The sequence below is a fragment of the Bubalus bubalis genome, chromosome 17, assembly GCF_019923935.1.
Source record: "Bubalus bubalis isolate 160015118507 breed Murrah chromosome 17, NDDB_SH_1, whole genome shotgun sequence".
NCBI lineage: Eukaryota > Metazoa > Chordata > Mammalia > Artiodactyla > Bovidae > Bubalus > Bubalus bubalis.
The window spans coordinates 9149731-9289135 of record NC_059173.1 but is presented as its reverse complement, the minus strand read 5'-3'; the positions used below and the strand labels follow the sequence as shown (position 1 = coordinate 9289135).

General features: G+C 54.5%; 3 protein-coding genes and 4 long non-coding RNA genes across 16 annotated transcripts in view; 3 read left to right on the top strand and 4 right to left on the bottom strand.

The window, feature by feature from the left end:
• The window catches only part of LOC102412234 (glycolipid transfer protein), a 22544-nt gene extending 16098 nt beyond the window's left edge, over positions 1-6446 (top strand). The window contains exons 3-5 of one of the 2 annotated variants that reach the window (XM_044930051.1): positions 1-14; positions 2869-3019; positions 5274-6446. The exon at positions 1-14 is cut by the window's left edge and continues 120 nt beyond it. In XM_044930051.1, coding sequence (XP_044785986.1) covers positions 1-14; positions 2869-3019; positions 5274-5336 — 228 coding nt within the window. In that variant the 3' untranslated portion in view covers positions 5337-6446. Of the gene's footprint in view, positions 15-2868; positions 3020-5269 lie in introns of both variants that reach the window. The other variant, XM_006052922.3, reaches the window with a different exon arrangement.
• Positions 6447-17327: 10881 nt separating this feature from the next.
• TRPV4 (transient receptor potential cation channel subfamily V member 4) lies at positions 17328-56147 on the top strand. Of its 3 annotated transcripts, XM_044930050.1 has the most exons (17): positions 17845-17898; positions 32212-32302; positions 33917-34334; positions 37460-37632; positions 42177-42329; positions 43064-43204; positions 43860-44158; positions 44974-45153; positions 46566-46724; positions 46936-47028; positions 47286-47359; positions 48478-48643; positions 48881-48947; positions 50751-51067; positions 52344-52471; positions 54677-54798; positions 55489-56147. In XM_044930050.1, exons 3-17 carry the CDS (start codon positions 33949-33951, stop codon positions 55644-55646), a joined length of 2616 nt encoding a protein of 871 aa, XP_044785985.1. In that variant the 5' UTR covers positions 17845-17898; positions 32212-32302; positions 33917-33948; the 3' UTR covers positions 55647-56147. The 3 variants fall into 3 exon arrangements, with proteins under 3 accessions (XP_025123264.1, XP_006052982.1, XP_044785985.1); XM_025267479.2 differs by lacking the exons at positions 17845-17898; positions 32212-32302 and adding an exon at positions 17328-17614; XM_006052920.3 differs by lacking the exon at positions 32212-32302 and having other exon boundaries at positions 17747-17898.
• Positions 23289-27559, bottom strand: LOC112579913. The gene is made up of 3 exons (XR_003104202.2): positions 27445-27559; positions 24697-24777; positions 23289-23719 (listed from the first exon to the last, which is right to left on the bottom strand). It is a non-coding gene; the product is annotated as an uncharacterized LOC112579913 (long non-coding RNA).
• Positions 56148-63991: 7844 nt separating the features above from the next.
• LOC123465030 lies at positions 63992-66483 on the bottom strand. Its single transcript, XR_006640109.1, has 2 exons — positions 64429-66483; positions 63992-64114 (listed from the first exon to the last, which is right to left on the bottom strand). It is a non-coding gene; the product is annotated as an uncharacterized LOC123465030 (long non-coding RNA).
• Positions 64033-89867, top strand: LOC102401342. Of its 2 annotated transcripts, none has more exons than XR_006545498.2 (5): positions 64033-64153; positions 86639-86799; positions 87912-88147; positions 89212-89420; positions 89622-89867. It is a non-coding gene; the product is annotated as an uncharacterized LOC102401342 (long non-coding RNA). The 2 variants fall into 2 exon arrangements; XR_006545499.2 differs by having other exon boundaries at positions 89209-89420.
• FAM222A (family with sequence similarity 222 member A) lies at positions 67167-128590 on the bottom strand. Of its 6 annotated transcripts, none has more exons than XM_025267475.3 (3): positions 127111-128568; positions 96750-96877; positions 67167-69765 (listed from the first exon to the last, which is right to left on the bottom strand). In XM_025267475.3, the coding sequence occupies exons 2-3, from the start codon at positions 96829-96831 to the stop codon at positions 68450-68452; spliced, it is 1398 nt and encodes a 465-aa protein (XP_025123260.1). In that variant the 5' UTR covers positions 96832-96877; positions 127111-128568; the 3' UTR covers positions 67167-68449. The 6 variants fall into 6 exon arrangements, 5 of the variants coding, with proteins under 5 accessions (XP_025123260.1, XP_025123261.1, XP_025123262.1 ...); XM_025267476.3 differs by lacking the exon at positions 127111-128568 and adding an exon at positions 95055-95832 and having other exon boundaries at positions 96750-96878; XM_025267477.3 differs by lacking the exon at positions 127111-128568 and adding an exon at positions 95055-95277 and having other exon boundaries at positions 96750-96878.
• A 738-nt stretch (positions 128591-129328) lies between these two features.
• Positions 129329-130218, bottom strand: LOC123330043. The gene is made up of 2 exons (XR_006545744.1): positions 129895-130218; positions 129329-129520 (listed from the first exon to the last, which is right to left on the bottom strand). It is a non-coding gene; the product is annotated as an uncharacterized LOC123330043 (long non-coding RNA).
• Positions 130219-139405: the final 9187 nt, after the last annotated feature.

Here is a 139405-nt window from a genome sequence, read left to right as displayed (position 1 = left end):
ATGTGGCTGAAGAGGTGATGGGCTTGGGTGGCGGGGTGTTTGTGTGACCAGGGGGCCAGGCGCCTGCCCTGCAGAGGACGGACAGCCAACCCCGCCACTGCCCCAGGGCGTCCACTCTGACGGGGCAGACGGGCACGTCCGTCTTCCACATAGGCGTTCTTCTTGTGCAGTGCTACTTAGTGACAGAGAAAAAGCACCCTGGGGGCCAAGTTCTGCCTGATGGTGACATTTCCTTGCTGGTTCCAGCCTCACCAGAGGCGTAACAAACCCACAGATACTCCGGCCACTGTGCTAAGCTCTTTAGACACCTGATCATATTTTATGTGCTGTGCGTTAGGTATGATCGTCCCCATATATCCCCATGTCCTAGAGGAGGATGCTGGTGGCTTCTGGGGGGCAATTCATGGGCTCAGGGCACAGGGCCAGGCCTGGGACAGAGTGGCTGAGCACTTGCGCAGGTTGCGCACTGCACAAAGACGTCCTGACTACAACCAGCCAGTCACATCACGCACATGGCAAATTTGTATGTTATGACAGCTTATTGACAGAACCACAGCATCCAGAGAAGAAAGAACTCTAATTCACATAAATTCGACCTGTGGGGTGGGGGCAGGGCACCCCGATATGGGACTTGAACTCAGATGGTCTCACCCTAGAGTTAGTTGACAGTGCTTGTGACCATGTTACGCACTGTCCTCGTGGCACATACTTGGAACCGCAGATAGTCATTCCATCTTACGGACGAAGCCGCTGAGGCTCAGAGAGGCCAGGCAGCTCGCTTGCTGAGCTCATGCTGCTCTCTGCCAGCTCCTGGATTCCCTCAGCTATGCAGACTCCACAGTCCCTGGCAGCAGCTACGAAGCCAGGGACCCATTCTCTGCCCCACTGATGTTCCCAACATTGCCCCTTCTCTGGGGCCTGGAGTCAGGAGCCAGGAAAGTCGCACTTTCCCTGGATCCCCATCCCCAGAAGCTAATCCTCACCCCACACTCTCTGTGCACTTCTTTGGTGAAATGGAACAGGAAGAGTCTGCTCCCTGGAGGATGTAGTCAGTGTGGGCATCAGTGGGTAGGTGGGCTGTAACTAACACCCTTATGGCCTATTTTATGACTTGTCCACACTGAGCTGCCCTACTCTTGTGTGTCAGCCGGAGAGTCACACACCTGGAATGAGGAATGCCCCCGGGTCCATCCACTGGCAGGTTCTGTAGGTTTCTCAGGAAGAGCCAGGCAGAGAGTGACGTTCAGGTCAGGAAGTAGGTTGTTTGTGTCCAGAGGAGACATGGGCAGAGCCTGGTGACTGGGAGAGCAGATCCTGGTGGATGTCAACAAGTCGAGCACATAATGAGCACCTGCTGTGTGCTGTGCCTGGTGCCGGATGCGTGGGATGCTGCTTGGAAAGGCAGGGTCCCTCTTAGGGTATCACAGTCCAGCCCAGGCAGGGGGTCAGGCTGCCGGGCAGGTCATGACAGCAGGATATCAGAACCTGGAGCAGAGAGAAATCAGGGAGGGCTTCCTGGAGGAGGGTTACCAATTAGCATCTCCAAGACTGAGCAGCAGGGTCCCAGGAGGAAGAGGCCTTGCAGGGGTGGGAGGGCAGGAGAGGTACAGAGTATCTGCCCCTCCAGGAGGATCTGGTCCAGCCAGGGCCCTGGATGCAAGGCGGGAGCAGGGAAAGATGAGGTGGAATTGGTCAAGGATGAATTCCAGCCTCCTTGGGGGTCCTGGGATGCCACGGAGGGGCATCAGCAACGGGGTAAAATGGAGCTTGACAAAGACTCACTCCAGCTCTGGGCAGCGGGAGGATCATAAAGGCTGGGAGAAGCAGGGGCTCAGGAGAGGTGGCCAGTCAGGGCAGGGCTGGGACTAGAACCTGAGCGTGGTTCACACTCCAGGCTGATCCCCAGTGATTGAGAGTTGTGATCCAAGCATGGAGGAGTTCCTTCGCCTCACAGGTGATAAAGCTGAACTTTATTTTTTCAGTCCTCGGGCCAAGCGTTTCTGCCCCAAGAACCCCCCAAACTGATCCGCACCCCCTTGCAGGGAGGGAGCAGAGGAGCCCAGTTAGGGAGTGAGACAGGCTGTCACTGTCTAAGATATGAGACTGAGATATGAACTTTTATCTCAGCCTTTGAGGCTTTTGGAGTACCTCTGTATTCCCCTCCGTGAAGTGGGCAGATTGTGCTGAGCTCAGTCTCACCGGACGGACTGAGGGGAGCAGATGAGATGATGTGGAATAAAGGGCTGGCACTGATCTGATTCTAGACTTGGTGGCCTTGCCATGACTCACACCCTGCTCCTGGCTCTTGGAGCATCATCCTACCCCAGAGGAAGGGCTCAAGTGGCCACGGGAGGATGCGGACCACGGCACAGGCAGGGATGGGAGCGGGGAGCCCACAGGATCAGACTCGCTCGTGTTCTCAGCATGGCCCTGGTCTGTGGTCCCTGAGCCCTTTGAGGACCAGAGCTGGGGCTTCAACACTATATTGATTGGCTTCGTCCTGACTCAAGCACGGATGGCCACATGGCCATAGAAATGGGCAAAGCTCGTCCAGACCCTGCCCTCTATAGACTTCACAGCCCAGCAGAGGTCATGGCCGGGGTCAGCCCCAGGCCAGGTGTAGACGAGGTGCTTGCGACACGTGAGGTGATCCCCTGGAAGTGGAGGGGGGGTGGGGTGTCACGTTACACAGAAGCTGGTGTAGACATGACAGCTGAGCGACTGCCCGCTTTGGTATTCCGGGGTCACGGGAAGTGGTTTATTCAGGGTACATCCGGGTCAGGGTACATCCGGGTCTCTGTGCGGTGGGTGGGCGGGGCCGGCGGGAGCGGGCTGGGCCCTGACACACCCTCTCCTTTCCGGCTGCAGAGGCCTGCGCTTCATCCAGGTCTTCCTCCAGAGCATCTGCGACGGCGAGCGGGATGAGAACCACCCTAACCTCATCCGCGTCAATGCCACCAAGGCCTACGAGATGGCCCTCAAGAAGTACCACGGCTGGATTGTGCAGAAGATCTTCCAGGTGAGCCACCCCGTGGGCGCAGAGGGACCCCTGGTTGTGGGGTTCGCTGTCCGCCACACGCTCCGTCGCTGTGGCCCCCCTGGCCCGTGTCTGTGTTTGCGCTGCCCACCCCAGGCTCAGGAGGGGCTCTCCCCCGTCTGTCTGGGATGAGACTGGTGTGATGAGAGGCCTTTGCTGCACGGTGGGCATTTTCCTAAGTGCTGTGTGGCGGTTCTGACGAGGGGCCCGATTGGGAGACCATGAGAAGAACCAGGGCAGAGACGAGGCCCTCAGGTTGACGGTGGGCTGACCTCACTGGCCCCTTGGATTCAGCTGGGACCCTGGCACTGGAGGGGGGTGGGGAGGGGAGGAAGGGCCCCTGTGCCTACCCACGGGGGTGTCTGCTGAAGGGACACTTGCTCACGAGGCTCTTGGTGACTTGTGTTGGGTGATGGTGACCACAGGCCTTTGGCACCAGCCCAGCTATGGGAGAATCCCACCGGAGAGGCGTCGAGAGCCCACGGGTGCACTGCACACTGTTCTGGTCCCCCTTTCTCCTACAGCACCCCCTGCCCGCCCATCCTCTCTGCGGAGAGAATGGGGCTCTGAGGGCGGGTCTCTGTCCCGCGTGGCACAGGTCATGGGCAGGCAGGGTCAGGCTTCAACTGAATCCAGGCAGGAAATATGGCACCTGTGGGCCATCGGTCCGCCCTGGCAAGGCTGGAGATAGCACCCATCCCGGGCAGGGACTGCAAGAGCCCTGCCCACCCCCCCAGAGCCTTGCCTCCTGTGAAGGCCTCACCACCATAACTGGGTGCCCTAAATGCCTAGCTCAAGGCGGGCCACTTTCACGAGAGGCCCTGTCCTTGGCTCCATTTCACAGATGAGGAAAGTGATGCCCCGGACGTTAAGTATCTTGCTAGAGGTCACACAGTAAGAAATTCCTGAGCCAGGATTCCTGAGCTTAGTATCCTCATCTTGCAAATAGACATAAAATAGGCCCTGCCTCACAGGCTCATTGTGAAGAGTCTATGTATTATTCTGTATACAGTGCTTGGTGTGTTGAAGCTATTTCTATTTTGATTCTTTTTTTTTTTTTAATTGGAGGATAATTGCTTTAAATGGTGTGTTAGTTTCTGCTGTACAAGGTGAATCAGACATGAAAGTGAAAGTTGCTCAGTTGTGTCCGACTCTTTGCGACCCCATGGACTATACAGTCCATGGAATTCTCCAGGCCAGAATACTGGAGTGGGTAGCCTTTCCCTTCTCCAGGGGACCCTCTCAACCCAGGGACCAAACCCAGGTCTCTCGCATTGCAGGCGGATTCTTTACCAGCTGAGCCACAAGGGAAGCCCAAGAATACTGGATTGGGTAGCCTATCCCTTTGCCAGGGGATCTTCCGGACCCAGGAAGTGAACTGGGGTTTCCTGCATTGCAGGCGGATTCTTTACCAACTGAGCTATCAGGGAAGCCAAATCAGATATAAGTATACATATATACCCTCCCTCTTAAACCTCCCTCCCTTCCACTCCCCCCCCCCATTTTGATTTTTAATGATGTTATTATTTGTAATTTCCTCACCTTCTCAAACTTGTAGTCTTAAGCTGTTTTATCCGGTTGCATTGTTTTCCTTCTAGTTCGGAAATGCTATGAATTTCTGGTTCTCTGGCCTTTTCAAGTTGTCAGGGAAGCCCTGAAATTTAGGCAAGTGTCGCCCCCTGAAGGTCAAAAGAGGAACAGCACAGATCCACCATCCTCTCCCCGCCCGGCCCCTCAGATAGTGGGTCTCATGAGGAAGCTGTTCACCTTCTCCAGAGCAGGGAACCCACCGGAGGGAAGAGGTCCATCCTCGCAGAGCACCTACCGTGTGCCTGGTGCTGTGCTCAGCACTTGGCACGACCTCCTTAATCCTGACAAGAGCAACCCAGTTGGGTGGGTGCCATTGTTATCCCCATTTTACAGATGAGGAAACTGAGGCTCAGAGAGGCTAAGTAGCTTGCTCAAGGCTCACCGCTAGTCAGCAGTAGAAGCTGGAATTTGAAGCCAGGTCTGTCTGTCCCCAAAGCTTCCTGCTGTCCCTCACCTGGTAGAAAGGGACACACACACAACCCCCCACCACCATCACACTTGGCCTTTCCTGTTCAATGCCATGAATAACAACACAGACCTCATGCCCAGTGCGGACCTTGGGGGCATTCAATCCCGGAACCTGCCCAGTGGCTGGGCTCTCCCTCCTCTAACACTGTGCCACCCCCTGTCACCCGTCTCAAGGCAGCGCTGTACGCGGCCCCCTATAAGTCCGACTTCCTCAAAGCGCTCTCCAAGGGCCAGAACGTGACGGAGGAGGAATGCCTGGAGAAGATCCGCCTCTTCCTGGTCAATTACACAGCCACCATCGACGTCATCTACGAGATGTATACCAGGATGAACGCCGAGCTCGACTACAAGGTGTAGGCCAGCTTCACAGCAGGTACTCCAGACGGCACAGCCCGGACCACAGACCCCCTGCAGGGACAGGCAAACCCGAATCACTGTGAATCTGGCTGGCCAGCTGCCCTCTGCCCGTGGCGCGCCCCCAGAGCAGCCTTGAGTCAGGCCAGGGTCCACAGGGGGCCGGCCCTGGTCTTTTAAAAGTCACGTTTGGGATCTGTCCTCCTGGAGCAATAAATAACCGTCACACTTCAGAATCTCCTTTAAATTTCATGACAGTACAGACTGACTTTATGCCTTCATTTCAGTGTGGTAAAAATCAATTAATATTTCTAATAAATCAAGTCCTAGGGTTTTTTGGTCCCCTCCAACCCCCATTCGAAGCATGACTCTGGGGGAAGTGGTGTTAGATCCGTCACTTTGAAAATAGGCACGTGTCTTTCTGAGGAGCTGGCTGAATGATGTTTTGAGTGTTTCAAGGACCATGAGAGGGTTTGATCTGAAATTATACAGGGCCCCTCTTGTGGGATTTTTTTCTTTTTAAAGCAGACTGGTGTGTGTCCTCAAGTGGTTTGCACAGCCGGGCCTCCAGCACTGTCGTTAGAGCCTCTCCTACTGTCTTTTGCCAGACAGTGTTTTTTATAGCTGAAACCAACCAGCAAGCCTTTGATGACCAAGGGGAGGCTTATTTTAAAGCTATCAGACACAAATAACCAACCGTAGATGACTGCATTTGCATTCTTCTGCATAATTACCTTCTTCAGGGACAGCCTTTCCAACCTAAGCAACTGCCTACCATGTGTATTCTTTTGAGGGGGAGAGGATGAACCCACGAACACGCCTTACTGCCTTAACTGTCCTTCCTGGCTCTAAAAAGAATTGTCTTTTTAAAGTGTCGGGATGACCAAAGCAACCCACAAAGAATTGATGTATGTTTAAAAACCCAGTGAGGAACAATTGGTGATTTTTATTCAGAAACTAAATAATCCTTAATAAATAAATCTCTATTTTGGAATCACATTGGTGTGCTGTTTTGATTCTTGATTTTTTTTTTTTTTTCCTTGTTCTTTCTGGATCAAAGGATACAACTGGGGACCAGCCAAGGACTTGCTTTTTAGTCTCTGGGTCCTATTTTCTGGTTTTGAAAAATAGAACTGGCTGCCACGTTGAGAAACTGACATGTCCCAGAAAAATCTTTATTTCTAGCTTCTTAGAGAAATCAAACTGCCTGGCTAGAAGTGAGAGGTGACTGCCCCCTTGGCTGGATGGGGCGATTGGGTGGATAGACTTTCACTTTGCCTCAGTCTCCACCAATCCCTGTTGCCTCCCCAACCCTGTAACCATTGGTTATTTGCACTTTATCATGGGCGGGTGCTTTTTCTGGTACTAGGGTTAAATGTGGGGGAAAATATTTTACTTCATTCCTGATCCTGCATAACACACAGTCTAGTGGGCAGGATGGACCAGTAAATCAGCAGAGGTAATATAGAGTGGTCGGCGCCCAGAGGGAGCCTGAGTCCACAGATTGGGGCGCACACTGAACCTCGATGGAAAAGTTGGGGTTGTGAGGATCCCAATAGAGGAGGAAGGGGGGACACTCCAGTTCATAGGCAATGTCCTTTTGGCTTGACCCAGAGCAGGCTGTGTGTATGTGAGACATCATGCCACTGAGGAATTTGAGCTTGACTCTGAAAACTCTGGAACATCTTCAGGGGTCTTCTGCACAATCAGTCGGATATCCAGTTTGGAAGGTTCCCTCTGATGTGGCCAAGGGTTAGAAGTCTGAACTAAGTTTTTTGCTGTCTCTGATTTCATGATGTTTCCTAACATTGCTGATAGGAAGAATGCCACTGATCTTTCTAAGCTCTAACTGCTTTTTAGGATTTTTCCCTTTGAATATAAAATTCTGCCAACAAATTTTAAAAATTCTGTGTGTGTGTGTGTGTGTGTGTGTATAACAAAGAGCTTTTGGGGACTTCCCTCGCAGTCCAGTCATTAAGATCTCGCTGTCTAATGCAGGGAGTGCAGGGTCGATCCCTGGTTGGGGAGCTAAGATCGGGCATACCTCATGGCCAAAAAACCAAAACATTAAACAGAAGCAATATTGTAACAGATTTTCAATAAAGGCTTTAAGAATGGTCCACATTAAAAAAAAAAAAAAGTTTTTCTGCATGTTTCCAACATAATATAGTGACACCAGGAAGGCAGTTTCTCTGTGGAAGGTCAGAATTTTCCCAGGACAGCCTTCTTTATTCCTGGTACCTGCCTGGCCCCAGGAGCATTTTGGGATTGTGACCCCAGAGATGAAGTCAGCAGTGCATCCAAGCCTTCTCATGTCATCCTCGTCAGAGTGGGACTCACTCCTGCCTGGGGCAGGGAGGAAGGAACACACATTGAGCATCAGCTGTATACCAGGCCCTGCACAAGTTCTTTGTATACATCATTTCACAAGTGCCCTGACGTGGGCATCAGAAGCTGCATTTATCAGATTAAGAGACTGAACACCCCAGGGATGGGGCAAGAGGACTCAGCCAGGGTGATCTTGCCAGGTCTGGGGGCACCTCGGGCTCTCATCTGACTCCATATCTCCCCAAGTCGTGCCCGTTTGGATGCCAGCGGACAGAGTGAGTCCAAAAGTTTGATAGAGACTGACTCTTGGGACTTCCCTGGTGGTCCAGTGGTTAAGACTCCAAGCTTCCACTGCAGGGGGCATCATTTGCATCCCTGGTTGGGTAAGGTCTGCATGCCCTGTGGTGTGGCCAAAGACTCTAAAAATAAATTATATTTTTTAAAAAAAAAGGACTCTTTACTCGCATTTAATTAAATCTCACTGAACTGTGATTCAAATTTTCTATTATAGACAAGGAACTGAAGGTCACTTCTCCATAAAAAGCTTGTTTCCTTTTCCGTAGGAGGAGGTTGGGGGGGCAAGGTGGGGGGGCGGTCCCGCCAGTACCCGTTCTCAGAGGTTGTGAGGCTTACATTAAATACTTGTAGGGAATTCCCAGGTGGTCCAGTGGTTAGGACTCCCAGCGCTCACTGTCCAGGGCCTCTGTTCAGTTTCTGGTCAGGGAACCGATTCCACAAGCTGCACAGTGGGGCCACACAAAAGTAAACGAATGAATGAATGAATAAATACTATTTGTAAAGCAATTAGAAACTTATGAAATAAGCTGTCTTAGTGTTAAATTGCACGAATATTTTGGTGTGTGATGTGTATGGTAACGTGACCAAGTGTCGGAGTCTGGCTCTGTTAGTTACCAGCTGAGTGACCTTGGGCAAATCGCTGCACCTCTCTGAGCCTCAGTTTCCTTGTCTTGTACAATAGGGATACTAACAGTTCTTAGTTCACTGACAATCAGTGAAACCGCCCAGGCAAGCGCTTGGCTGCTAATTGTTCATTGTTGGCCCATTGATCATTCTCTACAGAAGCTTACGGGAAAACGGAGGACGATTCCATTTCCTGGGTTTATTTGGTTGATCAATGGGTTCCTTTGGTTCAGCGTCGTGGCTTTGGGCGTCCCACCGCCGCTGCGCCTGCGCGCCGACCTCCTGCAGGTCCCGCCGGTCCCGGTAGGTGGCGCTGTGAGCAGAGAGCCGCTTCCCCGGGAGCGGCGAGTCCCCCACGCCTGTCCGCACCTTCTAGAACTCCAGCCCGCACCCAAGGCGTGCCCCACTGACGTGTTCGGGGTGGCTTCCAAGGGCTACGTGAGGAGCCCTATTTGAACACTGTTGGAATAGTCTGAAGCCTCGTAAGCGGGTGCTTTGGGATTCTGACTGTCAGCCGCTGGGTCAAGGGTGTCTCCTAATACTTCCACTACTCGGATGAGGGCGACTGTTCTGCTGCTGCTGGGTCAAAGATATGTCTTATTACTTCCGCTGCTGCTGCAACTGCTAGTAATTTAGAACCGCCTCTGTACCACTGCTGCTGCTGCTGCTTTTTTCCCTCTGCTGCTGCGACTACCACCGCCACCGCGACTATTGGCACTGCTCTTGCTTTACTTCTGCCGCCGCTCTCACTACTCCTATTAACGCTGCGCTACCACTGCTGCTGCTGGTAGTCCCACCCCCACCATCACCTCACAGTTTAGGGTTCACGTTCGGCTTCCATGACTGTAGCCCATGTAATCCTGGGAAGTCCAGTTCACCACTCGGAGCCTCAGTTTCTGCATCTGTAAAATGGGACAGGAACACTTCTCCCTCGCAGGATTATATAAGGTGATGTGTGTGAAGTGCCTGCCACGGAAAGATGTTCAGTAAATAGCATTTATTGATATTTTTATTTATTATGCCTGCCAGGGGTTCCTGAGGGGCAGCGGGCCCCCTAATGCAGTTAAACCATAGCGTGTTCACTTAGTCCTTGTTTTGAAAGATAACGGCAGGGCACAGAGCGACGCATCAACAGGAACACCCCAGAAAAAGGCAGTGATTCCTTGCTCTGCCCTAATCGGCTGTGTGATCTGGACGAGTGCCTTCTCCCCTCTGGGGCTCAGTTTCCCCCTCTGTAAAGTCAGGAGCTTGGACAGTTCTGTGTGCCCTCCTAGCTCTGTCCATCTACAGTGGACTTCACTGCGACAGTCCCTGGTTTGTATTCATAATTCCAGGAAAATCTTTCCATCCACACGTGGGCACGTGGGTTTCTCCTCGTGACATCTAATGGGACCGCGTGTGCAGAGTACTTAGCACAGCGCCTGGCACCCAGAAGGTGCTTGATAAAGGGCAGCTATGATGATGAACTCTTAATCAGCTCTCCACCTAGCCCCGAGAGGTGTCTGGAAGGCGAGTCGTTCAGCTCCTGTTTGCTGAGCACTTACTGTAAGTGAGCCCCGAGTTAGATAAGCCTGCACCCTCCAAGGGGCTCATGGTCCAAGGCAAAAGATTTAGATGGGGAGGGGTGGGGGACAGGGAAAGCCTTTCTGAGGAGGTAACATTTGAGCTGAGATCTGAAGGGGGAGAAAGAGCAGACCATGAAAAGAAGCTGGCTACAGCTGGTCTTTTCACTGGAAAAGACCCTGATGCTGGGAAAGACTGAGGGCAGGAGGAGAAGCGGGTGACAGAGGGTGAGATGGCTGTATGGCATCACCGGCTTGATGGACATGACTTGTGAGCAAACCCTGGGAGATGGTGAGAGACAGGGAAGCCTGGCGTGCTGCAGTCCATGGGGTCTAAAAGAGTTTGACACGACTTAGCGACTGAACAACAGCAGCTGGTGCAAAGGCCCTGAGGCAGAAGAGAGAGCACTGTGTTCTTAGAAAAGAGAGAGACCAAAGTGTCTGGAGCCTGATAATCAAGGACAGTGAGGGAGGAAACCTAGCAATGCCGAGGTCCATGTGACTTTGGTTTTTGTTTCAGAACAAAGGAAATCATAAGCCTCTGTGAGTAGAGGGTGACGAAGCCAGTTCTCAGCTTAAAAAGCTGTTAGCTGGGATCCTTCCTTCGTCCCACCCTCTGCCTCTTCCTGGTTGAGAAGGTTGAGCCTTCATCACCTATGTGCCGGGGGTCCGGGTCCCAGACCTCTGCGAAAGTCCTGGGCCTCGCAGGAAAGTGTTCAGGCCCCTTCACAATTTCACCACTCCAGGGGCCTCCCAGGATCCCCCATGGCCCCCCCAAGGACCCCATTTGGGAAGGTTGGAATTTTTCAGATCCACTGGCACAAGGTCCCCCGCCCCGCCCCCTCTAGGCCCCAGCTCCAGATGAAGCTAACTTTGAAATGCCCATGGCCAGCTGTGGCCGGGCGACCGCACCCACAGGCCACCAGGCCTGCTGCCCAGCAGACTGGAATCACAGCCAGGGGCTGAGAGCGGAGAGTGGCTGTGTCCATGGCAACGGGTGGCTGAGGGGAAGGGCTTCCTTGCCACCTGGCCTCAGGTTTCTGCCCCAGGGAGAATTCCAGAACAGCCCCATTGACAGTCCCTGGCAGGGCGAGGCCTCCAGTTCTTGGGACAAGGCCAGCTCTTTGTAGGCCCTAGATAGACAGGCCAGCTGATTGTCCCCAGTCTCTGGGTATCCTGTCTCCGCGGCTTCTGGGTGAATGTGGGGGATGTGATCTCACACGGGGCCTGCTCCCCGCTAGGGCCGGCTCCCAGAGGAAGACCATCAGACCCCACACCCTCCCGGCTGTGTGACCTGGGGCAGGTTCCCTCACCTTTCTGAGTGCCTTCCTCTCTTGTAGCTGGAGGGGGATCAGTGAGGATCAAGCCTTATGAAACGGCTGGCACACAGCTGCTGTTGCATAAATGTGTCCCCCCGCCCCGCTGTTTCTCCTCATCACTTGAGCCCGTCCCTGGCACTCAGAGAAAGAGCTAAAAGGCCAATCAAAATTGCTCATCCCCACAACCCCATGCTCTGCCGTCTCACCTTGGTGGATGTGAGCAGGGCTTCCCACGTCAGAGGTGAGGGGACTGAGGTCCAGGGGGCAGTGTGGCTGCTAGAGGGGCTGGAGAGTGGGTGTTTGAATTCAGACAGTCCTGTTTCAAATCCTGACTGCATCACCAGCAGGTTCCTCTGGCAGAGGGCTTTTCACTGTGTGGAGCCTCAGTTTGTCCAAATGCAAAAAGGGCTGGAAAAGACCCACCCCTCTGAGGGTTGTAGGGAGGAGGGGATGAGATGGCCCAGGTGTGCAGGTGCTGGTTTTTGGCTGCACCCCTGAGTCTGAGAACCACTTCAAGCCTCCAGGAACCTAAACACCAACTCTTGGCCTAAACTGAGCTCTGGAGCCGTGAGACCACCAGCTGAGCTGAAGAGGTGCCTAAGGAGAGAGAAGGAGGGGAGAGGCAGAGACAGAGCCACGTGGGGTGTGGGGAGGGGGAGGAAAAATGTTTCTGCTTGGGGGTGTCAGAGGGAGCCACTCTCTGCCAGGGAGGCCTGTTGTCTGCTGGACTCAGTAGTTCTCATGTGTAAAATGGAGACGCTGATGCCAACCTCACCAGATTACTGGAAAGGAAGATGCGTAAGGGGGAGTGCTGGGTAAACGTGGGAGTGCTCTGAGGGGGACGCTAGTCTTGGTGAGGACCCCACGGTGCCCCCACAGGACTATTTACTGAGCGTTGCTCTGTCGCGGCGTTGCCCGGCCCTCACGAGCATCATCACGTTTAACCTTTCCAACCGCTTGAGGTAGATTACTGTCCCCACGTTACAGATGAAGGAGTGAAGCTCAGAGAAGCAGGGGTACCTGCCCGAAGTTACACAGCTTCAAAATACAGTACAGCCCCACCCAGATCCTCCAGATCCTTTTGACTTCAGAGAGCACGTTCTTCTTTTTTTTTAATCTCTTGTAACAGATGTATTGAAATACAGTTTGCAAACCATGCAGTGCACTCATTCGATGTGTATTATTCAGTGGTTTTTATATATTCACAGATAGATGCAATTCTTACCATAGCAATTTTAGTACATTCTCATCATCCTAAAAAAAAAACAAACCCATAGCCTTTAACCGTCACCCCTCCAAGCCTCTCCAGCCCCTTGAATCCACTGTCTCAGTGGATTTGTCTCTCCTGGACATTTCATGTAGGGGGACTCTTATGGCCTTTGATGTCTGGCTTTTTTAACTCAGCATGTTTTCAAGGTGTTTTTTTCCACTCAGCATAATGTTCATCCACATTGTAGCATATATCAATTCTTTGTTCTTTTCCGGTTTTTTTTTGCCTAGCTGTATGGCATGTGTGCGTGCGTGCTCAATCACTTTGTGTCCAACTCTTTGCAACCCTGTGGACTGTAGCCTACCAGGGACTCTCCAGGCAAGAATAGTGGAGTGGGTTGCCAAGCCCTCCTCCAGATCTCCTTGACCCAGGGATCGAACCTGTGTCTCCTGCATCTCCTGCATTGCAGGCAGGTTCTTTACCCACTGAGTCACCTGGGAAGCCTGCTGTGTGGCATGCAGGATGCTAATTCCCTGACCAGGGATTGAACCCAGACTCCCTGCTGTGGAAGCTCAGAGTCCTAACCACCGGACCACCAGGGAATTACTTCATTCTTATTGTTGCATAATATTCAACAGTATAGATATACCACATTTCATTTATCTGTTTCAGTTTTGGCCGGTATGAGTGATGTTGTGTGAACATTTGTATACAAGTTTTTGTGTTCATCTGTTTTCATTTCTTTTGGCTGTCTCCCACAGAGTGGAATTGCTGGGTCATATGGTAACTCTATATTTAACTTTTTGAGGCACTGCCAGATTTTTCCACAGTGATTGCACCATTTCGTATTCCCACCAGCCATGTATGAGGGTCCCAGCTTCCCTACTTCTTTGCTAAAACATGTTATGATCTGCCTTTTTGAGACTGTATTCTCATTGGCCCTGCTGTACTACAGGGTCTGCCAGGCTTGGGTTCAAATGCTACCAGCTGGAGTCTGTCGGGCACTCGGGGTCTCTGCGTCCTTTCGTGGGAAATGACATAGAATGTCAATTCTACAACCAACAGGAACCTACTGTAGAGCACAGGGAACTCTGCTCAATGTTACGTGGCAGCCTGGATGCAAGGGGAGTTTGGGGGAGAATGGATACATGTATGTGTATGTCTGATCCCCTTCATTGTCCACCTGAAACCATCATAACATTGTCAATCAGCTATACCCCAATACGAAATAAAAAGTTAAAGAAAAAAGGAATCCCTCCTGCCCGGCTGTCAGGAAGTGACCGGCAGAATCGGGGCTATGCTAACTGTACAGTGAGGTACACGCATCTTGTTTTTATAATCCAGGGCAGGTGCAGTCTGTATAAAGTTCCTGAGATGCAACCCACCCGGTTCACGGTCTCTCCCCAACACTGGCACTGATTCTGGCATACAGCAGGCGCTTGCTAAGTGCAGACCCTCAGTGCTGCCCAGGAACCTCCCTTAGTGGAAGTGGCCGAGCCCCCTGCCCGCCTGGGGACCCTGAGACCCGTGTGGGACAAGGCGCTGGGCCACCCTGCAGCCTCTACAGGACTCTCCATCTGCTTTAATGGCTTTGAAATCTTTTCCTTCCCTAAGAGGAAAAGTTCTTTCCGTCGAGAATCTCTCGTCCTCTCAAAGCAGAGGCTGGGCAGTTTTGCCAGCGACAGAAACAGTGACCGCCACTGCCGTCAATTCCTAGCAGTGACTCTTGTTCATATTTAGTCAAACCAGTGAGCATTTGCTGGGTGCCCTGAGCACCCTGCTTTCTCTTCCTACTCCCCTTTTTCCTGCCAGGCAGGCCCGCAGGCTTTCAATCAGCCAGTACTTCCCCCAATTTTTCTTTTATTGTGGTAAAACACACGTAACGGAATTTGCTTTCGTAAGCCATTTGTGTGTACAGTTTGGTGGCGTGAAGATCATTCATACCGTTGTACCCGCATCACTGTTGCAGGAACGGGGGACCCCTTCCAGGGCCCAGGGGTGGGCTCTCGTCTAGCGCTCAGAAATGAATTGTCCCGGGAGACACACGTGCTGATGAAGCAAGAGACTTTATTGGGGAGGGGCGCCCGGGCAGAGAGCAGCAGGGTAAGGGAGCCCAGGAGGACCGCTGTGCCCCGCGGCGCGCAGTCTCGGGTTTTATGGTGATGGGGTTAGCTTCCAGGTTGTCTTTGGCCAATCGTTCCGACTCAGGGCCCTTCCTGGTGGTGCACGCAGAGCTTAGCTAGGATGGATTCCAGTGGGAAGGGTTCTGGGAGGTCGGCAGGACAGATGGACTGGAGTCTCCGCTCTCCTTTTGACCTTTCCTGAATTCTTCTGGTTGGTGGTGGCTTGTCGGTTCCGTGTTCCGTACCAGGACCTCCTGTCGTAAGATAACTCACGCAGGTGGTTACTGCAGTGCCCACCACCACCATCCATCTCCAGAACTCTTGTCATCTTACAAAACTGAAAGTCTATACCCATTAAACTCCCACCCCCTCCAGCTCAACCAACCAGTATCTTAAAAGAACCTACTAAGTACCAGAGGCTTGTCCAGCAAACAAGACAGACACGGTCCTTGCCTCGTGGAAACTGATACCCATTGTTCAGATGAGAACACCGGGGCACTGAGAGGGAGAGGCTCTTGCTCACGGCCCCTACCTCATCAGCGGCAAAGCAGAGTTTGAACTCACAGTGGGCACAGGGGCCAAGATCCAGCCTCCTGGCCCAAGATGAGTCACTTCCTTGTATGGGGCCTCAGTGGGCCAGTCTGTGAAATGGGGGTCAGGAGGGAGTAGGGTTAGCCATACTGACGCGGAGGGCTCCTGCCTCTTCCCCCTCACTCCGGAGAAGAGCAAACATCATCCCTGACCCTACCTCCTCCAGTCCCCTCCAGCACCCTCCTAAGCCCACCAGGCTCCTCTGTCCATGGGATTCTCGGCAAGAACACTGGCATGGGTAGCCATGCCCTTCTCCAGGGGATCTTCCTGACCCAGGCCTTGAACCCAGGTCTCCTGCATTGCAGGCAGATTCTTTACCATCTGAGCCTCTAGGGAAGCCCCCAGCATCCTCCTACTGAATTATCCTTTTTTTTTAAATTAATATTTGCTTATTTATCTGGCTGTGCCAGGTCTCAGTTGTGGCATGTGGGATCTAGTTCCCCAACCAGGGATTGAACCCGGCTCCCCTGCATTGGGAACTCAGAGGCTTAGCTCCCAGGCCACTAGGGAAGCCCCTCTTTTTCTTTCTTTTAAGAAGAGGCTTTCTCCAGAAATGGGCTCCAGACTAGATATGCCCAGGACTCCTCTGCATCCCGCCCTGACCCACCCCCAGCCTGGAAGGCCCCAAACAGAATGGCTTTTCCTCCTCAGGGAGGTATAAGGGGCCCTCTGTTTACATTCCTCACTGCCAGATAACTGCTTGTCTACCTTGTCTAAGATCCTGGAAGCCCAGAGGAGAGAATCCTCTCTCTCAAATCCTCAGGGACAGAGCTTTGGCAAGGTCACGGTTCCTTCTAAGCCCCCATCTCCCATCTGTAAAATGGGCACAGCAATCCCCGCCGCACAGCCTGGGGGGAGGAAGGTTTACTTGACACCCTCCACCCCACCCCCACCTCTTGCTCAGTAAGTTCTTTATTAAGGTTTCTTTTTTGGTAATTGTTTCAGACTGGCAGTTTGCATTTTATTTTATTTTTTGTTTGTTTTGGCTGCGAGGCATGCAGGATTTTAGTCCCCTGACCAGGGGCTTCCCACGTGGCACTAGTGGTAAAGAGCCCACCTGCCAATGCAGGAGACATGAGACTCGGGTTCAATCCTGGGTCGGGAAGATCCCTTGGAAGAGTAAATGGCAACCCACTCCAGTATTCTTGTCTGCAGAATTCCATGGACAGAGGAGCTGGTCAGGCTACAGTCCATAGGGTCTCAAAGAGTCGTACCTGACTGAAGCATGTATGCCCGACCAGGGATCGAACCCGTGCCCCCTGCAGTGGAAGCACAGGGTCTTAACCACTGGACCACCAGGGAAGTCCTCGACCAGTGGTTTGAACACAGCACTTCCATTAAGGTTCTCTCTCCAACAATTCTCAAATTCCACTTTCTGGCTGCTGAACCAGTGCACCCTGGCAGCTATTTCTGCTTGCAAGCTGTTGAGGAAGGACCCACCCCACCATCTTCCCAATGTGGGAGTCAGCTCAGTTTTGAGAAAAGAATAACCATAAAAAGGGTTAAGGCTGTTCTTCGGCCTCTGCATGGACCTTGTGCCCTCAGCCTCTTCACTGTGATGTGAGGGGAAACTGAGGCAGAGTAGGGACTGGCTGCTCAGCTGGTGAGTCACAGAGCCAGGGCTTGGGCTCCGGGAGTCTGGCTGGAGGAGTCGAGCCAGTCCTGGCAAAGTGAGCTGCCTGTCCATTAGGGTATTCAAATGTCTGGGGTGGAAGGTGGGACTGCGTGGTGGGGCTCACCTTCTCCATAAAAGAACACTGGTTGGTGGCCTGCTCAGTCCAGGCTCTGTGCTAGGCGCTGGGTAAAAAGGTGAGGTTCAAAGGCGCTCGCGTTGGTTTAGTCCCGGATGGTACTGTCTGTAACACAGGTGCCTCTGCTGCTGGAAGTCTGGAGCTACCCAAAGGCCGGGACCTAGCGCACACTGTCTCTGAATTGACTGCTGAATGAACGGAAGCGTGGAGGAATCGGCGACAAGCCCATTACCAGATGGGGAAGCAGTCCCGGGCTGACGAATTCAGGAGCCGGTGGTCTCAGGATTCCAGCCAGAGGCACCCCACGCCCCCCACGAAGCGGCTGCTCCTGTACCTGGGGTGATGACGCCCGTTTTCCAGGTGAGGAAACTGAGGCCCCGCCTCCGTCCCCCACCCGCCCGCGCCCTTCCCCCAGGGGCGCGGGTCCCAGGCGCGGGGTAGGCTCGGTGCCTCGCCTCCGGGGCGGGCGGCGTGGGCGGGGTGCAGCCCGGGGGGGTGGGGGTGCAGCCCGGGGGCGGCGCGCGCGGTGGAACCTGAGCCCGGGGAGGAGGGACGCGACGGCTCCGGGCGGGCGCGGGGCGGGCTGCCGGGATTCAGGAAGCGCCGCACTCCCGGCCGCCGGCGCCCGCCGAGCCCTCTCGGAGGTGAGTGGGGTCTGGGCCTTCGGGGCGGGGACCCCCGGGAGGGACGGCACAGCCAAGGACCCCGCGCACCCCCGGGAACGTCTTGGAGGCTGCGGAGTGCCAGCCTGGGGCGCGGGATCCGTGGGGGTCCCTTGGGCTGGGCACCACCTCTCTGGGCTTCCCTTTCCCTACCTGCCAAGTGGGCGCTAACCTCGGCTCCCGGCTCCGGGAATGCAGGCCTGGGGGAAGGAGGTACCCGCTCCCCGGGAGATCCAAGCCCAGGAACCAAACACAGGAGGCCTTGCAGCCCACCTCGCGGTCACCTCCTTTTTGGTGGGCTTGGAAGAGGGAGTTGGGTGCCTGGGGGTTTGCCTTCAATCTCCAGGAAGGGTTGGGAGTCTGCAGCTTCCAAAGATCATTTCTTCATTACTGAGCCCCAGAGAGAGGGCTCTTCTGCCAGGAGGCAGGAAGATCTAATCTCCGGTCCAGCTCTGCCGGGACGCCCTGGGAGGTCTCTCAGAACTGGGAGAGACTGCCTACCCTCCCACATGCCTGGCGGTTTCCAACCATGGACACCCCTGCCTGGCCCAGCACCAGCCGGTTTCCTCCATCCGTTCTCCCTATTTTGCAGATGAGGAAACTGAGGCCCAGGTCAGGGATGTAGCCAAGTGGAATTTAAAGCCAGGGCTGTCCAGCTCCAACGTCCTCCCTGCATGGAGCCCAGGGGCTGTCGTGGAAGTTGCCAAGGAGGGGGTGGACTTATGGCCGCGGAGTGTCTAGAACCAAGGACTTCTGCTGGGGGGTGGAGGTGGGGTGTGATCTCGGACACTGAGACCCTCTGGAGGGTTTGAGCTTGCCCCTTTATCACAGGGGCAAGGATGGGGTCACTGGGTGAGGAGGTGGCCTCTTAAGAAAGGTCAGGTACGAGGGTCAAGTGTGGATTGTCTGTGAGGTTAAAAGTGGGGCCTTTGTGGTCTGAACCCTCATTTGGCCACCTGCTACTGTGTGATCTCGGGCTACTTCTTTAGCTGTCTGAGGGACAGACAGCTCATCTAGAAAATGGGGGTGGGCTGAGGGCGCCCCTGGGCTGAAGCGAGGACAGCTGACCTGCGAGGGGCCCCACACTGCCTGGAGCCCGGCCTAAGGATATGAGGTTTGCGCTGGTGGTTGTTGCCCCAACATCTTCTTAACAGAGGGGGTGAAATGTGAAGTGTGAAAGTCATTCAATTGTGTCTGACTCTTTGGGACGCTATAGACTGTAGCTCGCCAGTCTCCTCTGTCCATGGAATTCTCCAGGCCGGAATACTGGAGTGGGTAGCCATTCCCTTCTCCAGAAGATCTTCCCAACCCAGGGATTGAACCCAGGTCTCCCGCATCACAGGCAGATTCTTTACCAGTTGAGCCACCAGGGAAGCCCAATGGAGGGGGTGAAAAAGGTAATTGGCCATTTCCACATTTATCTAGACCATTCTGTTTGAACGGTGGTGGGAGCCAGAAAGGCCGGGGACCCCTTTCCCCATTTCTATTGGTAAACCGGAGCAGGGAGGGGCTCCTAAGACAAACAACAAATGAGTCCTGGACCTGTCAGGTTCACACTTGTATTAATAGAAGCAGGGTGGGGTCATTTCCAAGTGGAGTTTCCCCAGGTTCAGAGAATGGGCACCTGAGGAAGAAGTGTGTGAGAGACTAGTAAAGACGCCTCGAATCCCCCAAGCGAAATCCAGACCAGACGCCTTCTATCCAGCTGGGGCTGTGGACTCCCCTCCCACCTCATCAGCTGTGCAGGTGTGAGCTGGGCCTCAGCCATTTCCTCCTCTGTCCATCAAAACCCCCTTGCAAAGCTGCCCTGGGCCAGCCCTCGACTGGGCACTGAGGCGTTGGACCCCCGCCTAGCCCCAGCCTGGGTGAGGGGGGCGGTGAACTGGGTGGTCTAAGAGAGCCCGTGGGATGGGAGGGAGGGCTGCCTCCTCCCCCTCAGCTGTCTTCCTGACCCTGGCATTGCCCTCAGGCAACACCCACACCAGCCCCAAGAGCACCCAGCCAGGGAGCGTGTGTGCCCCGGATGGCTGGGGCTCAGGGGAGCGGGCTGTGGGTGGGATTGTGATGATCGGGAACCCAGAAGGGCTTGATCAAGGTGGCCTTGGAGGCTCACCTGAAGGAGTAAATGCAGATGCTGGGGGAAAGGGTATTCAGGTAAAGACCTGACTTCTGCTCGTCAGCAGGTGGTGAAACTAGCAGAGCTGAGACGTCGTCCCGTTTGTCTGGAGCGTGACACGAACAGGAAGGACAAGGGATCAGACAGGCAGTGGGCTGGGTCAGACCCAGAAACCCTGCAAGTCCAGCCTGGGAGGGCCACGCCAGATGTGTGGTCTGGAAAGGCCCGCGGAGTCGGGGCTGGGTGGGGAGGCCAGTCCCCAGGCGGAGAAGTCAACCAGCCAGAGGTGTGAGGCCCCAGGTAGGGGCTGGCACCCCCGGTAGGCAGCTGGAAGATGGAGGGAAAGCACTATGCAAGACTTGATCTCAGGGCGCCCAGCACGTGGTGCGCAATTAACCCCACTTGCACGGTTGAGTGCCCGAACACAGCGTTTTGAGAGGGCCAGAGTCCTTTGAGGTCCTTCGTGTGTCCCTGGGAGGGAGGGGGCCACATGGAGAGCGGGCAGCTCTACACTTCCCAGGCCCTCAACCTGCTATGTGCCTCAGTTTCCCCCATTCGACTCTAGGAAAAACGTTCCAGGCCCCTCCTCAGTTCACGGGGGAACCCAAGGACCAGCTCCTGATTCACGCAGGATCTGGGGAGCCAAGGGAACATTTCCTGCCAGCAGGCCCTCTGGAATGCTCCGTATTGCCAGGTTGGGGCGGAATTCACCTGTTAAAGATTAATTCAGACCTCTCAAGATGCCTGTGGTCCTGGGACCCGCAGCTGCCACTCTGAACTCTGGGTGCAAGGTTCTGTCTGGCTTCAGCCAAGCATAGGCTGCGTTAGCAGTCATTATGTTGACAGTGAGCATTTACTGAGCACTTACTGTGTGCCAGACACTGAGCCCAAGACTAAGTACATTTGGATGCGAAGCTAGGATGATACCCATTTTTGAGAGGGAGGAGTTGAGGTCAGGATGGTAAAGTTGCTGGCCCACCTGGGAAGGGCCAGAACTAAGGTCTGAACTCCATTTATCTGACTCTGAATCAGTGCCTAGGAATTTCCGTGGTGGTCCAGTGGCTGAGACTCCGCACTCCCAATGCAGGGAGCCCAGGTTCGATTCCTGGTCAGGGAACTAGATCCTGCATGCCGCCACTAAGACACAGTGCAGCCAAATCAATAAAAGTAGATACGTATAAAATCCATGTCCCTTAACTTCCAAGGTGGCCTGTCCCCATTTGTCTAGATCTGGGGTCATGGGAAGATAGTCTGCAGTTTAGAGGTAAGAGCCTGAATTGTTTAGACAGGCCCGGACTTAACTCCTATGCCTGCTGCCTTCTCCCCAGGGGAGCTCAGGCACGTCACCGCATCTTTGAGTCTCAGTTTCCTCATCTGCCAAATGGGGCTGTCAGTCCCCTCTCTGCAAGGACAGTCCAAAGCACATGGAGGGGGTTCCGAGCACCGTCTGCTTCCTCATCCTGTCCCGCAGCCTGTTCCAGGGCACGTTTTCCTCCAGCTCATCCCTCTGAGAGCCCCTCTGTGCCAGGAAGGCGGGAGGAAGGAAGCAGGGGCAAAGCTGGACTTGCACTTGGACAAGAGATGCTGCCTTTGCAGCTCGGAAATACTTACAGGCCTTGGCTGAGCACCAGGGGCCGTCAAAGTTTCCTACTTTCCTGACTTAGTGCTTACATGAGGGCTGGAGCCTAGCTACCTGGCTCACACCCCAAGTCTCAGGAAGTTCCCTCACTCCTGGGGCCTCAGTTTCCTCACCTGTAAAATGGGGTGATGTCTGTGCAGGCTTTGTGGGGGTGGTCGTGGACAGTCTCCAGAGCAGCACAGACTGTTCAGCATGTAACCAGTGTTTATTGCCTGACGGTCTATTGCCTTGATGGGGTCACAGCATTGCCCACACTGGAGTTGGGCAGGGCAGGAATGCTGAGTCCCATTTTACAGCAGAGGAAACTGAGGCTCAGAGAGAGCAGCAATTTGCCAAGGGATGCCCCACCGGCTTATGGAAGAACTGGACCTGAAAGCTAGGTCCCAGTGATCCCTAGGGTCCCTGAAAAGCCCAGTGGCTGGCCCAACTTCCTTCCCAGAAAGCCACTGGGACTGTCCGGTCTTGGAGTCTGACCCACTTCCGTTCACATCCCAGCTCAGCCACTCGCTGCTCTGTGACTTCAGGAAGTGGCTTAACCTCTCTGTTCCTGGGGCTGCCACCCCCGGGGTTTGCAGGAGGTCACAGCAAACCAGTTGAGGGGGATTTGGATACTTCTGGCTGCCCACTCCTGCCCCGGCCTGGGCTCCCCCTGCCTCAGGTGCCCTGGAGTTCCCTTGAGCTGTCACCCTGGCTGAGCAGGAATGAAGAAGGGAGGCCAGGCCCTCGCTTTCACTGTGACTCCGATTTCCTTCCCACCTCTGAGCCCCGTCCTGGTCATCAGCTTCCCCTTTCTGCCCTTCTGGCTGTGTGACCTCAGGCCGGTCACGCCATCTCTCTGAGCTTGTTTCCTCATCAGTGACAGTCACAGACGGCACACCAGGGGCATCGGAGGCCCTCACAGGTCTGCTCCAGATGAGATCAGAGGGTGGGAAAGGCTCGGGAAGGAGGTGGTGGTGTGGGGGCAGACAGGAGGGCCATTGACCAAATGGGAGTGCGCTTATTTTTCTTTGGGTGGTGAGTAACGGCCATCCCTCCCGCCCCTGCCCTGCCCACCCGCGGCACAAAGAGCTCCTCAGTCTCACCGGACGCCAGTTTTTCCCCGAGGGTGGAGTGGCCTGGCTTCCACCTCACTGACCAGGAAGGCTGACCACCTTCTGGGATGGCTCGTCAAGGGTGTGTATGGAGCAGGCACTTCCAGTGCATGTCCCCAATGGGCCCCCCAGGTTCAGGGGAGAACCCAGCAGCCAAAGGGCCCACAGATCTCGGACGGGGACCAGCTGGCCTGGTTCACTCCTGTCCCTGTGCCCCATGGCAGAGAGGAGGGACTCAGGAATACCTGTGGACAGAGCAGACGGATGAAGCAAGGAAGGACCGAGTGACTCAACAGACAGATCAGCCAGGTGGGGGCATCAGGAAAACCCGCCTGCTCAGATTCAGACAGGGACTCAGGCAACAGTCCTGGCCTGCCTGAGCCTCAGTCTCCTCATCTGCAAAATGGACACATGGTAGCTGTTGCCATTGCCATCGCGGGAGGATGTTGAACATCATAGGTCAGACAGCCTAGCACGCAGCAGGCGCTCAGTACGTTATCTGTTCAAGGATGGGAAGGAGGGTGTGTCCAGCTGGTTAGTTGGGCAGAGGTGCAGCTGTGAAGGGCTGTCTGTCCTGTGGAGAAGGACTTAGCTGCGATTCCTTTCATTTATATCTCTGCATTCATCCATTTGGTCATTCATTCGGCAAGTATGTCTTGGGCAGTTGCGATGTGCCAGGCCCTGTTCCAGGCCCCAGGAACTCGGGTGACTGTAACAGAAGAGGCCCCCGCCCTCCTGGAGCTGGCGTCCAAGTTCCCAACATCTGGGACAGCGTTTTATGAGCCTCCCTCTTGACACCCACAGTCCCAGGCAACCCAGCGGTGGGTGCTGTGATTAGCTCCTCTTAGAAGTGAGGCAACTTCCCTGCTGGTCCAGTGGCTAAGATTCTGCCCTTCCATTGCAGGGGGGTCATGGGTTCGATCCCTGGTTGGGGAACTAAGATTCCCACATGCTGTGCTGTGCAGCCAAAAAAACAAAACAAAACAAAATTAGAAATAAGGAAACTGAGTCTCAGAGAGGTGACAGTCTGCCTGGGGTCACACAGCTACTAAGCAGCAAAGGCACAATGGAAACTCCAAGTCTGTTCCGGCCCACCCTGAGACTTCCAAGGGGTGCGGCATTTAGAAAAGTGACCCCAAGGAGAGGGCTTCATACACTCTAAAGGCATGAGCTCAAATGGGCTTAAAAGCAGGTGGTTGGAATCCCAACCACATTCCCCTCCTGTTGAGTTGTGACCTCAGCTGGGTCTCCTGGTCTCTCCAAGCTTCAGTTTGCTCATCTGTGAAATGTGGCAAGCGTGCTCAGCACACGATGGGTGTTGGATAAGTGTCAGCCCCTCCCTCCATTCTCCCCAGTCGTAATTTATTCCTTTGAGAATGGAAATGATAATAACTTCTATTTTTTGGATTATAACAGAAGGTGTATGTGACATGTACCAGAGGGCTGTGGGACTGCTAACGTGGGCATTCAAGCAGTTAGCCAGAGACACAGCCTCCTGTTGGCGTAGGCTGTAGATGAGGCGGGCGGGGGCAGCAAGAGGATCTTGAACTGGTTTTCTGCTGCCTGGGGCACCCTTCCCTGGCTCCTGCCTGGCCCATTCATTCCATGGTGTCAGCTCTCTTCTCTGAATTTTGCCCATGGGTGTGAGATGGAGGGGTGGGTGTTGGTCTGCATGGGTAGGTGTCCTGCCTCCTCGGGGCCTCAGTCTCCCAGCTGGGTAACGGGACAGTGATGAAGGAGAGATGGGGACGAGGAGGGAAGAAAAGGCTTTCAGAAGGCGAGGTCTCCGAGCAGAATCATGAGTTTTGGCTTTGGACCTGGGATGTCTGGGTCCCAGTGCTGCCTCCACCCTGCCCTCTCTGGGCTCTGTCTCTCTAGCTGTTAATTGAAGAAATATTAACAATGAAAAGGCAGCTGCCATTGTTAACACTTACCACACACCAGGCACTGGCTTAAACTCGTGAATTATCAATTCAGTCCATCATCTTCCATGATCATTCAGTCCTCATGGCAGCCTTTTGGTGTAAGAGTATCATTTTATTTTTTCATTCAAAGCATGAACGTAGAGTCCCACCAGTAACTATAAAGCAAATATGTGAGTTTATCCTTCCCACGTGGCAGTGATCATTTCCCCCGTTTTACAGATGAGGAAGCTGAGGCCCAGAGAGAAGTGACTTGCTCCCGGCCACCCTGTCAGGAAGTGGCCGGTGGGGAAGAGAACACTGGTTGGGTGGTTTCTAAGGCTGCAGAATCCTCCCTGGGCCGGGGGTGGGCGGTGTAGTCTCTGTGGCTGTGACTGTCCTCGGGTAGAGGGGCTGGGCTAGAGAGACAGGGCTTCCGTATTCCTGGGCTGGGTAGCATCGCGCTCTGAGCAGGGCTGGGTTAGAGGGATGGGAGGGGGCGAGGCCTCGGGGGAAGGAGCCAGAGCCTCCTGGGACAGGACCGTCATGTCCTTGAGTGCCCCGCTGTGCACCAGACCCTGTGCTGCCCCCTCTATGAGCATCTAAGCTCACGACGTCTCCTTGTCAAAACAAGGAAACTGAGGCTGGGGAGGGGACGTGACTTTCCCGAGGTCATCAAGCTGCAAAGGGTTTCTGCGATGTAACTCACATGCAACTCACCCTTTCAGTGTGTGCAATTTGGTGGTTTTGTAGAATGTTCAGGGTTATAGAGACATCACCACTGTCTAACCCCAGTACATTTTCATCATCCCCAAAATGAACCCCATCCCCACTAGCAGTCACTGTCCCCCCACTGCCCCCAGCTCCTGGCAGCCGTCCCTCTGCTTCTTTTCGATGGATGTGCCTGTTCTGGACATTTCACGTACATGGGATCCTATCACACGTCACCTTCTGTCTTGCTCGGAGTGTGCTCTTAACCCGTTCAGCCGCACCACCTCCCAGTGCTTCCCACCCTGGGGCCAGGGACCTTGGAAGCGAATGGGGGGCCCTGAGAGCTCGGAGGGATCCTTGTGTGTCCTGTCGGAATCCCTCCGGCCAAGGACTTGCAGAATGACCGAGTGAGGTCGTGGTCACATCAGCCTTGCCCTTTGTGGGGCCTGGTGAGTCACCCCAGCCCTGCCCCTCCTGGGTGGGGGGGACCCGATGGGACACTGGGGCTCTGTCTGCCCTGGACAAGCAACCGCTGTGCAGCAGACAGGAAGTAGGCAGGGCCGAGACCTGCTGGGTAAATACGGGCCGGCTGGGGAAGGCGCCCTGCATGGCATGATGCCCCCTGCTGCTCCCACCCACTGGGCCGAGGGAGCCTCGGCAGCCTGGCCGGGGAGCCAAGCTCCCACTGGCGGCTGCTCTGAGGTGGCTGCCAGCGTCCCAGGCTCTGGGCCCAGCTGCTTGGCCCTCCTGGCTGTCACACCTTCCTTGATCCTCAGTTTGTCTGTTTATCCATCTTCTGATAAAGACACTACAGTGACCCTGATGTGCTGGCAGCAACCGTCTTCTGCTGGGTGTGTACTCCTTGCCTTCCCTGGTAGCTCAGCGGGTAAAGAATCCACCTGTCCTGGGTCGGGAAGATCCCCTGGAGAAAGGATAGGCTACCCACTCCTGTATTCTTGGGCTTCCCTGGTGCCTCAGACGGTTCAAGATTCTGCCTGCAATGCAGGAGACCTGGGTTCGATCCCTGGGTGGGGAAGATCCCCTGGAGAAAGGATAGGCTACCCACTCCAGTATTCTTGGGCTTCCCTGGTGGCTCAGATGGTCAAGAATCTGCCTGTAACACAGAAGACCTGGGTTCGATCCCTGGGTGGGGAAGATCCCCTGGAGGAGGGCATGGCAACCCACTCCAGTATTCTTGCCTGGAGAATCCCCACGGACAGAAGAGCCTGGCGGGCTGCAGTCCGTGGGGTCGCCAAGAGTCGGACGCGGCTGAGTGCAGCACGGCGCTCCCTGCCTGGTGCTAGGATCAGTGCTTTACACATGGTCTTATTTGACCCTGTCAACCACCCCAGGGTAGGCGCTGCGGCCATCACCATTTACAGGTGAGAAAACAGAGGCACAGGAAGGCCGGGTGACTTGCCCTGGGTCACACAGCTGGTGAGTGGGCAGTTTGCCTCTGGGGCCCGTGGTCCCCACCACCCACCCTGAACCACTCTCCCTCCACCCCCATCATCCGTCCTTTTCTTCTCAAGTCCCCTGGTCCTGGTAAAGTATTCACTGAGGGGACTTCCCTGGCAGTCCAGTGGTCAGGACTCCATGCTTGCAGTGTGCAGGGCGTGGGTTTGATCCCTGGTCAGGGAACTAAGATCCCACATACCCCACAGTGTGGCTCAAATAAAAAAATAATAAAGTATCCACTAAAGGCGCAGGTCCCGGGGCCATGTGAGTCCCAGACCTGGTTCCACATCTAAGGAGCTGGGCAACCCTATCAGGGTGACTCTACCTCTCTGAGCCTCCGTTTCCTTACCTGGCGGGTGGGGAGGTGGATAGAGCTGGCCTTTTCTCTCTCAGCGCCAGCAAGCCTTGGGCTCTGTCCTCCTAGGCCCTTCCCCACCCACGCCATCCCTCCAGGATTGATCTAGAATGATAGGCTAGTCCAGGTTACTGCAGGAAGTGGGGGACCCCACAGCTGGGGCAGAGAGCCACAGGATGGAGGGAGTAGTCTGTCTGGGAGCCCAGAACCTCCGCCTGATCTGCCTGCCTCCCCCCACCTCCCGCCCGCCCACTCACCCATCTCTTCTCTCTTCATTCCTGTCTTCTCCCGATGCCTCAGGCCGCCTGGTCCTTAGTGCCCCCTGCTGTCTCCCGGCCCCACACCCCGGACCTTGCTGTCTCCTCTGCTCTTTTATCTGTCGCACGTGTCAAGCCCTCCTCCTCGCTGCCTCTTCCTGGGCCCGTCAGGATCAATCAGTGCTGCTTCCTCCTGCCTGTCTCCTTTCAGAACTTCAGTGGACCTTGCCTGACTGTTTAAGCAAGCAGATATTTACTGGTGCCTTGGCATAACCCTGAATGCCAGGGAGACAGCCAGCACAAGATAGTCCCTCCTTCACGGAGCTCACACTCCAGAGAAGAGAGAAAATGAATGAAAGGGTGATATAAGCAAAGGTCAAAGTTTAATCACGAGAAGTGCCGTAAAGGGAGGCCCAGTTTGCTGTAAGAGTGAGCACAAGGAGCTGGTTTAGAATGGGGTGGGGTGGGGTGGGGCGGGGGGAGGAAGGCCTCTCAGGAAGTGCTGGTTAAGATGACACCCAGAGAAAGGGAGCCAGTGGAGGAAGACCAGCCCAGGCAAAGGCCCGGAGCGGGTCAGCCACCTGGTCCCCTCCTAGACTGAGTTCCCCGAGTTTCCACTCTTCTCTGCTTCCTCGGTGCCCTGCACACACTTGGCACTCAGCAGATGCCTGTTGGCGTGCATCGGTCCCAGCTCCCTGGCATTCCTCCCCCTGGGGTGGAGCAGCCCCTGCACGCCTGAACTTGCCCCTAGATCTAAGCAGCTTTCCTCGCTCACGTAATCAGGAGGATGGGATTTGACAAGGACGTGCCAGGGTTTCCATGAGATCAGGCAAAGCCCTGGGGTAACGGCGAGGGTGGGCCCCTTCTTCTGCCAGAAGAAGGGTGGGGGGTATGGAGCCAGAGCCCTCCAGCCCGCCCCTGCTGCACCCGGGATTGCCAGGGAGAAGCACCTGCCGTTCATGCGGTCTTGCGGTTTGCTGTTCGTTGAGGGCTTACTGTGTGCCAGGTGCTTGTCTCAGTTCCTATAATCCTCAGGGTGACCCAGTTAAGTCCCCCAGGGGAAGGTGAGGCCTGCAAGGCTCAGAGAGGCCAAATGACTAGCTCAGGCTCACCTGGTTAATGAGCAGTAGGGTCTGGGCACCAACCCCGATCGGTCTGACGTCAACATGCACATTCTTTCCCAGACCCACCAGCTCCCACCAGGTGCCCCCTCCTCGGTCGGGCCAGGGAGTGTGGGTTTAGCTGCCCTGACCGAGTCCCCAGGGCCATCAGAGCCAAATGCGTGACCTTCAGCCATGTTTCTGGAGAGCTTGGGGTCTGACCCGGGCAGAGAGGAAGACCTGGGGGACCCTGGCTCAGCCCTGTATCTCCTGATCTCCTCGTCCTGCACCCATGAATTCACCGCTCCCAAGCCCTTCCTGTCTAACCAGCTCTCATCCCCAGACATGCCTCAGCTTCTTGCTCTGTCTGGCTATTTGCTCTGTTTTCTCACCAGGTCAGCCCCAGGAGGGCAGGAGTTCTTTGTCTTGCTCACATCTGTGCCCCCAAGACCTGGCACACGATAGATGCTCAGGAAACATTTGTTGAGTAAATACGTGGGTGAATGGCTTCCAGTCCTGTTCTTTGGGCCCTGGGATTCAGACCCATCCATCCTGCCACAATTACTATCTGTGTGTGGACTGCTGCCTAGTATATATTATGATGTGGGGGTGTGTGTTAGTGACTCAGTGGTGTTCAACTCTTTGTGACCCCATGGATGGTAGCCCACCAAGCTCCTCTGTCCATGGGATTTCCCAGACAAGAATGCTGGAGTGGGGTTGCCATTCTCTTCTCCAGGGGATCTTCCCAACCCAGGGATTGAACCCAGGTCTCCTGCATTGCAGATGGATTCTTTACCATCTGAGACACCTGGGAAGCCTATATGTGTGTGTGTGTGTGTTTGTGTGTGTATATATATATATATATATATGGTTTGGATGCTTAAAAACATTTGAAATCCGCCACATTAAATGAATGCAGTGGTCACACAGCCTGTGGGGACGTCCACACTTGGCCTAAATGTCCTTCGTTGAGCCCCTGATACGCTCCTGGTGCCAGCTGGGCGCTGCCCCCTGCAGAGGCATTCCCAGGGGCTCACAGTGGGCACACGTATGCACGCATGAGCACAGGGGGAAAGAGAGGAGGAAACATACACGATATTTACACGCAGAGGAGAGTCAGGAGGACTCTCAGCCTCCCTTCCCGGCCGGCACCCCTCCTTCCCCCTAAGTCTGGCACGGATTTGGAATGTGTAATAACAGCCTACAGGGCAAATGAGAACAGGGAGTGATCGCGATCCCCAACCACAGAGAACGCCAGTGTTTGGGGAGGGGACTGCCACAGAGCAGGCTGTGTGTGTCCGCTTGTGAACAGGCGTGTGCGTGCACGCTAGTGTCTGTACACACTTGGGTTGTGCGCTGTGGAGGGAGTCCAGGGTTGGGAGTCCAGAGTCCAGTTCTTCAAGGTCGCTCACTCTGTGTGGCGTCATCTCAGCGGCCCCAGTTTTCTCAGCTGTGAAATGGGAGCATTGCAACCTTGCTCACCAGGCCCCGGTGGATTAACTGAGGGAGAGGCTGGGAGGACTTGGTGAATGTTAATAAGGACTGTGGACGCATGGCTGTAGGACCACCCCATGCGTGTACCTGGGGAGGGTGGGTATGCTGGGATTGTATCATAATGGCGATGATGATTCAATTATTTGTCAAGGGGCCTCCCTGGTTAAGATGCTTAACCGGGTGCTTCCACTGCAGTGGGCAGAGGTTCGATCCCTGGTCAGGGAACTAAGATCCTGCATGCTGCACAATGTGGCCAGAAAATAGACCAAAAAAAACCAAAACATTTGTCAGGTGCTTATTAGGGGCCCAAGAGACACCTGACCTGCCCATTAACCTATAGGATAGAAGCTGTTTTGCAGCCCTCATTTTGTATGCAGGGAAACTGAGGCTCAGAGAGGTTAGCATGGGCTGATGGTAGTAATCCTCTCGAGGGGCCGTTGTGCACCTTGAACAAGATACTCTAAGGGTTTGGTGTGGCACCCGGCCCCCAGGCCATGCTGTCAACTGAGGGGTTAGGGTAGCCCAGCCTCCACAGCCAACTGCCTGGGTTTGAGTCCTGGGTTTGTCACTAAGGGCTTCCCTGGTGGCTCAGATGGTAAAGAAGTTGCCTGCGATGCAGGAGTGCTATGCTGTGCTTAGTTGCTCAATCATGTCCAACTCTTTGCAACCCCATGGTCTGTAGCCCTCCAGGCTCCTCTATCCATGGGGATTCTCCAGGCAAGAATACTGGAGGATACTACAGTGGGTTGCCATGCCCTCCTCTAGGGGATTTTCCGAACCCAGGGATCAAACCCAGGTCTCCCACATTGCAGGCGGATTCTTTACCATCTGAGCCACTAGGGAAGCCCAAGAGTACTGGAGTAGGTAGCAGCCTATCCCTTCTCCAGGGGAACTTCCCAACCCAGGAATCGAACCAGGGTCTCCTGCATTGCAGGCAGATTCTTTACTAGCTGAGCTACCAGGGAAGCCCTGCAATGCGGGAGATCCAGGTTCAGTCCTTGAGTTGGGAAGATTCCCTTGGAGAAGTAAATGGCTACCCACTGCAGTATTCTTGCCTGGAGAATTCCATGGACAGAGGAGCCTGGCGGACTACAGTCCATGGGGTCACAAAGAGTGACTGACACTTTTACTTTCACTTTTTCTGGCACTCACCTGCAATGTGCCCTCAGGCAAGTCACTTAACCTCTCAGAGCCTCAGTTTTCCTCATCTGTGAAAGGAGTATTACAGGAGTACCTACCTCCAGAGGTAGATCTCTCAACCTCAGCACTGTTTTCTGGCTGGATAGTTCCTCGTGGCAGGCACAGTCCTATGCCTTGTAGGGTGTCTGGTGCTACCCCTGGCCTTGACTCACTAGATGCCATTAGCCCTCTCTCCTCTGCAGTGTGACAACCAAGCATGTTTCTGGATATTGCCCAGTGTCCCTGAGGACCCGAGGCGCCCCGGCTGAGAACCACTGGTCTAGGGTTCCAGGGAGGACCAGGCGAAAGCATGTGTGTGAAGCACTTGGGCCCCCAAGAGCCCCATGATCATGGTGATGATGGGGGTTTAGTTCATAATTATCGCTTCACCATAATTAATACGCTGACATTGATCCCTGTTTGCCTTGTCAAGGCTAATGGCAGTGAGTGAGTGACTGAGTGGGGATTTGAACCTGGGGCTGGCTGACTCCAGACCCCCTGTTGTGGAGCCCCAGAAACCCTGGATGCTGTCTGAGCTGAGATTTCTTAGGGGAAGGGGTACAGGCATGGTGGGGGCTGGAGGGGCTGCCTCATCTGGCCCCCACCTTGGGTGGAGGGTGTCTGGAACCCTGTGGGGACCTGGGAGGGGGTGCAGTAATTAAGAAGTATGTGCCTAAACTCCTTCTCTTCCCCTGACCCTGGGGTCCCCACTGAGGTGAGCAGGACTGTGCCTGGGGAAGTCTAATCTCCCCCTCAGTGCCTGCACCCTGGTGGACAGCCCTCCCTGCCTCAACATACCCCCATTCCTGCGTCACAGAGCTGGGATCCAGGGGGCAGCCCCTAGGGGGTCTTCATTACCCGCCTGGCAGGTGGATTGGAACTAATGTCTCCTGACTCATACTAGGCACCGGCACCCAGTGCGTGCTTCAAATTCTTGAAGGCACTTGGCATCTCCCAGGCTTTAGGAGGTGTTGTGGTTACCCTGGTTTTACAGGTGGGGAACTGAGAGGAAGTGATTTGCCCAAGATCTCACAGCTGCTGACTAACCAGGGCCCAGAGGGGAACCCCATCGACCTGCTGGAAGGGTAAAACCGATTTCAGCACCTGTGCACCTAGCCCTTTCTTCCCTCTCTGATTGTGCTCATCGACAGCCCCCGGGTTAATCCCAGGGTCAACACTGGACATGCCCGATCTCATTTAATTCTTCCTGCAAATGTATGAGAAAGCTACTACTATTGTACCCATTTTATAGATAAGGAGACTGAGGCTTGGGACACTCTCTCAAGGTCATGCTACACAGAAATAGCTTAGCTGGGATTAGAACCCAGGCCGGGAAAAGTCTAAAGTCCAGGCTCTGCCTCCCCATTTGTGCCCAGAGTGGGGCCCGTCCGAGACAGGAGCTCTGACCCTCTGTGTGCCCTGCTGTGCCCGCCAAGAGAGGCCTCTTACAGGGGCCCTCGCCTTCTCTCCTGGCAACCAAAACCAAACAAGGTGGGGACCAATCTTTATTTGTTCTTCTGCTAATGTGCGCGGAGGGAGAGATGTAGAAAAGAGAGTTTTGCAGACATTTCTCTGCAGCCCGGGCGGGATGTGAGAAGTTCCAGGAAACTCGCCCTTGGTGTCCAGCCCGCCCCGTGCGTGCTGCAGAGGGCAGGGGGCTGACAGCCAGCAGGCCCTGGTCCCTCCCTTGCCCTTCTCCTGGCTAAACATTGGGCCTGGGAGCCAGAGAGACTTGGGTTCACGTCCAGCTCTTCTCCTTGCAAGCTGTGTGACTGGCCCTCGTCAAGCTCCATTCTCCTCACCTGACAAACGAGAATAGAGACCACCTTTGTCATCAGGTCGTGTGTCCGTGTGGCACCCCTCAAGGGGCCGGGGTGCAGGCATGGACAGGCAGAGGCCTTCCCTGCCCTCTGGTACTCACAGCCCAGGATTAACTAATCCCATGAACACATGGTCGGGGGGGCTTCCCAGAGGAAGCAGCACGAGCTGGGAACACAGGTGGGCAGGAGCTAACCAGGCAAAGAGGGGAGGGAAGGGGTCAGCGCTCGGCACTGGGGAGCAGAGTTTGGGCACGGCTAACTGAACGCTCAGAACCTCAGTTTCCTATTCTGTGAAATGGGGTCATAATGATGACACTGGGAAGCTGAAGGCGACTGACTCCCACAATGAGTGCATGTGTATTTGCTGAGCACCTAGTGTGCCTGCAGCATGTGTTCAATGGTTTTAGTAGGTGCTTTCTGTGTGGCAGGCACAGCACAGGCCACTGGATCGCATGTGCTCTGCTTCATCCCCATTTCACAGATGAGGAAACCAAGGCTGTGAACCATCAGCTTTCCTATCATATGGTGGCTAAATGCGGAACTTGGATTCAAACCCTGCTCTGGGTGCTCCAAAGCTGGTTTGGTTGGCCAGGAGTAAGCCCTAGGCTCTATGTTTGGGGACCTGGTGTGATTCTGAGGCCCTTCCTTCTCCAGCTGATGTCCAGGGTAGCTGGACGCGAGGCGGGCGTGTGTTTCCAGGTCCCTGAATGGGGCTCCTGTTGCAGCTCCTGCGGGGGCTGGCGGCCAACCACATCTGGGAGTGGCCGCCCTGCACCCCTGTCATTACAAGGTTGGCTTGAAGCAGCTGGCAGCAGCGCTGTTTGCCCGCGGGGGGGGGCTTCCTGGAGCCGGCCTGACGCCCCTCCCGTTCCCTTGCAGGCCGAGCCGTGTGGACGGGTCCCCAGGGCAGCATGGCGGATCCTGGTGAAGGCCCTCGTGGGGGGCCAGGGGAGACAGCCGAGTCCCCCGGGGATGAGAGTGGGCCCCCCGGCGGGGAGGCCTTCCCCCTGTCATCGCTGGCCAACCTGTTCGAGGGGGAAGACGGCTCCCCGTCGCCCTCGCCGGCTGATGGTGGTCGCCCCGCCGGCCCAGGCGACGGGCGACCAAACCTGCGCATGAAGTTCCAGGGCGCCTTCCGCAAGGGGGTGCCCAACCCCATCGACCTGCTGGAGTCCACCCTGTACGAGTCCTCGGTGGTGCCCGGGCCCAAGAAGGCGCCCATGGACTCGCTGTTTGACTACGGCACCTATCGTCACCACCCCAGTGACAACAAGCGGTGGAGGAGGAAGGTCATAGAGTGAGTATTGCTGGCTGCCTGGCCAAGGGTCTCCTCTGTATTGAATTCGCCCATCCACCCATCCATCCACCCACCCACCCTTCATCTACTCATTCATTCATCCAGCTACCTGTCTTTCCACCTAGCCATTCACTCGTCCAGTCCATCCATCCATCTGTCCACCTGTCCATCATCGACTCCCTCAAGTACCTGTCTGCCCTTCTATCCATCATCTAGTCGTCCTCTCATACCACCCGTTTTCCGTTTGTCCACTGTTTACTCTCCAAACAGCCATCCATTCTTCTATCTACTCTCCGTTTCTATTCATCCAGCCAGTCAGCTATCAAACTATTCATCATTCATTCATTTATTCCATTTCCATATCTCTCTTTCGTTATTTCTCTTTCCTTCTCTCTTTCTCTCTTACCAGCTACCCGCCTTTCCACCTGTCCATCCGTTTGTCCAGTTTATCCTCCATCATCACTCATTCGGATACCTATCGACCCATCTATTCATCTGCCATCTCTCTGTCTAGCCATCTCCACATGAAAACCCGTTAGACCCTACTCAGGCCTCTGTGTGTGTCTGGAGGAGTCTTGAAGTCTGCGTATGTCCTTCTGTCCCCTCATGCTGATCACAGACTCCTTTACGCCCCTGGATGAAGCCCAGCCACCTTCTCAGCCCCCGCTTGGTCAGGAGCTGTCTGTCTCCTTTGTTTATTTACCGAGTCATCGGTTTGTTCAGTGAAGGTTTTTGGGCCACCCACCACATGCCAGGTTAGGGGAGGGGTTGGCCCTGGGGCTCCAGGAATGAGCCAGGCCAGATGCTGCCCCTGCTTAGCTTAGGTACTGAGTAACTGTCACTGGCACTTTCAGTTTGGAGGGCAGAACACTTAATAAGCAAGTGAGTAGACAGTTCACTTTGGACTTATCTGGTGATCCAGTGGTTAAGACTCCATGCTCCCAATGAAGGGAGTATGGGTTCAGTCCCTGCTCAGGGGAGATCACGCATGCTGCTTGGTCAAAAAGAAAGAAAGAAAGAAAGAAAGAAAGAGTTGACTCTGGGAGAAGGAAATGGCAACCCACTCCAGTATTCTTGCCTAGAAAAGTCCATGGACAGAGGAGCCTGGCGGGCTGCAGTCCATGGGGTTACATGACTGAGCCCGCATGCATGAGGAGGGTGGAGGGAGATGGGTTGGTAGCAATAAACTGGTAGAATTGAAAAAAAATAGTTCACTCTGGGGGAGGTGCTGAGGTGAGAGAGGGAGCTGATACAGGAAACATAATCCAGGTGGACTTCCTGGAGGAGCTGGCATTTAAGCCCAAAGCTAAGGAGTGAGAAAGGGCAGCCACTCAGGGGATTCATTGGAAAAGCTCCTGATTCTGGGAAAGATTGAGGGCAGGAGGAGAAGGGGATTACAGAGAATGAGATGGTTGGATCTCATAGACTCAATGGACATGAGTTTGAGCAAACCCCGGGAGATGGTAAAGGACAGGGAAGCCTGGCGTGCTGCAGTCCATGGGGTTGCAAAGAGTCGGTCATGACTGAGTGACTGAACAACATTCCAGGTGGAGGCTGGAGAAGCTTGAGGTCTCCAAGGAGCGCAGTCTGCAAGCTGCTGGATGAACTTTGTAAGCTCCACTCAGAAGTGGAGACAGGCCCAGGACTGTAAGGTGCCCCGGCGCCCGATCTCTTTGGAAGGTTGCATTGCAAGCTGGTGGGCTCTTCGTCTCCCTTTCCCCCTCTTTCAGGCCCTCATCCCCACCACTACCTCAGACAGCTAGAGCTGATGGCTCTGGAGGGGCTGCAGAGGAGTTGGAGGGGGGTGCGGCTGAGCACTTGAGGTCTTCAGAGACCCTGAAGGCTGCCTCAGTGAGGATGGGGGTGGGGCAAGGGTGTTCTTTTCATTCTTTGGCTCAAAGGTCACAGTTCAGGAGCAGATGAAATGGGGGCTGCCCTAGCCTGTGTGCCCCCCACCCCAGTGTCCAGAAGCACCTCTTCTCCCTTCCCTGGCGCCCTGTCGCTGGAGGCCCCGTCCTGGGGGGCAAGGTCTGGGCCCGGGAACAGCTCGGTGACCCCTTGGCCCTGGGCCCCGCCTCCTGTCTGGCTCCCTCTCTGCTCCCCTCCACTCTCCCGTTCGCACGCTGTCCTCCTCTCCTGTCCGTCCTGTCTTCATTCACAGCCTCCTCCTGCCTCTGTGTGTGCTGGGCGCTGGGTGGGTGAGCACGCGACACAGAGTGTCCCTGCCCTCGGTGCCCCTGGGCTAGCTCTGCGCCAGCTTTTTGTCTCTCAAAACCTAGCGCACAGTAGGTGCCCAGTGAACGCTTATTGAATGGCTGATTGACTGTCTGTTTTTTTCCCTTCTTTCCTTCTCCATCAATTCTCCTCCCCCAGCCCTCCCCACCTTATTCTTTCTCCACCCGCCTCTGCAGCTCAGCGTTTCTTCCACACATACAGGCTCCGGACACCCAGTAGCACTAAATAATAACAGGAACAGCAGCTAACGTTTACCAGCGTTGACTGTGGTGGGGCCTTGAGCTAAGCATCTACGTGCACGGCCTCATTTGTCTCAAATGTTTGTTGAATGAATAAATCAAGCACTGAGTGATTTGAATAAATGATAGAGTTGCTTTATCTTTTAGTCTGGTGTTCCTCCTTTCTGTCCTTAGTATCTTTGTCTCTTCCAATCTCTGGCTTATTAAGCACTTATAAATGACAAAGAGATGGATGGATGGGTGGGTGAATGGGTGGGTGGGTGGAGGGATGGAAGCATGGATGGGTGGGTGGATAGATGGATGGGTGAATGGATGGGTAGAGGGGTGGGAGTGTGGGTAGTGGATGGATAGGTAGATGGATGGGTGAGTGAATGGGTGGATGGTTGGATGTATGAATGCATGGATGGATGTTTGGATAGATGGATGGGGACCTTGGGAGCTTCTGTCTGTCTCCACCCAGCACACAGTAGGTGCTAGGTACAGTGTTGGGGTAAAACATTCCTGTGTCTCCAGATGTCTCTCCCCTCTTAGCCTGGCCCCTCCCTAGGGCTCCAGCTGCCCTCCCCTACAATCCTCCAGCCTCTAAGGCTGGAGACCATGAGGGTGGGCAGGGGATGAGCCCTCCTATCACCCCGCTTCCTCCCCCTTCAGGAAGCAGCCACAGAGCCCCAAAGCTCCCGCACCCCAGCCGCCTCCCATCCTCAAAGTCTTCAACCGGCCTATCCTCTTTGACATCGTGTCCCGGGGCTCCACCGCTGACCTGGATGGGCTGCTCCCCTTCTTGCTGACCCACAAGAAGCGCCTCACGGACGAGGAGTTCCGGGGTGAGCCACCCAAGAATAGCAGGCAGGCCAGCTGGGGCTTGGGGGAGGCCTGGCGTCGGGGGCCCCCTTTCCCGTCAGCATCTTCTCTTGGGTCAGTGGGCTGCACTAGCAAGGAAGAGCACTGGACAGGGAGTCTAGTCCTGTGTGTCCTTTCCCATATTACTTAACCTCTCTGGGCCTTGGCTGCCTTTCTTCATTCAGCCTTTATTGATGGAAAGTGTCATAGGTAAGCAAGGTCACATTACAGGCTGTTTCTTTACCATCTGAGCCACCAGGGAAGCCCAGAGTCTACACACCTGGGCTCAGATCCCACCTCTACCACTTAAGGGATCCTTGGCCTCTCTGAGCCTCAGTTTCCTCATCTGTACCCTGGGGAATAATCACAGCATAGCCCTGGCCTCTGCGGACAGAGAATCCCATAGTGCCGCGCACAGGCAGCCAGGGTCCCAGAAGCCCCTGTCCTGTCTGGGGGAGCTCTGGAAGGGGTTGCAGGTCATTCCTGCTTCTGCTCTCCAGGTTCAAGCCCCGCCCCTGCCCAATTTTCTGGCTCCCCACTGTAGACTGGAGCCCAGTCCCCTGCCCTGGGACGTAGCCCAGACAGCTCCCTCCAGGCTCGTCCAGGCTCAAACATCCGCCCCAGGGCACTGGCTCCCTCCGCTGCCCCGGCCTCTCTGCACATCTGGGAGGGGAGCCTGTGAACCCCTCCACCCAAGTCAGCCACATACTGTGTGCCAGGTACCAGGTGAGCTGTCGTTAACTGGCCAAATGACCCCACAAATCAATATAAAATGTCAAGAACTGTGACCTGCCAGGAAGGAGGGCCTGTCTCAGGTGGGCCGGCCACAGTAACAGGGCTGACGACGCTCCAGGGAGATCAGGTATTTGGAGACTTTAGGTATTTCAAGCAAATTAAGCGCCTAAATAGGCTGACCAGGTCTGCAGTGTATTTTTCACATATACCTTTACCAGCCAGACTCTCTGAACATCAAAATGATACTCTGCTGTATCACTGTGTCCATCAGAAGAGAATTACCGGACTTACAAAAAGCGTTCATTCATGGTGCCCAGCCAGGGCGCAGACAGTGTGGCCTTGTGTGGGGCATGAGGTTACAGTTGTAGGGGGATGGGGTCCCCCTCTCCCCTCAGAAGGTCTCCATGATGCTGCCAATCTCATTTGGAGATCAACCACATATAAGCCCTGGCCAAACAGCCCCACCTAGCCCCCCAAGTTCACCATGCAAAAGTGGGGAGATTTGGGGTAGAGGGAGCCCCTGTGAAACAGAGATCGTGGTGCTTTGCCTTTGGTGAGCAGCGCCAGGCTGGACTTGCCAAGACTTCTGGTTTTTCCTGAGTTAAGGACTGGGTCTCTGAGCACAGGCTGAGTTCGGGCAAGTGGGTCTGCGTGAGCCTGGGTGGGGGGCTCTAAGACCGGCTGGGGGGAGGTCCCTGACATTGTACCGAATAAGGCAGGTGTAGAGGGGGACTTACTGTGAGGCCCACTACTTAGGCTTCAGGACCCTCTCTTGCTCTGGCCCCCAGTACATCCGTGGACCTAACTTGGAATTTGTAGTTGTGTGTTCATTTTCATAAACAGGATCCCCAAATTGCATGTCTCGAGCTCCGCAAACACTGGCTGCACCCCTGCATGTTTTTCTAGCCAGAGGTTCATGAGCTCATTAGGGGAGTCAGTGACCACCCCCTCAAAAGTTGGACAACCTCCAACAGAAGTTTATTTAGGGCCCCTGGCTCCAGCCTCCCCAGTGGACAAAGCCACTTCGCCACCTGGTGGTGGAGTCCTGTGACTGCAGCCACGCCTGATTTCTGGCTGAGCCCTGTTCTTGGCTTCTTATCCCAGGACCCAGGTTGGCAGCCCCGCACCCTGCTACAGTCCAAATCAACGGTGTGGTCCCACATCCTACATAAACCACTTGAACCCTTGTGGTTTGGAATTCCTTGCAGTGCACAGCATGCCCCTTCACTGAATGTGTATTTACTCAACAAGTGGTTATTGGGCACCTAACAAGCGTCAGGAGTGGTACTGGCCTGGGGCAAAAAATGATGAACAAAGCAGACTTGACCTCAAGTTTCTCTCAGTCTCGGGGGTGAGACCGACATTGATTAAGCAATCACAGAAACAAATACACAATTACAACCTGTAACTGTGTGTCCACAAAGAAGCTGTGTTGGAGGATTTGACTTGATCAGGAAAATCTGGGAGAGTTTCTGGGAGGAGGCGACACTTGAGCTGAGTCTGAATGAATTAGAGTTAGCCAGGTAAAAACTGGAGAAGGCAATGGCGCCCCACTCCAGTACTCTTGCCTGGAAAATCCCATGGATGGAGGAGCCTGGTAGGCTGCAGTCCATGGGGTCGCTAAGAGTTGGACACGACTTCACTTTCACTTTTCACTTTCATGCATTGGAGAAGGAAATGGCAACCCACTCCAGTGTTCTTGCCTGGAGAATCCCAGGGATGGCGGGGCCTGGTGGGCTGCCGTCTATGGGGTCGCACAGAGTCGGACACGACTGAAGCGACTTAGCAGCAGCAGCAGCAGGTAAAAACAGGTGGGGGAGGATTAGAGAGAAGGTTAAAAATCAGCATGTGCAAAGGCCCTGTGGCTGACCATGACCAGAGTTGAACTCAGTTGCTATGTGGAAAGTGGATTCAAGGATATCCAGAGAGGCTTTCCAGGATTCAAGGATGTCCAGAGGAAACCAGGCAGGTGTCCTGGGCATGTGAGAGAGATGCTGGCTGGGCCAGGTTGGTGGCAATGGAGATGGAGAGTGGTGGAGGGCTTGGAGAAACAGGTGAAACTGGTGGGGACTCACTGGGGGAGAGGGTGTGTGCCAAGGGTAAGATGAAGGCGAGGGACAGAGGTTTAGGCTGGCTAGGGACACCAGTGTCTAAGAAGGGGACACGTGCAGACCGGGTTGGGGTTTGGGGAATGCAAGATGATGAGGTCAGCATGGAGAGTTGCGACAATTCTAATTTTCTAATTCCCTGTCAGTTAGGAAACGGAATGATCCACCTCCAGGCTCGTGGGTCTGAGCAGACTCCCCAGGGCCCTGGGCCAGCATTCGGCACGCCCCCCCCCCCCCCCCCCCCCCCCCCCGCCCACCAGCTTATGCAGATGGAAAGCTGAAGTCTGTTATTATTCAATACATAGTTACCTGCTGTTGACACTGGGCTGGGCGCCAGGGATGTAGCAAGAAATAGCCAGAATGAGGTTTGAGCAACATCACTCCTAGGGGCGGTGGGACTGGAATTCAGGTCTCTCTGCGTCCGCAGGTTTTTCCCGTTCTCTCCACTGATTCCAGGTATCTAAGGAGAGTCTCGAAAGCATTTCTGGTAGAATAATAACTGCAACCGTATGACTTACTGAGAATGCCTGTCTACCTGGTCCTGGGCTCATCAACAGCTATCTATTAGCCTATGATTTCCCTTTATAGGCTCAATGTAGACAGGAAATGAAAGCGGAGAAAAGGTCACACACAAATCAGAAATGGGGAGCAAAGCCTGATGTGAGCCCCAGGGATCCTGGCTCCAGAGCCAGCCCCTCAGCCCACCACTGCCTCTCCCACTCCCTGTCCCGTTCCTGGGCCCCTTCCTGCATCGGGCTGTGTTGCCCTGTGCCTGGTTAAAAGCCAGTTCTCTTTTCATTGACTCTCTCTTTTAAAGATATAAATCCACTCACATCACCATAAAAATTAATACAAGGGAAAGAAAATTGCAAAGGGACATTAGTAAGCATTAGGGGGAGGTGTTAAAGACCTCTTAGTACCAAACGGAGACTGACTTCACGGGAGAGATTTGACAAGGGGCTGACACCTTGCACACTTGGGCTTTTGCTGTTTTTATTGCTGCCTCTGCAGGAGCCCCCAAATCCTCTAAGATAGTTTCCTGTCTATTATGGCTCACAGCCCCTACTTCGGGAAACGCTGCACTCCCTCTCCTCCCCTCTAGGGGCGCTACTGCACCCGCTTCATGGGTAAAGGATCTGTGTTCAAGCAAAGACTGCCTCCTGGGTCTGTTTTTAGAGGTTCCCAGACCTCATTACCAGATTAAAGGCTCTGAGAAGTCCTGTAGTGAAGACATGGCGGCAATTGGCTTTGATTAACTCAGCATTCCCCCCTTTTATCTGATTTTTTAAAAATCCCCTCCAGGGACGTCTTCCAAAGAAGGGGGCCTGGGTTTAATCCTTGGTTAGGAAGCTAGATCCTGCTTCTGCAAATAAACCAATGCAGACAAATAAATATATATATATTTTAAATGGTCCATATTTAAGAAAAGTCCTTCCAAATATGCTTTGGTAAGTACCATGTCTCTACAGGCTGCAGCTTCCCATGTTTTAAAGAACTTCTGCTCCTCTGAGTTTCTTTGACCTTCTTAGTACCCTGGGGTGGGGTTGGGGAGCAGATAGGGGCCGGGCTCAGGAAGGAGAACACAGCCAGGACCTCTGGCTCCCTGCCCAGTGCCCTGTCCCCTGCTGCCCAGCAGTTTGGGCCTCGGGCCGAGCACTCCTCTTGTTGGACGTGTCTCCCCGCAGAACCGTCCACCGGGAAGACCTGCCTGCCCAAGGCCCTGCTGAATCTGAGCAACGGCCGCAACGACACCATCCCCGTGCTTCTGGACATCGCCGAGCGCACGGGAAACATGCGGGAATTCATCAACTCGCCCTTCCGAGACATCTACTACCGAGGTAGGGCCCTGGGCCGGGCGGGAGAGGGGCTCCTTCTTCACTTGTCCAGCCCCTCCCCACCCCCAGCAACACCTCATTTCAGCCTGGGCCACGAGTGCCAGCATGTCCTGGAACCAGTTGTCGAATGAATGAACGAATGGACTGAAGAACAACAATAACTACCCCTTCCAACTTTTAAATTCTGAGTTTCAGAATTGAAGGTTCCAAGGTTCTCGCATGTAATGAGCCAAAGGCGCTGTGAACCTGGAATCCCGGACCCAAGATGCTCTGGTTTGGAGACTCTGAGGCTTTGTGACAACAGTCCTGTGAGCCAACAGCTCGAAAAGGCAGAGGTGTCACCAGGCCCAGCTCCCCGGGTCGAAATTCTGAGATCCATGAATCCACCTCGACGTTTCGCATTCCTGGATGTCAGATTCAGAGGCTGTGAATTTTGTGTCCCAAATCCTGTTAGACCACGATGCCATTGTTTCCTCTGGCGTGAAAGGCTCTTACGAGTCTGCAACGTCTCCACATTTGGGGTCCTCCAAGTCAGATATTCCGTGAGCCTAAACTCTTGCGGGTGTGACGCAGCAGGTCTGGGACCTCAGGCCTCAGAGACTCCACGTCCGGGAACATCTGAAGGTCCCTTGCTGCCCTGGGGTGGATCTCCACCTTCTGCGCCCCAGCGCCCCCCACACCTGGTCAGGGCTGTGCGCCCGCCCACCCCCCAGTGACAGTCCCCCACCCACTCCCAGGCCAGACCGCCCTGCACATCGCCATCGAACGCCGCTGCAAACACTACGTGGAACTGCTGGTGGCCCAAGGAGCCGACGTCCATGCCCAGGCGCGGGGCCGCTTCTTCCAGCCCAAGGACGAGGGCGGCTACTTCTACTTCGGTGAGGAGGGGCCTGGTGGGGGCTGGGGCACACGGAGCCGAAGCTGGGGGCCGCGGAGGGTACCCGGTGGTGCTGGCAGTCCTGACACCTCCCCAGATACCCAGGGCTGCGCTGACCGCAGGCCCAGATGGAGCCCAGGGCACAGGCCGCCTCGTTGGTCTTGGTCACTGAGGTCTCACCTTTGAGGAGTGGAGCGTCACCTCGCTTGCCTGAGCCTCAGCTGTCCCGTCCGTGCTGTGGGCATCGTAATGGGATCAGAGGGCTGTGGTGGGCTGTCCCCTCCGCCCCCCAACACACCTCATCACTCGCATCCTCTGGTCTGACTTAAGCTGGCACTGATGGTCAGATGCAGGGTCCAAATGGCATCACTACCATGGCCCAGTTGGACCCAGGAAAGATTTTAAATTTCACCCCTGCTTAGACACATGTTATTCGGGGTTCAGGGACAAAGTTCCTCAAAGAGTCCCTCACAGCCTCCATGTCACGTGGCCAGGCCTCAAATAGCCACATCCGCCTCCCCGGGGACATCGCCCCCAGACGGTTGCAGTCGGCCAGGGCTGGTTCACATTGGCCGTGGGCGCTGTGTCCATCGTCACGGCATCTCCCCGGGGAGGGCCCCGCCCCTGACCCGGCCCCCCGACTGCCTGCCCCGCAGGTGAGCTGCCCCTGTCGCTGGCTGCCTGCACCAACCAGCCCCACATCGTCAACTACCTGACGGAGAACCCGCACAAGAAGGCGGACATGCGGCGCCAGGACTCGCGCGGCAACACGGTGCTGCACGCGCTGGTGGCCATCGCCGACAACACCCGCGAGAACACCAAGTTCGTCACCAAGATGTACGACCTGCTGCTGCTCAAGTGTGCCCGCCTCTTCCCCGACAGCAACCTGGAGGCCGTGCTCAACAACGACGGCCTCTCGCCCCTCATGATGGCTGCCAAGACGGGCAAGATTGGGGTGCGTGTGGGGCCGGGGCACCGTACACACACACACACACACACGAGGGAGGCTGCAGCTGACGCGTGTTATTAATGTGCACATTCGCCTCCCATCCTGCCCACCCCAGAGTGCAGAAGTTCTAGCTCAAGAACTTGCTGTGGCTCCCTATTGTCCAGCAAGGCTGTTCGACTTCATCCCAGAGCCTCTCTGCTCATCCCACCCTGCTGGATGCTCACCGCCCCACTCCCACCAGCCAGGGCATGCCACTGACAGAGAGCTGCGCCCCAGAGCTGTAGCCCTGCAGTACTCCTCTGCCCTCCATGGCCGGGGTTGTGGCTCAGCCCCTAACCTGCTGTGTGGCCTCAGGGAACATCCTCCTTTTCTCTGAACCTCTGTTTCCTCATGGGGGCTTCCCTGATCGTTCGGCGGTAAAGAATCCACCTGCAGTGCAGAAGACACGAGTTCAATCCCTGGGTCAGGAAGATCTCCTGGAGCAGGAAATGGCAACCCACTCCAGTATTCTTGTCTGGAGAATCCCATGGACAGAGGAGCCTGGCAGGCTACAGCCCATGGGGTCACAAAGAGTCGGAAACCACTGAAGCAGCTTAGCACGCATGCTATTAGCTCATCTGTCAAACAGGATGGTGAGGGCAAGAATTAAACCAGGTGATGTAAGGAAAGCATCCAGCAGGTGCTCAGTAAATGTTTTCCCTCACCCATCCTGCTCTCTGGGGAGGTGCTATTTGCTGGAGTCCCTCCCATGTGAGTGGCCCCGCGGCAGTACCCCTGCCCACGGCCCCCCAAAACCCCCTGATCCTACTCCTCCCACACAGATCTTCCAACACATCATCCGTCGGGAGGTGACAGATGAGGACACCAGGCACCTGTCGCGCAAGTTCAAGGACTGGGCCTACGGGCCGGTGTACTCCTCGCTCTACGACCTCTCCTCCCTGGACACATGTGGGGAGGAGACCTCTGTGCTGGAGATCCTGGTGTACAACAGCAAGATCGAGGTGGGCGCAGGGCAGGAGGGGCCAGAGCAGTGAGTTTGTGGACTGGGTGCAATAGAAGAGGCCAACTGAGTGCCCAGAATGGCATCTGGCAAGGGCGGGAATGGCAGGATTGTTAGGGTCAGACTTCAGGGGCACGCAGGACTGGCTTAGGAGCCTGGCGCTGTAAGTGACATGCTGTGTGACTCAGGACAAACTCCCCAATCTCTCTGAGTCCCAGCTTCCTCTTTGGTACCATGCAGATAAAAATAGAGCATTTCCCATTGGGTTGCTGGGGGGACCAAATGAACAGCCGGGCGCAGAGTAAACATTATGTGTCAGCTATTATCATTAGCATTTGTTATATGAAGTTTTTAAAAGCTCTTTTTTTAACTTAGCAGTATTTTATGAACATCGTTCTGCACCATTAAATATTCTTCTGCAGTATCATTGCTGCGTGGAAATGTACCACATTCTAATTAACCATTCCTCTATTCTTGGTCATTTGAGTTTGTTTCTGCACTTAACTATCAGGAATAACATTGCAGTGGCATCTTTGTGGCTACATCAGTGCACATATCCTTGATGATAAAGAAACTCAAGTCCTTAAAGAGACAGGATGCTGCACAAATGGGGCAGAAAGCCCTGGGGCCTGCATACAGAAGGTCTTCCTTCTAGCCCCAGCTCTGTGAGTTTGGACAGATGCCTTCTCATACTGGAGCTCACTTCCCTCATCTTTCAAATCAGTGACCAACCTGATTTAAACTGGGGGTGGTGGTAAGTTTTAGCATCTCGGCTGCAAACTCTGATTGATTGGTAGTGTCTGCCCAGGAAACTGTATAGAGAACTATTGTGTGGGACTCAATTATTGCTGTCTGTCCTGGGTTCAGACTTGGAAAATTGTGGTGAGTCAAGTATTTATCATCCTGGGGCTAAATTTCCCAGTTCCCACTTCCTGAATCAGAATGTCTGAGGTTGAAACCCAGGGGTTTATTTATTTATTTGCACTAAAAATTTTTTGGCTGCAGCATGCAGGAACTTAGTTCCCTGACCAGGGAATCTAATTCGTGCCCCCTGCCTTGGGAGTTCGGAGTCTAAACTACTGGACTGCCAGGAAAGTCCCCAGGGATTTATGTTTTTTAACAAGCTCCATAGGTGATTTTGGTGCCAGCAACTTGGCAACTTCCACTGATTAGAGTTTGGGGACCATAGGAATAGATGTTCTTTCAGGAGCTTTCTAGCTCTGGGTTCTGTGTGTCTAGAACAGGCTAGAAAGGTAAGTTGGGACAGAACTGGGCAGAGCCTCAAATGCTGAGCCCAGAAGTCTGGGTGTCTGAAGAATGGGTCAGGAGGAGAACGAGCTCTTGGGGCAGAGGGTGGGGGAAGGCACACTGGAGTCAGCCTGCCCACCCCCTGCCCACCCTGCTCCCCCACAGAACCGCCATGAGATGCTGGCCGTGGAGCCCATCAACGAACTACTGCGGGACAAGTGGCGGAAGTTCGGGGCCGTCTCCTTCTACATCAACGTGGTCTCCTATCTGTGTGCCATGGTCGTCTTCACCCTCACCGCCTACTACCAGCCTCTCGAGGGCACTGTGAGTGGCCGCGAGGGCCACAGGAGCTGGGGCACAGCTGGGCCCCCTGTGGGAGGGGCTGGAGAAGGCTTGGAACAGGGTGGGAAGGCGCCCCCACGCCCAGGGGGAGGAGGGTGAAGGAGGAGGCTCCATGGACCCAGAGGCTGGGATGTTGGGGAACATCTGGATTTGGAGGGGCTGGGTGAGGACTTGCGTGCCTCTTGCCCCCCAGCCGCCATACCCTTACCGCACCACAATGGACTACCTGAGGCTGGCCGGCGAGATCATCACGCTCTTCACTGGGATCCTGTTCTTTTTCACCAACGTGAGCACTTGGCCCCAGCCTTACCCTGCCTGGACCCACCTCTCTCTCCACCTCTTTAATCTGTTTAATGTTTGGCCACACCCCGTGGCACGGGGAGCTTCCCCACCAGGGCTCAGACCCATGCCCCCAGCATTGGGAATGCCGAGTCTTAACCACTGGACCTTCAGGGAAGTCCCCCTCCACCTCTCTTCACTCCACTGTCTGCTCCACGCTTCTGCTGATTCCATCTCTCTCACCCATCCCGTCCCCTCCTTCAGATCAAAGACTTGTTCATGAAGAAATGCCCTGGAGTGAACTCTCTCTTCATCGATGGCTCCTTCCAGCTACTCTAGTGAGTAGAGGTCCCTGGGGTGGCAGCTTCTGGGTGAGGAAGGTGGGGTTGGGAGGGACATCCTCGAGGTTTGGTGGTAGGGGGTGTGTGTGACTCTTATTAGGAGTGAACTCACCCAGCCTGATCAGCTACTGTAGCCCAAAGTCAGGCCATTGTCAAGTAAAAGAGTCCTCTGGTTAAAGCAAGATTCTGGTTGCTAGAGAGTTATCACTATATACACCATGGGTAGAAATAAATTTAACCTCTTACACTTGTGATTGATTGCTAATGTCTGCCAGGAGTGCCCATGTTAAGAATCTTAAGGCTGTGTCTGTGTTCAGTGGGAAAGAGTGCTGGGATTGATTAATGATGTCTGCCTGGGGCACAGGATGGATTGCTGCATGTGTGTTACATATTTTCCCTTTTTCCTAGAGTTAGAGAACAATGAAAATTCTGGGCGGTAGGACTCCACGCTTCCACTGTAGGTTGCACAGTTTGATCCCTGGCCGGGGAACTAGGATCTCACATGTCACATGGTAGGGCAAAAAAAAAAATTTCACTTAGCCACAAAATCTCCACTGAGAACTACTGAATCTTCCTCTAGCAACTACAAAGGACATCACTTTGGGATCTGGTAGGGCCCCAGGACAATTACACACACATCGGTTGGCAATTAACTTTGTTAAGCAATTATTTATTTAATTTTTTGGCTGCGCTGGGTCTGCGTTGCTGCATGCAGGCTCTCTGGCTGCGGCGAGCAGGGGCTACTCTCTCGTGGTGTGCGGGCTTTTCCTTGCGGTGGCTTCTCTGGTTGTGGAGCACAGGCTCAGAAGCTGTGGCACACAGGCTTAATTGCCCCGTGGCATCTTCCTGGACCAGGGATTGAACCCGTGTCCTCTGCATTGGCAGGCGCCTTCCTAACCACTGGGCCACCAGGGAGGCCTAGTTGCCAGTTAACTGAGGATTCTGGTTATCAGGATGCTGGGGAACCCCAGGAAGCCACATGGTCTCATGGTCTCTCTTCTGGGTGTCGTTGGGATGCCCTAGTACCTACAGGGCTTGGGGGCCTGCCTCCCTGTCCAGGGTCTCATTTCCCCCTCTCCCCTCTGGCTCCTCTCGTGCCCTCTGCTGCCCTGTAGCTTCATCTACTCCGTGCTGGTGATTGTCTCAGCGGCCCTCTACCTGGCGGGGATCGAGGCGTACCTGGCCGTCATGGTCTTTGCCTTGGTCCTGGGCTGGATGAACGCCCTTTACTTCACCCGCGGGCTGAAGCTGACTGGGACCTATAGCATCATGATCCAGAAGGTATGGGGCAGGCGGTTCCCCCTGGGCTTTGTGCGTCCTTGGAGGGAGCCACACACACCACATGTGCACAGAGAGTGCTGCTGGCCCCGAGGCTGCGGGGTGGTGTGGGGGCAGCGGGCAGGGCCTGGACATGGGGCGGGGCAGGGTGGAGCTGGAGAGAAGGTGTGGGATGAGGAGCTGGGAAAGCGAGAAACCACGTATCTCATCTCTGCCTCCTATTCCCACCGGGGTGTCTAGATCCTCTTCAAAGACCTTTTCCGCTTCCTGCTGGTCTACTTGCTCTTCATGATCGGCTACGCGTCAGGTGAGCCCCGGGTGCCCAGGCGGGCCTGGCGGGGGTGGCACCGGGGCTGGAGCCGCCGCCATGGTGTCTGGAGGAGAATATCCAGCATTTGTAGGGTTCTCATTGTGTGCCTGGCATTGAGCCAAGTCCTCTCCCATCCCTGCCTCGTTTAATCCTCCCAACAAGTCTATAAGGGAAGTGCGTTTCTTATGACCTTTTACAATTAAGGAAACTGAGGCTTAGATTAAGTAAGGTTAAATAACGTGCCCAAGTTCAAAAGCTAGGAAACGGTAAAACTGTCATCTTAGCTACTGTGACAAAAGAAGCCGCCCAAAAACTTAGTGACTTTAAACAACCACCCTTTTTATTTTTGGCTATGTCCTGCAGCATGTGGGATCTTAGTTCCCCAACCAGGGATTGAACCTGTGCCCCCTAAAGTGGAAACATGGAGTCTTAACCTCCAGGGAAGACCCCCAAACAGCCACCATTTATTATTATGCTCAAGTCCATGGGTCTGCTGGGTGCTTGTGCTGACCTGGGCCAGATTTGGGCTCCCGTGTCTGTGTTCGCTGGCGGATTGGCTGCAGCTGACTAGTGTAGCTAGGGCTGGCCTCCATTGGGAGTGACTTTGCTGTCTTCCTCGGGGTCACTCATCTCTAGCCAGCTAGCTTGGACTTGGTCACACGGTGGTCTGAGGGTTCCCAGATGTGAGCAGAAGTGTTCGAGGTCACTGACTGGCACAGCATCACTGTCTCTCTCACCTTATTGGCCAAAGCAAGCCTCAGCCTGATTCAAAGAGTGGGGAAACAGGGGAATTCCCTGGTGGTCCAGTGGTTAAGACTTAGCGCTTCCACTACAGGGGACCTGGCTTCAATCCCTGGTCTGGGAACTAAGATCCTATACATCATGCGAACAGCCAAAAAATAAAAAGAGTAAAAATCAAAGAGTGTGGAAATAGACTCTACCATCTTGGTGGCAGGAGCTACAAAGCCTCTACTAGGCTGTATCCTTGATGTTATGATGCCTTGGGAGCTCAGTGGCACATAGGGGCAGGACCAGGGTTGGGGCAGGTAATCAAGCTGTCGGGCTGGTCCCCAAGGGGCGGGTGACCGGCCATCCAACGCCCAGGATCCAAAAGGGAACAGGACTCGGAGGCTTCATCTGGGCTTCATGGGAAGGGATGTGCACCACAGTTAGCTGATGTCTGGAGGGGGTTACGGCCGTAGTGAGCATAGCTCTAGGGGCAGTCAAAGCTGGTGCCTGGTTTCACCTTCCTCCCTTCCTTTCTGTGCTGCTGTGAGCTGGGAAACAGGAACACGAGAGTGAGTCTGCCCCTGGAATGCTGGCATCCCAGACTCCCAAGACCTCTAAGAACAGTCAGCTCACTGAGGTTCTCCTAGCCTTAGCACCGTTGACATTTGGGGTCAGACAGTTCTCTGTGGTGGGGACTGTCCTGTACATGGTGACATGTTTGGCGGCATCCCTGGTCTTGACCCAATAGGTGCCCGTAGTGTCCCTTCTCCAATTGTGACACCAAAAATGTCTCTAAACCTGCCAAAGGTGCCCTGGGGGACAAATTATCCCCGGTTGAGAACCACTAGACTGAGTCCTGGGACCCTCTTTCTTGTTAATAAGAGTTTGTGGAAAGAGCAAAGGCTTTGCGTGCAGGAGGACCCAGATTCAACCACTGGCTTGGCTTCCACTCTGGGTGACCTTGGGCCAGCCTCCCCGCCCTCCCCAGGCCTCAGTGTTTCCCTCCATCAAATGGGAAGGGGCCTCCCTACCTCTCACCCTCCGTGACCGTCACTGCCGTCCCTCCCGCAGCCCTGGTCTCGCTCCTGAACCCGTGTGCCAACTTGAAGGTGTGCGATGAGGACCACGCCAACTGCACAGTGCCCACCTACCCCTCATGCCGCGACAGTGAGACCTTCAGCACCTTCCTCCTGGACCTCTTCAAGCTCACCATCGGCATGGGCGACCTGGAGATGCTGAGCAGCACCAAGTACCCCGTGGTCTTCATCATCCTGCTGGTCACGTACATCATCCTCACATTCGTGCTGCTCCTTAACATGCTCATCGCCCTCATGGGGGAGACAGTGGGCCAGGTGTCCAAGGAGAGCAAGCACATCTGGAAGCTGCAGGTGAGCCCGCCCCGCTGGCCACTCTGCCCCGGGGCCACCTGGCCTGCTGCACCTCCTCGGCCTGGCGCTCTGGACGAGCCGCACCACCCCGTTCCGTCTCCACTTCCCAGTCTGTTTAATGGGCACGAATAAAGCCTGCAGGTCTGTTTCCCAGAGCCACGTAGCGCATTTCCGGTGGCTTCTGCAGCTCAGCTTCCCTTGTGGTCCCATTCATGGGATGCAATCCCCCCAGCTCCAGGGAGGAAGCGCTCTGGGCACCGGAAATACTCAGAAAGCCTCACATTTCAGTGGGGGTTCCGCACGGAGCCCATGGGCAGCTTCTGTGCCCCAGCCGGGCCCAAGACACCAGGCTGGCATGGGAGCAGGCCACCCCAGAGCCGGGAAGCATCAGCTTCGTCATCAGAGGGGCTGCCCACTCTCCCTGCCCCCCCAACCCCAGGCAGATGTGTTGGGTGTGGATGCGCTGGGGAGCTGCTGCCTTTGTTTCCCGCAGGTTTCCGTGCAAGCCTAGGGAGCAGAGGGCCTGGGGGGAGGGTGTGACTGCCTGCCTGGCTGCAGGCAGTTCAAGAACCCGGGTTCCCGATAAACAGCCTTACCACGAGGCCCGGGAAGGCAGCACCCACACTTACCGGGACTTGGCACATTTTCAGGAAATGGCGCAGTGAAGAAAAACAACTCCACAAGGTCCTCCCCAGAGGTCTGGGTCTCAGGGGACCATCGGACCTGCTCTTACCCTTTATCTCTACCACTTTCTCCCTCGGGCCTCAGTTTCCCTGCTGGATGTAACTTGTAACATGCCAACTTGCAGCCCGTGGACTAGATTTGACCAGCAAAGATTTATTTGTTTTCTGCATCACTATATATTTTTTAAAAACTTAATGGGAAAAAATTTTAATTGAGAGATTTCATAGAAAAATCCAGATTTCTGGCCTTTCTTGAAAAGTTGGAAGCCTTGCAGGCGGGCCCACATTCCTGGATGAATGAGAGGTGGCTGCCCCCTTCACACGGGGTGGGGGTCTCCTGCACCCCCTGGTCTGCCCCAGTCCCCACCCCTCCCTGGGGATGCCCAGCACTGAGGGGACACCTGGTGTCCTGGGGCACAGGCTGCTGACCCTTCATTCATTTTCTCCGGCCAGGCGCCTGGAGGTATTTGAGTCTTTAACGCAGGAGTGGTGGGAGCTAGAAAGCCTGGTTCTCTGCGTCATTCCTGCCTTGAGAACAGTTAGGCAAGGCCGGGCGCGGCTCACGCGCCGCCCGCCCACCCTCTCTCCCCAAGTGGGCCACCACCATCCTGGACATCGAGCGCTCCTTCCCCGTGTTCCTGAGGAAGGCCTTCCGCTCCGGCGAAATGGTGACCGTGGGCAAGAGCTCGGACGGCACTCCAGACCGCAGGTGGTGCTTCAGGTGAGGCCGGGTTGGGCGAGACCACCGGGCCTCCTTGTGCTTTCTACCCATTGCCACTTCTGAGCCATTGAGGCCCCCAGGGGCCTGACCGGAGCTCAGTTCCACTGCCTGATCCTGTGGGTTCAGTTCTCAGCCTCAGTTTTTTCATCTGTGAAATGGGGACAATGATAGCATCACTCTGTTGGCCAGCTGTGCATATTAGACAGGTTGGCACATGAGATGTACCTGGCCAGCCCCCAATGCACATTGGGGCAGACACCCCGAAGCAGCTGGTGTTACTGCTCTCTCCTTTGCTGGAGGAAGCAGACTCAGAGGCAATGCATGGCACCACCCTCTATTGGTGATACAATGGAATGGGTTTCAGGGCTTGGATTTTTTTTAAATATTTATTAAAAAAAAATTAAATAGATCAAATTTTATTTGGCTGCCCTGGGTCTTAGTTGTGACCTGCAGGGTCTTCGATCCCTCAGTTGTGGCTTGCAGGATCTTTAGTTGTGGCATGGGAGCTCTTAGTTGCTACACGTGGGATCTAGTTCCCTGACCAGGGATCGAACCCGGGCCCCCTGCATAGGGAGTGTGGACTTAGCCACTGGACCACCAGGGAAGTCCCCTCAGGGCTTTGATTGAAATGGAGAAACTGAGTTATCAGCAGCTTCCAGGACTTGGGATGTTACCCAGATGCATGGGGAATATCAGCTTCTTAGGAGAAGCCCTGGGTGAATCTTTTCTTTAACGAGGACTCATTCTTTGTAACGTGGTTGCCAGCATGGAGCATCAGCATCATGCTTGGAATCAGGCAAAGTCAGTTTGCACTATGACAGCCCCCACCTCACAGCCCTGTTTTGGATCCAAAGTTCAAGTCTCGACTGTGATTTAACACCTTTGTGACCTTGGACGAATAGTGCAACAAGCCTCAGTTTCCTCATCTGTAAAATGGGCGCAAAGGATGTATCTTCCTTGCTGGGTCCTGACTCATAGCAGTTGCCCCCCAAAAACGGAAATTGAATTAAAATAACTAAAAAGAATTTTAGAAAGTAAAAATTGGGACTTGCCTGGTGGTCCAGTGGCTAAGACTCCTCATTCCCAATGCAGGGGGCCCGGGTTGGATCCCTGGTCCAGGAACAAGATCCTGCCTGCCACAGCTATAGATCCTGCATGCCGCAAAGAAGATCACATATCCCACGTGCCACAACTAAGACCCAATGCAGCCGAATAAATATTTTAAAACAGTAAAAATTATCTCGAGCCCATTTGGGCCCTATAACCTGACTTTATGAGGGTGTCTCAATAATAAGAGTGAGAATATCAAGAAAGAGGATGTCCATCCACAGATGAATGGAATATAGCCATACAAATAAGGTCTTTGCAGGCAATGGGAGACTCTTTAGCCACAAAAAGGAATGCAGTACTGATGCAGGCTACATCGTGGATGGATCTTGAAAACCTGATGCTAAGTGAAAGCAGCCAGACACAGAGGCCACGTACTGAATGATGCTACTTAACACAACATGTCCAGAATAGATAAATCCAGAGACAGAAAGTGGAACAGAGGTTGCCGGGGCTGGTGGGGAGGGAATGGGGAGTTACTGCTTAACAGGCACAGAATTCCTGTTTGGGGTGATGAAAAGGTTTTGGAACTAGGTGGTGGTGATGGTTGCACAATCTTAGGAATGTACTTAATGCCCCGATTTGTACACTCTAAAGTGGGTGACGGACCTCCCAGGCGGCCCAGGGTTAGGACTCCAAGCTTTCACTGCCGGGTCCCGGGTTCCACCCCTGGGTAGGGAACTGAGATCCTGCAAGCCAAATATAGAAGCCAAAAAAAAAAAAAAAGAAGTGAAATAGGAAATTTTATGTTTTATCTATCTGTCTATATATATTATCAGAAATTTAAACAAAACAAAACAAAACAAAAAACCAAGGACTTTCCTGGTGGTCTAGTGGCAAAGACTCTACGGTCCCAGTGCAGGGACCTGGGTTCAATCCCTGGTTGGGGAACTAGATCCCAAGTGCTGCAACTAAGACCAGGTGCAGCCAAATAAATAAATAATAATAACTTTTTTTTTTAATTTAAAAAAAGAATAAAAAAAAGCAGGAGGGTGTGCTGGAAGGCTGGAGCTTAGAGGCTGCCTGGGGGTGGGGAAGGGGTGCCTTCTCTGGGCAAGGGGGCTCTCCTTGACCCTCTGTCTGCTGTGGCCCCACCAGGGTGGACGAGGTGAACTGGTCTCACTGGAACCAGAACTTGGGCATCATTAACGAGGACCCCGGCAAGAACGAGAACTACCAGTACTACGGCTTCTCACACACCGTGGGCCGCCTCCGGAGGGGTGAGTTGTGGTGGGGGGGGCGGTCAGGGGAGGTGTGGGGGAGACTGAGGGACACAGAGCGGGAGCCCTGGTCTTCCTCAGCACTGTTTTGTTTGGAGCAGTCCTGTCCCTTCCCTGGGACTCAGTATTCACGTCTGTAGAATGGGAGGGTGGAGCTGGCCGCCAAGCTTCCTCTACTGCCAGTGAAAGCCTGGGCTCTTCCACTCAGCCGACCACAGTCGGGAGGCCTTGGGCTCGCAGGCCTCCTGACCCCGGCTTGAATCCTGATTCTTTCTTTTACTCCTTTGTGTTCCGAGGCGGGCTCCATGACCTCTCTGAGCCCCATTTGCCACCTCTGTAAAACGGGGATAATATACCTCCCCCTTTAGAGCACTGACTTCCCTGGTGGCTCAGACAGTAAAGTGTCTACCTATAATGCCGGAGACTCGGGTTCTATCTCTGGGTCGGGAAGATCCCCTGGAGAAGGAAATAGCAACCCACTCCAGTACTCTTATCTGGAAAATCCCAAGGACGGAGGAGCCTGGTTGGCTGCAGTCCATGGGTTCACAAAGAGTTGGACACAACTGAGCGACTTCACTTTCCTTTTCCTTTCGCCCACTGCTGAGTGCGTGGGACATCAAAGGCGCGCAATACACAGGCTCATGCGCTCTCTGGCCACCCTCACCCTGCCCTCCACCGCTCTCACTGCAGATCGCTGGTCCTCGGTGGTGCCCCGTGTGGTGGAGCTCAACAAGAACTCCAACCCGGATGAGGTGGTGGTGCCTCTGGACAACGTGGGGAACCCCAGCTGCGACGGCCACCGGCAGAGTTACCCCCCCAAGTGGAGGACTGACGATGCCCCGCTCTAGGGCCGGCAGGCAGGAGCAAGGTCCTCTCCGCTGCCCATTTTCAGTCCAGCTGCATTTCAGAGGTGCCCCCTACCGGGGTGTGCCCCGCCCCGTACCCTCCTTCGACCCCCCAGAGGTGAGGGCCGGGCACATCCCGGGGAGGCCCCAGGACCCTCTGGTCTCCAGGCTCCTGCCTGCACCCCACGTCCCCTGCGCCGCCTCCCTGGCCCGGGACGCCTGGTCGCCTGCCTCACTCCCATGGAGTCACAGTAAGGGACACCAGGGTCTCCGCCCACCGGAACTCAGCTCCCTGCCTCTTCATTTATTTATTTGCTCTGCTCTCAGGAAAGTGGCCCAATCCCCAGCCCCGAACTGGAGCCTAGCCGGGGCCCCAGGACCTGGTCCCAGGTGCAGGGCCGGCTGCACAGGCCGCCCTGGGCTGAAGTGCGGTGGCTCTGATGAGGGGCCGGGCCCTGGGTGGGTCTGGGATTGTCGGTGCTCAATAAATGTTCATTGATGGTAGAGATGGTGGGGGCAGTGGTAGCAGGCATGGGGGGAAGACAGCAGGGAGACCGTGAGCAAAGAGATACCTCTGTGGTTGGGGGTAGGGTGGGGATAAGAAGCCGGGGCAGGAGTTACAACCAAGGCAGTGTTCAGGTGATGGTTGGAGGGGCTGGACTCGGGCGGTGGTGGTGACTGAGAGATGGGGGTGAGTTTGGGGTGTGACGGGGAGGTAGAGATGAAGGGAGTGAGGAGAAGAGAGTACTGGTGGAGGCATAACGGTGCTGTGGGGAGACAGTTAAGTCTCCAGAGGTGCTGGGAGAGGTGATGACCTTGGTGGGGAAAAATGGTGCCACTGGGGAGATGGTAAAGCTCATCATGGCAGAGTGATGTGGGTTCAGGGGGAGTAGGAAGCAGTTGGGAGGGGCAGAGCAGAAGCGGAGACGACAGCCACGGAGGTGGGTGAGCCATCTGGTGTCCAGTGGGGTGATGGTGAGGGGGCGAGCAGCCCTAATAAGGACAGTGGGGCCCACTGGAGTCGGGAGAGAACCTTTGGTTGGGACCATGCACCAGCGGAGCTGTGAACGTGAGCTGGAGCTTCCCTTCCAAGGGCTGCCATTCTCCCCAGGTCACACCCCACTGCTGATCCAGCCCTAGGGCAGCTCCAAGCCTCCGGGCATGAGAAGGGGCCCTCCAAATACCCGATCCTGCTGCTCCACCCTGGATGAAGCTGCAGCCAGCCGGTTTTCCTCTGACCTCCCAGGTCCCCGATCCTGGCTTGGACCCAGTCTTAGGTTCCATCTGAAGCTTCAGTTGAGAAGAGCTTGGGACTCTGGGGGACCTGGCCAAGGACAGCTGCAGTGGGAGACACACAGGGCGTGGGGTCTGAAGACCCGGCTTTGCACCATCTGCCCAAACAGTGGCAACAGGTCACTTCTCTGGGCCTCCATGTTCCCTGTCTGTTAGAAGGATGTCAATTACTTGAAGGCTGGGAATCTCTTCAGCTATCGGAATGAAGCGGAGAATGAAGGGGAGACTCATATTACCACTGAGGGTGGCTGGGGGGGTGCCAACCTTCCCACAGACCCGTTCTTTCGGTCTCCCTTTACGTTGGCTTCCAAGGCCTGATGGGCTGCCCTTGCGGTCCATGGATGACCCAGCTTCTCCCAAGGATACTTGCTTCCTCATTCCAGCATTCTTTTTTTTTTTTTTTTTAATAATTTTATTTATTTATCTTCGGCTGTGCTGGGTCCTTGTTGCTGCACAGGCTTTTCTCAAGTTGTGGTTAATGCGGGCTTCTCTTGTTGCGGAGCACGGGCTTTAGCACTTGGGCTTTAGTGGTTGCGGCACGCGGGCCCTAGAGCACAGGCTCAGGAGCTCTGGCGCACGGGCTTAGTTGGTCTGCGGCACGTGGGATCTTCCCAGTCAGGAATGGACCCCGTGTCTCTGGCATTGGAAGGCAGATTCTTTACCACTGAGCCACCAGAGAAGCCCTCCAGCATTCTTAATGGAGGTCCCAAGAGCCATTCTGTTTGAATGGACATGGGTCACATGTCATACCTGAGCCAGTCCGATCTGGGGGATGGGATACCCTCCCTGGCTGAGCCAAGGCTCCTATGAAATGGTAGGTAGTTCCTAAACTCGAGACTCGGTGTCCTCATGTGTAAAATGGGCGCTGACTTTGTGAAGGTCAAGTGATTCCCTGGGCTTTTCAAAGAAGAGAGAATTGTGGTTGTGGTGTTCATACATTAACATGTTTGGGGCAGCAAGTCACAGAAGACTTATGTTGGCTTGAAGAAAAGAATATTTATTATCTCAGCAAGATGTCCCAAGTTAGGGAGGGCAGTAAGGCTTGTTAATTCAGTCTCTGTGATTCATTAAGGGCTCTGCCAGCTCACTATTCCTTCAGGCATTCATCAGGCACTGTGCTAGTCACCGCCCACCAAGTGTGCTGGCTTTTTCCTCACAAGTGCTGTGCTTAATCGCTCAGGCATGTCTGATTCTTTGTGGCCCCATGGACTGTAGCCCACCAGGCTCCTCTGTCCATGGGTATTCTCCAGGCAAGAATACTGGCATGGGTTGCCATGCCCTCCTCCAGGGGATCTTCCCAACCCAGGGATCGAACCCAGGTCTCCAACCCATGTTGGAGGCAGATTTTTTACTGTCTGAGCCACCAGGGAAGCCGTGGGGCTCCATCAAAGACACAAGATGGAGCCACTGTTTCGGGCACTTCACCCAGATTCAGAGGCATCCAGGACTTCCCTGGTGGCTAAGATGGTAAAGAATCCACCTGCAATACAGGAGACCCGGGTTCGATTTGTGGGTTGGGAAGATCCTCTGGAGACGGAAATGACAACCCATTCCCATATTTTTGCCTGGAGAATTCTATTGACAGAGGAGCCTGGCGGGCTACAATCCATGGGGTTGCAAAGAGTTGGACACGACTGAGCAACTCACATTTTTGTTGTTCAGAGGCATCCAGATGAAGGAGAAATGGTACTTCCTGTGTCTCTCTCTATGAGAGAGATGTTTTCCCTGAAGTCCCCCAGCCAAGGTTCCCTCTTGTATTATTGGCCAGAATTGTGTCATGTGGCCTGTGCTTCAGCCAATCAGCAGGCTGGAAGCAGCAGTTGTCCTAAAGCAGCAGAAAGCAATATAGAGAAAGGAAGTTTCCCCAGCCAGGTCTTGGTTCTGTGGGAAAGGAGGATGTGGAAACCGCTATTGCCTCTGCAGCCAGATGCCCTCCCCGCCACCCCCATCTTCCCACTGGAAGGCAGGCAACATTGTCACGGAACATGACTGTGACTTATCCTGGAGCCATAAGGAGGTCATTTCTCTAGGAGTTTTGTGATGGGTTGGCCCACAAAATCAAAACACCCTCTTAACTCAAAAAGATTTCATAAATTATTGAGGTGAACGCAGAATGCATTCTTTTAAAATAATGAAATCATTGTAGGCTATGACTTTTCCTCTGGGAACATTTTTAGCTAAATAGATAGCAGCTTTTTCAATTGTGATTTTCTAAATAATTTGATGGTGTGGGTGTTGATTTTCTGTAAAGTTTTCAAAAGCGGTTCCAGGGGAATTTCAAATATTTTCCAGCCGTTGAGATTTTGTTTGTTCCTGTGAGATCCTCATGATGACCTTTGCCAATGTCCTTCAAAGGACAGGGCGTGAACTGGTGGTAGGTCAAAACATTTTCAGGGGACACATTGGCCATAGAATTGCTTAGAGAAAAATATCCCTCCTGATTATGACGTGGTCTCTGTTTGATGCTTCTGAACTTTTAAGGCCTTCCTAACATGGATCTCTCTTTACGGAGAAAAACCCCAGGCTCAGTATCTCCGAAAGGCAGAGCTAGAACCAGGGATGATATTAACTTCTCCAGGACCACAGGGACTGAGGATGAGGGGAGAGAGATCCCGAGGCAAGTTGGGATGCGGATACTTGGGCTAGCCTGCGGCAATGGCCCTGACTCTCCCCTTTAGCCGTTCCTTTCCAGCACCTCTTTTTCTTTCCACTGTGGGCAGAGCAGGACTTGTTCTAACCAATGGGGTGTTAGCAGACCTGCCGAGGCCAGCACCTAGGAAGATGAGAGGTACGTGGAACAGAGCTGCGTCAGCCCAGGCAAGCCTCACAGAAATCAGGGGGCCCCCAACCAACGTGGGACCAAAACTTTTTTTTGGTATGCTATTGTGTTTTTGTGATTTTGTTCAAGTGCAAATCATCAATTTTGTGGCAATAGCTAACGAATACAGACAATACAAAAAAGAGTAACTGGAACCTGGTCAGGCTGCAAAAACCTGAATGTCCATTGCACTCCATGTTATAGATGGGGAAACAGAGGCTCAGAGAGGGGAAGACTTGTGCGCAGGGCACCCAGCTGGTAAGTGGTGGAGGCGGGATTTGAACCCAGGTATTCTCATGCCAGAGAGAAAAACACTCTGATGCCTGGAGGGGTGAGAGTTAGTGAGGCCAGATTACTTCTGCTGTGGGTGAAGACCCTGGCTGTCTCCTATCGCTAATGCTGAACCCCGGAGACTGTCAGTTTAAACATACCCCTAACTTTATCCCAACAAGGATTTCTTATTATGTGCATGTGTGTGTATTTAATAATGATAAAGCACTTGTATGTCATATTTGACAGCAGGGCTTTTTTCATCCCAAGTTTAAAGCACTACCGGGAAATAATTAGTGCTACCAGAGTCAAAAACAAAGGGACTCCATCAGAGAAGACAGTCGCAGAAACTCGCGGATCTTAATTGAACAATTACCTCTTATGCCTATGAATAGTTCATTATTACATGCCCTGTTATTATTAGCTGTTATTATTGTTTTATATGAATGCTGGGAATTTTTTTAAAAAATCAAAAGCCATTTTCAACCACACTGTTCATCTCCCCCTGGCTTTCACACGCTCCTGACATTTCCGATGTAATAATGTCGTAGTCGGCAGTCAATTTTCTACACCTCGCCTGGATAATGGTGTATTCGGATCATTTTGGTTGTTTGGATGGAGTGGTTAAATACTCCAGGCCTCTGTTCATACTGTTATTAATTTTTGATTCCTTGGTGAAAGCATTTGCATGAGAATCAAGCACCTCCCACTTTTTATTTTTTAGGAATCTGAAGTCCTGGGGAACAATGGGGAGATCCTTGTTCATCCCAACCTTTTGGGACAGAAACAAAAGGAGGTGGTGGTGATGGAGCCAGAGGACAGAGGAGAAGCCGCCTTGGGCAGTAGAGACCCAGGCCCCAGGGAAGGAGGGCAGGAGGCTGGGTCAGGAGAGGCCAGGCTGGGAGTCTTGTGACTTTGGAGGGAAACACAAAAAGGAGGGGACAAATGAGCACACGTAAGGCGTCTTCCGTGTGTTAGGTGCTGTGCTCAGTGCTTGAGATTCGATCTCAGGGACTATGTGCGAGTGCTTGTGAATTGATGTGGATGCCTATCTGGAAGGCAGACTCTCTTCCTTATTCACAGCACCTCATTTTGTTCAGAGTTCTCCACTCTGCTCTACAGTCATGGGCTTTCCCCAGATGCACCCACCACTGTGATTCTATTTCCCTTACTAGGTCCTGGTATAGGAATAGCCACATAAATGAGTTCTGGACCATGAGACAAAAGAGAAAGTCTGCTGAAGGAAGAGGGATTTGGGGGAAATTAGAGAAATATAAGAAACACTGTCTTCTCTTTTGCTAGGCACCATCAGGACTGGGTGTGATGCCTGGAACTGTAGCAGCCATTTTGTGATCATGAAGGGGCTTAGTGGAGCAGAAAGAAGAAAAGGACATGGGTACCTGATCTCACCATTGTGCTAGTGAATTAACCAACTCTGGAGCCACTCTGCCTTAGGGTTTCTTATGATTGTTTGAGATAGCAATTTTTTTTTTCTCATCTATACCAATGCGTCAGGGTTTCCTATTACTCTGCCAAAATCATGAAGACACAAGAACAAACTTTTCTGCCTATTTTATAGATGAAGAAAGTGAGACTCAATGAAGTAAATGCATTTGCTTAAGTACACACAGCCTGGATGTGGTGGACTCCAGCATTTGAACCCTCTGTCTTAGAAGGAGACCCCTGATGGGAGGTGGCAGGATTTTTTTTTTTTTTTTCTTCGGTCTTAGCTATGTGGCTTTTCCATAGCACAAGGACTTTGTTTTTCCCACAGGCTGTTGATGGCTTCTAACAGATGAAACCAGGACAGGTTAAGTGGAGCTGGGACTCAAACCCAGGTCCCTATATCTGAGCTCAGGCTCATCTCTGCATCTCAAGGTTCTCAGCGATGTCAGAGAGCCTCCTGCTTTATCTGAGACCCCCACAGTCTAGGATATACTCACTGGATCCCACAGATCTGCCTTTGGCTGCTACAGGGTGGGGCAGCTGATTGTAGAGACTGGCCACCAGAGGCTGCGGTAGTCATGCCCAGGAGCCTCCTCAGAGGAGGCCGTAGGGAAACTTGGAACCTGGTGCCATGGTCTGGGAGGAGCCCCTAGCGTGAGCTCCCCGTGAGGTGAGGCTGGAGCTACAGACCAAGGAAACCCCACCATTGCCACTCCCACCAGGTGAAAAAGGAGTCTCTGCCTCCGGGGAGTCTAGGACCTAGTTGCTGTGTGCCCTCAGGCGAGTTGCCTCCCTCCTCTGAAACTCACTTTTCTCATTTTCAAAATAAGGACATCATCCCAACTTCTCAAACGAGGGCTTCCTCTCTCTTCCTGGTGGTCTTTCCCCTCTTTGGAGCCCAGCTCAATACGGTGGACAAAGACCAATTAGGACGTGAGGCCCAACAACTCCAGGGTAGGTCTGGATCCCAGTTCTGATTCTGCCGCAAACCCATGAGGAGTCTTTGTGTTGCAGATGGGGAAACTGAGGCCCAGTGGGGAGAGGAGACTTAGTTCTCCCACTTGCAACACAAATTAGGACTCAGTATTTCCTGAAGTCCCGTTTGTTCCTTGGGATGCTAACAGAAACAAACAAAAACTTAGCTGATAGGAAAAAGTTAGGGAAATGCTGGGCTAAATCTGGAAGGCTATCTTCCCTGCAGGCTTCCCATGTGGCACAAGTTGTAAAAAGCCTTCCTGCTAATGCAGGAGACTTAAGAGATGTGGGTTTGATCCCTGGGTTGGAAAGTTCTGGAGAAGGGATAGGCTACCCGTTCCAATATTCTTGGGCTTCTCTGGTGGCTCAGACTGGTAAAGACTCCGTCTGCAGTGGAGGAGACCTGCGTTCGATCCCTGGCTTGGGAAAATCCCCTGAAGGAGGGCATGGCAACCCACTCCAGTATTCTTGCCTGGAGAATCCCCATGGTCAGAGGAGCCTGTCAGGCTACAGTCCATGGGGTCGCAAAGAGTTGGACACGACTGAAGTGACTGAGCACACACACATGCACATCTACCCTGCAGGACTTTTCAGAACCTTTAATATCTAATGTGACTTAGCATATTAAATCCATGAGCAAATAATATGCTAATATACATCTCCACGGTGCTGGAGGGAGGGTGAACCAGGCCTCGGTTTCTCAAACTCTTTTAACCTAGAAACCCATTTTGCAATGTGAAAATCAGCCTCTGGTGATGACAGGAATAATCCACCTTCAGAAGAGGCTCGTGCCGCCTAGAGGACTTGACTGCTGCTGCTGAGTCGCTCAGTCATGTCTGGCTCTCTGCCACCCCATGGACTGCAGCCCGCCAGGCTCCTCTGTCCATGGGATTCTCCATGCAAGAATACTGGAGTGGGTTGCCATGCCCTCTTCCAGGGGATCTTCCCGACCCAGAGATCAAACCCAGGTCTCCTGCATTGCAGGCAGATTGTTTACGGCTGAGCCACCAAGGAAGCCCCTCGGACTTGACCGCCCTTTGCCTATGTTCAGCCGCATGTGGTGCATGCTTTGTGATACAGACTCACTTGACACTTGAGAAAACTGCTCAAAGAGGCAGCCACTTGCCAAGGCCACATGCTGGGGGGAGGCAGCCTCAGGCCCGGAAGCCCTGGGCCCCACTGCTCTGGGGCGGGGGGAGGCAGGGCCCACTCACAGCACTAATTTGCCCTGTCATCCTGGTCACACATCACGTGATGCTGTCCCAGCCCTTCAAATGCCACCACCACTCCCGACCGAGGCCCAGGGCCACATGTCGAGTCTATGGGAGCCGGCCAGTTTTCCTGCCTCCTGCCTCCTCCTCTCCCCTTTTCACTCTCTGGTGAGCAAGTGGTGATTTAAACAAAAAAACCTTTTGTTCCCCCGGGCTTGCCCACCCACCGTGGCTGGGCCCCACCTTCCAATGGCCAGCGAAGGGGGCCCCGTAGTGACTGCGTGGGCCCTTTAAAGACTCCCGGGATGCGCATGCGCACTACAGCGCAGGTAGGGGAAACCCTGGCGCAGGGCACGCGGGGCACGAGGAGTCCCAGGTGCAGCTCAGCGCTGCGGAGCGAGGTCGAAGTCGCTGCTTGGAGGCCAGGCGGGGATGGAAATGGGAGCAGGATCTAAAGGCTGGGATGAGACAAGAAGACATGGAGCTACCCCGCAAAGGTGAGTGTCCCCGCCATGGACTCCCCTGCATTTAAAGGTTTGCCGAAGCCCTCACGTGCATCTGAGGCCTCTGGAACATGGAGTGATCTGTTATGATGGGAAGTGGTAGTAATATACGTGGTTCCAGTGCATGGCTACGGGACTAGACAGCTCACCTCTAACTAGGGATGAACCCCAGATACCCAGAGAGGGAGAAGCTTCTAGTGTCTTTATAAAGGGAAGGCAGGCAGCTCTGGTGGGGGAGCAGGCGGCTCCTCTTTGCCTCCATCACTTACAGGAGGTCCCAGCAGCGCCGCAGGGTGTGGGAACCAACGCTGGATCTGCGTTCTGGAGCCAGACAGGACGTATTCAGGGATCCGTGGTGGTTTTAGTCTCTGCGTAGGAGTTAAGAGCTTCGATTTTGAATCAGAAGGCCGGTGTTCTGCCCCCGCCCGCCGCTTCTCTGAGCTCCATCCTAAACTGCGTGAACTTAGGCAAAGTGATCGCCCTTTTCTGGTCTTGCTGGCCTCAAGTATACCACGTACACCTGAACTGTGGTGAGACCTACCTACTACTTAGCGCTGAGCCTTGGGCCCGTTTGCCTGCAGTAACAGGGCTGCCGGTAATTGTAGTGATGGTAACATCGTTAACACCTGCACTGCTCCTCTACGTGGTTTTAACGAGGCTGGAGAGCCCTTTGAGCTCAGCTCCCTCAGCTCCCAGGGAGAAGAAACCCGGCCAAGGCACCCAGGGAGCTGGTGCTAGGACGGAGCTGGGTCCTGGGGTCAGGCCCGGACTGGCTGTGCTCCGTGGCCCCACCTGCTTGCCTCTTCACTCGCCCTGCAGAGGGGTCAGGAGGTTTTCCTCTGATAGGGGACGGGTCCTCACCCTGGATGTGAGGGACCTGGCCTGGAGGGTGGCTGCAGTCTCTGTCCCCTTGCCTGGCGGGCCTGCTGGTAGACCTGGGGACCTGGGCTACCTAGCGTTGGTGCAGAGGTGGCTGCAGTGGTAGCCCTGGGCACAGCCAGGCCACGGGCTGCGCCCCCAGCGCTGAGCCTGCTCTGCCCCGCCCCTCTCCCAAGTGCCCACACTGTGGTCTCCTTGAATTCCATCCCTGGTTCTGGCGTTGCCCTCTTTGGGGATGGACTGGTTCTGGGTCACTTAGAGTACCTATGGTAGGATTTGTACCTAGGGCATGCTCCCTCCAGAGGCTGGATAGCCCTGGGGGCTGCGATGCCCCTGGTGAGCTTCAGAGATATGTGAAGGTAGAATGTCTGGGGGCAGCCTGGCCCCAAGTGTGGGGCTTAATGCCAGAACCCGCTTCCCTCTTCCTCTCTTTGTGGCTGTTTTTCAGATCCTCTGTGTCCTCATCTGTAAAACAGGGATGATTTTATTATGACCTGAAAGGGCCGTTGTGAGACTCAGTTACCTGAGGTCAGAAAAGCACTGTGTCAGTGCTCCTTGGCATCCTGTCTGTGGTCACACCCAGTGGCCTTCGGGCTTCCCTGGTGGCTCAGGGGTAAAGGCTCCACCTGCCAGTGCAGGAGACATGGGTTTGATCCCTGGTTCAGGAAGATCCCCTGGAGAAGGAAATGGCAACTTGCTCCAGTATTCCTGCCTGGGAAATCCCATGGACAGAGGAGCCTGGTGGGCTTTGGTCCACAGGGTCGCAAAGAGTCAGACACGACTTAGCGACTAAACAACCACCACCAGGGGCCTTTCACGCAGCGATGGCTTCCCTGGCCTGTCACCCAGCCAGACCCCTGCTCCTGCTCTTCAGGCCCTGGTGACATGTCTGGCTCACTGACCCGGCTCAGAAGGGCCTGGGTCCTGCCCTGGACACAGCCTCTTCTCGAAACCTCCGTGTGCTGCCAGGCTCTGGGGCCTGGCTTTAGGGAGGTGGATGTCCCCACTGCAAGGTCACATCCAGGGTGTCCCCTCTGTCCCTCTTCTTCCCCGAATCTTGCCATGCCAGGCATCCAGATGGGGCTCCATGCATGAGAGGGCAGGCCTGAATCAGACTGGGGACACCCCCCATTCCCCTCTGTTCAGACATTGGGCCAGCAGGTCAGGGAGGAAGGAGGGGACAGGATGTGAACAAGAGTCTATGCTGTGGGGTTTGAACCCCAACTTTCCACAGACTTGCCGTGTGACCTCAGGCAGGTCACTTCACATCTCTGAGCCTCAGCTTCTTCCTCTAGAACACCCCCTACCTTACAAGCTTTCTTCCCAGGTAGCGCTAGTGGCAAAGAACCCGCCTGCCAATGCAGTCGACTTAAGACTTCCCTGCGTGGGGAAGATCCCTTGGAGGAGGGCATGGCCACCCACTCCAGTATTCTTGCCTGGAGAATCCTCATGGACAGAGGAGCCTGGCGGGCTACAGACCAGGGGGTCACAACAGAGACAGACACCACTGAAGTGACTTAGCACAGCACACCTTACAAGCAGTGGCGAGGCTCCCAAGAGATGCTGTGTATAGGAAAATGCCCAGTAAGCACCTGATACACGCTGAGCATCCTGGGGCAAGGGAGGTCTCCCCAGACCCCTGGGGCATGGGGTGTGTATGTGCTAGGGCTGGCCAGGGAGATGGCCACTGCCCAACCACTTTGGCCTGTCCCCAAGCCACACTGCTTAAGGGGACGCACAGAGGGTGCCAGGCACTGGGGGGGGGGGTTAGTGACACAGGGGGGACACCAACCCCAGATCCCCTCCGTACCCCTCAGGGAATGAGCCAGTGGGGCCCGGGCTCGGCTCTGTCTCGGCTGCCCTGTGGACTGGTCGCTGGCCCTGCCAAGTGGCTGACACGTTAACAGGGTCAGAAGACCTAGGGGAGCAAATGAAACATCGCCTACAAAGTGGCTCAGCAGAGGGGGTGCTGGGAGGCTCCCCACCTGCTCCCCAGGGCTCTGAGCCTTGCCAGGGGAGAAGACAGCCCGATTTACTCCTGGCGGAGGAAGGGTTGGGGGCGGTGGAGGAAGGAAGAACGAACAAACACAAGAGCTTAACGAAACAATCCCACAGCTGAGACACCATCTGTGTTTTCCTTTTTTTTTCTTTCTCTTCGTTTTTAAAACAATATAGTGCAGACCGTACTTCTCACAGTAGAATATAATGGTCAATTTTAGTATATAAAAAAAAACATTCTCAGAGATTCGTAAATGCACTTAGTGCTTGAACAGGCCTTGGAGAGAGATACAGTACCGCTTCCAGAGTGCCAGAGGGGCCAGGACTTGGGGAAATTGGGCCTTAGGGACTTAATGGGGTCCCCCCCATGCCTGCCTGATCCCCCCTCCCAAGTGGTGTGGGGCAGGCCTTGGAGGGTGGCTTGCAGGAAAAGGGGGTGGATGGATCTCCCAGTTAAAACCAGCAGGTTGCCCTGGCACGGGCTCCTGGGAGGACCCCTGAAGGAAGCAGGGTCTGAGCCCTCTGACACTGTTAGCCCCTATGGCGCCTTTGTGCGAATAGGTCAACGCCGCCCCTTCCTCGAGGTTCAGAAAATTTGCTGTCATAAACACACACGTCTAGGATGCAAATGACGTCTCCTCGGATGAGTTTGCCCTTGTGCAGTACACACCCTGCACAACTGTGCCCGGCAGCCCCCCCATAAGAGGTCCTGGTGGGAAGGGGGAAGGTGGTGGTCCAGGGTCTGGAGAATGGAGATGGGAGTGTGTGTGGGGAAGGCATGATGGGGAGGGGAAGAGGGTCTAGAAGGGGAGGAGCAGAGAGACCAGCATTCCCCGGAGCCTCTTGTAGTCTGGTCTTCACCGGGAGCGGACAGTGGGGGTGGGGGGCGCTGTGGGCCCCCGCTGCTCTTTCTCCTGGAGACTGGGACCTCAAGAGGGAGGACCTAAGCCCAGGGGGAGGGGCCTGCTCCGATCCCACCCCCGCCCCCAGGCCATCACATTTCCTCCTGCGCCCCACTGCGGCCTGAGCCCCTCTCCTGGACAGCCGGGAAGAACCGCTTCTGTTCCAGGTGGAACCGCTTCTCTTCTCTCCCGGCCTCCGCCAGCTTGGATGGAGGGAGGCATGGACCTGGGGGGTGGCTGCCCCTAGGCCTCCCCCGGGGGGCGGGCCGGGGCAGCCGATGGTGGGGAGGGGCGTCGTGAGCGAGGTCACCTGGCCAACTCCCCATCGGTGGTGGCTGGCGGGTCGCCAGCCTGGCTTCCCTGTGGGCATCTGGGGGCACTCGGGGCCGGGCTGTCCCCCATCTCCACCGCCCTGCGTGCCGCCCACCCTGTTCTGCGGCCTGCCTCTCCCTGCCCACCCCCAGCCTCCTCGGCGCCCTGCCCGTTGGTCCCTGCGTGTGCCGGGCCGGCCTTATCTGTAGACGGGCAGGCGGATGTGGGCGTGCTGGTGGTCTAGCAGCCGGGGCACGGCCACCGTCTCGTAGCCCTTGCCCAGCATGCGCTCCTTGATGCAGGGCGGCCGGATGTCGTTGATGAGATACTCCAGCGACTGCAGGCTGCTGCTGAGCACGGCCGTGTTGCACACGCTCTTGCTGGGCAGGCCCGAAAGGGTCTCGGCCGGGGGCCCCGCCAGCTCCCGGACGGCCCCCGGCCCCAGCTCGGTCCCAGCGGCAGCCGCCGCCGCTGCCGCTGCCGCCGCCGCCGCGGAGTTGTAGCAGTCGCTGGTGGGGGTCACCAGCACGCTGTTCCAGGGCGCGGCGAAGTACTGGCCCACGGTGAAGCTGGCGGGCAGCCCCACGCCGCAGTTGAGGGGCGACCCGCTGGCCCGCTCGTACGCCCGCCCCCCGCAGGCCTCGGGGGACTTGCTGGCCAGCGCGCCGCCGCCGTAGGCCCGCAGGGGCTGGGGGGGCGGCGGCGGCGGGGGCGGCTTCTGGGGCCACAGCAGGTAATCCAGGCCTCCGTCCGCGTAGCCCGCGGGCTTGGCGGCCCCGGCCAACGTCAAGGCCGCGGGCGTGCTCCCCTGGCCCAACTCGGCGCCCTTCCGGCACTCGGGCGGGCCGGCCGTGGCCGAGTAGGCCGCGCGGGGGAAGCCGGGCACCGGGCCGTGCTTGGCCGGGCTGGGCGGGGGCCCGGGCACGGCCTGGCAGGCGGCGGGCGCGGCGCCGGGGGCCTGGCACTGCTGGTGGAGCTGGTAGAGGAGGCTGTGGATGGAGGGCAGGTTGGAGGGCGGCAGGGGCAGGCCGCGGCCGGGCAGGGGGATGACGGCGGCGGCGGGGGCCGCGGCCGCGGGCAGGCCAGGTGGCGGGGCGGGCGCCTCGGGTGGCTTGGGGTAGGCCAGGGGCCCCAGCGTGCTGGGCGCCGGGTAGGGCGCGACGCCCACCTGCACGGCGGCCGGAGACAGCTTGGTCCGCTTGCCCTCGGCGCTCTTGAGCACGCTCTTGGCGGGCCCGGCGGGCGCGGCCGCGCTGGAGGAGGAGGAGACGGCGGCCTTGACGATGGCCAGCAGACCCTGGTAGCCGGCCGTGTGCGGCGGGTAGGGGCTGTAGCGCTGGCCGCTGGTGTCATAGCCGTTGACCGTGCGGCTGAGGTGCTTGTGCTGGGGCACGCGGATGTTGGTGGGGAAGATCTTGATGGAGAGCGGGCTGTTGGCCACCTTCTCGGCGTAGGCGTCCAGCTCCGCCGGGCTCGGGTAACGGGAGGAATGCATGGAGCTAGCCACTGTCTCGCCTGCAGGGGTACACGGGGAGGGGAGGATGCACAGGTGAGGGCCGACCTGCAGGCCGCGCCCCCTACGGCTCCCTGGAAGGGTTCCCCAGCCGCACCTCCCTTGCTCCTTCATTCATCCAAATTTTTTAAATGAAAAAGAAAAAAAAATTGGGCCGTGCCCGTGTGGCATGTGGAATCTTAGTTCCCCGACCAGGGATCGAATCCAGGGCCCCTGCAGTTGGAATCACAGAGTCTTAAAGCACTGGACCTCCAGGGAAGTCCCCCCTTCTAAATTTTTAAGCTTTGCATCACAGCGTAAAGTATGTCAAGGAAACTGCACGCATCACAGACTTATTGCACTTTCACACACATAACACACTCGTGTGACACTCAGGCTGGGGGAGGGGGGGCAGGTGGCCAGTCCCCAGAGCAACCCCTGCGCCCGCCCTCAGACAGGAACCACAGCAAGGGGACCAAGGGGAAGGCCCTCCAGACTCCTGACCGCTCCTGGTGTCGGCACAGGTGAGCAGGGATCACACGGTGTCGGGTCTCTCCCACTCAAGGTTACTTTTCCAGGTTCATCTGGGGAGCTGTGGGGGCAGGGCCTGTCCCTTCTCATGGCCTTGGGGTATTGGAGTGTGACTGCAGGACACACTTGTCCTGCTCATCCTTCCTACTGCTGGTGGCGTTTGGGTCATTTCTGGTGTGTGTGCATGTGTGCTAAGTTGCTCTGCTGCTGCTAAGTCGCTTCAGTTGTGTCCGACTCTGTGCAACCCCATAGACAGCAGCCCAAGCTCTCCCGTCCCTGGGATTCTCCAGGCAAGAACACTGGAGTGGGTTGCCATTTCCTTCTCCAATGCATGAAAGTGAAAAGTGAAAGTGATGTCGCTCAGTCGTGTCCGACTCTTAGCGACCCCATGGACTGCAGCCTACAAGGCTCCTCCGTCCATGAGAGTTTCCAGGTAACAGTACTGGAGTGGGTTGCCATTTCCTTCTCCGCTAAGTTGCTCAGTCATGTCCAACTCTTTGCGACCCCATGGACTATACAGTCCATGGAATTCTCCAGGCCAGAGTACTGGAGTGGGTAGCCTTTCCCTTCTCCAGGAGATCTTCCCAACCCAGGGATCGAACCCAGGTCTCCCGCATTGCAGGCAGATTCTTTACCAGCTGAGCCACCAGGGAAGCCCAAGAATACTGGAGTGGGTAGCCTATCCCTTCTCCAGCAGATCTTCCCGACCCAGGAATTGAATCGGGGTCTCCTGCATTGCAGGTGGATTCTTTACCAGCTATTTTATTAAAAAAAATTTTTTTTGACCATGCTGTGCTGCACGTGGGGTCTTAGTTCCATGACCAGGGATTGAACCCCAGGCCCTCGGCAGTGAAAGCACTAGGGGATTCCCTGAAGGGCAATCCCACTGTCGGTGGGCACAGCTGGCCCGTGCAGCGGGGGAAGCAGGTGGCCGGCGGGCAGACCCCCTTGTCCCCTCCAGAGACCGACCCAGTCCTGAGACCTCCCTCGGGGCTGTCCGCAGCCCTCTCTACAGTAGGGAGGGGAGCGAGGGGCCTGCAGGAAGCAGGTGGAGAGACCCAGGGCTTTGGAGCTGGCAGCCTGGGTGGAGTCCTGCCTGCTTGTGGGGCTGTGTGGTCCTGGACAAGTGGCTGGTCTGGTTGAGCCTCAGTTTCCCCACCTGTGGAACGGGGATGACTGTGCCAGGTCTGCAGGGCGGCCTCGGGGAACGTCTGTGCCAAGCGGCCCACCAGGGGGTGCAGCGCACAGCAGGTCCTGGGAGACGGAGACTTGACTGGGCCCTTGGGCAAGGAGGACCCTACAAGTTCTCATGGCACACTGCCTTCCTCCCCTGCCAAGGGCATCCTCTGGAGCCCAGCACTGAGTCTTGGGGGAGGGGAGGGAGGGGTTCACCACCCTGAGCCTGTTTCCTCACCTGCAAAATGGGTTTATGCTGCTGCTAACACTGCCTCTCCTGGCTGTTGTGAGGTTTAACAAGTCAAGTGGCGCAGCCTCAGCAGAAGTGGGTCTCTCCATGTGTGTTATGACCCTCCCCATCTGCTAGGCACAACAACGGTCTTCCCGGGAGAGGAAGGGGCAGGGCATGTGCACGGGTGGGCCTGGCATCGTGGCTGGGACAGAGTGCAAGTCCCACCACCTCCCCACCAATGGGAAGGTGACCTGCCACATCCCACCTTCCCCGAGCCTCACCCCCAACCCCTCGAGATGTAAGCATATGTGCTCGGTCGCTAAATTGTGTCTGACTCTTTGTGACCCCATGGACTGTGGCCCACCAGGCTCCTCTGTCCAGGGGATCCTCCAGGCAAGAATACTGGAGTGGGCTGCCATTTTCTTCTCCCAGGGGATCTTCCCCACCCAGGGATCGAACCCATGTCTCCCACATTGGCAGGCAGACCCCCTCGAGGACTCTCAGCCAATCTGAGCCAACTGAGTGCTGTGATGGGGACACAGCGTGGGGGCACAGGGTAGCCTCACCCCGGGGGCTCCAGGGACAGCTTTCTGGAAGAGAAGAGTGTCTCTGCTAGGGCAGGGCTGAAGGGGTGAGGAAGGAGAGGAACGTATTCCAGGCAGAAGCCATACGGGCAAAGGTGCGGAGGTGAGGCGGTGTGCCCCCAGGGGAATGATGAACCAGAGAAGGAGCAGAAGCGCAGGGCAGGTGTGCGGGGAGGAAAGACCACCCTGGGCAGCTCAGGAGGGTGTCAGGCCCGAGCAGGGCCTCTTCACCATGGGGCAGGAACTCCCGATGGTTCTGTCCCCAGGGTACACTGGCCATGTCGTCCACAGACGAGTTCTGTCATCCTAACTTGGGGACAGGGTGTCATGGCCTCTCGTGGGTACCGGTCAGGGATGCGGTGCCCAGGACAGAAACCTGGCCACAAGAAACTGCCTGGATGCGGGGTCAGCCGTGCTGCCTTAGGAGCCCTGGGCCAAGGCCTCGGCGGCCATGGGAGGTTCTCAGCCAGGGAGGAGCAGGCCAGGAAGACCATGTATCAGGAGGACAGTGCTCCTCTGCCCTGAGTTGGGCAGGGCAGCGGGGAAGGAGGAGGCTGGTGACAGAGTACCCACCCATCCCTGTGGCCCTGATGAGAGCTGGGCGGGTGAAGCTGACCCAGGTCCCCCATCCTGACCCTGCCTGGGGCAACCGCCCCCCCTCCCCACCACAAGTGGCCTAAAATAAACTCGGTGTGGAGAATGGAAATGTCACTTTGGCCAACGGGGGAATCTTTCTCTGAGATTGGATTTAAACTACATTATACAAGCAATTTCATGGGCACTTAGCGCCGCTCGGAGAGTCCCACAAAAAAGGGCCCAGTTCTTCATTTACCAGCCATAAATCAGCAGTTGCTATAATGAGCACAAAAATGTCACTTTTATGCAATTTTACAGATGAACAAAACTGGTGAAATTAACTGTGGTAACCTACTATAGTCAGCAAAAGCGGCTGCCGAGGGAAAAAAATGATATCTGTATGTATTTTTGTTCCCCTTAAACTCTCTTCCCAAGCAAGTTTCTGCCATTGTGGTGTGAAAACTCATTTGTCCTCACCATTATACTTTCATTTGAAGTTTATCTTGAGTATCCAATGAGCCACCAACTGTGAAAATGATTAAATCTACAAAATCTATCTAATGGATGGAATAAATTAGGTGTTTAAAACCTGAAGAAGGAGGCAAAAAAAAAAACAAAAAAAACCGGCAATGCCTGTTTCTTGTTCCCATTTGTGGACAGAAGGGGCCCGCCTGGCCCCCCGCTGGTCAGAAGGGCCCTCAGCCAGTTGGGGTCCTTCCAGCGTTTGTGGGAGCCGATGGTGGTGGTACCCCGAGAGGCTGTCTTCTGCGAGCGCTTAGTATGTGCGAGGCTCTGGGCCTACAGCTTTGCCCCAAGCCTCTTGTTTGCGGCACCTGGGGTTCCCAACCCACCTCCCAGGGGTTGGGAGGCGGTCCCATTTCACAGATAAGGCAGCAGACAAGTTGTGGCATTTGGCAGGCAGCTTCCAAGACCTGTCGCGAGACCCCGGTGGTCCTCGCCTCGTGGTATGCATGCCCTTCCACTTCCGATGGGGCTGACCCATGTGGCCTGCGAGATACCAGTGAAGGGAAGGGGTGAGAAGTCCAGGGCAGGATCACTTGCTCCGCCCGTGAGGACACGGGAGCAGCCTGCAGGGAGGCCCGGCAGCCATGTGAGCCATCCTGGGGAGGCAAGTCCTTCAGCCCCGGGCAGGCCTTTGGGTGACTGCAGCCCCTGCCAACAATTGCCCGCAGCCTCACGAGAGACACGGAGCAGAGCTACCAGCTAGGGGGCTCCTGATCCACGGAAAACAGGAGACAGTATATAAGGACTGACCCGTTTAAGCCAGCGGTCCTCAGCCTTTCTGGCACCAGGGACCAGTTTCGTGGAAGAGAAGTTTTCCCTGGACTGGGACAGGGCTGGGGGAGGGCGGGGATGGTTTCGGGATGATTCGAGCTCATTACATGTACTGTGCACTGTATTTCTAGTATTATATCAGCTCCACCTCCGATCATCAGGCATTAAATCCTGGAGGGTAGGGACCCCTGCTTTAAGCCACTACATTCTGGAGTGACTTGCCACACAGCAGTAGATAACTGATCCAGGCCCCCATCTTACAGAGGAAAGAAATGGGACCTCCCCGAAACACAGCTGGTGAGGGCAGAGCTGGGGCTCGGCTTCCACATCATTGTTACCTCCCCCTGTACCCCAAGGCAGGCCCCAGCCGAGGCTGGGAGACCCAGGAGGCTCCCCCAGCACCCCCCACCCCACCGTCTTCTTCCATAGACTCAGGAGGCAGACAGTATTGAGGAGGGACCATCAAGTCAGCCTGGAGGCTCAGAGAGGCGGGAGGCGTTCCGTCCAAGGACATGCGACTGTGCACACAGCCCTGGGCAGAGCTCCCCGGACACATGCTCGCCTTCGGGTGACCATGGACCAGAGTCACCCTGTCCAAACCTGGCGTGATCACCGCGCCCTGTGAGCCTTGGCATCCGCAGCCTCTACTACGTCACACCTTGTTCCTAAAGGGCTTTCTCCTGAGCCACCCGGGGCCTCAAATGCAGCCTTGCCCAGCAGAGCACAGTGGCTGCGGCTTGGGGGTGGGGGGCTCCCTGGTCACTCGGGCCAGGCCAGGCCTCCAAGCCCCTGTAGGAAGAGGCTCCAGACCCTCGCCTGGAGCTGAGCCCAGCCGCTAGTGTTCAAGGGCCTCGCACAGCCCCGTTCTCACAAATATGGCACAAAAAGGCCTCTCTCAGAGCAACCAGCCAAGCCAGCTGTCTGCGGTGGGCTTCTACGCAGTGAAGGGCCACCCAAAGGTGAGCACGTGTCCAGGGGAGCTCTGCCCGGGGGGGAGGGGGCAGAGGAAGGGACCTGTGGCCCTGCAGGCCTTACCTTCCTGGGTTCCCCTGAGCCGGCTCAGGGGACCCCGGCGAAGGTTTGGTGGTTGCCTGGTGTGGCCGCAGGCAGATGCCGCCTGCCCTGGGCTCATCCTGCTCTCCCAGCAGACGGGGCTCCCGGAGCTGGCCTGTCCACTCTTCAGGGAAGCTTTGCTGAATACACAACGAGGCTGTGGTCGGCCAGAAGGAACCTGTCCAGCCTGGGAGCCCCTGTTACCCACTAGTCTCCACCCTTGGGAGAGTTGGGTCTTGGGAGGAATGAAGCCAGAGACAGCCCTGTGGAGATGAGCCCCCACCCAGGCCTGCGTGCCTCGGGTACTTCCCATGCCCCTCCTGCATGCAGGCTCCGTCCTGGGCCTGGAGATGAGTAGCAGGCAAAGCGAACTAAGTGCCTACCCTCTTGGAGCTAGTCGGCGGTAGTGGTGGTTTCGTCACTTAGTCGTGTCCCACTCTTTGCGACCCTGTGGAATGTAGCCCATCAGGCTCCTCCGTCCATGGGATTTCCTAGGCAAGAACACTGGAGTGGGTTGCCATTTCCTTCTCCAGGGTGTCTTCCCGACCCGGGGATTGAACCCAGGTCTCCTTCATTGACAGGTGGATTCTTTACTGCTGAGCTTACGAGGGAAGCCCAAGTTCAGGGAGACAGACAGTAACATATGTGTCAGGCAGCGACAGCCCCGTGAAGGAGACAGCAGCTGTGGTCGGTTTTTTTTTTAAAGGTAGTTTAACCTGAAGTTCTACAGGACTCTTTAATAAAGTCAGGCAATTTCTCAATAACATGATTTTTCCTTCTTATTATTTTATTTTGGCCACACTGAGCAGCATGTGGAATCTTAGTACCCCCCAACCAGGGATCGAACCGGTGCCCCCTTGCATTGGAAGCGCAGAGTCTTAACCACGGGACCGCCAGGGAAGTCCCCTGGTGCGGTAGTTTTAAAACACGCCCACAGTTCTTTGGCACTTCTCCCCATGGGTAGTGGAGCCTAACTTTCCTCCACTTAAACATGAACTACGCAACTCGATTTTAATGAATGAAGGTAGCAGAAATGGTGCTGGTGAGTGTCGTGGCTGAGTCCTAAAGGTATATCTGGCTTCCACCCGGAGATCCAGTGGATCTCTGTCTCTCAGGACATCCATTCCTGGTCTGGGAAGCTTGGGCCACGTGGAGAAGCCGCATTTGGTGTCTGAGTGCCCCAGAGCCCCCAAAGCCAGCATCCACCACACGATTTATGAAGGAGCAGGCCTTATGACGTTGGGAAAGATTGCAGGCAGAAGGAGAAGAGAGCGGCAGAGGATGAGATGGTTGGATGGCATCGACTCAATGGACATGAACTTAGGCAAACTCCGGGAGATGGTGAGGGCCAGGGAGACCCGGCGTGCTGCAGTCCATGGGGTCACAGAGTCAGACGTGACTAAGCCACTGAACAGCAACGGGCCTTCCAAAGATTCCAGCCCGGGCCTGGGTCTTCAGCAGGGCTGCCTGCCCTCAACCCCGTCCCCAGTGACATCACGGTGCAGACATCCCACCCCACCGTGTCCTGTCTATAGTCTGAGCGTATGACATGGCGTGTGAGGCCACTGGGCTTTGGGGTGATCTGCTATGCAGACAGAGTAGCCGGGACAGCTGGGCGTGGGGGACTCAGAGGGACGGGATGGGGGAGCCTGCTCTGGACACAGCGGTCAGCAGTGAGGCTTACCTGATTTAAGTGGCCCCTCAGGGGAGTGGAAGGAGGTGAGGGGGTGAGCCGTGTGGCCTCTGATGGGGGAGTGGACGGGCTCGTGTGGGGCAGCAGAGCTGGAGGCGTGGTCATAGGAGATGGACCGGAGAGGCGGGGGCACGCGGAGGGCCTTGGGGTGGGGGGCACTGAGAGGATCCGGGCTTTGCTCCACGTGGGAGGGCTGGGAGCAGAGAAGGGCCATGAGCTGAGGAGGGTTTTAATGCGACCCCTCAGAGGCTCCTGGGTGGGAAACGAGACAAGGTTACCCTGGGAGCAGCCCGACCGTCCTGGGAGACAGAGCGCCCAGGAGACCCCCACTGTGTGCCAAGCTCGGGTGTCGGGGGGGCTCTGACAAGGCAGGGAAGCGGGGACATGGAAAGAGGCCACAGAGGGCGCCGACTGCCTCCCCCCTTCCCTCTCGATGGGGGTCGGACCAAGACACCAAGGGAAAGAGCCCCGGGTGCCAGCAGCGCCTGGCCTGGGAAGGAGGTGTTTTACTTCTCGTCTGTGCTTTTCTGTAATTGCCTCGGCCACAGGGGTGGAGTGGGGCAGGGCGGGGGTTGAGCAGCCCGGGGCTCCCTGGCGCCCCCGTGTTGGGGCCAGTGTCTGCTCCTGGGCGGAGCACGGAGGGCAGTCAGCCGCTTTTTGGGAAGGCCTCATGGTCAAATCCGGCCTGCCATGCTCACTTGGCTGTGTGACCCTAGGCAGGCCGCTGCCCTTCTCTGAGCCTCGGTTTGCTCTTGTGTAGAATGGGGATGAGACTGACGTCGCTGACCTTGGAGAGCTGTGGTCAGCACTGTCAAGGGTGCCTGCCCTCAGGGGGTGCCCGGGTTGTTGGGGAGCAGTTCACTAAAGCCCGCCTGCCTCTCCCTGTCAGACCCTCCCGTGAGCCCCCGTTGGCATGAAGCCTGAGCTGCTCAGGGTGGCATTTAGGCCATGGCCCTGTGCTCCCCCTGCAGGACCCCCACCCCTGGTCCGCTGCACAGTGTCCCTGGATCTCCTCTACATGCTGACCGCCCGCCTCCACTGTTGAGGGCTGCCTCTGGGCCAGGCATTGCCCCAAACACCCACGGCTTCACCCTTCTGCCAGCCCCGTGGAGGCCCTGGGAGGAAGGTCCTGCGTTTCGGAAGAGGAGTGGGATGTTCACAGAACAGGGCTTCAGGCGGGGGTTGCAGACACAGATTTCTGCACGTTTCTGCTGACCACTGGCGGACAGATGGACTGCAAATGAGCTGGAGGCCCCGAAGGGGCAGGGACCGAGGTGGGGTCGGGGAGGCGTGCCATGCCCACAGGGGAACACTTTTGAGAGTGTTCAGATACCAGCAAGACACACCACACACCAGTGGGTGGGTTGTGGCTTACGGCGCCGCCAGTCTGAGGCTTCTGGTGGACCAGGATCTGTGAGCCAGGACTCAAGCCCTGGGCATCCATGTCCCAGACCCCTGCTGTCAATCACTGGGCACCATGGACACCACAGTTGGATGGGTTCTCTCAGGTTGATGCTGGTAGCCTGGACACCTTGCTCATCTTGCGTCTGTCTCCCCCGCCCCACACCCTGGGAAGAAGTGCCCCATGTCCAGGTCTCCCCAGGATCTGATCTGGAAGGGGAATCTGGGATGGGGTGGAATGGTCCATGTGGTGCTTGGTGCACGGAATGCCTGAATTATGCACTAGGAGGAGGAAAAGGAGGTCTGGTCTTCACCTACCCCCTGGTCTGCTGACTGCACCCCTCTTGGTCTCAGCTGAGATGCCTCCTCCTCCAGGCAGCCTTCCCTGCCTGCCCCCTGTACTGCCTGCTGTAGCTGTTGGCTTGTCACTTGGGCTGGATCTGGGGGCCTTTGAGGGCAGGCCCTGCTCTTTTTCAGCACCCTCATGCCTGAAAGAATGCCTGGAACCACAGCAGGTGCCCCGGGAGCATCGCACGAATGATGGTGTGGGCTCCAGCGAATATCCGAGAGCCTGCGGGGGCAGCTGCCAGCCAGAGCCTGGGTCCCGTGTACAGAAACACAGGCGGCCCCTCTGTTACCTGGGCCGCTCCCGCTGCTGCCCCCCCACTGCCCAACCACCGTGGCCCCTCCTTGTCGGGAAATTTGAAAGGCTGCCTGGCTGGTTGGCAGTGCAGGCAGGCCGTTGCTGCCATTAAGTTAATGTTATGGGCCTTTTACAGGTGTGTTAAATAGACGCAGTTATTAACGAGTATATTAAGCCAATTAAAAGCAGCCCTTTGAGTGGGGTTTAATGTGGCTACAGGGAGACCTCAGCGGCAGCCTGCCTTCTAGAAGTTGGAGGTCGGGGGGAGCCTGGGTAGAAGGTGGGGGGCTGTGCTGCTGAGACTGGGGAGAGGTGGGCAGTGGGACCCTGGCTGGAGGCAGGCCCGTGGCTGTCTGACGCCCGCTCGGCCACTCATGGGGTGACCTTGGGCAGCGGCTGGGTGTGAGAGCCTCAGTTTCTCATCTTTTTGGGGCCGAAGGGGCGGGTGCATCAGGGGTACTCGGCCCTGGCAGTCACACGGTACCTGCCCATCAAGGTGGGGGAGGTGGGTGGCCAGGCCAGGACCCCAGCCCAGGATTCCTGCTCCCATGTGCCAGGCTTTGCGGTGGGAGCCTGGGCGCCTACTGGACAGACGCTGGTCGCTGGGCAGTCGAGTGCGGCTTCCAGTGAGCCACTGGGCACCCCCCGCCCTCCCCCGGCAAACCTGTCCCCTCGGTGGACCTCACGCTTGGTGACTGTGACGGGGGCTGACTGCAGCTTTCCTGGCGGAGGGGTGGTGTGCCGGGTGCCTGAGCACGGGCGGGCCTTGAGTGCATGCTGTCTCTTTCTCCTGCCCTCCCAGTTTTCGCCTGTTGCCTCTTCCCTAAAGCTCGGGAAATGGACGGTTGTTATCTGTGTTGAGGTGGGGGTCGGGGGGTCCCCGGGCAGAGGGCCTGGCCCCAGCCCACCAGGAGGAGCCTGCCCACATCTGCATTCCCCTCTGCTGCCGACACTCTTGCCCTTGGAGGTGGCAGCCTTCTGAATGCTCAATTAACGCGACACTAATTAGCTGGTGGCACCGGCAGAATCCCTAATGAGGCCGCCCGGGAGCGGGGCGGGGAGCAGCTGTTCTCCGGCCTCTCTGCTGGGAGGAGGTGGGGAGACGCCGGGTGGTTGCCAGCCACCCCGACCTGCCCCAGCCCAGCCCACTGCCCCGGTGGGCCTTGGAGGTCAGGCCTAGGTGCTACTGCTGTCTGCTTCCCATGGTGTGGGTTTTTGGTCTGCCCAGAGTTCCTGTTGGTGCAGTGCTGGGTAAGTCTCCAGTGTCATTCACTCCATTTGGATAACCAGCGGTCCCGGCAATGCCTACCCACCCCCCGTGATCCGCAAGGCCTGCCTTGTCCACTTCTAGATGCTCTGCCCCATCCCCCGGTGCCCTCTTTCTCTTTGCTAGTCTCATGGCTTCAGACTAGCCATGGCAGAACTGGCCCCTACACTTCTTCATCAGAAGCACCTGGGTTGTTCTTGACCCTCTGCTCTTTATCAACTTCCACGTGAAGTCTTCAGGTTATGCACAGGATGGCTAGGACGCAGGGACTGGATCAGATCTTCTCCATACTGAATATCTGTCCACGCACAGGACGTAAGTCTATTTTGATCTTTAAAAACTATCATTATATAAACAATTTTTTTCTCCATAGATGTCATTTATTTACCTTTTTGTGAATATATTTATATTCCTTAATATTTAATAAATTTAGGTTCCCTAGTAAATGTAACAGTATCATAACTTAGATAAAATGAACAATTCCTATAGATACACACAAACTACCAAAACTGACTTAATACACAATAGAAAGTCCTTATAGACCCATAATAAAGAAAGTGAAAGAGGAAGTGAAAGAGGAGAGTGAAAAAGTTGGCTTAAAGCTCAACATTCAGAAAACGAAGATCATGGCATCCGGTCCCATCACTTCATGGGAAATAGATGGGGAAACAGTGTCAGACTTTATTTTTCTGGGCTCCAAAATCACTGCAGTTGGTGACTGCAGCCATGAAATTAAAAGACGCTTACTCCTTGGAAGGAAAGTTATGACCAACCTAGATAGCATATTGAAAAGCAGAGACATTGCCAACAAAGGTCCGTCTAGTCGAGGCTATGGTTTTTCCTGTGGTCATGTATGGATGTGAGAGTTGGACTGTGAAGAAAGCTGAGTGCCGAAGAATTGATGCTTTTGAACTGTGGTGTTGGAGAAGGCTCTTGAGAGTCCCTTGGAGAGCAAGGAGATCCCAAACCAGTCCATTCTAAAGGAGATCAGCCCTGGGTGTTCTTTGGAAGGAATGATGCTAAAGCTGAAACTCCAGTACTTTGGCCACCTCATGTGAAGAACTGACTCATTGGAAAAGACTCTGATGCTGGGAGGGATTGGGGGCAGGAGGAGAAGGGGATGACAGAGGATGAGATGGCTGGATGGCATCACCGGCTCGATGGACGTGAGTCTGAATGAACTCCGGGAGATGGTGATGGACAGGGCGGCCTGGCGTGCTGCGATTCATGGGGTTGCAAGGAGTCGGACACGAATGAGCAACTGAACTGAACTGAATAAAGAGCAAGATTGAACTAGTAACCAAAACACCCACAAAAAAAAGCCCAGGCCTAGATAAGGCTTCACTGGTGTATTCTACAGAACGTTTAAAGAATTAATACCAATTTCCCCACAAACTTTGTAAAAAAGAGCCTCGGAGGGAACATTTGCAAACTAATCCTGTGAGGCTAGTATCTGTTGTTGCTGTTTCGTTGCTCAGTCATGTCTGACTCTTTGTGACCCCAAGGACTGTAGCCCGCCAGGCTCCTCTGTCCATGAGATTTCCCAGGCAATAACACTGGAGTGGGTTGCTGTTTCCTCCTTTAGGGGATCTTACTGACCAAATAACTATAGACTAATATCCCTTATAAATATGCACTCAGCCCTCCGTATGGTTCTGTATCCAAGGATTCAGCGGAGGACTGGAAATTCCAAAAAGCAAAAGGAGAATTTGCTGCACACTAGCAACTACTTTCATAGCATTTACATCATATTTACAACCATCAGCATATCATTTACATCATATTTACAACTATTTACTCCCCAGGTCAGTAGGTGCCCAATATGCTACTGGAGATCAGTGGAGAAATAATTCCAGAAAGAATTAAGAGACGGAGCCAAAGCAAAACCAACACCCAGTTGTGGATGTGACTGGTGATGGAAGTAAAGTTCGATGCTGTAAAGAGCAATATTGCATAGGAACCTGGAATGTTAGGTCCATGAATCAAGGCAAATTGGAAGTGGTCAAACAGGAGATGGCAAGAGTGAACGTCGACATTCTAGGAATCAGTGAACTAAAATGGACTGGAATGGGTGAATTTAACTCAGATGACCATTATATCTACTACTGCGGGCAGGAATCCCTTAGAAGAAATGGAGTAGCCATCATAGTCAACAAAAGAGTCCGAAATGCAGTACTTGGATGCAATCTCAAAAACGACAGAATGATCCCTTCATTTCCAAGGCAAACCATTCAGTATCACAGTAATCCAAGTCTATGCCCCAACCAGTAACGCTGAAGAAGGTGAAGTTTAATGGCTCTATGAAGACCTACAAGAACTTCTAGAACTAATACCCAAAAAAGATGTCCTTCTCATTATAGGGGACTGGAATCCAAAAATAGGAAGTCAAGAAGCACCTGGAGTAACAGGCAAATTTGGCCTTGGAGTACAGAATGAAGCAGGGCAAAGGCAAATAGTTTTGCCAAGAGAATGCACTGGTCATAGCAAACACTCTCTTCCAACAACACAGGAGAAGACTCTACACATGGACATCACCAGATGGTCAACACTGAAATCAGACTGATTATATTCTTAGCAGCCAAAGATGGAGAAGCTCTATACAGTCAGCAAAAACAAGACCGGGAGCTGACTGTGGCTCAGATCATGAACTCCTTATTGGCAAATTCAGACTGAAATTGAAGAAAGTAGGGAAAACCACTAGACCATTCAGCAGGTATGACCTAAATCAAATCCCTTATGATTATACAGTGGAAGTGAGAAATAGATTTAAGGGACTAGATTTGATAGAGTGCTTGATGAACTATGGATGGAGGTTGGTGACATTGTACAGGAGACAGGGATCAAGACTATCCCCAAGAAAAAGAAATGCAAAAAATTAAAATGGCTGTCTGAGGAGGCCCTACAAATAACTGTGAAAAGAAGAAAAGTGAAAAGCAAAGGAGAAAAGGAAAGATATACCCATTTAAATGCAGAGTTCCAAAGAATAGCAAGGAGAGATAAGAAAGCCTTCCTCAGCAATCAATGCAAAGAAATAGAGGAAAACAACAGAATGGGAAATCTCTTCAAGAAAATTAGAGATACCAGGGGAACATTTCACGCAAAGATGGGCTCAATAAAGGACAGAAATGGTATGGACCTGACAGAAGCAGAAGATATTAAGAAGAGGTGGCAAGAATACACAGAAGAACTGTACAAAAAAGATCTTCATGACCCAGATAATCACGATGGTGTGATCACTCACCTAGAGCCAGACATCCTGGAATGTGAAGTAAAGTGGGCCTTAGGAAGCATCACTATGAACAAAGCTAGTGGAGGTGATGGAATTCCAGTTGAACTATTTCCAGTCCTAAAAGATGATGCTGTGAAAGTGCTGCACTCAATATGCCAGCAAATTTGGAAAATTCAGCAGTGGCCATAGGACTGGAAAAGGTCAGTTTTCATTCCAATCCCAAAGAATGTTCAAACTACTGCACAATTGCACTCATCTCATATGCTAGCAAAGTAATGCTCAAAATTCTCCAAGCCAGGCTTCAGCAGTATGTGAACCATGAACTTCCAGATGTTCAAGCTGGTTTTAGAAAAGGCAGAGGAACCAGACATCAAATTGCCAACATCCCCTGGATCATCGAAAAAGCAAGAGAATTCCAGAAAAACATCTATTTCTGCTTTATTGACTATGCCAAAGCCTTTGACTGTGTGGATCACAACAAACTGGAAAATTCTGAAAGAGATGGGAATACCAGACCACCTGGCCTGCCTCTTGAGAAATCTGTATGCAGGTCAGGAAGCAACAGTTAGAACTGGACATGGAACAACAGACTGGTTCCAAATAGGAAAAGGAGTACATCAAGGCTGTATATTGTCACCCTGCTTATTTAACTTATATGCAGAGTACATCATGAGAAACACTGGGCTGGATGAAGCACAAGCTGGAATCAAGATTGCCGGGAGAAATATCAGTAACCTCAGATATGCAGATGACACCACACTTACGGCAGAAAGCGAAGAACTAAAGAGCCTCTTGGTGAAAGTGAAAGAGGAGAGTGAAAAAGTTGGCTTAAAGCTCAGCATTCAGAAAACTAAGATCATGGCATCTGGTTCCATCACTTCATGGGAAATAGATGTGGAAACAGTGGCAGACTAACAAAGGTCCATCTAGGCTATGGTTTTTCCAGTGGTCATGTATGGATGTGAGAGTTGGACTATAAGGAAAGCTGAGCACCGAAGAATTGATGCTTTTGAACTGTGGTGTTGGAGAAGACTCTTGAGAGTCCCTTGGACTGCAAGGAGATCCAACCAGTCCATCCTAAAAGAGATCAGTCCTGGGTGTTCACTGGAAGGATGCTGAAGCTGAAACTCCAATATTTTGGCCACCTGATGCGAAGAACCAACTCATTGGAAAAGATCCTGATGCTGGGAAAGATTGAAGGCAGGAGGAGAAAGGGACAACAGAGGATGAGATGGCTGGATGGCATCACTGACTCAATGGACGTGAGTCTGAGTGAACTCCGGGAGTTGGTGATGGACAGGGAGGACTGCCGTGCTGCAGTCCATGGGGTCGCAGAGCGTCAGGCACGACTGAGCGACTGAACTCAGTGAACCTAGTATTTACATTGTACTAGGTACAAGGAATCTAGAGATGATTTAAAAGATATGCACGGGACTTCCCTGGTGGTCCAGTGGTTAGGACTCTATACTTTCCCCGCCACAGTCTGGGTTCAGTCCCTGGTTGGGGAACTAAGATCACACAAGCCATGTGGTGCAAAGAAAGTACACACAAGGATGTGTGTTATGTCTGTATGTTTAGGTTCTTTCCTATTATAGGTTATTATAAGATGCTGAGTGCAGTTCCCTGTGCTGTGCAGTAAGTGCTTTATTATATGCTGACGTTCTGAGAATCCTGCTGAATTCTTCTCTTGGAACTTCTGTGCAGTTTAACTTCTAACCCTTAGTCGCTCAGTTGTGTCCAGCTCTGCCACCCCTTGGACTGTAGCCCACCAGGCTGCTCTGTCCATGGGATTTCCCAGGCAAGAATACTGGAATGGGTTGCCATTGCCTTCTCCAGGGTATCTTCCCAACCCAGCGATTGAACCTAGGTCTCCCACACCACAGGCAGATTCTCTAATCCTTAAAACTTATTTTCTCTGTCTTGCTGAGCCGGCCAGCACCTCCGCACAGTGTGGGAAGGCAGTGACCTGGGTCTTCGTCCTCCTCTGACTTTATCAGCCCTCGGGTTGGTTTGCGGATTGCGGTTGAAACCTCTGTAATAGAAGTAGTCGCCTGTTGTCCTAGTTTGCTGAGACCTTATTTTTATTCGTTCAGTTGTAAAAGGGGGCTGCCTCCACCCGGCCTGTCCCGGCTGTCACCTCCGAGCCTCCGTCCCCTCCTGACTTGGTTCTGGGTGGGGGCAGCCCTGGACTGTCCCTCCATCTCCCTGGCTGCACTTGGCAACGGCTACCTAATTGAATCTGCTGCATGGCCAGCGGTGGGTTTTTCATTTTATTGGAATTTTAAATCGCTTTGTTTCTTCCTTATTTTATTAGTGTTAGTGGAAGCAGCGGTACCTGCAGGAATACTCGTGGGGCTGGGGGCTCCCGCCTTCGGGGTCCGGGGTGATGGGTGGGAGTTGGGTGAGGAGGGGTGGGCACTGGGGAGAAGAGCTGCTCCAGGACCTTCTTGGGTTCACCACCCCTTGGATGCTTTCCCCTTTAAGATGGGAGAGACAGGCTGGGGAGCCTGTGGTCCCTCTGCGGGCTGGGTGTGGGGAAAGGGCTCCCAGCCTCTGGGGGACATGGAGCAGATAGAGGGTTTGAATCTGCTGCCAGGCTCTGGGGGTTCTCGCCTTTTCTTCTCATTCCCACATCACGGCGGAGGAAACTGCGACCCGAGAGGGCCACTCGCTCGCCCAAGACCACACACACATCCCCTTCAGGGCCAGCCAGGATTTGACCCCCAGACCATCAGGTCTCAGAGCCTGTGCCCTGGGGGATCAGGGGGACAAGGGCGGGGCGGTCACTGTACCCGCATCTACAGAGGAAAGGCTGCACCCCTCCCCCAAGATCCCGCAGAGTGAGGACGGAAGCTCACACCCTTTCCTGGGACAGCCACCTGGAGCGATGGGGGTGGGGGTAGACCCCCCCAACCTTGGACGACTGAGTAAGGCCCCCACCCCCACCCCCTGCACCAGCCAAGCCCCCGTGCTGTCACCGGGGGCCCTCTGCCTAGCCCGAGCTCTCAGGGAAGCATGACTCAAAGTGTCTGTTATCAAAACCATGATAAGAAAGTCAAATATTCATTAAGGGGACGGTCCCCAGGTGGGCGGGTCCTGTTTGGCCCTGCCCAGCTGGAAGCAGCCCCGGGTCACAGGCCTGAGGCAGGAAAGGGGAATGGACTTTCCCTCCCTGCCTCACTCCCCCCGTCACCCCCAACCTTTCTTTCCTCCAGGTCACTTTGGTCAGCTGGATCAGGCTACAGCAGCCAGCCGCCTGGGCTCCTGGACACGTGGCTGCCCGCGGCCCCCGGGTCCTCCACCTGCCGGATCTCAGGTCCCAGGGGTGAACTGCAGCCGTTTCTGGTCCGCTGGCACGTTCGGGGAGCTCTTGGAGGTCAGTGCTGGGCAGCCCTGTGCAGACAGGCCACTCTGATGCCATCACCCAGGAAGAAGCGGGAGGGGGGCTCAGATCTGGCCATGTCTTCTCCCCACTGGGTTTCTGACATCATCGTCATCACAGGGGATGGCTTCTTAGGTGCTCTGGCCCCTCACTTCACAGAAGGGAGCGTTCCAGCCCTGAGACCAACGGGCTCACCCAGGGTCACGCTGCATGTGGCCCAGTCAAGACCTCTGTCCCTTAGTGACAAACAGCACAGCCCGAGGTCTGGCCATGAGGCTCAGGGCCAGCACTTCCTGTCTGGGTTCTGCCTGGGGGAAGTCGGGGGGAGCGCCACGGGGACAAGTGGGTCAGCCTAGGCCTGGGTGCTCGGGAGTCTTGTCCAGGCCTTGACCGGGCAGCAGGGCACCAATTCAATTTGCTTATCTCCCATCCTGGCCGCCCTCTTTCCCATGCTCTTCAATTACAGGCAGAGTCAGCGACTCTTGCAGTAAGTGCAAAGGTGTCAAAGGGTCTGAGCGGGCAGGGCAAGTGGGACATCTTTGGTGGCCCCTCCACATTCTCGTGGGGCTTCCCAGGTGGTGCTAGTGGTAGAGAACCCGCTTGCCAATGCAGGAGACATAAGAGATGTGAGTTTGATCCCTGAGTTGGGAAGATCCTCTGGAGGGAGGGATGGGCTACCCACTCCAGTATTCTGGGGCTTCCCTGGTGGCTCAGATGGTAAAGGAATCCGCCTGCAATGCTGGAGACCTGGGTTCCATCCCTGGGTTGGGAAGATCCCCTGGAGGAGGGCATGGCAACACCCTCCAGTATTCTTGCCTGGAGAATCCCACGGACAGAGGAGCCTGGCAGGTTATGGTCTATAGGGTCACAAAGAGTCAGACAGGACTGAAGCGACTGAGCACACACACTGCCCAGCACGTTCTCTGGTTCCAGCCTCAGAGCGGGGAGGACCAGCCAGGTCATCATGCCCAGCACTTGCCTCCAGCCTGCTGGCAGCAGAGGGCAAGCAGGAAACCCTGGCACCTGGACAGTGGTTAAAATCAGAGGTTAAAATGCACAGACCGTCTGAGCCAGCAAGCCCATCCTGGAATATTATTTTTGCACAGATATACATACATGGCCGAAGGCGGTGTTCACTGCAGCCCTGTTTGGAAGAGCAAGAGACTAGAAACAGCCTAAATGTCCGTCCATGGAGAGACGGGTCAAGATGCTACGTTCACCTGCAAGACAATACGGCGAGGGCACGCTTCCTGTCAGGTGGGGAGTGATCTCCCAGCTACATCAGGAAGGAGAAAAAGGCAAGGCGCCGAGGAGCATCGGGCTGTGCATGTTGACATAAAAGGTATTTGCTGTCCCTCCCACAGGCATGCATTTTTCAGGAGGGTATTTAAAAAACCGCTAATGCTGGTTTCCTCTGGGAAGGGGAGTTATTTTTCACTGTAAATTCTTATGCTTTCTGAATTATGTGCCACGGACAATCTATTCAGTGAAGTATCTAATTTTATAAAAGAAAATGTGTTCTCCCTGGAGGCTGTGTAAAGGAGGGAAGAGGGGCTGTGCATGAAAAACACTTTTCCTTGAAACGGAAAGCCCTTCCAGCTTATCTGTCATTGTTCTGTTTTTGATGAGGCAGACAAATATTTCTCTAAACCCCTATCCGAAAGAACACCATCCGGGGACCTTTAGTTCTGAGGATGTTGATATAACATCTTAGGTCCACCCCCCTCCCCGCCAACCTTGTCTTCCTGGAAATACCCTCCAGAGGCAAGTAATCAAAACTGAACCACCCTAGGACCTAATCAAAATATATAAGAAAAGGGAAGGAAAAGGCCATAATGGTTGGGGAGTGGGGGGGGAACCACTCTGCATCAGAAAAAAATGTGGCCACAGAAGAGAGGAAGGTTTTGGCTAAATATTTCATTGTGAAGCAAATAATGTAGTAAGCAAGTGCTTCTCTAAGGCAAAAATGCAAAGAGTAGGATAAAAAGAAACTTATGAAAGGAGAAATGGATGAGCACAGGGAGAAAAAAGGCGGCACAGAAAACAGGATGAAGGGTGAGCAAAAGGCAAGGGAGACAGTTGGGAAGGCATTCATTAGAAGAGGGCTCATGGGGAAGACACACAAAAGGAAACTGAAGTAACAGAGCACGCGCCTGGGAGCTGCCTGTCGAAGGGCACGGACTCCAGGAAAAGATAGACTCGGAAGGGTCAACCCCAAGACTCAGGCTCAGAGAGTCATGGCATGAAAGATGTGGAAAGATCAAAATGAAACCTAGAGGAGGATGGATCAGGCTTCAGCTTCTCCATGGTAACATGCAACACTCGAAAAGAACAGAACAAGGTCTGCGAAAAAATCCTCAAGGAAACAGAGTGACCCAGGAATGATTTTTTTGCTCATTCAAGTAGAAAGTTCCAGACCGTGCTGAACGTGTGGGGATTCCAGGAGTGTGGTTCACAGGAGGCCTTAAGCTGTGGACTAGAGGGCAACTTCAGATGATGGGAAACAAGGCAAGAGAGCTGGTGGCGAGCACGGCCCCTGGTTATCTAGGAGCCTGCGATGGAACGGCCTGTGGTGATGTAACCAGACGCTAACAGCGCAAGCCCTTGGGAGGAAGGTAATGGTATCAATAAGAAGGGAGAGAGGGGATTGGAAGTATAAATAAATACACAGGTGTCCTCATTTTTAATAGCTGGGATCAAAAAACATTTAAAGCTGAAGTCAGTTAATAGAGGTTTAAAAGGATGACGTGAACACCGAGAAAATGCTATAGAGAGAAGAAGGATATGCACTAATTTCATCATTTTGTTCATTTTAGGGTAGATGGAATAGACGCCGTGTCAAAGACATAGAAAATTAGGGAATTGTTTAACACTGCACCACTGGAAAAAGATCCCAGCCTTTCCTGTGATTAGTAGGTGCACAGAGAACTTAGATCACACGGGGAAAGACTCTTCAAAGCCATTAAAACAAAGCACAGCATGACTGAACTAATACCAGACATCTGTTGCATCAATAAATGTAAATGGGCTAAACTCTCCTATTAAACATTTTTTAAAAGGCATTCAGATTGGATCACAAAGCTTAATTCAACTCTATATTATATGAGTCACAGCTAAACAAAGTAATTCAGAAAGGTTGAAATAAAAGGACTGGCAAAGGTTTCAAGAAAAACTGTGAATTAAAAAAGCATCTTAATATGAGGTTACCATCTTAATAGATAAAGTTGAATCCAGGCCAAAAAGTATTAAATACAGCCAAGAAGGATGCAATTCACTATGAAGATTTAAGGTACTAATATCTGTGCATTAAATAGCATTGCATCACCATTTATAAGGCCAAAGCTTTAGGAGCTACAAGAAGCAGCAGACTGGCACACATTACCAGTAGGTATCTAATCCATTTCTCTATCATGACAGGTAAGTACAATACACAAGACCTAATTAATGGGGCCATCCCCAAGAAAAAGAAATGCAAAAAAGGCAAAATGGCTGTCTGAGGAGGCCTTACAAATAGCTGAGGAAAGAAGAGAAGCAAAAGGCAAAGGAGAAAAGGAAAGATACACCCATTTGAATGCAGAGTTCCAAAGAATAGCAAGGAGAGATAAGAAAGCCTTCCTCAGTGATCAGTGCAAAGAAATAGAGGAAATCAATAGAATGGGAAAGACTAGAGATCTATTCAAGAAAATCAGAGATACCAAGGGAACATTTCATCCAAAGATAGGTATAATAAAGGACAGAAATGGTATGGACCTAACAGAAGCAGAAGATACTAAGAAGAGGTGGCAAGAATACACAGAAGAACTCCACATAAAAGATCTCCATGACCCAGATAGCCATGATGGTGTGATCACTCACCTAGAGCCAGACATCCTGGAATGAGAAGTCAAGTGGGCCTTAGGAACAATCTCTACGAATAAAGCTATTGGAGGTGATGGAATTCCAGCTGAGCTATTTCAAATCCTAAAAGATGATGCTGGAAAGTGCTGCACTCAATATGCCAGCAAATTTGGAAAACTCAGCAGTGGCCACAGGACTGGAAAAACTCAGTTTTCATTCTAAGCCCAAAGAAAGACAATGCCAAAGAATGTTCAAACTACTGCAAAATTGCACTCATCTCACATGCTAGCAAAGTAATGCTCAAAATTCTCCAAGAAGGCTCCAACAGTATGTGAACCAAGAACTTCCAGATGTTCAAGATGGATTTAGAAAAGGCAGAGGAACCAGAGATCAAATTGCCAATATCTATTGGATCATCAAAAAAGTAACGGAGTTCCAGATAAACATCTACTGCTGCTTTATTGATTATGCCAAAGTCTTTGTGTGGATCACAACAAACTGTGGAAAATTCTTCAAGAGATGGGAATGCCAGACCACCTTATCTGCCTCCTGAGAAATCTGTATACAGGTCAGGAAGCAATAGAACCGGACATGGAACAATAGACTGGTTCCAAATCAGAAAAGGGGTACGTCAAGGCTGTATACTGTCACCCTGCTTATTTAACTTATATGCAGAGTATATCATGCGAAATGGCGGGCTGGATGAAGCACAAGCTGGAATCAAGATTGCCGGGAGAAATATCAATAACTTCAGATATGTAGATGACACCACCCTTGTGGCAGAAAGCAAAGAGGAAATAAAGAGCCTCTTGATGAAAATAGAAGAAGAGAGTAAAAAAGCTGGCTTAAGACTCAACATTCAGAAAACAAAGATCATGGCATCTGATCCCATCACTTCATGGCAAATAGATGGGGAAACAATGGAAACAGTGACAGACTTTCTTTTCTTGGGCTCCAAAATCACTGCAGATGGTGATTGCAGCCATGAAATTAAAAGACGCTTGCTCCTTGGAAGAGAAGCTATGAAAAACCTAAACAACATATTAAAAAGAGACATTACTTTGCCAATAAATGTCCCGCTAGTCAAAGCTACGGTTTTTCCAGTGGTCATGTATGGATGTGAGAGTTGGACTATAAAGAAAGCTGAGCGCCAAAGAATTGATGCTTTTGAACTGTGGTGTTGGAGAAGACTCTTGAGAGTCCCTTGGACTGCAAGGAGATCAAACCAGTCAATTGTAAAGGAAATCAGTCCTGAATATTCATTGGAAGGATGGATGCTGAAACTCCAATATTTTGGCCACCTGATGCGAAGAACCCACTCATTGGAAAAGACCCTGATGCTGGGAAAGATTGAAGGCGGGAGGAGAAGGGGATGACAGAGTATGAGATGGTTGGATGACATCACCGACTCGATGGACATGAGTTTGAGCAGGCTCTGGGAACTGGTGATGGACAGGGAAGCCTGGCATGCTGCAGTCCATGGGGTCGCAAAGAGTCAGACACAACTGAGTGACTGAACTGAACTGAATTAATGGGGTAGATATAATTGGTAAATACTAAACTCTGAGCCCTGAAAAAAAGCCACATCTTTTCAAATTCCCATAAAAAGTCATAAAACTCACAAAAAACCCAGAGATTATATGGCAAAGAAAACTTCACTGATGTCCAAAAAAGTAGAAATCTTAGTGTTATCTGATTATAATGCAATAGAACTAGAAATAACAAAACACAAAAGCACCCACTACCTGGGCTCATAGATGGAACTCAGATGAGCTTGAAGCCAAAGAAGAAATCAAAGCCAAAATTCTGTGGCCCCATGGACTGTAGCCTGCCAGGCTCCTCTGTCCATGGGATTATCCAGGCAAGAATACTGGAGTGGGTAGCCATTCCCTCCTCCAGGGATCTTGCCAACCCAGGGATCAAACCTGAGTCTATTGTGTCTCCTGCATTGGCAGGTGAATTCTTTACGCACTAGGGCCATCTGGGAAGCCCACAGAGTGTTTAGAAAGTACTGATAAAAATACATGTTAGAACCTATAGGATACATCTAAAGCAGTGCTCGGACAATTCAGAGCCGTAATTTTCCTTTTTTTCTTGTTTAGCAGTATAAAGATCTAAGCCTCTCAAAAAATTTTTTAAAAAGCAAAGCAGGAGCATTTTAATAAAGACAAATGCATAAATTAATGAATTAGAAACCAGAAAAGGGTAATTACTAATAAATGGATCTTAAAGATGTTTCATTTTGGAAAGGAGGGGGGTAGATAATCTCATTAGCTAACTAACCTAATCAAAAGGGGGAGCACAAAATATACAGTATCAGAAACAAGAGTAACATAGTCATTTAAAGGAATTTATTTTCGGAAGCCTCAGGCAAATAAATTTTAAAACCTGGATAAAACGGGTACTTTTCTAGAGAAACATAATTTACCAAATTCATTCAAGAACATTTAAATCGATCATTACGGAAGGAATGGCGAATATCTCAGTGCTACCCAGACCTCCACCTCCCCCAAATAAATGCACTGGCCTAGACTGCTTCATGGAGGATCAACCAATCTTTAAAGAACAGATAATCCATTTCTACTTACGATCTTATAAAGCAGAGGAAGGAGGAAAGCCTCCACTGTCTTTGTGAAGCAAGTGTAACACTGACGCTAAAACCCAACAAAAATTGTTCCCAAGAAAGAAAACTAAAGACTAATGTCACTGATGAAATTGAAGTAAAACTATTAAATAGAAAATGCAACCCCATGGTATGTTACAAAGAAATATTTCTCATGACCAAGTGGGAACCAACCAGGAAGGCAAGGTTGGTTCATTATTAAGAAATCTGTATTATTCACATTAAGAGAACAAGGGAGGAAAAAATATAACCTATGATCAGTTTCACAGACACTGAGAAGTTCAAATTCCATTCTTGATTTTTAAAATTCTTAATACAACGGGAATAGGTAGACACTTATTTTTAACCTGATAAAGTATCTGCCCCTAGACCAGCATTTTGTGTTATGAGGAGCTCCTAGAAGCTTCTGGTTAAAATCAGAGACAAAGCAAGAATGTCTATTGTGACCATGATTATTTTTTATTGTTCCAGGGATAGTAGGCAACCTTAATAAGACAAAGAAATCAAGGTATAAAACTTGCAAAGCAGGAGGTCAAATTATTGCTTACGAATGATTTGATAGTATAACTGGAAAACTTAAGAGACGAAATTGAAAAAGCTTTATAAACAACAAAATTCAGTAAGGTGGCAGGAGTTAATAGCCTTTATTTAAACACTTATGGAAGAAAAGATTAGCCACGAAAGGTTAATGTTCCAGAGTCAGGAAACTTTAAAAATGTGCAAAGGTCTAAACGAAGAAAGTACTAACGCGTTCCTGAGGGACACAGAAGAAAGCCTGAACAAACAGAAAGGGACAGATCATGTTATTGGAGGGAAAGAATCACAAAAGTGTCACTTCTTCCTAAATTAATTTATAAATTGCATGCAATCCCAGTAAAAACCCAAACAGGATTTTGTTCTTACCTAGATAAGTTGATTCTGTGGTCCAGACAGAAAACGAATAGAACCAAGAGATTTTTGCATAAGAGAATGATGCATAACAAGCAGGAAGAACCACCAAGTATTCAAATGTGCTATACACGTGCTATGATGTGGATGAGCCCTGAAAACACTGTGCAGAGGGCAAGAAGCCAGTCACAGGAGGCCACGGACTATGAGTCCCTTCCCAGCAAAGGCCAAAAGAGAGGACTCTGTAGAGAACGGAAGATGAAGGAGTGGGTAAAGGGATTTCTTCTGAGCTGACAGGAATGCTCTAAAATGGACTGGGGTGATGGATGCAAAATTCTGTAAGTATACTAAACCACTGAATGCTACACTCAGATGGGTGGATTGTACGGTACATGAATAATATCTCAACAAAGCCATTACAGTTTTTAAGGTGTATTATACTGCTACAATAATTAAACCAGCATTGCACTGATATTTGAATATACTTGTATCCATACCCCAACTTTGCACCAGATAAATTACCAAACATATCAGAGATTATATATTTTAAAAATTAAACCAGAGAAGAACTAGAAGAAACCCTGGGGAAGCTCCCTCTCATTTTTTTTTTAACAGCCTCAGCATGAGAAATGACATTAAGTATGACACAAAATCCAAAGTCCATAAAAGGAAATACTGACAAATTTCACTTCACCAAAAAAAAGTCCTCCATGACAGAATCAAAGACAAATGACAATCTGGGGGAAACATCTGCAGTTCATAGAAGAGACAGAAGTCTAATTCCATCATATACAAAGAGCTCCTATAAATCAATAAGGACAAGACCCAGTGGGGGAAAAACAGATCAAGACGATGAACAGATAAATCAAACCACATCCGTCAAAGTTACAAATGCACATACCTTTGAGCCCGTATTTCCTCTTGCAGAAATGCACGGTGTGGTTTTACTCACACCTCTGTGGCACATACCCAGGGGCGGTTTGTTGCTGCGCTGCTCGTAACGGCAGGTGGGGCACGGTTCTCCTTAGGGGATGGGCCAAGTAAACGATGGATCGTCCGCGCTATGAGAAACTATGTGCAAAGAATGAGGGAGCTCTTCGGATGCTGACATGCAGGATGTGTTGCTAAGTGAAAAAAGTGAGGCGTCGGACAGTGGATACAGTATGTGCAGACACACGTATTTGCTGGCACATGCATAGAACATCTGGGGGAACAGACAGGAGTGGAGAGGAAGGCTTTGTCTTTCTACCCCTTTATTCCTTTGGAACACTGGACTACATGAGTATATTACCGTCTAAAGATTGTTCTTCAGCGGCTCTCTTTGAGACCCCATGGACTGTAGCCCCCCAGGCTTCTCTGTCCATAGGATTCTCCAGGCAGGAATACTGGAGTGGGTTGTCATTTCCTTCTCCAGAGGGATATTGCCAGACCTGGAATCGAACCCATGTCTCCTGCACTGGCAGGTGGATTCTTTACCTCTGAACCACCAGGGAAGCCCCTGTCTAAAGATAAATACATATTAAAAAAAGAATAAAGCAACAATAAAACACAGTAATAAATGGTAACTGATCCTGTGCTATACAGAACAGAAGGCAACAGGGAAGGGTGGGGACTGGGGACTGTGGTGACTGGAGAGGAATATGCCTTTAAAGACGCAGGTGTTCTGTTCTCGCCGATAGCTGCAGTACAGGAGGAACACAGGCCTATGTTACCAGATTTTCTGACTCAAGACACACTAGATCCAGGTTTTTATGCACATCTCCCTACTTTTTAAAATGTTTCTAAATACTTAAAAAATAACAAAAACAACAACAAATCTATGGTGGTTAAGAATAATCGGCTCAGAGGGCTTGGGACCCCTCTCCTGTATGGTAAAGGACAGACCCTTGGAAGTTACCAAGTCCAGATCCCTAACTTGACCCATTGAAAAAACCAAGGTCCAGAGAGGGGAAAGGACATGCCCAAGACCACACAGCAATCCAAGCCCCAAGTTGGGATCCCATTCGGGACGACAGTTGACTTTTGAACGATACGGGGGTTAATTTGAACATAATTTATAGTTGGCCCCCCACATCCTCGGTTCCTCCACCAACCGCGGACCCTGGAGTACTAGAGCGTTCACTACTGAAAAATATCTGTGGATAAGTGGACCCACACGGTTCAGACCTGCGTGGTTCCAGGGTTAAGCGTGTTTGCTTTCCCGTGATCCTACTCTCTGCTGACACAGACAGACATGGCATGTGGCAGGCCACGGAGGAAGTGCTGGGGTTGGGGTCCCGGTGCTGGTAAGTGGCCAGAGGGGGCTGCTGGAGAGGAAGGTTGCGCCCGGTGGGTGTCAGCCAGGCAAAAGGAGTGGGTGCCACTGTCAGGGAGGGACCCCAGCCTCCCAAAGGCCTGGGAGGGCACAGAGCAGCCGGAGCAGGCTGGCGGTGAGGGGACACACTGGAATGGGGACGGCTTTCCCCGCCTGAGAGCTGCCCTGCCGTGGCCCGAGGCAGGGTGAGCTCGGCGTGTTCCGGAGGATGCCAGCCCCGGGGCCTGGAGCGGGCAGAGGAAGGGGTGGGGGCTGGGGCTGCGGGGAGGGCACGTCACTCACACTTGCGCAGCTCCAGGCTCTTGGTCGGGCAGGCCAGGTGTTGGCCGGGGGCGTTCTGGGTCCTCTGCAGACAGGCCAGCATGGCTGAGCTGGGGGCCCGCAGCGGGGCGTGCTCTGCTGTGGGGTCCCTGTGAGGAGGGGAGAGGAGGTGCTGGTCACATAGGCCGCTCCAGGCCTGCCTCCCAGCTCCCCGCCCGCCCGACTCATCCCTGCTACCAGGGGCTTCCCAGATGCCCCCAGGCGTGCTCTGACCCTCGCCCACTCCATGCTCTCTCAGCAGTTCCCCTCCATGTTCCTTCGGGTGGGGGTGGGCTCCATTCTCTTGTAACCACCTGCCAGCAAATCTGTACCAACCTCCCTCCCTCCTCCTCCCTGCTCCCCACCTTCAGCCTTGAGCTCATGAAGGGCACAGACCTCCCATCTGTAGGGTCATCTCAGGAAGCTACACGGAGGGAAGGGGTGTCCGGGAACTGTCCGTGACACACGGGGTTCCCACTCATTGAAGTGTTGGTCTCCCCCACCGCCACCCCAGTCTGGAGACTTCTCACAGTACCCCTGGAAGGGTGAGATGTCCAGGGTGGGGTCCCCGCGAGAACCGGGGGTGACCTGTGCTGAGCCTGACCTTGGTCTCAGACTGAGCCCTGAGACCAGGCCCGAAAGGCCACCAGGCCCCCTGACTGAGGCCCCAAGCCCAAACAGAAAAGGCAAGGCCCACCCAGGGCAGCTCAGACGTGGCTCCAGACAGGTCCACGTGGGCTCACTCACCCAGATTCACACAGAAGTGAGCATTTTTAGCTACACAAAACCTCACTTTCCCCGAGAACCCGGAGCCTCTGAGGGGCAAGATGACACGGGCAGGGCCTGCCCTGGATAGATGGGGAGAGGGTGGGATGTTTCCTTCCAGGGAAAGGTGGGCCCAGGTATGGGCTCAACCCAGGACACTGCTGAGGATTACCCAGCCCGGGTACCCCATCCCCACCCCCACCGCCAAGGCCCGAGCTGCCAAGCGGGGCGGCTGGTTTTAAAAAAGAAGAAAGCGGAGGGGAGGGTGTGTTGAAGGGGAAGAAAGGGAAGTTATTTAATACTAAACAGGTGTCTGGAGCCCTAAATTCTGCCGCTTTCTTCTAATAATGAAGTATTCATGAGGAAAAGCCTTTTTTCACTACTTTCTTAAGATACTAATTTCACAACAAGCTCCTTGTTACTGAGCAATTATTCCAATCTTGTATTTCCCCGAGACGGCTGCAGCCCCCCGTCTGTCCTGGACTCTCGGTAAATGAAAGACAATCACGTCCCCACCTTTCATTATGCTCTATTTTACTTTCAGCAAAGGTACCCTGAAAGAAATGATTTACTCTCAAAGGGACTTTTATTCAGTTTCAAAACCAATTTTCTCCTATTACTGTCTCAGAAAAAAAAAAAAAAAGAGAGAGGGAGAGAGAGATGGGTGGTGGATGGGGGAGGGTCGGTGGGTCTAATGCCTCCCCTCCCCAACCCCCCAATCGCCAGCCTTAACGCAGCGACGCGATAAAAGCTTCGGTATCCACTTCCTGGCTTTGATTTCTGGTAATTTTAAAATATGCCATTACAATCAGGCAGAAATTACACAGTTGAAGAAGGGAATGAAGTGGGGCTTACTGCAGGGACGAAAGCCCTTGACTGCGGAAGGAGGTGCCGCTCCCCGGAGACTTGGGATGTGAGCAAGCCGGCAGCAGGCCACGCCGGGGGCCCTTGGGGACACACCACACTCCTGGGGGCACCCAGGCCCCCTCGGACACGCCACCCACCGTGCTGGGCGTCCACACACACCCAGAGGTGCTCCCCACATCCATTTTCCTGGCACACCCAGACGCACCCTCGTCCACCCCAAGTGACACGCCCCTCTAGCACCTCTCAGCACACACAAGCCGTCCACAGAAACACACACACCATCGTGTGCCTGCCTGGAAGGTGAGAGGCCTGGGGCACCCTGGCAGCCCGGCCTGGGGTCCCCACTCCAGCCCAGAGCACCAGCCACCTCTCGCTGCTCTGACACTCAGGGGGACAGAGGGGAGAGGCCAGCTGGGCCCCCGCAAGCCCCTCTGTTCAAAGACAAAACCCAGAGGGAGACGGCGCCCTCCCCGGGGCCCTCAGCAGCCAGGGGCTGGGGGAGCCTGGCCCCTCTGCACTGGGCTGCACTGCTGCCCACAGGCTGGCACCGTGCTGGGCAGCGAAGGAGAGAGGTCAGCACCCAGAGGAAACCTGGGCTGCAGGCCCAGAAGCTCCCCCACCTCCGTGCCTGTGTGACCCCCGGGGAGTCCCTGCCCCTCGCTGGCCTTGTAAAAGCACCTCCGTGATGCCTCCCAGGTCAGTCTTCTCCAGGGTCCTGGCCCAGCCCAGCCCCACCCGGGTTGGTCCTCCTCACCTCTGGCCAATCGCCAGGCGCCCAGAAGCCCAGCCCCTCTCCAGCGCCCCCCCTTCCTCAGGGGTCAAGCACCCTAGACTGCTTTTCAGTGGAAAAGGGCAAGCCGGGGGCTGCAGGGCTTACTGGGTGAGGGGTAGGCTGCCTATTCTGGGGCCTCCCCAGCCTCCCTCAGGCTCCCCTGGTGGCTCAGTCAAGAATCTGCCTACAATGTGGGAGACCCGGGTTCGATCCCTGGGTCGGGAAGATCCTCTGGAGAAGGGAACGGCTACCCACTCCAGGATTCTCACCTGGAGAATCTCGTGGACAAAGAAGCCTGGTGGGATACATACAACACAGTTCATGGGGTCACAAAGATCGGACACGACTGATCAGCTAATGCCAGACCCCAGCAAATGCCCTTCCCATGGGGCTCTGGTTTCAGCGTGCTCAGATGTGGACACCCAGGCAGTTCTGGGGGATGTGAGAGACCACGAGGCCCAGCTCGGGGGCCACAAAGGATTCCCCAGGGAAGACAGAGTCCACGGGAAGGCCTCAGCTCAGCTTTCCTGGTGCAGCCGCCTGGCTCAGTCTGTCCCGTGCCTGTGGAGGACCAGCCGTCTGAGCGGCCAGCTGCACGTGGAGAAGAAGGATATCTTCCTGGGCCCCCAGTACCCCAACCCCCTGCCCCTTCTCCCAGGAACCCTGTGCCCTGCTGCTGGGGCAGGTGCGGGGCGGAGTCTGGTGAGGGAGGGCAGAGGACAGTCTGGTATCACCCACGTTATCTACTGCTTCCAAGGTGGCTCAGCAGTAAAGAACCAGCCTGACAAAGGAGACATAGGAGGCACGGGTTCAATCCCCGGGTTGGGAAGATCCCCTGGAGAAGGAAACAGCAACCCAGTCCAGTATTCTCGCCTGGAGAATCCCATGGACAGAGGAGCCTGACAGGCTATGGTCCATGGGGTCGCAAAGAGTCGCACGTGACTGAAGCGACTGAGCACATGCACATACTATCTGCAAACAAGACAAAACCTTCTTACTGGCCTAAAGCTTCTCTGGTGCCAGAAGAGAGCCGAACCCTCTTTATTTGGCCCTCAAGGCCACTATGACCTGCCCCACCACCCTCCGCCATCTCTCCTTGCTCCCTCCAGCCCACTGGCCCCCAAACCTTTGCCAGTGCTGGTCTGTCCACTTACAGGACTGCCACCTGATGCCTGTAACTCAGACTCGGGCTCCCCTCCTCTGGGCACCCCCGCTCATGACCCTAATCACACAGAGTTGTAACTGCCAATTTTCGTGTCTGTTTCTCTCTGCTGGACTGTTGAGTTTCTCGGGGGCAAGGACCGTGTCTTATTTGTCTCTTTCTCCCCAAAGCCTGGCAGAGAGCAATCGCTTAATAAAGAGGTGTTGAATGACGGGCCAAATCCATGAATTTAGTTACTGTCAGATGAAGTGATGCAGGGCCCAGAGAAGCCAAGTGTACTGCAAAAGGTCACACAGCAAACTGGAGACAGGACTGGAGCAGGTGCTTAAGACAGTCATGATCTTTCCGTGATCTCCCCCAACCCCCTCTCTGCTTGGCATCAACCCGCCTGCAGAAAGCCAGCTGCTCAGAGCCCCCACCCCGACTCATGACTACTCCCTCAGCAGGGACCATCCTGGGAGAGCTGCTCGTTTTGAAACCCTATCTGCAAATCAGGCTGTTTAGAAGCCCAAGGTCTTTTGTGACTTTAATAATATAAAAGTTGGGGGGGAGGGGGAAACGTCGCAAGCCTCAATAATTAGACTGATTTGGCTACCGTCCCTGACTCGGGGGCTGATAAGACGCCTTATCTCGGAGGCACCCCTAGGAAAAGGTCCCCTCCACCAGATAATGCCCCCAGCTGTCGATATGCCCTTTCATAGCTGAGGATTTAGATAAAGGAAATGTGACAGGGGAGGGGAAAGAAAGGAAGGAACTTCCCGAGTCCGAGGAGGAATTGAGTCTGCTGCTCGCCTTGGCAGAACAATGCACAGCAGACGGATGTCTAAAGGCTGCCTTTATATTTATTAGAAGAACAGGGAACTGGGGCCTTTGGCCCTGCCCGCCTTTTGTCATCCCTTCCAGCCTGTCTGGCTGCAGGGGGTGTTGGGGAGCCACCCCTCCCCACGCTGCCAGTGGGAACAGGGAGCTTGAAACTAACAATACACAGCTGGTGCTAATAATAGCATGCATCGAGGGAAAGCGCCCTCTGGGCCACGCCCCACACGCATCCAGTCTGTTACACCTCACCGTGTCCTCCTCCGAGCAGCCTCCCTGGTGGCTTCTATCTCTAGGCCCATTTCACAGATGAGGAACCGGTCACAGAGAGGGGATGTCACGTGCCCAGGGTCACACAGCTTTCAAGGGGCAGAGCCTGAGGGCATCAACCCCAGCCAGGGCCTGCCGCCTCGGGCCTCCAGCCTTGGCTCCATGCTGGGGGCTGGGGCCGCCTCCCATCTCGCAGGCAGCTGGGCAGGAAGGAGCAGAAGCAAGGTCGTGCTTCTCCCCAGTCTCTGGCTCCTCTCCAGGAGGCTCTAGGATCATAGGAAGAGAGACGAAAGGCAGAGGGGGAGGAAGAGAGGGCCCCCAGGAGGCCACTGATTCATCCCATGAACATTCACAGAGGACAATCTGAGAGGGCCATGTGGGCAGAGCAATCCTGAGATGGCTAGAGCAAGGCCCTGCCTCCAGGAGGGAACCGTTCTGAGGTGGCCGTCGTTTACCCAGCCATTCATTCACTCATTCAGGCAGCAAATACTCCTGGAGCATCTTTTGGGGACCAGCCCTATGCCATGTGCTGGGAGGATGGAAATATGTGAGGACGTCCTGCCAAGATAGAATATCCAACCAGACTGCATGCTCCCAAGGCCGGCCTGCTTGAAGTGGAATTCTCTGGCCTCTCCCCTCAGCCTCTGATATCTCCCTAAAGAGCCAGGTGGGCAGAACTCTCCTCCAGGCATCCTGTAGGTCAGAGTCTGCCTTTGCCATGCCAGCTGGGGTGGCCCTGAGCAGGTGGGAGGCAGGGCCACACTTCCGCAGCAGGAGGCAGCTGTGACCAAGGCCGCTCCCAGCTTCCCTCCTCCCGGGAGCTGCCCCTTCTGGCCTCTATGGCTCCACTCAAGGCCAAAGATGGGTTGTGCTGAGAAGAGGTCATGCCAGGCCGTCCTGGCATCCAGTGGGACTAGGAGTTCAGAGTAGAGGACCAGCCCCGGAGGCCTTAGGATGGCACCTGCCAGGCAGGGGCCAAGCCCCAGGGTTCTGACTGGCTGAGTGACCTTGAAGTCACAGCCCTTCTCTGAGTCTCAGTTTCCCTTGTGGAATCCTGATGGGGAGTGGCCCAGACGATCGGGGAGGCCCTTCGAACCTGGAGATGAGGCGATATTACTGTGTGGTTTTCCAACACAATCCAGGACACTAGCTGTGTGCAAGACACAGGGCTGAGTCCACACCCAGCGGGGTTTAGATGCAGTCGAGAGGAGCCCAGACAGGAGGCTGATAAAACCCAGGCTGTTAAGTGCCGAGTGGACAGTTGGGACTCCAAGTTCGCTAACAACAGGTGAAGGCGATGCCTGCTATTCCCCAGGCCTCATGACCTTCACTCAGTGCGGGCAGGAGTGCCCCCGCCCACCTCCCCCCTAACCCCGCAATTCTCACCTCCAACCCCTGCACTGCACTTGAAGCCTTGCTCTCCTTCACCCTTTCTCTGCCCCCAGCACAGCCCCACCTGCTGGGAAGAATGTGAAGTTGAGGCAGGAGGACCAGGATCTGGGAGGGGCAATGAGCACTGGACTGCGAGCCATGGAGAGCTGGGTTGGAGCCTGAATGTGTGGCCTGAGTGGCTCCCTTCTCAGGATGGGTTCCTACCACCACGAGCCGAGCCGGGCCAGCACAAGGCCTCAGAAAGCTCAAGGCCCCCCTGTACTGGAAGGGGCAGGATCTGCCTGACCTTGACCAGGACAGAAGGGTGGAGGGACCCTCACCCAAGAGTGCCGCAAGGGTGCACGGCCCCTCCCCTACGACAGGCGGGCCCACTGTCTGTCTGTCTTTTGCTCCTGTCTCTCTCTCTGTCGCTTCTCTCTGCCCCTCTATCCTGGCGCTTCTCTTCTTCCTTGCTGTCTCCTTTCTCACTCCTTTCCTGACCCCACTCTCCCCTGCCCCTTCCCCATCCAACCCCCCCAACTCTCTCTGCAAGGCAGCCAGAGTACTAGCCCACCCCACCCCCTCCTACCGCTCCCTCCCCCATTCCCGTTCCAAGCCCCGAGCCTGAGGCCTTCCAGGGGACCCTGTTAATAATTAAATGTTAATCTAAAAAGCAATTTGAGCTGTGGCTAGGCAGATCTGGTTAGAGATTACATTAGCATGGAGGAGGCGAGGGTAATTTTCTTTAACCCCTCTCCTGATCTCTCAAGCCCAGGAATCTTCAAGTCACACTGGCACTGCTGATTAAACGGGAGCAGGGCTTGGCTGTGGATAAGAGGCCTGTGAAAAGTGATTATTTCCCACTGCTGTTTGGGCTGCAGCAGAACCAGAAAGGGGATTTTCACTCTTTTTAAGGTTGGGGGAGGAGGAGGGCTCTGGCCCCTTCAAGAGGAGGCCTCATCCACGGCCAGGATTACCACTACATCCATCCCTGCCCCCACACAGGCCAGAGGTCTCTCTAAAATGCTAATCTGGCCACAGAACATGACCTGGCTCCCTCTGTTCCCAGGACAGGGATGCTAGCCTCCTGTGTAGGGGCTGGCACCCCTCCATTTTGTCCTCACAGTTCCTAGCACCTTGTCTGGGTCCCACCCTGGGTGGCAGGGCACTGGAGCCACGATGCTGGTGGCTCAGGGCTGCAGGGGATGCCAAAGAGAGAATCGCCAATCAAAAATTCGGGTTGGTGGACAGCAGAGTCCAGAGGCGGGCATCCCTCAAGACGTGCCTCTCACCTCCACACCTGCAGGCCTTAGCCCGTGCCATCCCTTCTGCTTGAAGCCCTTGAAGTTCTACTTGGCATTCAACTGAAGCCCAGGTTGCTCAAAGGCTTTTCGGAGACATAAAGATACCCCATAAATATTTGATGAATAATTGGAGTGTCCTAAGTGGCTGTCCCTGATCCCTCCTCCATGGGTGTACGGAGCCTGCACACAGCAGGCCCTCAGGAAACTGTCTCATTAAAGAAAGATGGGCTGGCCCACGGAGCTGGGGCTAGGCAGGGCTCAGGAAGTAGCCAAACGGGACACAGAGCTGAGAACTGTGGTGGGCTGCTGGGCCTTCAGCACCACGGCCAGCTCCCAAGGCAAACACCTGGGAGAAAGGGCCGGGGCGGAGCCTGGGAGCCTAACGTCAGTTGCCAAGGGAACTACCATGCCTTAACTGGCCCGGGGAACACTCCAACCTCTACAGATGATGACTTGACAAATTCAGCACCTACTATGTGCCAGGTCTTGGGCTAGATGCTGAGGCAGATGCCAGGAGACGGGTGTGTGCATCAGAAGGGCAATTATGAGGCAAGGAGACAAGCATACCCTTGATGGAGCCAACCTACCTGGCCTGGGGGGTAAGGCCAGGGACAAGGGACAGCCCCACTCCCTCATAAGGAGGGTGACCATATTGTGTCCCAGGTTTCAGAACCAGATGCCTGAGCTTTGTTCCTTAACTAAATCCCAGGTTTATCTATTATAAGCCTTCGGTCGCTCAGTTGTGTCCAACTCTTTGTGACCCCATGGACTGCAGCACGCCAGGCCTCCCTGTCCATCACCAACTCCTGGAGCTTGCTCAAACTCATGTCCATCTAATCAGTGATGCCATCCAACCATCTCATCCTCCGTCGTCCCCTTCTCCTCCTGCCTTCAATCTTTCCCAGCATCAGGGTCTTTTCCAAGGAGTCAGTTCTTCATATCTGTTAAGTCTAGCCTTGGGCAAATGCCTCCATCTCTCTGGGCCTCAGTTCAGTTCAGTACAGTCGTTCAGTCATGTCCAACTCTTTGCCCACCCCATGGACTGCAGCACATCAGGCCTCCCTGTCCATCACCAACTCCCGGAGTTTACTCAAACTCATTTCCATCAAGTCAGTGATGTCATCCAACCATCTCATCCTCTGTTGTCCCCTTCTCCTCCTGCCCCCAATCCCTCCCAGCATCAGGGTCTTTTCAAATAAGTCAGTTCTTTGCATCAGGTGGCCAAAGTACTGGAGCCTCAGTTACCTTGTCTGAAAAAGGGGTTAACCCCTTACCATGGCTTAGTACAAATAAAGTGCTGGGTCACAGTAGTAACTCCCTAAGTGGTAGCTGTTGCTAGTATCATTTGTGATTATTATCAGCAGGTAAGTAAGAAAGGGCCAAGTGAAGGCAAGGAGAGGAGGTCCCAAGTGGAGAATCACACAGGCAAGCGTATGGAGACTCGAGAGAACTGGCGAGTACAGAAAACCTGAAGCAGCTTTGGGTTGCTGGGAAGACCAAGAGCATCCCACCTGTGCCCAGCCAGGCAGGTCACCAGGACAGAGGGGATGGGGCAGGTCCCCCAGACCTCAAGGTGGGAGAGCCGTTTTCTGTGGACAGGTGCTGGGTCAGGGCAGGGAGAAGCTGAGAGTGGGTGCTGGTGCATGGGTAGTGGCAGTTCCACAAAAGCTTGAGAGTCGCGCACCCGCGCCCCCCACTCGATGGGCTGGGCTCTCACGGCCACCAGCCACAAGCCTGGCTGGTCTTCTCCCAGAGCCCCAACCACAGTAAGTGAAGGGCGGTGCTCATTCTCACGCAAATGAGCCTCCAGGAAGCCTGAGCAGGGAGAACAAAGACCCCAAACCTCAGAAGTCCCTACCCAACTTTTCTGAGACACTCTTCTCTGACAGCCAGATCCCAAGTCGGGGAAGTTAGAGGCAGGTCTGATCCTACAAATCATTTGTTCCTCTCCTAGCTCTGGCCTTGGCTCTTTAAAGGCAAATGGCAGATGCCTTCCGACAAAGGGGTGGGGTGGGGGGGCATCTGCAGCCGGGAATCAATACCAATGTCATTAGCACTATGATGCTATCATGGGGGCTGGGGGAACCCAGTAGAAAGGCCCCAACCCAGTATTTTGGGGGGTGGAGCTCACAGAACCTTCCGGGAGGAGCAACAGGTTACCAGATGACTCTAGGGATAACAGGTCTGGAAGGAGGAAGACCCAGTGCAGAGCCAAGATGGGCTGGGTGCGCCCAGCCGTCCTCCCCTTGCTCCAGGGCCCTGCATCCATAGTTCAGGGTTAACCCAGCAACAGGGAAGGAGAAAATCTAATACTCCTAGCAGTAATAGGAGCTTGTTTTTATTTTTAGTGTTCCCTATGGGCTCAGCACTTTACAGACATCACCTCATTTAGCCCACTCCAGGCTCTGGAGCAGGAGGGAGCCGACTATGTTGGTGCGTGGTGTGGGTACCCATGAGGGTAAGCAGCCCGAGGAAGGGGAGGGGCTGGAAGAGGTGGGCCTGGGTCGGGGCCGGGGGGCGGCATTTGGATTAGACCCTGGGGGGAGGGGAAGAATGGAGGAAGGTCCCCCCCCCCACCCCCACCCCCTGGCAGGAAGGGCCAGGAGTGCTTAGGGGAGAAGAGCCTAGATGGGGTGGGGCAGAGCGGCTGGTAGGGAATCAAACGTGGCTGGTGAGGGCTAGTCTTTAAGCCAAGGATCAACAGATGCTTCTGGGGGTCAGGCTGGGGCAGAGGTGAGTACCACCATCCAGAGAGGGGTGGGGAAACAGGACAGGGCACTCGGGCACAGATGTAAATGTATTACCCCCTGAGTGGCAAATCCCACCCCTACATGGGCCAGGTCTCCCATTGCGGCCTCGCTGTAAGGGAGGCTGGGCATGTGGTGTTCCCAAGCCCTGCCCGGGTCGGGGAGCTCCCTCCGTGTCCTCTGGCCACAGGGCGCCTGGATTTTCATGCTGGGGTGCAGGAGCCGGACCCCCTAGGTTCCAGCCCCAGCTGTGCCACAGTGCACCCCCCCCAACTCCTTGGGGACTCTGATTTTTCCTCTTTGTGCCTCTCCTTTATTCATAATTTTTCTATGGTAAATAGGCCATCATTTCTGTTTTTTTTTAAAATAACTTTTCAGGGACTTCCCTGGTGATCCAGTGGCTAAGACCCTGTGCTCCCAATGCAGGAGGCCCGGGTCCAGTCCCTGGTCAGGGAACTAGATCCCACATGCCACAACTAAGACCTGGCACAGCCAGATAAATTTTTTAAAAAACAGGAAAAATTTCGAAAGGGATTTCAACCACTGACCACCTGGAGACAAAGCTGGGGTGTTCTGTAAACTCACAGACTCGACAGGGAGCAGCTGCTCAGGGAGGCAGTGGCCATAGAGGGTAGAGGTGGCAGGGCGGGGGAGAGGCAGGAGGAGAGAAAGGCCCGGAAGCTTTGAAATCCAGGAGTGGAGGGATGGATGGACGGACTCAGTAAACTTTAGCCTAGGGAAGCAGGGAAGCATATCTGGCCCAGCCAACCTCCCAGGGGCCCTGTCAACGACTCTTCTGTAAGGAGCCACCCTGGTGTCCGTGGTAAAAGAATCGGCCTGGCAATGGAGGAGACCCGGGTTCGATCCCTGATTCGGGAAGATCCCACATGCCGCGGAGCGGCTAAGCCAGGGAGCCACAGCCACTGAAGCCCACGCGCCCTAGAGCCTGTGCTCTGCCACAGGAGGTGCCAGCACGATGAGAAGCCTGCCCACGGCAAACAGAGACAAGCCCACGCAGCGATGAAGACCCAGTGCAGACGAAAGTAAATAAATAAAACTGTGAACAAAAACAAACAGAAAGAAGCTCCTCTCCCACCATGTGGCCCATGACCTCCAGGCCTCCCCTCAGGCCACGCCACGCCCTGCAGGGGCCAGGCTGAGCTTCCCGTGGACATCACCGCCTTTCCCACTCAGAACTCCCCCACTGGCCTCGAGGCATCTTTGACAGTCCTCTGAGGCCCTGCGGGAACCCCTTCCCCACTCCTCAGCCACTGGCCCTCTCTGGTGGCTCACCTGTTCGTCTAAGAGGCCAGCCTGGGTCTCGCCCAGGACCTTTGCAATCCCCATTTTGTTTCTACGTAAATACTCTAGAGCAGCGGTCCCCAACCTTTCTGGGACCAGGGTCCGGTTTCTTGGGAGAATTTTTCCAAGGACTGTGGGGGTGGGGGATGGTTTGGGGGTGATTCGAGCACATCACATTATTGTGCACTTGATTTCTAAGCTAATGCTGCCGCTGATCTGACAGGGGTACCGATCCATGGCCTGGAGGCTGGGGACCCCGTTCCAGATCCAAGGCTCTCCAAGAGAAATATAATGTCATTATAAACTGTCTAGTACCCACAGGGGGAATTATGTTCAATAATATATTGTCTTTAATCCAATATATCCAAAACAGTATCACTTCAACATATAATCAATATTCAAAACTGACTCATGAGATATTTTGGGTTTTTTTGGTAACATGTCTTTGAAATCTGGGGGAAGATTTCACATGTAGAATTCAGCTGGGGTGGCACTCGCTGGACCAGCTCCAACCCCTCATTCACACCTCAACTCAAATGTCACCTCCTCTAAGAGGCCCTCCTTGACCACTCCACCTAAGCAGGCAACCCTCTGGCCCCACCACTATCCTGTCGCCGCTTTACTGCCGTGGCTACTTTGAAACGATCTTATTGATGAACACTTTAACATCTGTCTCCCTCCTGGTGCACAGGCTCTGCTGGGTTTGCACACGGGGGCACACAGTAGGTGCTCAGGGTAAGCAGGTGGCAGGGGAGGGGGGGTCAGCCTGGGGCCCTTGTCCCCCTACCTCATTTCAAATCCGACCCTCAGTGATGAGAGGCAGAGGCTTGTGTGTGCACGCACACGTTGTGTGTGTGTGGGGGGACATGAACACACACACACACACACACACACATACATAAAGACCCTCCCTGCCTCCCCCAGCTTCTGAAAAGCAGGCCCAGAAGATGGGCCTCCTTTCAAAATCAGCCCGGCGCAGAAAAACGGCTGTGACAGCACAAAGCCGAGATTGAATCAGCGACGGGGCCGATCGCCTGGTGACGGTTACAAATGATCTGATGTGGAAAAGACGGGATCAGATGTGTGCAGAACAACGGCTGCTCCGAGCCCCCCCAGCACCAGACAATGGGCTGCTGGGCGGGCGGGCGGCTCCAGAAGCCGGGGGCCGGAATGTGCCGATCAGTGCAGGACCCAGGACCGTCGAGGCCGAGTCCGCGCACCCGCTCCCGTGAGCCCAGCTGGACGGGGACGGCCATTCACGCCATGCAAAGTCAGGCCCTCCCCGTGGGCCTTACACCCCTGTATGAGACCAAGTCCCCAGCTCTGGGCAGCTGGGTGACAGTCAAGTTTCTCTTCATCAGACTCATTTCCAAATGACAAAATGACTAAAAGAGTGATGTTACTTCTGTTGTGGGGGAGGAAAAAGCCTTCTCCCCACTTCTTGAACCCCACTTGCTCCGGGCTTCTGCTCTCAGGGTGAAGGGCTATGCCCCCTGCCACATACAGCCACAGAACCAGCTTCCACCAACCCCCAAGGGGTGGGGCAGAGGTCTGAATCTCCAAATGTGCGATTCCCTGGCTGTCACCCACCTTGTAATGAATGTCACCCTACCTTGACCGTCTCCACAGCCCCCTGCGAGGAAGCTGGGTCCAGAGAGACTGAGTGGCTTGCCCAGAGGTGCACAGCAGGGAGGTGGCCAAGCCTGGGGACTCATACACCCATTTCTAGTCCACTCTGAGGCCAGGCACATAGCAGATGGTCAACAAGTCCACACTGAACAGACAGACCATACTCTGCAGCCCTTCTTTCCTGAGCACTCCTTGCAGACCCAGGGCTCGCGGCTCCCCCAGCTCCTCTCCAGTCGTCTGCTCTGGCCCTGGGAGTCTCCCCCACCAACATTTCACTGCAGAGTTGACCACATCCATCCAACAGACCACTCCACACATCTGGAATACCCAGGCCCCCACAGAACCAAGCCGGTGTTCGTCAGCGCAGGTGGGTGAGCAGAGAATCGGCTGGAGGCCACGCTGGCCTTGTCCCAAGGACGAGATGCAAGGGCTGGGAAGGCTCTGGATGGAGGGGAGGGCTGCTTCCTCCAGCAGCGACGATGCGCCGGAGCCACATCCCATCCTGAGAGGTGCGGGCGCAGCCATGCCTCCCATTCTCCCAGGGTGACAAAGGACGAGGGTTCCTCCGAGGCCACATAGCAGGGTTGGGTGTGAAGCCTGGTGATGGGGTTGTGCCAAGGGAGGGCTGGTTGGGCACCAGCCATCCCCAGGGTGGGCACTAGGTCACTGCCCCCCTGGAGGGGGCACCCAGGCCCTGAGTGGTGGGCGTGACTGTAGGCTGAAGCTGATGCCAGAGGGGCCATCCTGAGGCCAATGGAGTTAACCCTCTAGCACCAGCACCACCACGACAGTGCCCTGCTTGTCCCCACTGTCCAGACCTGCGAGGCATGTCCCCCTTAAGCTCCAGACCAGCAGCATCCAGGAGGGACCGAGCAGCACGCGTCTAAAGCACGATCCAGAACTGTTCCATTTGAACCCCAGCTCTGCCACTTACCAGGAGGGCTCTCCTGAGTCTCACGGAGTCCCTTGGGGTCTGTTTCTCCATCTGTAAAATGGGGCTAGAAACCGCCTCTTCCTCATTGCGCCGTGGTGAGGACCAAGTTGCGTGATGTGTGCATCATCAAGGTAGTCACTCACTCAGGGGCAGTGGCAACTCTGCTGCCCACTCAGCAACTTCAAATCTACCACCCACGGGGAGTCCACCGTGTGGCAGTGTCCACCCCAGCTCTCAGAGTCATGGGCCAGAGACGACTGCAAGGGGCTTGGCAGAGGGGAAGGGGTCTGTCTGCGGTCTTGCAGGGCAGGGGGAGGGGGCTGGGAGACATCCGCAGCCCTGGTCTGGGGACCCCTGGGCTCCAAGATCTTAAACCCCAAGCCCTTCCAGCACTGTTTCTCCATCAGCTCCCACGGACAATTGCTCAGTGAGCGCAGTTCAGGGGTGAGGGGACTAAATCTCCCACTGACTGAAACTGCCTGAGCACTGGCGGTGCGCCAGGCTGCAGGGACCCGGAGAAGAATCAGAAACAGCAGCAGCAATCGGGCACGTGCCCAGAAACCCCATCCCCGGATCAGACGGAGCCTCGAGAGAACCCAGACAAGAGGGGTGGTTTCCCGGGACGAGCGGCTTCCTGGAAGAGAGGGCTCTGAGCACCCTTGATTGTGGGCTCCAGGGGGTGCAGCACCTGGCTCGGAGCCCAGAGGCACCCAACTTGGGCTCCTCTCAAGAACTAGCTGAATGGTGTGGGGCCAGAAAGGGACCCCCAAGGGCAGATGCCGGAGGTAGGACTCTGCAGGCATTCACACACTGAATCTCCTCACCTCCCCAAGGAAGGGACTATTATCATCCCAATCTTTCAGGAGGGGAAACTGAGGCACAGAGCGGAAAAGCCCCCTGGCCAAAGCCATCCAGCAAGAGACTGATGGATCAGGGATTTGAACTCACATCCATTTGGCTCTGCCATCCTGACCAGCACACCCACAGCCCTTGGCACGAGAGCGCACACTGGGGGAAGCGCACACTGGGGGAAATGCACACAGGTTGGAGGGGTGGGAGGGTGGGGCTTGAAGGCCAGCAGGCTGAGGCGTCTTACACGTGACCCGCAGACCGGAGGGAGCTGTGGAGGTGTGGTGGTCACAGCAAGGACGCCACAGCTGATGCATCTAGGTCCAAACCCCAGCTCTTCCACTCGCCAGCTGTGCAGCCTTAGGCACGTCAGCTAACCTCCCTGCGCTTCAGTTTCCCCATGTGAAGAACGAGCTTCAAGTTCCATGAGGCTGAATTTTTGCATACACTGAATTTCACGTGTTTATTAAATTAGGGGGAAAAAAAAAAGTAAAGACAGCGAAAGCTGGTGGACTTAGTGCCCAGCCAGGTTTGGGGACAATCAAGTTGCCGGGCCAAGGGCACACGTTGGCCCCGGACAGTGGGCCCAGCCTGGCCCAGTTCAGCCCGGCCAGGTGGGTGCCAGGCCTGGGGAGGGGCGGCGTCTCCCAGCCTCGCTGGGGCGCGCGCCAGCATGTGTGTGCACGGCTGTGTGTGTGGCTGCAGCAGCTTCTATGCAAACATGTTAATTTGTTTTCATTTTGTGTTTTTTTTCTCTCGCAGGATAATTGGGTGAGTTTGAAGTCTTGGCGAGGCTGCTGATTATAGCTATTTGGGTGGTGCCCTCGTGGGGCTGGGGCCCTGCCTCCGGTGGTGAAGGCGGCGGCTGGGGGTGCCTTCGGGGGTGCGTGGAGCTGCCGCTGGGTTCTGGGGGGCTCTTGCTGGGCAGGGGTGTGGCTAGGGAGGGCGGGACACCCCAGGATCCCCATCGTCCCCCTACCCAGACAACATCATATCACTGAAGGGGTGTAAATGCCACCCACAAACATCTTTTTCTTTGCCCTGTTGGCTGCAGTAAAAAGAAACTGTGACGTGGTTGCCAATATTGAAAAGAAGAACTAAAATTCCACCCAAAATTCCCATCGTCTGGTTTCTCTTGAAAACTAACTAGAACTGGCAGCTCTGGAGCCCACTTTCCCACAAGACCCAGTGGCAGCTGCTTTGCTCACCGTGTCACCTGGTTGGCCCCTGCGGGCACCGGAGTTTTCAACCCAGTGGGGGGGTGAGGAGGGCACCGGGTTTGGGGTCGGATGTTCCAAGGCTGCATCAGAGGCTCCGCCCACAGAAGGTGTGTGACCTCAGCCCGCACCTGCCTTCTGGAGCCTGGAGCCTCCTGTCTCATCCGTAAACTCCCCGCCTCCCCCTGGGAGGATTAAACGGAGGTGGCCGAGCTTTCAGGAGGAGCATCGTAAGGGCTCAGGAGTGTTCACTCCCCTGGGTGGAGGAGGGAGACCTGGGGTGAGCCCTGCCTGATCCGCGGGTGTCCTGCACTTGACCCCAGCCTCAGAAACACAGCCTCATCACCCATCTGTTTGTATCTGTTTCTGCCACGAAGCCAGGCAGGGGCCTGGAGTCTGACGGCCAGGGCTGAATATTTGTTTAGACTTCACTGAAGACCAACTACGCACCACACTGTGGATCAAGAGTGGGGAGAAAGAGGTTCGGGGCTCTGGCATTGGTGAGTCGGGTATGGGGCCCAGGGGAGGGACTTGAAGCCCCTCTAGGGGAGAGGAGAGTTGGAGTCACTCATGCAGAGAAGGCACATGATTGCCCACATGAAGGTGGGATGGGGAAGGTGCTCTACGTGGGCGCCCCAGCCTGAGCAAAAAGGCACAGAGGCGGGTGTGGCCTGGCGGGTGCAAGCTGGTCCCAGGTTCCTGGAATGTGCCATGGAAGCCACGTGGCCTTTGGGGGCTTCCTGTGGGCGGTTCTGGGCCTCCCACAGGCTAGGCTGACAAATGGGACTTTGTCAGTGGCTGCAGTGGGCACCCGTCCAGCAGGCCGGGGGGAGGCCAGGAAGACAACTAAGAGCTGGGCTTTCTGGGAAGACACCTTCCCTGTGTTTCTGGGCTCCTCAGGGCCTTGGGCCCCTTGCCTGGCCACTTCAGAGTGATCTGAGCCTCAGTCTGCTCACCTGCAAAATGGGGCTCTGGCAGGGACCCAGCGAGCCAGCCCCTGTCATGCGCTTGTGCTCCTAAGAGTCACCCTCACATCCCTGCCACCCACCCACTGCCTGCCCTCTCACCTCTCCCAGAGACCCCAGCCCACCTCTGTGCAGCCTGGTGTGTGCAGGTAACTGAGATCACCACATTAGGTGCCCCCGCCTCAGCCCAGATCCCTGATGCTCCCAGGGGTAGATTCTATTTCATTCTCATTTTTAAGCTAAGGGAAGGGAAGCTCAGAGAAGGTTTAATGGGTAGGGCAGCCCTCAACAGGTTCCTGGGCTTGGTCTCCACTTAAAGCTACAGCCACTAGCCCAGACCCTGGCCAGGATGGAGGGATGGATGGACGCCTGGTACCCTGTTGCCCAGGCAACAGAGACAGCCGGCAGCCTTTCTCAGGCCACCCCGGCAACTGAGGCAGCATCTCAAATTGCAGCCCTGGACCCAGGACACACAGGGCAACTCCATGGGAAGAAAAGGCTCTGAAGTCGGCCCAATATTGGCCCCAGGACCAGCTGTGTGACTAAGGCGAGTCACCTGTCCTGAGCCCCAGGGTCTTCACTTGTAACCTGGGACTACTGCCCTTGACCTGCAGTCCTGGTGGACTGTCTGGCCCATTGCTGGCACATACTGGCCTGCAGCAAACCAGGTTAGTGGCTGACCTTGGCTTCTCTAGCAGCCAGGGGTTCCCAGGAAACAAGAGGAAGGCAAATAATGGCGGAGGGAGGTGGCAGGCTCCCTCCTGGCCAGTCCGCTGGGGGTGGCTGCAAGGCCTCTGTGGAGGGCTCAGGCCTCCCCGGTCACACAGGGTGGCAGCTGGCAGCACCCCTTCCCCCACTGAGCTCCACACAAAGGGGCCTCTATTCCTGCTCTGAACGTTTGTCCCTGGCCGGCTGGGCTGCACCGCCCTCGCCCCACTCCCCTGGCTGCTCTGCCTGGCCCGAGCCGGACACAAAGGCCGGCGTGTCCCTGCCAAGCCGGCCTGGCCTCAGAAGACCCCATCCACAGAGAGCTCAAAAGGGTGGATTTGTAGAGCTGGCCAGGCCTCCATCCAGGCCACAATGAGGAGCGGGCTAGACAGGAGGAAAATGGCTTTGGAGAAACCAAACCTGAATCTGGCTCTAGCTTCCCCACCTTCTTGCTCTGCAGCCCTAGGTCAGTTTGGTCCTTGGTTTTCTCATCTGTACAATGGGGTCAATGATGACAACCCACCCACCTTCCTAGGGGTGGAGGGTTTGGTTAGGTATGTGAACCTGGCATGCACCCAGCACCTCAGAGGCAGATTAGAGGCAATTAGGGGTGGGGGGAGCAGGCAGCTTCCCCCCACATAGACCATTCCCCTCCTCTACTCTCCTCCCAGCAAGGTCCACATGTGTTGGTGCTGACCCTCAGGCCCCGGCCAGAGCCCCTGACTGCCTCTGGTCCATCTGCAGGCAGCAGGATAACAGCAGCCACTGCTTATGAAAACACCTACTGTGTGCTGGGACTTTTAGTTCCATCATCTCTTTTCGACCCTCCAGCTATTCTGGAAGGGCATACCAGGCTGGGCTCCAGAGGCCAGCGACCCAGGTCCAGCGATCCTGGCTGCGAGACTCTGAGCCTCATGCTCCTTGTTGCTAAGAGCTGCCTGCCCTCAAGAGGTTCCTGTGATGATGTCATCGACTCAATGGACACGAGTTTGAGTAAACTGTGAAAGATAGTGAAAGACAGGGAAGCCTGGCGTGCTGCAGTCCCTGGGGTCACAAAGAGTTGGACACGACTGAGCGACTGAACAACAACTACTAAATGAGAAAAAGCCTGCTTTGGGGCTTCCCTGGTGGGCCAGTGGCTAAAACTCTGTGCTCCCAATGCAGGGGGCTCAGGTTCAATCCCTGGTCAGGGAACTAGATCCCATATGCCACAACTAAGACTCAGAGTAGCCCATCTCAACCCCCTCAAAAAAGCTTCATGCCTACAGCCCAGAGCCTGGCCCCAGCAAGCTTGAAATCCTGACCTACTGGGCTATGACTCCCAAATGAGGTAGGGAAACTGAAGCCCAGTTGGCAAGTGGCTCGGGGCCTGGCATGCTGCGGGTGGCCAATGAACCTTATACCTGACGCATCATCCTAGGAGGTGGAATTGGGGCTCCCAGCAAAAGTCGGGTGGGCACTGAGCCCCTCTTTTCTCCTTGAGGACCTTGCACATCTATTTTAGCAGGCTTTTTTTTTCCTTCTTCTTCTTCTTGCTTCCCAGTCATTCTCCGCCTGTGGAGGGCAGGGCCGGAGACCCGGGCCTGGAGCCCGACCCATCTCCCTGGCTGACCCCCAGGAGCCCTCACCCTACCGCACAAAGTTCCCCCTCCTCCCCCAACGGCGCAGGGCAGCCAAGTGAACAGCAGAGTCCCGAGTAATTAAGCCGGCGCGCACCATCCGGGCGCCGGGAACACTGTGGAGTTTCCCTTTTATGTTTATAGCAATTGTATGAAAATGTGCAACACGGAGCGGCACCAGCTGACAAATGAGACGAAACAGACAGGATTCCGGGCCGGCTTTTTTCCGGGCCTGATTGGCATTAATTGTGAGCGTTTACAAAGCACAACTCGGCGCCTGACATTTGCTTCAAGCGAACGTTTCCTTCTAATAGTTTTAATGATTACAACGGGAGCTGGTGATCACTGCTGGGCGGGGACTGGGCTGCCTGGTGTCTGGCCTGGGCTCCTGCCAGGGGCCTGGCTGGTCCATGCTTGCCCAGGAGGTCCCACTTTCCCCACCACCTGTTGCAGGAGGGCTGCACCAAGCATGGGGCCTTGGGCATCAGCGCCCCAGCATGAGGCCTGGAGCTGCCAGTTTATGAAGGTGATGGGGAAACCCACACGCACAGGGATCCTGGGGAGGACCCGGGGGATGGGGCGGCAGGGGAGGAGGGAGGAGCACGAGGGCTCTCCTAGCTCTGAAGCTGGAGAGGCTGAGTTGCCTCAGCTTGCAAGGGACTAGGAAGGACCCCACAAACGCTGCCTGCTGTTTGCTGTGTGACCTTGGCTGAACTCCTTGCCCACGCTGGGCTTAACCGTCCTCACCTACAATGTAAGAGTCAGAGACATGGTCAGATGAGGGTTCTGGTACCCCCTCAGGCCTCTTTTCAGCTGCATGACCTTGGGAGAGTCCCTGGCTCTCTCTGAGCCTCAGTTTTCCCCATCAGTAGAATGGAGCTCATCACCCCCATAGTTTGCAGAGTGGTTTCTAGACGCCAATAAAAAGGGTGTAAAAACCCTACGTTTCTGGCAGGCCGGGAGCCTGGGTTTCATTCCCTCCCCCAGAAAGTCTTCCAAATATCTTGCTCACACATGCGTTCATTCATTCACTGACTCATTCCCTCACTGACTAAATGTCAACTGTCCTGCTTAGGAACTTGGGGATACATCAGTGAACAAAGACCCTGAGTCAAGAGATATGACAGATATAGAGGCTTTTCATAGGCAGTATCGCATCCATTTCTTACCCCCATTTTACAGACGGAAAAACTGAGGCACAGAGAGGACGAAACAACAATCTGACGCCCCCAGCTGGGATGAGCTGGTGAAGCGACAGGACCCTGCAGGCTGCCCCAGAGGCGAATGCCCTCAGACAAGCAAGCCCACCCAGCCCTTCCTGAGGTCTGCTGGCCCTGCCTAGCCAGGCTGGGTACCAGGACAGGAGGCCAGGAAACCAGGGCCACTGGGAAGAGGGGAAGTCTGTGAGGCTTGGGCGACCTGGGGGAAATGAATTCCTGCGGCTGTATCTCCTGGGCGAGAAACGGCAAAGGAGGTGCCTCATCCATGAACCCCACTCAGGCCCACATTTGTATCGACACTACGCATGGCCCACTCTGTGCCAAGTCCTGCTCTGCAAGTGCATCCTCGGGGTGGCTGGAAAAGGAACAGTAGATACTTGGACAGCTCCATGGCACATGCAAAGGCCCAGTGCCCAGAGAAAACCCGATGTGTTCAGGAACTTCTGGCAGTTTACTGAGGACCCCCACACCGCAGCCTCCTCTTAGCAGTCAGGCCCCAGGGGTCAGCTCACCCCTGCTCCGCCCCACCCCCTGACTTTGCCAGGCCCACAGTGAAGGAAACCCCCACGGTGGGTCCCAGCTCCATGCCTGCCTCCAGCCAGAAAAACCCTGGCAACTGTTTCTTTGGGAGTCTGGGGGATGGGACAGGGAGAAACACTTTTTTTTTTTTTTTACAGGGAATTTTTTTTCTCTCCTTTTGCATATGGTGGCACAGATGGGCCCATGATCCATAAAAACTGTTTGCAATTAAACTCCCACTTTGCATGGCTGGATTTGTCAGTCGTGTGGGCCATGAGCGCGGAGCTCCACACGGACGGGGAGATGGGACTTGGGGCAGGGGTGGGGCCGCATCCTGCAAGACAGCGCGGAGGCCTAGGAACCTGCTCTGGGCTTGGGGCCCGAGCCGACGGGCTGTTGCGACAGCCATGCCAGCTCCCTCTCTGGGCATCCCCCAGCCCTCGCCAGGAGCCGGAGTGTGGCCAGGAAGCTGGGGTGGGGCTTGGCAGGGCCTCCCTGCCCAGCACAGACTTGGCCAGTGCTGGGTGCCCCGGCTGCGGGGGTAATGAGGATGGAGACAGTGCAGGTAATTATCCCTCAAGACCCTGCCAGACACTGGGGCTGGGACCCAGGACAGGCAGGAGGGTGGTCGGGCAGTGCAAACCGTAATGGAGGTCTAGCGGGCGTACTGCAACGCCAGGTTCAAGGCTGAGGAGCCAGGACCTCTGGCCCAGTTGGCAGAGAGGGTCTCGAGTGGTGCCAGGGAGAGCTGCCAAGGGCCAGACCCGGCTCCATCCTCACCCCTGGGGGACCTGGTTCCGCCTCCTTGCGCCTCTTTGAAGCAGGCAGGAAAATCAAGGCAGCCACTCAGAACATCTCCAGGGCCTGGGCTCCCCCTTGACACACCTAGGGGCTCTCGGCATGTGAAGCCTCTGCCAAGGGCTTCCAAAGCGGGGGTGAGGGGTCTGCACCCCTCCCACCAGTCCCGGCCTCCGAATGCCAGCCTGCTGTCCCAGCTGCCGCGCCGGCATGCCTGCTTATTTGGGTTAACAAATGCATCATTTGGCTTGGGGAAATCCTGCATTCACTCATAATTGTTCCCTGATGAAAAGAAGTAAGGCCCCGATACCCCCTTTCCCCCCTCTCCCCACCCCCTCCAAGCTGGAAAAGAAAAGTCATAAAAATAGCTTGTTATCTCACCTATTGAGGCTCCGACTGGATGTTACTGCTAATTGGGTATAACATCCTTGTCTTGTTCTCTTAGAAGCTAAATCAAGAAAGCGCCACTGCTGTGAACTAATTATATCTCCGGCCTGCAGCCTGCAGCTTGTCTCTCCCTTTATTGAGTTAAAAAATGGTCACGAACCTTCATCTTTTATCCCCCCATAAGTGCTGGGTCCAGGCTGCCTGCCATGCCTGGCGGTGAAGAGAGTGGACAGCCAGGCGGGAAGGTCTAAGAGGGCTCTAGGGACAGGCAGCAGGGTCAGGGAGGGCGGGAAGCCCCCACCCCAGGTACCTGCCCGGCTCACTCCCCCGGTCCCCGCCCCCAGGCCTGATGTTCAGCTTTTCCTGAAGAGGGGGACTCGGCCTCTCTCCCCCTTGCAGCTGGGGAAGTTAGCTAGGAGTGTTTCCATCCGGCAAGCATTTTCATCCATTGATTCATTCAGCACACATTTCTTGGATGCCTCCCTACTATGTGCCAGGCAAGGTTCTAGGCTAAAGTTTTCAGCTGACCAGAGGTAGCCCCAAGCACCAGCTGACCTCACCCAGGAGCTGAGGTGCTAAATAAATACACTTAGGACTGGGTCATTTCCTCTGCTCCAAGAGTTGCCATCGTTCCCGACTATGGGAGGGCCAAGTCTCAATGCCAAGGCCACCATGGCCCCCTCCCCACCGACATTCCAGCCACCTCCAGCCACACCCTAGTCCCGCAACCTAAACACTCCTGCCTGTAGCCTCTGAGCTGCTTCTCATGCTCTTCTCTCCACCCCAAAAGACCCCTTCCCTTGACCAGAAGGCCCAGCTCTGCCGGTCAGAAGTCCACTGAACTTTAAGGCTCTGGCCTTTCACGACACCTCCTCCAGGAAGGCTGCCTGGTCTGTACCGGGCTGTGGACTTCCAGACCTGGATCAGGATGATGCCAGCTCAGCCATTCAGCAGGTGCGTAACCCTACTCTGCTTATTGGCTCTTCGTCTCGGTTTCCGCATGTCTAAAATGGGTTAAGATTTCTTCCTAAGAGTGCTGAGAGGCACGCTGCGGGTGCTTCTGAGGAATGATGAATGAGAGGATGCCCAGGAAGGACCTGACTCTCGGGAAGAGCTCAATAAATGCCATTATTATTATCCAGACTGAAAGCATCCTGAATCTGCTCGAACACTCCACGCTGAGCGTGTGCTGGGATGTGCAGACAGGGACGTGGGTCATTCTGGGAGATGGAGAGACAGACTCACACCTCCTCAGTCCTCATGGTTGCAGAACCACTCACATCCTCAGGAGACTCACCAGAAATCCCTCGTTCTGATACCCTGGTCCTCTAAACCCTGCAGAGACGGGTGGAAGGGACACCTCAAGCTCATGGAGGCCAGGCAGGCAAGCGGGCTTCATTCAGCTCATAGGCCCCTGCTGATTGACTGGTGCAGCCTGCCCTGAGCCTTGGCAAGAACCCAAGGTCAGGGGAAGAACTCAGTGGGGGGAAAGAGGGCAGCAATTGATTGGCGATGTCTGCCAAGGGCACAGCAGTCTAAGGCAAGCCAGACCTGCCACAGATCTGCCATCCTTGACATTTTACAGAGGACACAGCTGAGGCTGGGCTGGAAGGTCACTTGCTCAAGGTCGTGAGCTCATAAAAGCAACAGCTGGCCCGGAACTGGGTTTCCTCAGTTTCTGCCCAAGGATCCTTCTCGTGACAGCCCCAGTCAGCCCAGGGCCCTCACAGGCAGAGGACTAGTAAAAGCTTGTGCCAACCTGACTTCCCTTGTGGTCCAGTGGATAAGAATCCGCCTGTCTATGCAGGGGACACAGGTTCGATCCCTGGTCCGGGAAGATTTCACATGCCACAAGGCAACTCAGCCCAGGAGCCACAACTACTGAAGCCCACACGCTGTAGAGCCCATGCTCCACAAGAGAAACCACCACAGTGAAAAGCCTGCAGACCGCAACGAAGAGCCGTCCCTGCTCGCCGCAACTAGAGAAAGCCCACACACAGCACAGAAGATCCAGAGCAGCCCCCCGCCAAAATAGACTTAATACAAATAACAAAGCTTGTGTGGATAACGAAGGGGAGTCTGTTGACCTGCCACGTGGTCCTGGGCCGTTGCTTCACCTTGCTGAGCCTCAGTGCATTCACCTACACACCTGGGACCAAAACGCCCTTCCCGGAAACATGAGAGGATTAAAACGCCAAAGCGGAAAGCTCTGTCTGGCAAACAGATGGCTAGCAGGGTCCTATGATCCCCATAAACGGTGAAATGTTTAGACAGAAGTCCCTGAAGCTAGCAACAGAGAGTGCCTCCTCCTCCAGGGAGCCTCCCTGGCTACTACAGCTGGAAGTAGCCATTTCCATCTCTCATTTCCTAATGGGCTTTGGAAGGCTGAGGGCCCCAGAGGGCAGGGGCTCTATCTGCCCTATTCTCTGTTGTCGCTCCTGGCACAGGCCTGCACACTGTGAATTCCTGTATTATGGCGCTCCACCCACCATACTGGGATGGTGTGTGTCTGAGACCTCACCATCTTTCAAGGCAACTAGGTTTGTTCATCTGTGCATTCCCAGCTCCTGGCAGGGAGCCTAGCACAGAGCTGTGAATCTCCCTGAATGAACAGATGAACAAAAAGCCAAAACAGCAGTTCCTGTTTACTGCCTACTTGCTGTCGGTTCCTGCCAAGCCACACAGCTGCCCTCCGAAGTGGACCTCTGGCCCACCTGACAGATGAGGAGACTGAGGTCATGTGGGAGCTGATGCAGAAAGCCGAGCCGCCAGTTCAGGCCTGGGGACTGCAGGCCAGGAGGCCCTGCCACCTCGGCTTCTCCCCGTGCCAAGCTCAGGACTGGACTTTGCGGGGCAGCTGCCCCTGCCTTGGCAGCGAATCCTGGAGCCGACAGCTGGTGGCGGGACCTCCCTCCTCCTCCTCCAAGGGAGGCCCCGCCCCACAGACTCTAGGTCATTAAGTCCTGAGTCATTAAGTCCCCATCCGCAGGAGCCTGTTCACAGTCAGCCCCGGCCTTATCCGCGACCCCCCGGGCCTTTGTCCCCAGTGCCCTCGGCACAATGACAGGGGCTCCCAGGGCCCCAAACAGCTGCTGTGGCCAGGATGCTGGTTTGCTGTGGGGCCAGGAGGACTGCCTGGGGCCTGGGCCTGAGCCCACCTAGCTCTGAAAGGCTCAGTCTGAGCTCCCCCAAGCTTTCCACACACTCAACCTCATCCCACCCACAAGCCGGTGAAAAAATTGCTATTACGCCCTTGATGAGGCAAATGAGGCCCAGAGAGGTAAGGTGACTTGTCTGAGGACACAGAGCCAATAAAAATGGAGCCAGGATTCATCTTGGTCTGCAAAGCCCGACAAGGCTGGCAGACTGGCCTCAGGGTGCCCAGATCACACTGCACCCCTCCCCTCCTCTGGACAAACCAGGTACTTAGCTCAGCACTCAAGGCCCTGCACACTCCTGTAGCTTAACTCCTTTTAACCTCCACCCTCCTATGAGCTCTCCCTGCCCTTCTGGTCACGCCCCTGCATTCTCCAACTCCTTCCCAGTGACATCCCCACTCGCTCCCCAGTGGGCAGATCCAGTCAGTCCTCCGGGCCCAGAGCAAAAGTCTCCTCTATCAGAAAGCCCTCCACGACTAGCTTCAGTTTCCCACTTGCCCAGTGTCCCTCCTCCAGCCCTATTCTGGCTCTGTGTAGAATTCAAGTCAGTTGCAGACTCATCTTACGCCCCGTGGAGGCTGTGGGCCATCTGATTCCTTAGAGCTTTGCCACTCAGACAGTGACCGGCAGGGTACCCTCAACCCTGATGCCCATTGTTTACTGAATGGAACCACAAAGGGGCAGGGGAGAGGGGGGCAGGAACCCGCGCTTACCCATTCCTCCCACGCTGAACCCCTGCTTCTGGCCGTCACACTAACCGACTTCATGTTTCTGCCCCTCCCTGGCTGTGTGACCTTGGGCAGTAATGTAACCTCTCTGTGCCCCCGTTTTCTCCCAGGTAAAATGCAGGTAGTAACAGCACCTGCATGTCTTAGGGTTATGACATAAACCCTGGGAGGTACCAGACAGGAATGATTACTATTATTATGTCTGTCTACACCCCACTTCAGTGGCCAGCACATGAATTTAAGGGTCAGAGAGACTTAGGTCCTGACCACTTACTGGATGTATAATTCTGGGCAGGTGGCTAGTCCCCAGGGCCTCTATTTTTTCCATCTCTGAAATGGTACTAACTCCATCCTCAGGAATGCGCCCCCCAACTCCTCAATATCCACAACCCGCCTTTTGTTCCAGGCACGCAGTAGACACTCAGATATTTCTCAACTAACGAACCAAACGGTCCAGGTGGGAGGAATCCATCCGGCTTCCAGCCTTCCCCCCCCCCACCCCACCCCCTCCACCCTCCAGAAACCCCCTCCCCACCCCCAAGCCCGTGCAAGACTAAAATAGTCATTAGGCAGATTTCAAAAGATGTCAGTGGCTTATAATTATAGTCGACATCCTTCTGAGATAAAAGTGATTACCTTGGATGCAAATCACTTAGCAACCAATCAGGGCGGTGGGCGGCGCCCACGGAGGTGACCGGCCGGCGCACAGCCCGCCCCACACCAGGAGAGAAAGCGCACAATAGCTCTTGACACGCAAATGGGTTAACACAATAAAGGCGGCTCCGGCCGCTGCTGGGGGAGAGCAGCAATTCCCGGCCCGCGGGAGGTAATAAAGCGGCCCTTTTGTGCGCGTCTCCCGGTTCTCACCCCCGCCCCAAGCCCAGAGGAATCTCCGCCTGATTGAATTACGGTTCATGAATATGAGCTGCTCTGCTCGCTTCCTCCCGGTTGGAGAGTGGCTGGAGGGAGGAGGGGGCGGAAGGGAGATTGGGGAAGGGGACCCTCTGGTCAGGCCCCAGGCCCCCCTGGGACTCAGATGCGAGCCACGTGTGCTCACCACGTGGGTGCCCTGGGAAGGCGGGTGGGACACCCAGCACAGACAGTTGGAAAGATGAGGGTCCCTGACCTGCCCTCTGGTCTTTGATCTTTGGCTCCAAAAAGGAATGGAAGAGCCATTCAAGGCCTGGGTTCTGCAGATAAGGCTACCACTGGCCATGAGCATGTGCATTTATGGGAGGCTTGTGATATGCCATCGCCTGTCCTCAGCCCTCAGTGAATCCTTTAACACAGATGCTATCCTCCTTACCGACGAGGAGACTGAGGCTCAGAGAGGCAAAGCTACTCACCCAAGGTCACACAGCCAACAAGTGGGCTCTTAATCATGAGGCCCTAGGTGTTAAGAAACCCAGACTAGTCCAGCCCTGGTCCACAACTGTGCAGCTCAGAAGGGATAGGAGGTGGGTGAGCTTATATGGAATTAAGGCCTGTGATAAGGATTACTGCGGGGAGTGGGGGGGGGGGTTGGTCGGGGGGGTGGGGGGAAGGTAGGAAGCTAACCTTGAGAGAGGAGACTGCTCAGAGGTTTCTGCCCCTCCCTGCACGGGACTGGAAGGGATGTCCAGGGTCACTGTCCGAGTGAGAGGAGCCCACACTGGATTGTCTCCCCTGCTTAAATCTCTATCACTTAAGTCTCCGGGACAACCTCCCACCCCCACCCCCAGGGCCACCTCGTCCCCTCATCCAGCATACCCCAGCACTCAGGCCTGCTACGTGGCCGACTCCCAACGCCCAGAACACTCTGCCACTCCCCTGCCTGGCAGGTCTCCATACCGAGAGTCACATGGCACCCCTGCGTAGGGCCCTTCCTGACTCGCAGGCTGAGTGGGGAGCCAAAGCTGTCCCTGCTCCATCAGCATCCTGTCTTCACCACCAGCTGCGGGCCAGCCAAGAGGGTCCCCAGGTTTCAGTGTGGGAAGACACATAGGTGAGGCCAGACTCCCTCCATAGCCATGGCCCCTGACTCGTAGGGGGACCCTGGCTAACAAGTGGCGGTGCTTCCCTCTACCTACGGAACGGGGGTGGGGAGGGGAGGGCAGTGTGGTGGGGTGGGAAGACCTGGGGACTCAAACCTCTGTGGCTGCCTGGCTGAGCACCTCGGTTTGCGCTTTAGTTTCCTCATCTGCAAAATGGCACAGCACATGAGCTACTGTAAGGATCACTGAGATCCCGTAAGATGCCTGGCACAGGGAGAGACGCCGGGTAAGCTGGCATTCCCTCCTGCTTGTCGCTTGGTGTTGTTGCCAAGCCCATGGAAGGGAACAGAAGGAATTGCCCAATTCTGACAGCCGCTCCCTCCGCCTTGGCTGTGGAAGTGTAAATACTCCACGGAAGACCTCCAACTGCCTGTGTTTGTGGGTCTCTGGCGCATACTCCGAGTTTGTTTCTAAACTGGGAAGCTTTGAGAGGCGGCATAAACAGCCCTTCTGCCCACCTCTCCTACTTCTACCCCCATCTGCCGTTGCTCTGTCCTTGGAAGCCTGTGTGTTTAACGACACCGTTTCAGCTGAAAATATCTCCCTGCCAAGCTCCCCCCCGCCACCCCTCCCCACCCAAGCAGATCCACTGATATTTATCGACTTATTAATCTAGCTAGAGAGCCTGGTAGGCGAACACAGTTGGGGGTGGGGGGTGCTCGCTGGGTAGAGACGGGGGCCTGGCTTCTCATAATGACCTCACACACACTCCCCCTCTGCTGTCACCCCACTCCACACCCCTGAAGCAATGACACAGTTCTCTAACCTTTTCCTAGAAATGTGATCACAGCAGTTTCACCCACATCTGACACCAGCAGCAATTGCTGGAAGGGAACTTAGAAGGGGAATCAAAGAGTCGGCAACAAAATGCTGCTCTGGGCCTTCAGAAGGAACAGGGCCAGGGCTGGGGTGTGGCAGGGAAAAGAAGGCTGCTGCCTGACCCCCGTCCAAGCTGGCCCCTGGCAGGGGCACGCTTATCCAGACCTTGGCACCGATGGGCCTGACTTACCCTCCATTCAACTTAATGAGCACCACACTGTGCTTGTCAAATCATCTTAAACTCCAACAGGAGAGTGGGGCAGTCAGGAGTTCAGACTTAACCAAGGTCCTGTCATCTTGGGGTTGAGCAGCAGGGGTAACCTCTGGACTGGAGGGGCATCCAGCAGCAACTCCTCTGTTCCTTCCCTGGCTGGGGAGGGGGCACCCCTGTTTCTCTAGGCAGAAGCAGTCTGATTTAAGGCTGGGGGCCCGTATCTCTCTGGGGACCCTGGGAACTTCAGTCTGGGGTCAGGAAGCTTTCCTCTTTTGAAGCATCCCTTTTGAAAGCAGAAAGTTGCTCAGCTTGGGAGTCCTGTGCCCCGGGGCACTGCCAGGCTATACCGGCAAAGCTAAACACCTGTCTTTGGGTGGGGGGGCGGGGCAGGAGCATTAATAGGGACAGACAGCTGGCACTGCCTCCCTCCCTCACCCCATCAGGGTGCTGGGGATTTAGGTCAGAGGACTGCAGTTGTGGGTGGGGGAAGTCTGATTTCACTCCTCCAGGACCCAAAGGCATCCAGCCTCGCCCACGACACCGCCCCCTCCGGCCTTGGGTCAAGACAAGTCGCGTTGCCACGGCAACCCCAGTGACGTCAGAGGTCTGGCAGTGACGTAACAGGCGACCCCACTGGGGAACCGATCGTCCCGCGAGTTCTTTGTAGGAATGCAGGCGGCCAGATGAACCCTGCTACAGTCTAGGCTCAGAGGGCACAATTGCCAACACATCCACAGGCATGGACGGGACTCCATGTCCCCTTCTGGGCTGATGGCCCTTGAAGAAAGATTCCAGAGGCTACTTGGGAGAAGCCCAAAGTGTCCAGTGCCGGCCCTAACCCCTCTAAGACGCGGGAGTTCCTGGGGAATTTTCAGACGACTGAGCTGCTACCTTTGTCTGTTGGCTTTAGGGGTGGGGTGACCTTTCCTCTCCGGCAAAAGCCCCACCCAGGGCCCTGCCGGAGTCCTCACAATCGGCCCCCGATGTCCACTCTGGCAGGCAGGCCGGTCTAGACAAGTTGTGTGCGGAGGGGGTGGGGGGAGGGGAAGGGGCAGACAAGGATGCTTCAGGATCCCCCACAGCCCAGGGCCTCTTTATTTCCAATCCGGCTGCCCCGACACCCGAGAGTGCCCCCAGCTTCACCCTAGAAGCCCGCTCCGCGGAACTCACCGAATCAGCCAGGCCGTCGAAGGGCACCAGGTCTCAGCGGGGACGACTCTCCGCTCGCTGGGTTGCAGCCATGCAGAGGTGGCAGAGGCTGCCTGAAGAAGCCCCCCTTGGGGGCCGATGCCTCTCTCCAGGTGGGAAGGGACGCTGTCGGTGAGGTCGATCCAGGCTCCGGCCCGCGCCGTCCGAAGTCCGGGGTGGGGGTTCTTTCGGCTCAGCGGGGGTCGTGCCCGCCAGGCACCCGGGCCGCTCGGGCGCTCAGGCGGCGCATCCTCGCCGGGGCCTGTGCTCACCGCGTCCGGCGGGCGGCGCTGCGCCTTCCCTCGGGGTCCTGCTCAGGGCTGCAGCTCCCCGGGGCGCCCTCTCCGCCCGCGCCAGGAGCCCGGCGGCCGCGGCCCCTCTAGCCGGCCCCAGCTGCAGCTTGTCTTTGTTGCTTCCTCTCGCTCGACCGCCTGCCCGTGGCTTGCAGCTCTCTGGTTTGCCCGAGGGTGGGGGGGGGGGGGTCGTCTCCTCCGAGGCTGCACGCACCTGCAGCGGCCCGGCTTCTCGCCGGGCATGCACCGGCCCCCGCAGGTTGCAAAGAGCGGTGGCGAGAACGCACCGGCCCCTCCTCCTCCTGCGCGGAGCCCCGGGTGTTGGGGGAGGGGAAGCCGGAGAGCAGCAGCAGCCGCGGCGGCTGCAGCGGGCGGTGGAGGCTCGGGTGCAGCCCCGGGGGTCTCGGCGCCGAGAAATAACCAGTCCAGGTGGCGCTGGGCGGATGTGGGAACGGCCCGGAGAATGGTGCACTGGGCGTTCGAGCTCTCCAGCTGCAGTAGAACCGGCGCGCGCCGGGCTCTCACGCGCCCATGGCCCCCGGCGGCGCGCGGGAGCTCCCGGGGCCTCAGCCTTAAGCCGCCTGGCGCGCGCCGGCGCCTCGCCTCGCCTCGGGCCCGGGTGCCGCGCGCCGCGCCCCACAAGCGGCGTGCCCTGCTCTTCGCCTCCCCCGGGTGCCGCGCGCAGCCTCTCAGCGGAGCCACCGGCTCGGCTATCCTGCTCGCTGCTCCGCTCCGGCCCGACTGACAGGCGCTAGCGCCGGCAGCCGCCGCCGCGTCTCGCCCCCCTCCCGCCCCCTGGAGCCTGGTCCAATCAGTGGCGGCCGAGAGGCGGTTACCAGGGTGACGCGGCGCCGCGTCCTGCGGGGGGCGGGGCCGGGGGCCGCCACGCGCGCTTTTCGCGGCAAAATTCAAAGGCCGGTAGGGCGGCTCTCCAACTTCCTCCCCCAAGCAGGGGCGAGGCGGGGCCTGCCTCGTGAGGACTGCAACTCCCGGCCTACAGCACGCCGGCGCCAGTCGTAGGGGCCCCGAATGGGGGCGTAGGGCATGCTGGTACTTGTAGTCCCTTTGTCGGGAACCAGGAAGGGTGGAAAAACTAGTATCATTTTATTGAGCACCTATGCCACTCCAGTACTCTTGCTTGGAAAATCCCATGGACGAAGGAGCCCGGTAGGCTGCAGTCCATGGGGTCGCTCAGAGTCGGACAGGACTGAGCGACTTCACTTTAACTTTTCACCTTCATGCATTGGAGAAGGAAATTGGCAACCCACTCCAGTGTTCTTGCCTGGAGAATCCCAGGGACAGGGGAGCCTGATGGGCTGCTGTCTATGGGGTCGCACAGAGTCGGACACGACTGAAGCGACTTAGCTGCAGCAGCAGCAGCATGCGGTAGCACAAGCTAGGTGCGTTGTGTGCATTGTTTCACTTATTTGGGGAGACACCCCAATGAAGAACTTGTTTAAAAAAAAAAAAAAAAACCATAAAAGAAGCTAACACGTATGTAACCAAGTACTTTACAGAATCCTCACCCACAACCCTATTAGATAGGTATTATCACCCCCATTTTACAGATGAAAAAACGGATATAGCAGGCACTATCATTATACTCCCAACTTGCAGAGGAAATTGAGGCTAAAAGATGTGAAGTGACACTCCAGAGTGTTTTTGCCCTAGTTCTTGCTGTTGGCAGTGGCAGATTTTTGGCATCACAGCTGAGATATGTGGAGCACTAACTACATAACCAGGCCCGGTGCTGAGCTTATTGTAAGTTTCACCTCAGGAGATCCTCACCACACACGTGGGAGGTAGACACTGGTACCCCCTCCCTGCCACTTAGTGGATGGATGGGGAAACAGGCACAGTATCACCTGAGGTCCAAATTTTGACTCCATCAAACTACGCACCTTGCCTTTTACTTTCGAAGCAGTTTAATAAGCTCTCATTGCTTCTGCCTGTTAGCCTGCCTGCAGGTTGGCCCAATTCGCAGTTCCATTTTACAGCTGGAGAAATTGAGCCCTGGGAGGGACATTTCCCCTCAGTTGTCATATGTCCATCACACAGCAAGTTGAGGAGCCTGCTTTCCAGGAAACGTCTCAGGATCCCTAAAGAAATGCAAAGCAACAGTCAGAACACCTCCCATCACACTCAGGCTGTGTCTGTGTGACCTTCCCACTCCACACACCCCCAGTCACACAACACCTGGATGGGATTCTAGCTCTGGCCTATGGACTTGGAATTTATCTTCCTGGTTCTGTGCCTCAGTTTCTTGTCTGTGCATCACAAGGACCTTACAGGCTGGTGTGAGAGCAGAGTGAGTTATTGCCTGGAAGGGAGTTGGAACACAGTAAGTGCTCAATAAATGCCAGCTGTGGTCATTCAGGTGCAGAGGGCTCGGAGACCTTGGCGAATGTACCTGGTGGGATGAGCTGATTATAGCCGGGCCCTAGCCTACTTCTAGGAGCCAACCCACACCTACCCAGAGCCTGGGAGAGGTGCCCACCGGGGAGCTCCAGCACAGGCTCAAGTAGGCCACCCGCTGCCTTATCTAGGACAGATGCTGGCCCTGTTTCAGGCCGCCCGCCACGTACGCCATTCCCAGCAGCTCCTCAACTCTGAGCCCTGCTCTATTTCTCCCCCACTGTCCCACCCACACCACCCGGGTAGGGGGTGGGGAGCTGGAGTGGGGGAGGGGGTTCACCTGGAAACATGATCTGGCCACCAGCTGCTTCAGCTCCTGGGCCAGCCGCCAGAGCTGCCAGTGACGTCAGGGTGGGTTGCCCAGGAGACCTGCTGGGTGGACTGGGTGTGGACAGGTGGGGAGAATGCTTGGTGGACCCGGGTCAGGTGCAGGGCAAGGGACAGCGACAATCAAAACTCAGGGAAGAGAGGGCTGGAAGGGGAGAAGAGGGCGGGGACAACACCACTGCCTTTGCAAAGTTTGGGATTTTTTTCTATGGGAGGTTACCATGACTTAATACCTACTATGTGCCAAAGCACACACTCAGGGCTATTTATATCACATATTTCTATGTCCTTTTACACTCACTGCAACCCTGTAAGATCTATTCTGTTAGTATCCACATCTTATGGCCAAGGACGGCCACGTGACTTGCACAAGGTCACGCGATGACAGATCAGGATCCCAAACACCAGAGCCCCTGACCTTGATTTATTATGCTCTGTGCCAGCCACTGACTGACTGGGTGTGACCTTGAGGGCAAGTTTCTTCTCCTCTCTGGACCTCAGTTTCCTCTGCTGTAAAATGGAGGGTGGGGCTCATAACCCAGTCCTGCCAGTCAGACTCGAGCCGGCACCCACTTCCCACCTCAGTAGTTTCCAAAGACCCCAATGTGATTCCGAAGTGCAGCCAGGAGGTTGGATGATCTCAAAAGGCCCCTGCACCTCTATGAGTCCATGATGTGCTAAATGGTGTGACTTCAGGCCTCGGGAGCTATATAGGGATCTCATCTTTCAGGCATCCCTCTATCCCTCCAGGCAGCTGGATGTCCCTAGAGATGCTCACTTATACCCCATATACAGGCTCAGTGCCACTGTCCCACACCACTCCCCACAGCCCACCTCCCTGAGGTCAGACCCTCATACCACTGCCCCCTAGCCTCCCAACTCTCAGCCTTGACCCAGCCATTCCTTCCTCTTGGTTGTGTCCAATAACTCCACATTATGTGAATGGAGCCAGCGTCAAGATGGATTTGCCACGGTCCATAGAATCACTAGGCAAGTCAGCCCCTGAACATTGCGCCGGCTCCAGCCAGGGGTCCAAGAGGCCTCAAAGGGGAAAGGAGACAAGAGAGCACCTCGTTCCTCACTGTACTGTATGCCCCCTACACTGCAGCCTTGCTAAAATACCTGCACATCCGCCCAGCTGTGTCTCTGGCCCCCAGGCCTTTGCTCAGGCTGTCCCCTCCATCTAAAACATCCTCCTTCCTAGGTGGCTGCCACCTCCTCCAGGAAGCCTTCCCTGACTACTGCCATCCAGGCTGGAGCATTTCCCCTTTCATAGATGCACTCAGTCTGTGTCATAAAGGCTCACTTATGTATCAGTCTTCCCCACCAACCTGAGGCTCTGTGAGGGCCAGGGCTCATTCAAATTGCTTTATCTCCAGCATGGACCTGGCATACAGTTGGCACTCCATACAGGTTTGTTAAACTCATCTCTGAATCAATGGATGGATGTAGATGTAGCGCAGGTTTGTGTTTTGCTTTCTTGTAGAGGAGGAGCAGGGAGAGGAAGAAGAAGGGCGGTCAGATGGACTGGGTTTGAATTCTACATGTTCAGGTTACCAGCCTTGTGACTCACCTGCTCTGTGCCTGTACTTTCCCATCTGTGAAGTGGGGTTAATTGCCACCTTGGTACTACTCAAGGGACCTGGAGCCTGGAACCCTTGTGCCCACCCTCCCACACAGATAAGGTTCATCATGCTATGCTCACTGAGGCCTGATTATTCCCCCGCTTTAATTCTGCTCATCCATTCATTCATTATTACCTAAGGACCTGCCATGAGCGAGGCCCTGGGAATGCAGCAGTAACCCAGACGCAGCCCCTGGCCTTGAGAAACTCCATGAGGGGCAGACAAGGTGACAAGCAGTTATCACCCAGGGCCACACAGAAGGAAAAACACAGCAGGCCCCTGACCCAGCTGAGGGGCTAGTGATGGTGAAAAGGCTGATCAGGTATCCTGGGAAAACTGAGCAGGGGGTCATCAAGGGCACAGGTGAGGGACAAGTTCTCTTGGCCAAGGGAACGGCCACTGCAAAGGTCCAGGGTCCCAAGTGAATGTCCTCAGAGTGGAGGTGGCTCGCAGAGGCTGAGCTGGGGCAGGGGAGGGAGGCGAGGAGGCCGAGACTGAGCCTTTATTCTGGTAGGGGGAGCAGGCCCGGCCCAGCCTGCCTCCCCAGCCCCCAGTGGCCTCACCTGCCCTCATTGCCGTAATCTAGGCCAGAGCCTGGAGGGAGCCGAGCCCCCATTGGTGCACGCCACGTAGGTTTTTCAGAGATAATTTAATCAGAGCTATTAATAAGCAGAAAAGAAAGAGCTCTTTATGCTCCTTCTGGAGAAAAGGAGAAAGAAGAAGCACGTGTAACCTTGTTACTCACTCGGCCCTGCCCCCAGTACCTAAGCCTGTCTCTGGGCCAGGCCTCGGGGGGGATGGGGCAAAGGGGGCCAGCAGAGGGGGACTGAGGAGGCCCAGGTAACCTCTGGGACTGGCCCGCCAAGATCCCTGACCACACCCCACCCTCACACCTCACTAGCCACTTTTGACTCCTCTTGGTTGCTTGAAAGCGCCAAACTGTTTGCCTTTGCACGAGCTGTTCACTCTCTGATCTATTCCCAGACCACTCTTCCTTCTGCTCTTTTACCCGCTGGCTCATTATCATATTTTAGGTCTCAGCTTAAATGTCACCTCCTCAGAGAAGCCCTCCCTGACTACCCTATCTGAAGTTCTCCCCAGAGCACCTCCCTTTTGCTTTTTCCCTTCCCCATACTTATCACTATTGGCAACTCTCTGAGCTCTGTGGGTTGACTTGTTTATTTCCTGTCTCCCTGTCTCGATTGTCAGCTTCGGGAGGGGTGGGGCTTTGCCACCATCTTCATCGCCGTGTCCCCAGCATCTTGAGTAATCACCGACACATACCAGATCCTCTCTCAATATCTGTACATGGAGCTGGAGAGGATTCTAGGGCCTGGATGGTTGGGATAGGAAATAGGAGGTGGTAGGGGTCCCTTCCACTCAGGAGACCCCCTAGGAGAATCCAGGAACCATGAAATGCCCCCCATCCTTTGTTTCACTACTGGGGATCAGGGGGCCCCAGGGAAGGCCCTCACCCAAAGTCGTACAGTAAATTTGGGCCATAGGTGGCACTTGAACTCGTTTGGGGAGAATAGAGTTTCAAATGAGTCTCACCTTTGTGTTGAGGAGGATTCTGAGGCCTCACTCAGGATGAGAAGGGCAAGGTTACTGTGCTACCATTGATTAGTGATGTCTACCAGAGTCGGGGTTGGCTGTTCCCCTGCATGGAGTTTGAAAGAGCCCTGGCCTGGCAGTCAGGAGGCTTCGTTCCTTCAACCAGCACTACCACCTTATCATGTGACCCCCTAGATAAGGCAGCCAACTTCCCTGGGCTTCAGTTTCCTCATTTGAAAATTGGGACTATTTACCTTGCTGCATGCTCAGTCATGTCCGACTCTTTGCAACCCCATGGGTTGTAGCCTGCCAGGCTCCTCTGTCCATGGGATTCTCCAGGCCAGAATACTGGAGTGGATTGCCATTCCCTTCTCCAGGGGATCTTCCTTACCCCGGGATCAAACCTGTGTTTCCTACGTCCCCTGCACTGGCAGACAGATTCCTTACCTCGGAGTCACTTGGGATGCCCCTACCTACCTTAGCCTTGCCTATCTCAAGGATTATAATGAGAAAATTGGTACAGTATAACATTTCCAAAAGCTTAATGGGCTCTTTATAGGCATAATCAACTACTGTTACTGTAAAATACAGCAATGACGGTAATAGCCACATCTATCTAGTGAGGACTTGCTATGGACCAGGCAGTGAGTACCCCAGGTGCTTCTCATACGGAATCTATAAACCTTGCAACAGGCCACGAAAAGGACCCACTGGACTGTGTCAGCTGGCCTTGCTGAAGGTGGCACAGAGCTCTTTAGTGAGTGGGACTAGGCTTTGATCCCTGGTAGGTCTCTTTGCATAGGGGATTTCTGACTTAGCTTAAAAAAAAAAAATTTGGCCGCACCAAGTCTTAGCCACAGCACTCAGGATCTTCCATTGAGACCTGAAGGCTTCTTTCTAGTTGTGACTCACAGGCTCAGTTGCCCTACCGCCTGAGGGATCTTAGTCCCCCCACCAAGGATCAAACCCACTTCCCCTGCATTGGAAGGCGGATTCTTAGCCCCTGGACCACCAGGGAAGTCGCATAACTTAGCTTTAGGCCCTAACAAACCGGAAACAGTAAATGGAAGTGGGGGTGGTCCCAGTGACACCCCCCTCCACGAGCAACTCCCCCCACCCCACAAGGCATCTCTCCTCTCTGGCCAGCTGGGCCTGGTTCTCTGAGCAGCAGGGTGATTCCAGGGGATTAAACCCAGTCCACCTCACCGCCCCTCTGGCCTGGAAAGGCCAGCAGGCCCTCCCCAGCCTGCCTGGCAGATTTCCTTTTGTACAAAAAGTTATTGACTTATCAAGGTTAAAATACATTCAGCGCGGGCCAATAAAACAGGGATACCGCCGCATCCCGGCTGTCATGTGCAGCCTGGTTTTCATGGCAACAGGCCCTCTTCTGCACATGAAACGGTTCAGTTGTGCAAAGTTCAGGCGTTACATAAACAGGGAGTTAACAGCAGCAGCAGAAATCAATGTCTGGCCAGGCATGGCCTGGGGAGATAGCATTGATTGGGTCCTGGTTGTCGATAGGCTGGGTCCCTGCTTCCTGCCCCTGTCGCCCTGGGCTCCCTCCCGCAGCCCCAGCCCCTGGCTCAGACCCAGAAGGCTCCAGGAAGGTGCCCCCGCCCTCGCCCTGGAGCCTCTTTCTGGCTGGGATCCAGCGGGGAAGGGATCTGCTTTCTGCAGCCAGTTTATAAACCATTATTGCTCAGTGACGCCATTCCGCTCTTTAAAATATGTTCATGCCATCTTTAGTGAAGAAGGTATCCCTTGGCCTTTTAAGCCGTCCTTGTGACAAGCAACAATCCCACTGCCTCTACGTTTAGCCATCAAAACCGCCCATACATCAAGACGTGACCTAATGGGGTCAAAGAGACTGGGATATGAGATTAAACTGGCTGTGCAGCCTTGGGTAAGTCACTTGGCCTCTCTGAGCCTCGGTTTTCTGCTTTCTAAAATGACAAGGATGACAGCACCAAGTTCACGGGTGTAGAAAAGAAATCAGGGGACACATGTGAAGCCCCTAGCTTAGGGCCTGCGTCAGGAAGCTAATGCTCTGTGTTCCTCTTCTATCACAGATTCCATGGACTTCCCTGGCGGTCCAGTGGTTAAGACTCTGCCTTCCCATGCAGTAGGTGTGGATTCAGTCCGTGGTCTGGGAACTAAGATCCCATACACTTCAGGGTATAGCAAAAAAATAAATTTTTTAAAAAGGGTTGTCTACCACAGATTTCAGGAGATACCTTGATGGAGCAGGAAAGGGCAGGGAACTAGAAAGGTGATCAGTTCAGTTCAGTCGCTCAGTCGTGTCTGACTCTTTGCGACCCCATGAACCGCAGCACGCCAGGCCTCCCTGTCCATCACTAACTCCGGGAGTCCACCCAAACCCATGTCCATCGAGTCGGTGATGCCATCCAGCCATCTCATCCTCTGTCATCCCCTTCTCCTCCTGCCCTCAATCTTTCCCAGCATCAGGGTCTTTTCAAATAAGTCAGCTCTTCTCATCAGGTGGCCAAAGTATTGGAGTTTAAGCTTCAACATCAGTCCCTTCAATGAACACCCAGGACTGATCTCCTTTAGGATGGACTGGTTGGATCTCCTTGCAGTCCAAGGGACTCTCAAGAGTCTTCTCCAACACCACAGTTCAAAAGCATCAATTCTTTGGCGCTCAGCCTTCTTTATAGTCCAACTCTCACATCCATACATGACCACAGGAAAAACCATAGCCTCGACTAGACGGACCTTTGTTGGCAAAGTAATATCTCTGCTTTTTAATATGCTGTCTAGGTTGGTCATAACTTTCCTTCCAAGGAGCAAGCATCTTTTAATTTCATCGCTGCAGTCACCAACTGCAGTGATTTTGGAGCCCAGAAAAATAAAGTCAGCCACTGTTTCCACTGTTTCCCCATCTATTTCCCATGAAGTGATGGGACCAGATGCCATGATCTTCGTTTTCTGAATGTTGAGCTTTAAGCCAACTTTTTCACTCTCCTCTTTCACTTTCATTAAGAGGCTCTTTAGTTCTTTCTCACTTTCTGCCAGAAGGGTGGTGTCATCTGCATTATCTGAGATTATTGATATTTCTCCCGGCAATCTTGATTCCAGCTTGTGCTTCTTCCAGCCCAGCATTTCTCATGATGTACTCTGCATATAAGTTAAATAAGCAGGGTGACAATATACAGCCTTGATGTACTCCTTTTCCTATTTGGAACCAGTCAGTTGTTCCATGTCCAGTTCTAACTGTTGCTTCTTGACCTGCATACAGGTTTCTCAAGAGGCAGGTCAGGTGGTCTGGTATTCCCAACTCTTTCAGAGTTTTCTACAGTTTATTGTGATCCACACAGTCAAAGGCTTTGGCATAGTCAATAAAGCAGAAATAGATGTTTTTCTGGAATCCTCTTGCTTTTTCGATGATCCAGTGGATGTTGGCAATTTGATCTCTGGTTCCTCTGCCTTTTCTAAAACCAGCTTGATATTTGGGTTCAAATCCCAGTTCTACCACTAGCTGTGTGACCTTAGGCAAGTCACTTTACTAGAGCACAGGTATACGGTAGGAACTCAATACATATTTGCTGAGCAAGGAAATATGTATTGTATAATTGTAATGTATAAACTCCCCTGGAGAGCTGGCCTCACATGGGGTAGCTGGAGACGAGATGGCTAGGATGATTTAGGATGGCTGAGAGGGACAGTGGGGGGCACTTCCAGCCACTCAGGATATGGTAAAGATAGCTACCCCATTGCTGAAATTCACAACCCTTTCCCAGGGTGAAATGACGCTGGGAAACAGAGCCCAGTGAGCACATGTAGCTGGGGTGACATTTCCAGGCATGACTGAATCAGCAGCTTTTGCCAATGAAATGTGAGCTTGCATGACATGAGATGGGAATGTGCCTTTTTCTCTAAGCATTCTCTCCTGCCCTAAGGCACACAATCAACCCTTCCGGGTCAGGGCAGGGCCAAAGGCACCTGGATCCCTAAATCACTTGTGAAGGGAAGATGCCCACCTGTTGACCAACAACACAGGCTCTGAACTGTTAGGTGAGAAATGAACCTCTGTTGAGTTATGCCACTAAGATGCTGGGGTCTATTTGTTACAGCAGCTGGTGTTGCCATTGGGAGCTTGTGAGGCCTGGAAAGGACTCAGAACCACCCCTTCAGCCAGCACAGTCCTCTCTGCGTCATGAGCTGCGAGGTTGCCCTTATTTGATAAGGGAACTACAGTAAAACATTAATGGTAAAATCTACATGGTGGATATTTGAGTGTCTACTGTAGATGTCCTTTGACTTTGCTGTAGGTTTGAAATGTTTCATAATAGAATGATTGAAAAAATATCTATTCCTATGTTGTCAAAATCTTTCTAGGAAGTTAAGGGTTTTAGAAAGTGGTCCTAAGGGACCACTAGTAAGTGGTGGGGGTGGGCAGAGGGAGCTGAAAAAGATAGAGCTCTGGCATCACCAATTTCAACCAGAGAACATTCAATTTCATCTCTTTTTCCTCTCGGAGCTCAGTGTGTGATTTAATTTGGAAACAAAAACACAAAACAAAACCCACAACACTCTTCACTGTTCCAAAGATGAAAGGTTTGAAAGCCGCTGAGTTCAGCCCTCCCATGTTGCAGATGGAAAGAGTGAGGTCCAGAGAAGGGTTAGAGTTAGGTCACACAGCGAGCCAGTGGCTGAGCAGGAACTCAAACCCAGGTCTGACCCCCAGGGAAGAGTTTTGCACCCTGGCTTTCTTGAGGGGCTCTGGGGGTCTCCATCCTGGGCCTGCTGGGAGGCAAAGAGGGAGGGTTGGGTGTTAGGCAGGTGTCTTCACACCCTCAGCCTTCAGCCAGAATCCGCTGCTTTGCCGTCATATATTGGGTTCCAAGGTATTTGACCAAATAGTTCTGTGGGTGGGGAGAGCCTGCTAGGAGGCAATGGGGGAAACACTGGGGAGGACTTCAGTGGGGCCAAGCATTTTCTGGAGTGGGATCCTGTCCCCTCCATCCCAGTACTACCCTCTTTCCTCAAGCTGTGGTGAGAAGATGGATGGGGGGAGCCAGGGCTGGAACAGACTACTCAGGAATGATGGATTTGGTCCCCAGTCAGAAGCCTTTAGGGTCATCTGGGGTCATGAGCAGAGGTGAGAGGTCACCCAGCCAGGGCAGGTGGGTCAGCAAAGGACAGGGACAAGGAGTCGGCAGAGAGGTCCAAGGGCTGGTGTGTACCCCAAGCCTGGAACTCCTCTAGTACTAGCTCATTCATTCATTCATTCATTCCTTGACCCCAGGATGCCAGGTCCTGGGCTGGGCACTGGAGGTTCCAGGATAAATGGGCATTGTTCCTGTAGGTGAGGGCAAGTGGAAAAGAGAGAACACTGCCATTCACCCTAGCCCTTGCAAACGACCAACCATGACCTTGGGAAGGTCTGAGCTTCCGTTTCCCCAACTGGAATATAGTTGGAATGTAGATAGTTGATAAACCTGTGTGACATTTTTGCCACAGAGCTTGGTGGGAAGAAATGGTGGTTCTCTTCCCTAGGCTTTCAATTAAAAGAGAAGGGCTTCCTCACCCCATCTGGGCTGTTTCTGGGAAGACAGGAGCATGGGTTTGAATCTTGATTCCACTTACTAGCTGTGTGACTGTGGGCTAATCACTTCCCCTTTCTGAGCCTTGGTCTTAAAATGAGCATAATGATAATTAGTAACAGCTTTACCTAATGGTTATGAGGTTTCCCTGAGGTTTCAATGAGTTAATACATGAAAGCATTTAGACCAGTGCTAATGCTAGGGCTAATCCATAGCTAACACTCGGTGAGTGCTAACCTTTGCTATTAGTGATCTGATGGATTGAGTCTATCAAGACAGTGATAGTGTAATTGGTGAATACTGACCTAGTGCTAGTGGAGGGCTTGTAGATGCTCTAAACCCAGTCTGTGCCTGTATGCCAACTCTGGCTTCCCCAGGGGAAATGCCTGGAGTACAGGCTTGGATTAGTTTTGCTACCCCATCCAGGTTCAACAAAAACCGTGCTGAGATTGATTAGCAATGCCTGCCGTGGGCACAGGAGGGAAGAGCTGTAGGAGGC

What these genes read in the sequence shown, in the direction of transcription:
- TRPV4 (XM_025267479.2), top strand. Translation starts at nt 33,949, where the DNA reads ATGGCGGATCCTGGTGAAGGCCCTCGTGGGGGGCCAGGGGAGACAGCC. An exon ending in ACCAGCCTCTCGAGGGCACT is followed by an intron (nt 46,725 to 46,935) that starts GTGAGTGGCCGC and finishes CTTGCCCCCCAG; the next exon opens with CCGCCATACCCTTACCGCAC. An exon ending in AGCACATCTGGAAGCTGCAG is followed by an intron (nt 51,068 to 52,343) that starts GTGAGCCCGCCC and finishes TCTCTCCCCAAG; the next exon opens with TGGGCCACCACCATCCTGGA.
- FAM222A (XM_025267475.3), bottom strand. Translation starts at nt 96,831, where the DNA reads ATGCTGGCCTGTCTGCAGAGGACCCAGAACGCCCCCGGCCAACACCTG. An exon ending in GAGCCTGGAGCTGCGCAAGT is followed by an intron (nt 69,766 to 96,749) that starts GTGAGTGACGTG and finishes GTACCCCTGCAG; the next exon opens with GCGAGACAGTGGCTAGCTCC.